Raw genomic sequence first — 144,179 nt, forward strand, 5'->3', positions numbered from 1 at the left:
CAATATTACAATAATGGATACATAGACCTCCAAACATTTACAATGAATAGCAATATTACAATAATGGATATATATACCTCCAAACATTTACAATGAATAGCAATATTACAATAATGGATATATAGACCTACAAACATTTACAATGAATAGCAATATTACAATAATGGATACATAGACCTCCAAACATTTACAATGAATAGCAATATTACAATAATGGATACATAGACCTCCAAACATTTACAATGAATAGCAATATTACAATAATGGATACATAGACCTCCAAAGATTTACAATGAATAGCAATATTACAATAATGGATACATAGACCTCCAAACATTTACAATGAATAGCAATATTACTATAATGGATACATAGACCTCCAAACATTTACAATGAATAGCAATATTACAATAATGGATAAATATACCTCCAAACATTTACAATGAATAGCAATATTACAATAATGGATACATAGACCTCCAAACATTTACAATGAATAGCAATATTACAATAATGGATACATAGACCTCCAAACATTTACAATGAATAGCAATATTACAATAATGGATACATAGACCTCCAAACATTTACAATGAATAGCAATATTACTATAATGGATACATAGACCTCCAAATATTTACAATGAATAGCAATATTACAATAATGGATACATAGACCTCCAAACATTTACAATGAATAGCAATATTACAATAATGGATACATAGACCTCCAAACATTTACAATGAATAGCAATATTACAATAATGGATAAATAGACCTACAAACATTTACAATGAATAGCAATATTACAATAATGGATACATAGACCTCCAAACATTTACAATGAATAGCAATATTACAATAATGGATACATAGATCTCCAAACATTTACAATGAATAGCAAGATTACAATAATGGATACATAGACCTCCAAACATTTACAATGAATAGCAATATTACAATAATGGATACATAGACCTCCAAACATTTACAATGAATAGCAATATTACTATAATGGATACATAGACCTCCAAATATTTACAATGAATAGCAATATTACAATAATGGATACATAGACCTCCAAACATTTACAATGAATAGCAATATTACAATAATGGATACATAGACCTCCAAACGTTTACAATGAATAGCAATATTACAATAATGGATACATAGACCTACAAACGTTTACAATGAATAGCAATATTACAATAATGGATACATAGACCTCCAAACATTTACAATGAATAGCAATATTACAATAATGGATACATAGACCTACAAACATTTACAATGAATAGCAATATTACAATAATGGATACATAGACCTACAAACATTTACAATGAATAGCAATATTACAATAATGGATACATAGACCTACTAGCATTTACAATGAATAGCAATATTACAATAATGGATACACAGACCTACAAACATTTACAATGAATAGCAATATTACAATAATGGATACATAGACCTCCAAACATTTACAATGAATAGCAATATTACAATAATGGATACATAGACCTCCAAACATTTACAATGAATAGCAATATTACAATAATGGATACATAGACCTCCAAACATTTACAATGAATAGCAATATTACAATAATGGATACATAGACCTACAAGCATTTACAATGAATAGCAATATTACAATAATGGATACATAGACCTCCAAACATTTACAATGAATAGCAATATTACAATAATGGATACATAGACCTCCAAACATTTACAATGAATAGCAATATTACAATAATGGATATATAGACCTCCAAACATTTACAATGAATAGCAATATTACAATAATGGATATATAGACCTCCAAACATTTACAATGAATAGCAATATTACAATAATGGATACATAGACCTCCAAACATTTACAATGAATATCAATATTACAATAATGGATACATAGACCTCCAAACATTTACAATGAATAGCAATATTACAATAATGGATACATAGACCTCCAAACATTTACAATGAATAGCAATATTACAATAATGGATACATAGACCTCCAAACGTTTACAATGAATAGCAATATTACAATAATGGATACATAGACCTACAAACGTTTACAATGAATAGCAATATTACAATAATGGATACATAGACCTCCAAACATTTACAATGAATAGCAATATTACAATAATGGATACATAGACCTACAAACATTTACAATGAATAGCAATATTACAATAATGGATACATAGACCTACAAACATTTACAATGAATAGCAATATTACAATAATGGATACATAGACCTACTAGCATTTACAATGAATAGCAATATTACAATAATGGATACATAGACCTCCAAACATTTACAATGAATAGCAATATTACAATAATGGATACACAGACCTACAAACATTTACAATGAATAGCAATATTACAATAATGGATACATAGACCTCCAAACATTTACAATGAATAGCAATATTACAATAATGGATACATAGACCTCCAAACATTTACAATGAATAGCAATATTACAATAATGGATACATAGACCTCCAAACATTTACAATGAATAGCAATATTACAATAATGGATACATAGACCTAAAAGCATTTACAATGAATAGCAATATTACAATAATGGATACATAGACCTCCAAACATTTACAATGAATAGCAATATTACAATAATGGATACATAGACCTCCAAACATTTACAATGAATAGCAATATTACAATAATGGATATAGACCTCCAAACATTTACAATGAATAGCAATATTACAATAATGGATATATAGACCTCCAAACATTTACAATGAATAGCAATATTACAATAATGGATACATAGACCTCCAAACATTTACAATGAATATCAATATTACAATAATGGATACATAGACCTCCAAACATTTACAATGAATAGCAATATTACAATAATGGATACATAGACCTCCAAACATTTACAATGAATAGCAATATTACAATAATGGATACATAGACCTCCAAACATTTACAATGAATAGCAATATTACAATAATGGATACATAGACCTACTAGCAGTTACAATGAATAGCAATATTACAATAATGGATACATAGATCTCCAAACATTTACAATGAATAGCAATATTACAATAATGGATACATAGACCTACAAACATTTACAATGAATAGCAATTTTACAATAATGGATACATAGACCTACAAACATTTACAATGAATAGCAATATTACAATAATGGATACATAGACCTCCAAACATTTACAATGAATAGCAATATGACAATAATGGATACATAGACCTCCAAACATTTACAATGAATAGCAATATTACAATAATGGATACATAGACCTCCAAACATTTACAATGAATAGCAATATTACAATAATGGATACATAGACCTCCAAACATTTACAATGAATAGCAATATTACTATAATGGATACATAGACCTCCAAATATTTACAATGAATAGCAATATTACAATAATGGATACATAGACCTCCAAACATTTACAATGAATAGCAATATTACAATAATGGATACATAGACCTCCAAACATTTACAATGAATAGCAATATTACTATAATGGATACATAGACCTCCAAATATTTACAATGAATAGCAATATTACAATAATGGATACATAGACCTCCAAACATTTACAATGAATAGCAATATTACAATAATGGATAAATAGACCTACAAACATTTACAATGAATAGCAATATTACAATAATGGATACATAGACCTCCAAACATTTACAATGAATAGCAATATTACAATAATGGATACATAGACCTCCAAACATTTACAATGAATAGCAATATTACAATAATGGATACATAGACCTCCAAACATTTACAATGAATAGCAATATTACAATAATGGATACATAGACCTCCAAACATTTACAATGAATAGCAATATTACTATAATGGATACATAGACCTCCAAATATTTACAATGAATAGCAATATTACAATAATGGATATATATACCTCCAAACATTTACAATGAATAGCAATATTACAATAATGGATACATAGACCTCCAAACATTTACAATGAATAGCAATATTACAATAATGGATACATAGACCTCCAAACATTTACAATGAATAGCAATATTACTATAATGGATACATAGACCTCCAAACATTTACAATGAATAGCAATATTACAATAATGGATAAATATACCTCCAAACATTTACAATGAATAGCAATATTACAATAATGGATACATAGACCTCCAAACATTTACAATGAATAGCAATATTACAATAATGGATACATAGACCTCCAAACATTTACAATGAATAGCAATATTACAATAATGGATACATAGACCTCCAAACATTTACAATGAATAGCAATATTACTATAATGGATACATAGACCTCCAAATATTTACAATGAATAGCAATATTACAATAATGGATACATAGACCTCCAAACATTTACAATGAATAGCAATATTACAATAATGGATACATAGACCTCCAAACATTTACAATGAATAGCAATATTACAATAATGGATACATAGACCTACAAACATTTACAATGAATAGCAATATTACAATAATGGATACATAGATCTCCAAACATTTACAATGAATAGCAAGATTACAATAATGGATACATAGACCTCCAAACATTTACAATGAATAGCAATATTACAATAATGGATACATAGACCTCCAAACATTTACAATGAATAGCAATATTACTATAATGGATACATAGACCTCCAAATATTTACAATGAATAGCAATATTACAATAATGGATACACAGACCTACAAACATTTACAATGAATAGCAATATTACAATAATGGATACATAGACCTCCAAACATTTACAATGAATAGCAATATTACAATAATGGATACATAGACCTCCAAACATTTACAATGAATAGCAATATTACAATAATGGATACATAGACCTCCAAACATTTACAATGAATAGCAATATTACAATAATGGATACATAGACCTAAAAGCATTTACAATGAATAGCAATATTACAATAATGGATACATAGACCTCCAAACATTTACAATGAATAGCAATATTACAATAATGGATACATAGACCTCCAAACATTTACAATGAATAGCAATATTACAATAATGGATATATAGACCTCCAAACATTTACAATGAATAGCAATATTACAATAATGGATATATAGACCTCCAAACATTTACAATGAATAGCAATATTACAATAATGGATACATAGACCTCCAAACATTTACAATGAATATCAATATTACAATAATGGATACATAGACCTCCAAACATTTACAATGAATAGCAATATTACAATAATGGATACATAGACCTCCAAACATTTACAATGAATAGCAATATTACAATAATGGATACATAGACCTCCAAACATTTACAATGAATAGCAATATTACAATAATGGATACATAGACCTACTAGCAGTTACAATGAATAGCAATATTACAATAATGGATACATAGATCTCCAAACATTTACAATGAATAGCAATATTACAATAATGGATACATAGACCTACAAACATTTACAATGAATAGCAATATTACAATAATGGATACATAGACCTCCAAACATTTACAATGAATAGCAATATTACAATAATGGATACATAGACCTCCAAACATTTACAATGAATAGCAATATTACAATAATGGATACATAGACCTCCAAACATTTACAATGAATAGCAATATTACAATAATGGATACATAGACCTCCAAACATTTACAATGAATAGCAATATTACAATAATGGATACATAGACCTCCAAACATTTACAATGAATAGCAATATTACTATAATGGATACATAGACCTCCAAATATTTACAATGAATAGCAATATTACAATAATGGATACATAGACCTCCAAACATTTACAATGAATAGCAATATTACAATAATGGATACATAGACCTCCAAACATTTACAATGAATAGCAATATTACTATAATGGATACATAGACCTCCAAATATTTACAATGAATAGCAATATTACAATAATGGATACATAGACCTCCAAACATTTACAATGAATAGCAATATTACAATAATGGATAAATAGACCTACAAACATTTACAATGAATAGCAATATTACAATAATGGATACATAGACCTCCAAACATTTACAATGAATAGCAATATTACAATAATGGATACATAGACCTCCAAACATTTACAATGAATAGCAATATTACAATAATGGATACATAGACCTCCAAACATTTACAATGAATAGCAATATTACAATAATGGATACATAGACCTCCAAACATTTACAATGAATAGCAATATTACTATAATGGATACATAGACCTCCAAATATTTACAATGAATAGCAATATTACAATAATGGATACATAGACCTCCAAACATTTACAATGAATAGCAATATTACAATAATGGATACATAGACCTCCAAACGTTTACAATGAATAGCAATATTACAATAATGGATACATAGACCTCCAAACGTTTACAATGAATAGCAATATTACAATAATGGATACATAGACCTCCAAACATTTACAATGAATAGCAATATTACAATAATGGATACATAGACCTACAAACATTTACAATGAATAGCAATATTACAATAATGGATACATAGACCTACAAACATTTACAATGAATAGCAATATTACAATAATGGATACATAGACCTACTAGCATTTACAATGAATAGCAATTTTACAATAATGGATACATAGACCTCCAAACATTTACAGTGAATAGCAATATTACAATAATGGATACATAGACCTCCAAACATTTACAATGAATAGCAATATTACAATAATGGATACATAGACCTCCAAACATTTACAATGAATAGCAATATTACAATAATGGATACATAGACCTACAAACATTTACAATGAATAGCAATATTACAATAATGGATACATAGACCTCCAAACATTTACAATGAATAGCAATATTACAATAATGGATACATAGACCTACAAGCATTTACAATGAATAGCAATATTACAATAATGGATACATAGACCTCCAAACATTTACAATGAATAGCAATATTACAATAATGGATACATAGACCTCCAAACATTTACAATGAATAGCAATATTACAATAATGGATATATAGACCTCCAAACATTTACAATGAATAGCAATATTACAATAATGGATATATAGACCTCCAAACATTTACAATGAATAGCAATATTACAATAATGGATACATAGACCTCCAAACATTTACAATGAATAGCAATATTACAATAATGGATACATAGACCTCCAAACATTTACAATGAATAGCAATATTACAATAATGGATACATAGACCTCCAAACATTTACAATGAATAGCAATATTACTATAATGGATACATAGACCTCCAAATATTTACAATGAATAGCAATATTACAATAATGGATACATAGACCTCCAAACATTTACAATGAATAGCAATATTACAATAATGGATACATAGACCTACAAACATTTACAATGAATAGCAATATTACAATAATGGATACATAGACCTCCAAACATTTACAATGAATAGCAATATTACAATAATGGATACATAGACCTACTAGCATTTACAATGAATAGCAATATTACAATAATGGATACATAGACCTCCAAACATTTACAATGAATAGCAATATTACAATAATGGATACATAGACCTACAAACATTTACAATGAATAGCAATATTACAATAATGGATACATAGACCTCCAAACATTTACAATGAATAGCAATATTACAATAATGGATACATAGACCTACAAACATTTACAATGAATAGCAATATTACAATAATGGATACATAGACCTCCAAACATTTACAATGAATAGCAATATTACAATAATGGATACATAGACCTACTAGCATTTACAATGAATAGCAATATTACAATAATGGATACATAGACCTCCAAACATTTACAATGAATAGCAATATTACAATAATGGATACATAGACCTCCAAACATTTACAATGAATAGCAATATTACAATAATGGATATATAGACCTCCAAACATTTACAATGAATAGCAATATTACAATAATGGATATATAGACCTCCAAACATTTACAATGAATAGCAATATTACAATAATGGATACATAGACCTCCAAACATTTACAATGAATAGCAATATTACAATAATGGATACATAGACCTCCAAACATTTACAATGAATAGCAATATTACAATAATGGATACATAGACCTCCAAACATTTACAATGAATAGCAATATTACAATAATGGATACATAGACCTCCAAACATTTACAATGAATAGCAATATTACAATAATGGATACATAGACCTCCAAACATTTACAATGAATAGCAATATTACAATAATGGATACATAGACCTCCAAACATTTACAATGAATAGCAATATTACAATAATGGATACATAGACCTCCAAACATTTACAATGAATAGCAATATTACAATAATGGATACATAGACCTCCAAACATTTACAATGAATAGCAATATTACAATAATGGATACATAGACCTCCAAACATTTACAATGAATAGCAATATTACAATAATGGATACATAGACCTCCAAACATTTACAATGAATAGCAATATTACAATAATGGATAAATAGACCTACAAACATTTACAATGAATAGCAATATTACAATAATGGATACATAGACCTCCAAACATTTACAATGAATAGCAATATTACAATAATGGATACATAGACCTCCAAACATTTACAATGAATAGCAATATTACAATAATGGATACATAGACCTCCAAACATTTACAATGAATAGCAATATTACAATAATGGATACATAGACCTACAAACATTTACAATGAATAGCAATATTACAATAATGGATACATAGACCTCCAAACATTTACAATGAATAGCAATATTACAATAATGGATACATAGACCTCCAAACATTTACAATGAATAGCAATATTACAATAATGGATACATAGACCTACTAGCATTTACAATGAATAGCAATATTACAATAATGGATACATAGACCTCCAAACATTTACAATGAATAGCAATATTACAATAATGGATACAAAGACCTACAAACATTTACAATGAATAGCAATATTACAATAATGGATACATAGACCTCCAAACATTTACAATGAATAGCAATATTACAATAATGGATACATAGACCTCCAAACATTTACAATGAATAGCAATATTACAATAATGGATACATAGACCTCCAAACATTTACAATGAATAGCAATATTACAATAATGGATACATAGACCTACAAACGTTTACAATGAATAGCAATATTACAATAATGGATACATAGACCTCCAAACATTTACAATGAATAGCAATATTACAATAATGGATACATAGACCTACAAACATTTACAATGAATAGCAATATTACAATAATGGATACATAGACCTACTAGCATTTACAATGAATAGCAATATTACAATAATGGATACATAGACCTCCAAACATTTACAATGAATAGCAATATTACAATAATGGATACATAGACCTACAAACACTTACAATGAATAGCAATATTACAATAATGGATACATAGACCTCCAAACATTTACAATGAATAGCAATATTACAATAATGGATACATAGACCTCCAAACATTTACAATGAATAGCAATATTACAATAATGGATACATAGACCTACAAACATTTACAATGAATAGCAATATTACAATAATGGATACATAGACCTACAAGCATTTACAATGAATAGCAATATTACAATAATGGATACATAGACCTACAAACATTTACAATGAATAGCAATATTACAATAATGGATACATAGACCTACAAACATTTACAATGAATAGCAATATTACAATAATGGATACATAGACCTACAAACATTTACAATGAATAGCAATATTACAATAATGGATACATAGACCTCCAAACATTTACAATGAATAGCAATATTACAATAATGGATACATAGACCTACAAACATTTACAATGAATAGCAATATTACAATAATGGATACATAGACCTACAAACATTTACAATGAATAGCAATATTACAATAATGGATACATAGACCTCCAAACATCTACAATGAATAGCAATATTACAATAATGGATACATAGACCTCCAAACATTTACAATGAATAGCAATATTACAATAATGGATACATAGACCTCCAAACATTTACAATGAATAGCAATATTACAATAATGGATACATAGACCTCCAAACATCTACAATGAATAGCAATATTACAATAATGGATACATAGACCTCCAAACATTTACAATGAATAGCAATATTACAATAATGGATACATAGACCTCCAAACATTTACAATGAATAGCAATATTACAATAATGGATACATAGACCTCCAAACATCTACAATGAATAGCAATATTACAATAATGGATACATAGACCTCCAAACATTTACAATGAATAGCAATATTACAATAATGGATACATAGACCTCCAAACATTTACAATGAATAGCAATATTACAATAATGGATACATAGACCTCCAAACATTTACAATGAATAGCAATATTACAATAATGGATACATAGACCTCCAAACATTTACAATGAATAGCAATATTACAATAATGGATACATAGACCTCCAAACATTTACAATGAATAGCAATATTACAATAATGGATACATAGACCTCCAAACATTTACAATGAATAGCAATATTACAATAATGGATACATAGACCTCCAAACATTTACAATGAATAGCAATATTACAATAATGGATACATAGACCTCCAAACATTTACAATGAATAGCAATATTACAATAATGGATACATTGAGACAGACGGGAGCAAAGGTCTTTAAATTAAAGATCCAGGCAGCCTCTTGTTTTTAACAATAAATTGTCGAGGTCACCCCCTCTCCTAGGGAGGGTGACGTGTTCGATGCCGATATAATGTAGGGACGAAATCAAGGGCTTCGCTTCCAAAAAGATTTTACCACAAGGACAAATTAAAAGATAAATAACTGCCTTAGTGGTGCACCTGATAACACCTGTGATTGGGATCTGTTTCCCTGTTTGGGGGTGTTTGAAGGATCTACATTTGTAAGTGCCATTGCATTGAGCGCAGTGACCAAATTAATTAATGAATATGAAACTGCCTTAAATACAGATGTGAATGATAGTATGTTTTAAATTCTCACTTAAAATGTGCAGTGCTCTATTTGAACGTCTCAATATAATATTATTATTTCATGAAAGGAATGAAAAATAAATTTGTGTGCAACAAAAAAAACAATCTTAACTGCGTTTCCCTCCAGTCAGCAGAGGGCGATGTGCGTCTTTCAGGCGATGCTGCAGCGTGACGTATAATCTAGTTGACGGAACGGATCAACAACAACGACTCAGCCACCTTGGTAGCCAACAGCCGAAACATTTAGACTGTTTCTGTGCATATTTGCCTCTGTGTTTTAAATATACTTCTGACATCTAGTTAATAGACACCATTTAAATGTTATAGGTACATTGTTAGTCAACTAGCTGGCTTGATAAGTTAGCCTAGTACTAAACTAGTCGCTCATGCTAACTAGCTAGCTAGCTAACATCCCCGACCATGAGCTCACTGATGTATTCCTCGCCTGCTAAAGAAGAGGTCTGCTGGACGGAGAAAGAGGGTCTGTGGCTGAACATTGTCGTGAAAGATGAGAAGGAAGAGGAGGATGTTACAGTAAAACAAGAAGTAGAGGGTGAGGCTGTTACAGTGAAAGAAGAAGAGGAAGACGTTTCAGTGAAAAAAGAGGAAGACGCGTTCAGAGTGAAAGAGGAGGAGGATGTTACTGTAAAAGAAGAGGAGGATGTAGTTTTTGGAGTGAAGGAGGAGAAAGAGGGAGAGATAACGGTCATATTGACAGAGGAGTCAGGAGATCTGATTACCATCAGTAAGTACTGTCTTAAAAACGGGCTCTAACTGTCCAAAGGTTTTGAAGACTGTGTTGTTTTAAAGCAGCATGCTACTGAAATTCTATTCTTGAAAATGTTGTTCTGTACTATAGGAATGTATGTTATAATATAACGTTAAAGCTACATTTTAAAATGGGTGATTAAAGCGCTGAATGCTGATTGGCTGACAGCTTTGGTATATCAGGCCGTATACCATGGGTATGACAAAACATGTATTTTTACTGTTCTGATTACGTTGGTAACCAGTTTATAATTGCAATAAGCCACCTCGGGTTTGTGATATATGGCCAATATACCATGGCTAAGTTCTGTATCCGGGCACTCTGTGTTGAGTCGTGCGTAAAGAACAGTCTTTAACCATGCTATATTGGCCATATACCACACTTCCTTGGGTCTTATTGCTTAACCCTGACATGTGTATACCATCACAGTCCCCCCCACCACAAAATCACAACTTAATTGTCTCACAGAATGGCAAACAAGTTATAAATGAAACGTTTGACGTGTGTCTATTGTAGGCCTTGCGTAGAGTGTGTATACTCGCAAAACGCAGATTTCTAAATAATGTTGGAGAAATACATCAAATAAGAAGCATTATTGACATGAAATGGACACAAGCGTTTTGGGGAGACTGAACATATTAGCAAAAGGACAAGCGTTTTGGGGAGACTGAACATATTAGAAAAAGGACAAGCGTTTTGGGGAGACTGAACATATTAGCAAAAGGACAAGCGCTTTGGGGAGACTGAACATATTAGCAAACGTTTGTTAGTCGTCAAAAAACATGGGCAAAAAAGCCATTTCAAGGAAAGGCTAAACTAAAGAATTATCATTTAGAAAAGATGGTAATTATTACTTTAGAGATGAAGTGGGCCACCAACAAAATGTTAATAACATTGGATCAACTGCAGCCTATAACATTGACTGAAATAGTAATATATATTATTATAGAGCTCTGCTCAGCCTATAAACATGACATTATCTATTATTATAGAGCTCTGCTCAGCCTATAAACATGACATTATCTATTATTATAGAGCTCTGTTCAGCCTATAAACATGACATGATCTATTATTATAGAGCTCTGCTCAGCCTATAAACATGACATTATCTATTATTATAGAGCTCTACTCAGCCTATAAACATGACATTATCTATTATTATAGATCTCTGCTCAGCCTATAAACATGATCTATTATTATAGAGCTCTGCTCAGCCTATAAACATGACATTATCTATTATTATAGAGCTCTGCTCAGCCTATAAACATGACATTATCTATTATTATAGAGCTCTGCTCAGCCTATAAACATTATCTATTATTATAGAGCTCTGCTCAGCCTATAAACATGACATTATCTATTATTATAGAGCTCTGCTCAGCCTATAAACATGACATGATCTATTATTATAGAGCTCTGCTCAGCCTGTAAACATGACATTATCTATTATTATAGAGCTCTGCTCAGCCTGTAAACATGACATTATCTATTATTATAGAGCTCTGATCAGCCTATAAACATGACATTATCTATTATTATAGAGCTCTGCTCAGCCTATAAACATGACATTATCTATTATTATAGAGTTCTGCTCAGCCTATAAACATGACATTATCTATTATTATAGAGCTCTGCTCAGCCTGTAAACATGACTTTATCTATCATTATGACATCATGACATTCCCTGAGAGATGAGATATGGAGCTCTACATCATTTGTTTTTAAATCTCACCGTCACCAAGTTTATTTTTAATGATGTAATGTTGTGAAAACTGACCTCAGGGTATTGAGGGATCTAGTCTAGATTAAACCTCATAGGAAAACAATTTTATTGAATGGAGGTTTCATTCAGGACTCTCTGTTTAACTAAATAATCTGTCTTTTGCAGGAGAGAGACCAGACTCTGACAGCGGGAAGAGTTCCTCAGAGGAAACAGACCCAGAGACGCCTAACCAACACCACTGCTCCCACTGTGGAAAGAGTTTTAGGTGGTTTGGGAGCCTGAAAATGCATGAGAGAACACATACAGGAGAAAAGCCCTACCACTGTTCCAACTGTGGGAAGAACTTTACTCAGTTAGGAGCCCTGGTTGGGCATGAGAGAACACACACGGGAGAGAAGCCTTATCACTGTTCCCACTGTGGAAAGAGTTTTAGGTGGTTATGGGTCCTGAAAAAGCATGAGAGAATACATACTGGAGAGAAGCCTTATCACTGTTCTCACTGTGGAAAGACTTTTAGGTGGTTAGTGAGCCTGAAAACGCATGAGAGAATACACACAGGAGAAAAGCCTTTCCAATGTTCCCAGTGTGAAAAGAGTTTTAGGTGGTCAGGGAGTCTGCAAAAGCATGAGAGAAAACACACAGGAGAAAAGCCTTTCCAACATACTAATACACAGGAGGAGAAGACATACCACTGCTCTCATTGTGAAAAGATATTTTCCCAGTCAGAGGACCTGAAATCACACGAGAGAATAGAGAGGCTGTGTTCTGACTTGTGTTTCTGACTGAGAATTTGTCCACGGACAGGATTCACAGGGCCAAGGTGTCCGCTATGGACACCTGGAAAAAAATCAGCAGTGGACGTTTCTGAACGTTTATCCAACAGACCTGTACATCCATGAATGGATCTCTATAATGTGTAACTATTTCTGATGTATGTGTTGTGATGTATTGTTTAATAGATGTACTATGTTAGGTATATTTATCTGTGGTTTAATTTCAACAGATTTTACCGATGCTATTAGATTGCTGTGTGGGGGGAGTTTTATATATACAGTGCCTTCAGAAAGTATTCACACCCCTTGACTTGTCCCACATTTCGTTGTGTTACAGCCTAAATGTAAAAATGATTTTTTTAAATGTTTATTTCACCTTTATAATAATAAGGATGTGGACCCAGTTACACAGGGCGGGGTTCAGACCCAGGGCCTCAAGCTTAATGAAGAGCTTGGAGGGTACTATGGTGTTGAATGCTGAGCTATAGTCAATGAACAGCATTCTTACATAGGTATTCTTCTTGTCCAGATGGGATAGGGCAGTGTGATTGCATCGTCTGTGGATCTATTGAGGCGGTAAGCAAATTGAAGTGGGTCTAGGGTATCAGGGAAGGTAGAGGTGATATGGTCCTTGACTAGTCTCTCAAAGCACTTCATGATGATGGAAGTGAGTGCTACGGGGCGATAGTCATTTAGTTCAGTTACCTTTCTGGGCTCCCGAGTGGCGCAACGGTTTACAGCACTGCATCTCAGTGCAAGATTCATCACTACAGTCCCTGGTTCGAATCCAAGCTGAATCACATCCGGCCATGATTGGGAGTCCCATAGGGCAGTGCACAATTGGCTCTGTGTTGTCCGGGTTTGACCAGGGTAGGCTGTCATTGTAAATAAAGAATTTGTTCTTAACTGACTTGCCTAGTTAAATAAAGGTTAAATAATAAATATATATATTGGGTACAGGAACAATGGTGGACATCTTGAAGCATGTGGGGACAGTAGACTGGGATAGGGAGAGATTGAATATGTCCGTAATATGTCCCATAGCAAAGGGTCTGAATACTTATGTAAATAAGGTATTTCTGTTTTTTATTTGTAATACATTTCCGGTAATTTCTAAAAATCTGCTTTCGCTTTGTCATTATGGGGTATCGTGTGTAGATTGATGGGCAACATTTTCTATTTAATACATTTTAGAATAACGCTGAAACGTGACAAAATGTGGAAAAAGGCATGGGGTCTGAATACTTTCCGAATGCCCTGTAAACTAAAGTTAAAAAAAAGTTAATTAAATCCATGTAAAATAATCTTTGTCTGAAAATAAAATCTGATCCTCAACTGCGTTTCCCTCCAGTCAGCAGACGGCGATGTGCGTCTTTCAGGCGATGCTGCAGCGTGACGTCCCCTTGTTTTCTCCGTTCCGTTTCCAAAAAGTGACTTAACATATATATTTGAGAAGGGTCTATCTGCTGACCGCAGACTGGGGGGCCAGGGCATGTAGTGATTTTAATGTAGTGATGTTTTACTACACACCGTGACCCCCAATAGAGCCATGTGAGAGTTGGGTTGGCTACACCAAACATTATGGATATACTGACAAGATGTCTCTCCGTCCTAACAAGGGGAGTCGTTGTCCACAAAGCTGCACTGTGGGTTGTCTATCTCCCGCCTATCCTGTCTTTGGATTGGTGGATACATTTTATTATTGTAATCTATTATTTATATTCTATGAGGGTTGTTGACGTCAACCTCCTGTATTCAATGGAGAGAGATGCTAAGCTACTAGCATGAATATTAGAACACACCGTTCTATACAGTCCACCTGGTAGAGGTTCATATCTGACAGAGATGAACACACCGTTCTATACAGTCCACCTGGTAGAGGTTCATATCTGACAGAGTGAAGGAGGAGGTTGATCATCAGGAGTCAGATGTGAAGGAGGAGGATGATCATCAGGAGTCAGATGTGAAGGAGGAGGTTGATCATCAGGAGTCAGATGTGAAAGTGGTGGGTCTAATAGAACAGGAGAGAAATGACATAGTGGTGGGTCCAATAGAACAGGAGAGAAATGACATAGTGGTGGGTCCTATAGAACAGGAGAGAAATGACATAGTGGTGGGTCTAATAGAACAGGAGAGACATGACATAGTGGTGGGTCTAATAGAACAGGAGAGAAATGACATAGTGGTGGGTCTAATAGAACAGGAGAGAAATGACATAGTGGTGGGTCTAATAGAACAGGAGAGAAATGACATAGTGGTGGGTCCTATAGAACAGGAGAGAAATGACATAGTGGTGGGTCTAATAGAACAGGAGAGAAATGACATAGTGGTGGGTCTAATAGAACAGGAGAGAAATGACATAGTGGTGGGTCTAATAGAACAGGAGAGAAATTACATAGTGGTGGGTCTAATAGAACAGGAGAGAAATGACATAGTGGTGGGTCTAATAGAACAGGAGAGAAATGACATAGTGGTGGGTCTAATAGAACAGGAGAGAAATGACATAGTGGTGGGTCTAATAGAACAGGAGAGAAATGACATAGTGGTGGGTCTAATAGAACAGGAGAGAAATGACATAGTGGTGGGTCCTATAGAACAGGAGAGAAATGACATAGTGGTGGGTCTAATAGAACAGGAGAGAAATGACATAGTGGTGGGTCTAATAGAACAGGAGAGACATGACATAGTGGTGGGTCTAATAGAACAGGAGAGAAATGACATAGTGGTGGGTCTAATAGAACAGGAGAGAAATGACATAGTGGTGGGTCCTATAGAACAGGAGAGAAATGACATAGTGGTGGGTCTAATAGAACAGGAGAGAAATGACATAGTGGTGGGTCTAATAGAACAGGAGAGAAATGACATAGTGGTGGGTCTAATAGAACAGGAGAGAAATGACATAGTGGTGGGTCTAATAGAACAGGAGAGAAATTACATAGTGGTGGGTCTAATAGAACAGGAGAGAAATGACATAGTGGTGGGTCCAATAGAACAGGAGAGAAATTACATAGTGGTGGGTCTAATAGAACAGGAGAGAAATGACATAGTGGTGGGTCCAATAGAACAGGAGAGAAATGACATAGTGGTGGGTCTAATAGAACAGGAGAGAAATGACATAGTGGTGGGTCCTATAGAACAGGAGAGAAATGACATAGTGGTGGGTCATATAGAACAGGAGAGAAATGACATAGTGGTGGGTCTAATAGAACAGGAGAGAAATGACATAGTGGTGGGTCTAATACGGAAGTAAATTAAAATACATTTGCCCAAATGAGGAATTCTTTCTTAAAAACAATTAGCTGTGTCGGGTTTCAAATCACAAGCTTGTAGGCTTATGTCTAATGGGCAGCGCGTGTGGCAATAGGCTTCGCTGATTATTGAGTTATGGCTGTCAGTGAAAAGCATCTCAAATATAGGAAGAGAATGTCTCTTGAGTATAATTAAAAATGTTTAGACAAGAATAAGGGGAGGGTTGTGTGGTGAAGATATAGGTGAGTCTCTCTTCAGAATGTCCTCCGCTGGCTTCCACCAATTCTTGCTCCTTCGTTGTTTCATTGTGTGAATTGATTGCCCTTAAATGTAGTTTATTATATCAATTCCACTTTACGAATGTCACCAGTAGTAAATGTACCGTTACTTCCTGTCATTTGTTTACATTCATTTCTGTTAATTACAGTCATTTACCGTTGTCATTCTCGGAGTGGAAACGTTGTCTGTTCAAAACCTGCTGCACTTGTGAGAAACCAGTTTTGGTTTATTTCAGAACCATCATTTACAAGATTTGTCAATTTTTTTCATTGTCTTTTTGTTTGGAGTGCTCCATGTGAGCAATGAGCATGTCTGGTTTCTTTGTCCTGATAATGTTGAGGGAGCGCGTGTCTGGTTTCTCTGTCCTGATCATGTTGAGGGAGCGCGTGTCTGGTTTCTCTGTCCTGATCATGTTGAGGGAGCACGTGTCTGGTTTCTCTGTCCTGATCATGTTGAGGGAGCGCGTGTCTGGTTTCTCTGTCCTGATCATGTTGAGGGAGCGTGTGTCTGGTTTCTCTGTCTTGATCATGTTGAGGGAGAGCGTGTCTGGTTTCTCTGTCCTGATCATGTTGAGGCTCATTCATACTGGGTTCCTTACAAACAACAGGATTTGGCACAACCTTCCCTCCAGCCAAATAATTTCCCAATATGAATGAGACCCCCTTCACTGGTAGGCAAGGCCTCACTCCAACGACAACGGAATGAAATCAGATTCCAGTTCCACATTATAAACGGAACTTCCATGCAACCATCTCCAGGCCTTGTACTAACACACTGGAACCAGTTGTCTTGTACTGACACACTGGAACCAGTTGTCTTGTACTGACACACTGGAACCAGTCATCTTGTACTGACACACTGGAACCAGTCGTCTTGTACTAACACACTGGAACCAGTTGTCTTGTACTGACACACTGGAACCAGTTGCCTTGTACTAACACACTGGAACCAGTTGTCTTGTACTAACACACTGGAACCAGTTGTCTTGTACTAACACACTGGAACCAGTTGTCTTGTACTAACACACTGGAACCAGTTGTCTTGTACTGACACACTGGAACCAGTTGTCTTGTACTGACACACTGGAACCAGTTGTCTTGTACTGACACACTGGAACCAGTTGTCTTGTACTGACACACTGGAACCAGTTGTCTTGTACTGACACACTGGAACCAGTTGTCTTGTACTAACACACTGGAACTAGTTGCTGAAGTGTCAAAGGCAAAACACCCTCCAACATGAAGGGCTTCCCCAGTATAGTACTGTAGAAACACCCTCTAACATGAAGGGCTTCCCCAGTATAGTACTGTAGAAACACCCTCCAACATGAAGGGCTTCCCCAGTATAGTACTGTAGAAACACCCTCCAACATGAAGGGCTTCCCCAGTATAGTACTGTAGAAACACCCTCCAACATGAAGGGCTTCCCCAGTATAGTACTGTTTTAAGGTTATACCAAGGATAATTTGGCGTTCTGATTTTGAGTTGTAAGATACCTTGAAATATCAACAAAAAATATTCAAAAGTTAATTCATGTAAAAAAATGATTAGGCCATACTGCTGTAACCCATAGTAACACATTGCGTAACATTCACAACATGGAACAACAGTAACCATAGTAACACATTGCGTAACATTCACAACATGGAACAACAGTAACCATAGTAACACATTGGATAACATTCACAACATGGAACAACAGTAACCATAGTAACATTGTTTCCCCCAGAACATCTAAAGGAAGTTTGTTCTGAAGTGTCTGTCCTGAATCTGAGAGATAAAATGTATCTGAGATATATACAAAATAGAACGTGCACGTCTTTAACTCCTTATTTATGTCACTAAAGTCTTTCCACATTTTGTTACGTTACAGCCTTATTCTACTATGGATTAAATATCAATCTACAGTCGTGGCCAAAAGTTTTGAGTGACACAAATATTAATTTCCACAAAGTTTGCTGCTTCAGTGTCTTTTAGATATTTTTGTCAGATGTTACTATGGAATACTGACGTACAATTACAAGCATTTCATAAGTGTCAAAGACTTGTATTGACAATTACATGAAGTTGATGCAAAGAGTCAATATTTCAATATTTCCAGTGTTGACCCTTCTTTTTCAAGACCTTTGCAATCCGCCCTGGCATGCTGTCAATTAACTTCTGGGCCACATCCTGACTGATGGCAGCCCATTCATGCATAATCAATGCTTGGAGTTTGTCAGAATTTGTGGGGTTTTGTTTGTCCACCCGCCTCTTGAGGATTGACCACAAGTTCTCAATGGGATTAAGGTCTGGGGAGTTTCCTGGCCATGGACCCAAAATATTGATGTTTTGTTCCCCGAGCCACTTGGTTATCACTTTTGCGTTATGGCAAGGTGCCCCATCATGCTGGAAAAGGCATTGTTCGTCACCAAACTGTTCCTGGATGGTTGGGGGAAGTTGCTCTCGGAGGATGTGTTGGTACCATTCTTCATTCATGGCTGTGTTCTTAGGCATAATTGTGAGTGAGCCCACTCCCTTGGCTGAGAAGCAACCCCACACATGAATGGTCTCCGGATGCTTTACTGTTGGCATGACACAGGACTGATGGTAGCGCTCACCTTGTCTTCTCCGGACAAGCTTTTTTCCAGATGCCCCAAACAATCGGAAAGGGGATTCATCAGAGAAAATGACTTAACCCCAGTCCTCAGCAGTCCAACCCCTGTACCTTTTGCAGAATATCAGTCTGTCCCTGATGTTTTTCCTGGAGAGAAGTGGCTTCTTTGCTGCCCTTCTTGACACCAGGCCATCCTCCAAAAGTCTTCACTTCACTGTGCGTGCAGATGCACTCACACCTGCCTGCTGCCATTCCTGAGCAAGCTCTGTACTGGTGGTGCCCCGATCCCGCAGCTGAATCAACTTTAGGAGACGGTCCTGGCGCTTGCTGGACTTTCTTGCGTGCCCTGAAGCCTTCTTCACAACAATTGAACCGCTCTCCTTGAAGTTCTTGATGATCTGATAAATGGTTGATTTAGGTGCAACCTTACTGGCAGCAATATCCTTGCCTGTGAAGCCCTTTTTTGTGTAAAGCAATGATGACAGCAGGTAACCATGGATGACAAAGGAAGAACAATGATTCCAAGCACCACCCTCCTTTTGAAGCTTCCAGTCTGTTATTCGAACTCAATCAGCATGACAGAGTGATCTCCAGCCTTGTCCTTGTCAACACTCACACCTGTGTTAACCTGTTTAGGATAGGGGGCAGTATTTTCACGGCCGGATAAAAAAATGTACCCGATTTAATCTTGTTATTACTCCTGCCCAGAAACTAGAATATGCATATAATTATTTGATTTGGATAGAAAACACCCTAAAGTTTCTAAAACTGTTTGAATGGTGTCTGTGAGTATAACAGAACTCAGAACTTTTTCGCTGCAGTCCCTGGGCGAAAAACAGTAGGGCTTTTGGAAAGTGGTCGTTCTGAGAACAATGACACGGGTGCGCGCGTGCATGTGAAGACTCCGTTTTCTATTTTCAGTGTTTGAACGAAAACAAGGTCTCCCGGTCGGAATATTATCGCTATTTTACGAGAAAAATCGCATAAAAATTGATTTTAAACAGCGTTTCACATGCTTCGAAGTACGGTAATGGAATATTTTGAATTTTTTTGTCACGATATGCGCCGGCGCGTCACCCTTCGGATAGTGTCTTGAACGCAAGAACAAAATGCAGCTATTTGGATATAACTATGGATTATTTGGAACCAAAACTACATTGGGTGTTGAAGTAGAAGTCCTGTGAGTGCATTCTGACGAAGAACAGCAAAGGTAATCCAATTTTTCTTATAGTAAATCTGAGTTTGGTGAGTGCCAAACTTGGTGGGTGTCAAAATAGCTAGCCATGATGGCTGGGCTATCTACTCAGAATATTGCAAAATGTGCTTTCACCGAAAAGCTATTTAAAATCGGACACCGCGATTGCATAAAGGAGTTCTGTATCTATAATTCTTAAAATAATTGTTATGTTTTTTTGTGAATGTTTATCGTGAGTAATTTAGTAAATTCACCGGAAGTTTTCGGTGGGTATGCTAGTTCTGAACGTCACATGCTAATGTAAAAAGCTGGTTTTTGATATAAATATGAACTTGATTGAACAAAACATGCATGTATTGTATAACATAATGTCCTAGGAGTGTCATCTGATGAAGATCATCAAAGGTTAGTGCTGCGTTTAGCTGTGGTTTTGGTTTTTGTGACATGATATGCTAACTTGAAAAATGGGTGTCTGATTATTTCTGGCTGGGTACTCTCCTGACATAATCTAATGTTTTGCTTTCGTTGTAAAGCCTTTTTGAAATCGGATGATGTGGTTAGATAAAGGAGAGTCTTGTCTTTAAAATGGTGTAAAATAGTCATAGGTTTGAAAAATGGACGTTTTGGGATTTCTGAGGTGTTTGTAATTCGCGCCACGCTCTATCATTGGATATTGGCGAGGCATTCCTCTAGCGGCACATCTAGATGTAAGAGGTTAACGAGAGAATCACTGACATGATGTCAGCTGGTCCTTTTGTGGCAGGGCTGAAATGCAGTGGAAATGTTTTTTTGGGATTCAGTTAATTTGCATGGCAAAGAGGGACTTTGCAATTAATTGCAATTCATCTGCTCACTCTTCATAACATTCTGGAGTATATGCAAATTACCATCATACAATCTGAGGCAGCAGACTTTGTGAAAATGTATATTTGTGTCATTCTCAAAACCTTTGGCCACGACTGTACACACAATACCTCATAATGAAAAAGCTCAAATAGGAAAATAGGAAATAGTAAATATAATAGAAATAGGAAATAAGTAGAAAACATGTCACATTTATTAATAAGAAAAAACAGATACCTTATGTACATAAGTATTCAGACCCTTTGCTATGAGACTTGAAATTGATCTCAGGTGCATACTGTTTCCATTGATCATTGTTGAGATGTTTATACAACTTGATTGGAGTCCACCTGTGGTAAATTCAATTGATTGGACATGATTTGGAAAGGCACACACCTGTCTGGCTACCACAGCATTCTGAAGCGATACGCCATCCCATCTGGTTTGCGCTTAGTGGGACTATCATTTGTTTTTCAGCAGGACAATGACCCAACACACCTCCAGGCTGTGTAAGGGCTATTTGACCAAAAAGGAGAGTGATGGAGTGCTGCATCAGATGACCCGGCCTCAACCCAATTTATATTTATTTTATTCTTTATTTTTACCTTTATTTAACTAGGCAAGTCAGTTACGAACAAATTCTTATTTTCAATGACGGCCTAGGAACAGTGGGTTAACTGCCTTGTTCAGGGGCAGAACAACAGATTTATACCTTGTCAGCTCGGGGATTTGAACTTGCAACCTTTCGGTTACTCTAACCACTAGGCTACGCTGCCGGCCCAATTGCGACGGTTTGGGATGAGTTGGACCGCAGAGTGAAGGTAAAGCAGCCAACAAGTGCTCAGCATATGTGGGAACTCCTTCAAGACTGTTGGAAAAGCATTCCAGGTGAAGCTGCTTGAGACACTGCCAAGAGTGTGCAAAGCTGGCAAAGGGTGGCTACTTTGAAGAATCTAAAATATATTTTGATTTGTTTGCCACTTTTTTGGTTACTACATGATTCCATATGTGTTATTTCATGGTTTTCATGTCTTCACTGTTATTCTACAATGTAGAAAATAGTAAAAATAAAGAAAACCCCTGGAATGAGTAGGTGTGTCCCAACTTTTGACTGGTACTGTATATCTCATGAATGTTTTTTCATTCAGTTAGAAAAAGTCAATTTTTTACCACTTCTTCCGTAGGCAAACATGTAAGGAAAGCTTTTTTTAAGTCAAAAGGGATGCTGTCAAAAATGTATTGAATTCAAATGGATTTACCCAGCCTACAAAGCACTACAGCCACTCTGTGATGACCAGTTCTGCTCTTTTTGAGGGATCTAGTCTAGATTAAACCTCATAGGAAGACAGTTTTATCATGTGGAGGTTTCATTCAGGTCTCTGTTTAACGAGATCCTCTGTTTGTCTTTTGGCAGGAGAGATACCAGACTCTCACTCTGACAGCGGGAAGAGTCCTTCAGGGGAACCAGACCCAGAGACGCCCAAAACAGCGAGACAACACCACTGCTCCCACTGTGAAAAGAGTTTTCGCTGGTTAGGGAACCTGAAACTGCATGAGAGGACACACACGGGAGAAAAGCCTTTCCAATGCTCCCAGTGTGGAAAGAGTTTTGCTGTGTTAGCTAACCTGAAGAGGCATGAGAGAATACACACTGGAGAAAAGCATTTTCTGCTCCCAGTGTAAAAATTGATTTTCTCGAATGGCGGACCTAAAAGCTCATGAGGGGATAGAGAGGAGAAAAGCCTTTCCAATGTTCCCAGTTTCGAAAGGGTTTTACCTGGTTAGGGAGCCTGAAGGAGCATAAGAGTACACACACGATAAAAGTCCAGTCAATGCTCTCTCTCTGTGTGGAAGGACATTTTCCCAGTCAGAGAACCTGAAATCACATGAGAGAATAAAAAGGCTGTATTCTGACTTATATTTTTGACTGAAAATGTGTGTTTTTGTTTTGTGCCACATTAAATCATATTGTTTATGATTATACCTGTCCATATAAGGTCCCACAGTTGGCAATGCATGTCAGAGCAAATTCCAAGCCATAAGGTTGAAGAAATTGTCCATAGAGCTCTGAGACAGGATAGTGTCGATGCACAGATCTGGGGAAAGGTACCAAAAAATATCTGCAGATTTGAAGGTCCCCAAAAACACAGTGGCCGCCATCATTCTTAAATGGAAGAAGTTTGGAACCACCAAGACTCTTCCTAGAGCTGGCCGCACGGCCAAACTGAGCAATCGGGGGAGAAGGACCTTGGTCAGGGAGGTGACCAAGAACCCGATGTTCACTCTGACAAAGTTCCAGAGTTCCTCTGTGGAGATGGGAGAACCTTCCAGAAGGACAATCATCTCTGCAGCACTCCAACAATCAGGCCTTTATGGTAGAGTGGCCAGACGGAGGCCACTCCTCAGTAAAAGGCACATGACAGCCTGCTTGGAGTTTACCAAAAGGCACTTAAAGACTCTCAGACCATGAGAAACAAGATTCTCTGGTCTGATGAAACCCAGATTGAACTCTTTGGCCTGAATGCCAAGCGGCTCGCCTGGCGTAAAGCGTGGTGGTGGCAGCATCATGCTGTGGGGATGTTTTTCAGCGGCAGGGACTGGGAGACTAGACAGGATCAAGGGAAAGATGAACAGAGTGCAGAGAGATCCTTGATGAAAACCTGCTACAGAGAGCTCAGGACCTCAGACTGGGGTGAAGGTTCACCTACAAAAAGGACAATGACCTTAAGCCCACAGCCAACAATACCAGAGTTGCTTCGGGACAAGTCTCTGAATAACCTTGAGTGGCCCAGCCAGAGCCCGGACTTGAACCCGATCGGAGACCTGAAAATAGCTGTGCAGCGTCGCTCCCCATCCAACCTGACAAAGCTTGAGAGGATCTGCAGAGAAGAATGGGAGAAACTCCCCAAATACAGGTGTGCCAAGCTTGTAGCATCATACTCCAGAAGACTGGAAGCTGTAATCGCTGCCAAAGGTGTTTCAACAAAGTACGTAGTAAACGGTCTGAATACTTCAGTTTATTTTAATAAATTAGCCAAAAAAATCTAAAACCGTTTTTTGGTTTGTCATTATGGGGTATTGTGATGTCATTATGGGGTATGCATTGATTGAGTATTTAAATTTTTTATCCATTTTAGAATAAGGCTGTAACGTAACAATGTGGAAAAAGTGAAGGGGTTTGAATACTTTCCAAATGCACTGTGTTGTTACACCATGTAGCAGCAGTATAGACCTAGTCTGTTCAATATATACATCTACATGATGTATTGTTACACCATGTAGGAGCAGTATAGACCTAGTCTGTTCATTATATACATCTACATGATGTATTGTTACACCATGTAGGAGCAGTATATACCTAGTCTGTTCATTATATACATCTACATGATGTATTGTTACACCATGTAGGAGCAGTATAGACCTAGTCTGTTCATTATATACATCTACATGATGTATTGTTACACCATGTAGGAGCAGTATAGACCTATTCTGTTCATTATATACATCTACATGATGTATTGTTACACCATGTAGGAGCAGTATGGACCTAGTCTGTTAATTATATACATCTACATGATATAGAACATTTGTGGGCAGAACTGAAAAAGTGTGTATGAGCAAGGAGGCATACAAACCTAACTCAGTTCCACAAGCTATGTCAGGAGGAATGGGCCAAAATTCACCCAACTTATTTTGGGAAGCTTGTGGAAGGCTGCACGAAACGTTTGACCCAAGTTAAACAATTTAAAGGCAATGCTACCAAATACTAATTGTGTGTTTGTAAACTTCTGACTCAACTGGGAATGTGATGAAAGAAATTAAAGCTGAAATAAATCATTCTCTCTGCTATTATTCTGACATTTCACATTCTTAAAATAAAGTGGTGATCCTAACTGACCTAAGACAGGGAATTTTTTTGAGGATTAAATGTCAAGAATTGTGAAACACTTTAGCCAAATACATTTAAACTCAGTTTATGTAAATTTACGACTTTAACTTTTAAATGACTATTGTAGCTGGAAACGGCTGATTTTTTATGGAATATCTACATTGGCGTACAGAGGCCCATTATCAGCAACCATCACTCCTGTGTTCCAATGGCACGTTGTGTTAGCTAATCCAAGTTTATCATTTTAAAAGGCTAATTAATCATTAGAAAACCCTTTTGCAATTATGTTTAAAACTGTTGTGCTGATTAAAGAAGCAATAAAATTGGCCTTCTTTTTTCCTTAATTATTAAAAAACAAGTTCTGTGTTATTGTGGGTCCTACAGTAGGTCTATGTTGTTAGGTGAAGTTATGGGTCCTACAGTAGGTCTATGTTATTGTTAGGTGAAGTTATGGGTTCTACAGTAGGTCTATGTTGTTAGGTGAAGTTATGGGTCCTACAGTAGGTCTATGTTGTTAGGTGAAGTTATGGGTCCTACAGTAGGTCTATGTTATTGTTAGGTGAAGTTATGGGTCCTACAGTAGGTCTATGTTGTTGTTAGGTGAAGTTATGGGTTCTACAGTTGGTCTATGTTGTTAGGTGAAGTTATGGGTCCTACAGTAGGTCTATGTTATTGTTAGGTGAAGTTATGGGTCCTACAGTAGGTCTATGTTGTTGTTAGGTGACGTTATGGGTCCTACAGTAGGTCTATGTTGTTGTTAGGTGACGTTATGGGTCCTACAGTAGGTCTATGTTGTTAGGTGAAGTTATGGGTCCTACAGTAGGTCTATGTTGTTGTTAGGTGAAGTTATGGGTCCTACAGTAGGTCTATGTTGTTATTAGGTGAAGTTATGGGTCCTACAGTAGGTCTATGTTGTTGTTAGGTGAAGTTATGGGTCCTACAGTAGGTCTATGTTGTTATTAGGTGAAGTTATGGGCACACTCTTAAAGGCAGTGCTCCTAATCTCAGTTTGTTACCTGTATTAAAGACACCTTTCCACAGAAGCAATCAATCAATCAGATTCCAAACTCTCCACCATGGCCAAGACCAAAGAGCTCTCCAAGGATGTAAGGGACAAGATTGTAGACCTACACAAGGCTGGAATGGGCTACAAGACCATCGCAAAGCAGCTTGGAGAGAAGGTGACAACAGTTGATGCTATTATTCACAAATGGAAGAAACACAAAAGAACTGTCAATCTTCCTCGGCCTGGGGCTCCATGCAAGATCTCACCTCGTGGAGTTGCAATGATCATGAGAACGGTGAGGAATCAGCCCAGAACTACACGGGAGGATCTTGTCAATGATCTCAAGGCAGCTGGGACCATAGTCACCAAGAAAACAATTGGTAACACACTACGCCGTGAAGGACTGAAATCCTGCAGTGCCCGCAAGGTCCCCCTGCTCAAGATAGCACATATACATGCCCGTCTGAAGTTTTCCAATGAACATCTGAATGATTCAGAGGACAACTGGTGAAAGTGTTGTGGTCAGATGAGACCAAAATGTAGCTCTTTGGCATCAACTCAACTCGCCATGTTTGGAGGAGGAGGAATGCTGCCTATGACCCCAAGAACACTATCCCCACTGTCAAACATGGAGGTGGAAACATTATGCTTTGGGGGTGTTTTTCTGCTAAGGGGACAGGATAACTTCACTGCATCAAAGGGATGATGGACCATGGACCATGTACATGGACCATGTACCATCAAATCTTGGGTGAGAACCTCCTTCCCTCAGCCAGGGCATTGAAAATGGGTCGTGGATGGGTGGCAATGACCCAAAACACATGGCCAAGGCAACAAAGAAGTGGCTCAAGAAGAAGCACATTAAGGTCCTGGAGTGGCCTAGCCAGTCTCCAGACCTTAATCCCATTGAAAATCTGTGGAGGGAGCTGAAGGTTCGAGTTGCCAAACGTCAGCCTCGAAACCTTAATGACTTGGAGAAGATCTGCAAAGAGGAGTGGGACAAAATCCCTCCTGAGATGTCTGCAAACCTGGTGGCCAACTACAAGAAACGTCTGACCTCTGTGATTGCCAACAAGGGTTTTGCCACCAAGTACTAAGTAATGTTTTGCAGAGGGGTCAAATACTTATTTCCCTCATTAAAATGCAAATCATTTTATAAAATTTTTGACATGTGTTTTTCTGGATTTTTTTGTTCTTATTCTGTCTCTCACTGTTCAAATAAACCTACCATTAAAATTATAGACTGATCATTTCTTTGTCAGTGGGCAAACGTACAAAATCAGCAGGGGATCAAATACTTTTTTCCCTCACTGTATATTGGAGACCAAAAGTCGTCTGGCACAGTGCTTAGGATTTCAACAACTTTATTAACTTATTTCTACCCCACAATCATCGATCGATGTTACTACTAATGTGAAAACAAGACAAAATAGAACTTTCTCACTTGACTGTCTTAAGACAATTGTCAAATAATTTTAACATTCATTACAGACGTCAATTGTTGTACAACATGGCTACGCTGTTGGTATCACCTTTTGCAGTGGATGTCCGCTGTTGTGGGCCTTTAACCATCTGTCTGACTCTGTGCACACAGGAAAGAGACGTGACTATCTTGGATCCTCTGGGGAGCTTCAACAACATCATGATACTGACAAGGCAGAGAAGAGACTCTCCAGCTCAGAACTCCTCAAGAAACACCAGCAGAGACCCACAGGGAAAAAATCTCATTGCTGCTCTGACTGTGGGAAGAGATTCACCTCCTCAGCAGGCATTACAATTCATCAGAGAATCCACACAGGAGAGAAACCTTATAGCTGTGATCAATGTGGGAAGAGATATCTTACATGTAGCAGTCTGACTAAACACCAGAGAACACACACAGGAGAGAAACTTTTAAGCTGCTGTGACTGTGGAAAGAGTTTTGTTTCTTCAGGATGTTTAGAATCACACCAGAGAACACACACAGGAGAGAAACCTTATAGCTGTGATCAATGTGGGAAGAGGTATGTTACATCTAGCAGTCTGACTAAACACCAGAGAACACACACAGGAGAGAAACCATATATAACTGTAAACAATGTGGGAAGACTTTTAGTCAGTCATTCAGCCTGATATCACACCAGAGAACGCACACAGGAGAGAAGCCTTATAGCTGTGATCAATGTGGGAAGAGTTTTGTTACTTCTAGCAGTCTGACTATACACCAGAGAACACACACAGGAGAGAAATCTTATAGCTGTGATCAATGTGACAAGAGATACTCTAGTAAAAGATCTCTGATCAAACATCAGAAAAAACATACATGAAGGAGTTGTTTCATGATATCAATGAATTAATGTCACAATGTAGAATGTTTTAACATTGTAGTAGGAGTATGATGTCACAATGTAGAACCCTAAACGTTTGTCCCCTGTTCTATTGATTTCAACATGATATGGATATTATCCTCAGTGGGGGAAATCCAGGCTCTGAAATGGAAGAGTTACTATTTATAAGGTTTAACAAAAAGTGACTAACAAAAATAGAGTCGTCTTACACTTACCACGTTGGTGACCCGCTTGAATCAAAATGCATCACTTCAAAATGTAACTAGCTGTTTTCTACAAATTGTCCTCTAACCAGTGATGTACACATTATTCCCAGATTCTGTGTGGTTTTTGAGCTGTTAGTTTTAACAGGAAGTGCAACCTAATGTCCCCCCTAATTGATATCAGTGATTTATTGCTACTTGTCAAAACAGCGTTTTTTGCTGTTTGTGCAGTTAATAAGGAGCTTGTTTTAAAAAAGACAAGTAATATGATTATTGTGGCAGATGTTTGTGTAGATAGTACATTTTATGTTTAGGTTTTCAATATATCACAAACTGTTTCTACATATTGGTTATTGATTTAGACACGTTAAAACTGTGTTTTGACATTGGGGCTATCCCACCTAGCAAAATGTCATTGAAAAGCCGTTGAAAATAAGACATGCAATCAAATATTTCATGTAACATTTAGTATTGAAAATTATTCATGCAACCAACTGACAATTTTTTGGTACAATTATATTGACATTGTTGCCCTGCTTTTAGAATGTCTGGGTACATTCTCAGATGTGCCAACCCAAATGTACTAGAGCATGACATTGGGGACTGGGCCCCGATCCAACAACATGCCTATCTAGTGAACCCTGAAAAGAGAGAGAAGCTCCGCAGTGAGGTGGAAAGTTACTACGGATATTGCAGGAGTTTCCTCTTCAAATCAGACATGTCCGTGGTGAGGACAACTTGGTTGCTGATTGTCTCAAGGGTGGGCAGTCAAAAAGTTTTGTGTTTAGCATTTAGCCAGTGCATTGCCATGGATCACAATTTATTTTGACTACACGTTTTTCCGTATTGGAGATGATTTTTGTTTGGGCTCGTTCCAAGGGGAGGAGAGTTCTAGAAGCTAGTGAGTTTTAGGAAGACGAGAGTTCTAGAAGCTAGTGAGTTTTAGGAAGACGAGAGTTCTAGAAGCTAGTGAGTTTTAGGAAGATGAGAGTTCTAGAAGCTAGTGGATTCTATAGAAAGAAAAAGGAGAAAATATACGATTGTATATTATTATTTAGAAATACGTGTTTTTTTTCTTCTATTATTTAGATTGTTTTTAATTGTTGACAGCCAGTAGACACCATGTTTATATTGTAGAAGGTGAAGCATTGTAATTGATTATAATGTGAAATGGAAGTTGTTTTCTGTTGGTGGTGAGCAAACTAGTCCAACAAAAATATAGGATATATATGTTCTCTTGAAGGGTTTGGTTTTTCCATTTATATTTTGAGGTTGGACTTTAGCACGTCTAGCTCGTTAGCACATTTAGCTTGTTAGCACGTCTAGCTCGTTAGCACGTCTAGCTCGTTAGTACGTCTAGCTCGTTAGCACGTAGGACGCACTGATTGGTGTCACCTCGTTAGTCAGTATGTGTTACACCTGTGCTGGCTTGTCCATCTCGTTAGTGGGAAGGTGTTTCACCTGAGCTGGTCCAGGTTCTATTTAAGAGTGTCTGGCCCATTGCTCCAGTTGTCTTGATACATGTGGAGAGTCAACACCTTTAGTTGCTCCACCTTTTTGGTTTGCTTCCTGTCTTTAAGTTTGGTGTGTTTTTCTTTTGTTTGTCTCTTCTTGGGCAGATTTAGTGGGTCTCATGGTGGGTGTCTTTTAGGTCCCAGTTGTTGTTACTAGTCAACTTTTAGTGGACACCCCCATAGTGTCTATCAGAACCCCTCCTAAAACCCCACCTGTTTAGTTGTGGTTGTTGTCAGTGACTCTTTGTTAGTTCCCTCTTCTTTTTAAGTGACATTTCTGGTTTTCTTGCTGGGGAACATAACAACAAACAATGGAGTTAAACAAACTTATATTTTGGGTTGGATGTTGCATCCAATTCTTAGTATTTTAATCAACGGATTTTCCTTAGAATGTTTATTAGTCTTTCAGTTAATCTATAAATAAATATAAATAAAGCTTGATTTGATTTGAACATATTGCAAAACAAATGAACCCAATGCCTGACCAATCAACAGACTCTTTCAAAACCAATTAACGTATGTGCAAAAGCAACACATCTTGGTCCATCTTAGTATGAAAAACAGTATAAATTCAGTATATCTTACACTTTCAAAATGTATGGTATGTACGTTTCATCTCACTCTTTTAAAAAAATCAACTATACATCAATAGATTCAACTATTAAAAACAAACAAAATTATCAAACAGCTCTGCTTATGTCATGTTCTGTGGCCTTTGCTGTTCCATTTCTTGACTGTCCCTGCAACAAAGAAATAAACACATTTAGTCATATTATGTAAAACACTTAAAGTAATGGATATGGAGCATCTATGGCCTCAGTCACACCTGGCACCTAAATGTGACTTCTGTCATCCGATCCCTCCAAGCTGCATTAGGTTCAGATCTACCAGGATGGGCCTTTGACATATTCTGGACGCAGTCAGGCCACCAAATATGCATCAGCAATGTAAAGAGATGGGGTGAATGAGGGGAAAAGTAAATTTGACACAAATGATCTTCATAATATCAAAGAACAAATGTGTTTCTGAGGGGAAATTAACTTTCATACAGCCAAAAGGGGTGATAAATTACACCTATATCAGTGGACAATTAGTACTAATGTAAATAAACATAGATGGAACATATTCCCTTTTGCTGACGTGATGAACCACTAAGGGGACATAAATATTTACCATCTAAACCATGTGTGACCTCTCACCTCTCTGGCTGTAGAAGTGTTCTTCCTAACCAGTCCCTCAACAGCTCTCTGACTGAGCTCCATCCTCACTGGGTCTTCAGAGGAGAGGAAGGCTGAGGAGGGATGGAAGGATGAATGGATCAGTCAGTCAATAAAGTGTAGAGCTGCTGTCTATGCTGTCTGACAAAATCACTATTTTAGTTGTTCATTAAAGTCAATTAGGCTTTATGACTGCTGAATACCAACTATCAATCACTTAGATCATGTATTTTCAGGTAGAGATACATCCTTGGGACGTCCCTAGCCCGTTGAAGTTGACGTTTAAAATGGTTAAGGTAGGGGTTAAGGTTAGGGTTTAGGGTAGGGATGTCCCAAGGATCCCAGATAGCATTGACCATTGTGCATTATTCTGTCTCTTTTACATAGCAGGTGTAAAAGAAACACAGACAAGACAAGTAGGCATGCAGTGCATTATGGTCATTGTAGTTTAAAAAAATAGCATCTAATTATGCCAATCTGTATGTGGGGTTGTTAGAGAAGAATGTGATTGTCAGCCCTAACCATCCATTCTAGCACCTCATCAGGCCCTGTAAAAGTCTTCATTGATGACGTGTTCCTTCTATTCCAGGGGACAGCAGAGGAACTTCATCGATTCCACTCCTTCATCAATACAAGCAGTGAACATCTGAAATTCACCCTCACCTTTGATGCGCATGAAACAAGTTACCCGATGGTTGGATGATACTGTTCTCGTCTTAAATACTGTACTTAAAAACTGGAAATCAACAGGGGACAGCAGAGTGGAACAGGTTTGTTAATTTTTCCCAGAGCCTTATATTAATGTAACTTGTAATGATGGTACTAATGGCGTTAATGATCTTTGTCATTTCCTGTGCTGTGTCACACAGGCTACTGTGTTCCGTTCATGGATGTATTATGGTTACGTTACTGTAGCCTGTTTCGCTGTACAGTGTATGTGCACTTTCCCCAGCTTATGTGGCATGAGTCATGACCGAGTCCTGGCAAATCCATAGTCTAGATTTACTATTAGTTGAAACATTGCCTTCAATGCCATATTATGATCACTATGTTGCACTCATTGCAATGACATAATTCCTCCACGAAGATATAAGACGTGCAAACTGTTTAGTCTACCGGCCGTTGTGTCACTATTATTAGCTAGGCTACTTAGCTAGACATGCTGGGTGTAGTGTGTGTGTATCAGTGTGTGTTTTAGCTAGCCATGCTGGGTGTCGTGTGTGTGTATCAGTGTGTGTTTTAGCTAGCCATGCTGGGTGTCGTGTGTGTGTATCAGTGTGTGTGTTTTTGACTGACCTGATCCCTTACTTGCGAATATGTCGCTTATTTTGCAGCATTTAGCTGCGTCTGTGGCAAGGGCCTTTCTCTTGTTTTATTCTCTACCTCTCTGCTCCATCTTTCATTTTCTGACCGTCCATTTCGCCGTGCGACTTGTCTAAAATGTTATCGGTAGAGAAGCAGGTAGACGGTTGCTATGTGCGTCGTGGAGAGACCTGATGTCATTTTTGCGCAGGGACACTGCAGCGAGAGAGTGAGAGTTGCGCCTGATACGTGGATTCTCCGTCAACTCATTCCTGCTTGCTATATTATCGCTAGTCAAGTTGACTATTCACGGCAGGCCAAAACGACCCTCAGGCCACCGGGAAATGTCTTGGTGCTCCCTACGGCCAGTCCGCCACTGCCGCTCGGCCATCGCTCATCCATATGCTTCTATGTACATATTCTCATTCACCCCTTTAGATTTGTGTGTATTAGGTAGTTGTTGGGGAATTGTTAGATTACTTGTTAGATATTACTGCACTGTCAGAACTAGAAGCACAAGCATTTCGCTACACTCGCATTAACATCTGCTAACCATGTGTACGTGACCAATAAAATTAGATTTTTCAGTTAGCTACCAACTTGAAAGAGGGAACTTTAGCTAGTGTAAAACCCACATGGAAAACAGATTCGGCAAATAACATATAAAGAGAGGCTTATTTGACACCAAACCAACAACAATAGTTACTAAAACATAAATTGCTAATGTATGATGTAAAAGGTGGATTTTATGATGTAATGTCAACTTTATACATTTCTATCCCCAGGACCAAAAACTCATGCTTCCAACATTGAACTTATCTGCACATTTTAAATAGAAGTTTTACTCAACTGCGTTACCCACTCCAGTCAGCAGATGGCGGTCTGGGAATTTAAGGTAATGCTGTTGGTGTGACGTATAATGTAGTGGACGGAACGCTTCTTTCAACAGCAGCAGCAGTTATTCAGCCTCCTCGGTAGCTCGCTAGACAAAATAGCCGAACCAATTAAGCTCTTTAGACGCTTTAGTGTATATTTAACCCACTTCAGTCGTCGAGTTACTTATCCGTTTTAATTTCATATTTACGGTGTTGTTGTTATTAGTCAGCTAGCGGGCTGGTTAAGTTAGCATTAGCCTAGCTAGCTAACATCCCCGACCATGAGCTCACTAAGCTACTCTCCTGCTAAAGAAGAGGTCTGCTGGACGGAGAAAGATGGTCTGTGGCTGAACGTTGTCGTGAAGGAGGAAGAAGAGGATGTTACAATACAAAAACAAGTAGATGGTGAGGCTGTTACCGTGAAAGAAGAAGAGAAAGACGTTACTGTGAAAGAAGAGGAAGACGCGTTCAGAGTGAAAGAGGAGGAGGAAGAGAAAGAGGAGGAGGAGGAGATGACTGTCACATTGGAAGAAGACGAGGATGAAGAGGATGAAACTGGATATCTGGGCTCAGTTTCCCAAAGGCATGTTAAGGCGTCCAATGGTTCTAACGATGAACGGGCCCTGATTAACACTAGTAAGTACTGCCTTAAATACAGAGGCACAAACTCTGCAGTTGTTGAACTGATGTTTGGTGTTAAAGGGGAAATATGCAATAGCTACATCCATATTTAGACTTTTAAATTATTTATAGCCATTGATTCTTGAAGAATATAACACATGCCTCACGAGCTTAGTTCAACTGTTGTTCCCCATCAGAACCATAAATAAGCTTTTTTTTACTCCAATGTTTAGAAACAATGTAAATCAACACTGTATAGCCTCAACATGGTTAAAACTATAATGTTGATATCATGGATGGCCAGTCCTTGCATCCATGTCTATGATTTTTGAATGTAGTTACATTTCTCCAACCCCATAATCATCTTATTACCAAAACAGTGGTGGAATTACAGCTTTGTTATTGTTTGAACTGCAGATTGCTGGGTTGTGTGGGTTTTTTAAACAGCAACAAAATGGCTGCCCAGAGGCTTGGTTTGGTAAACAGCTGAGGGATGGGGGAAGGAGGAGTGTAACCACTCTCAAATTCATAGAGAATGCTATTGTAGCAACCGTAACCCAACACCTAGCGACCTCTTCAAGAAGTACAGTGATCTGGGAGCTGCTATGATAGCTGGTGCTTAAAGCTAGTGAGGGAGATAAGTGTTTCCAGTTTCAGAGATTTTTGTAGTTCGATCCAGTCATTGGCAGCAGAGAACTGGAAGGAGAGACGACCAAAGGAGGAGTTGGCTTTAGGGGTGACCAGAGAGATATACCTGCTGGAGCGCGTGCTACAGGTGGGTGCTGCTATGGTGACCAGTGAGCGGAGATAAGGGGGGACTTTACCTAGCAGGGTCTTGTAGATGACCTGGAGCCAATGTGTTTGGCGACGATTATGAAGCGAAGGCCAGCCAACGAGAGTGTACAGGTCGCAGTGGTGGGTAGGATGTGGGGCTTTGGTGACAAAACGGATGTCACTGTGATAGTTATAATGACAGTTTAACCAGGTTTCTAGGCTATATAGTATATTCTAGAATTCATCCATGAGGTCAAAATTATTGTTTTAAACAGATTGAGGCTATATAGTATATTAAAAAAATATTATATATTTTAATATATATATATATATATAGTATATTGCATTCATGAATTGGTTTGAAACCTTTGTTTTAAACCCTTCTCAAAGTTGATGCCTCGACGGATTTTGTAAAAAATGGTTTGTCATAAAACACTATTTTTTTATTTATTTAAATGTCCCTTTATTTAACTAGGCAAGTCAGTTTATTTACAATGACTGCCTACCCCGGACGATGCTGGGTCAATTGTTCGCCGCCCTATGGGACTCCCAATCACGGCCGGTTGTGATACAGCCTGGATTTGAACCAGGGTGTCTTTAGTGACGCCTCAAGCACTGAGATGTAGTGTCTTAGACCGCTGCGCCACTCGGGAGCCCCAAAATCATGTTCTAGTGCTGTCCCCAACTAAAATACATCTTGGTCAACCAAGAGTCATCTGTTCTTTCTACCAATCGCCCCATGTGTTTTTATAAAAATCTATATGTACTGATCTTGTCTGATGCTTTAAGCACGCTGTTTGATTAAATAATTTAGACACTCAAATGACTAGAGGGAGCCAGTCGTCAACATAACCTGACCGGAGGGAGCCAGTCGTCAACATAACCTGACCGGAGGGAGCCAGTCGTCAACATAACCTGACCGGAGGGAGCCAACCAGTTCTGAAAGCCTTTAGCCGTACCCTCATCCTACTCCTCTGGTGATGTAGATGTTATCCCAGTCCCTGTGTGTCCCCAGGCGCTCTCATTTGTTGACTTCTGTAACCATAAAAGCCTTAGTTTCATGCATGTTAACATCAGCGGTTGACATGCTTCGAAGTACGGTAATGGAATATTTTGAATTTTTTTGTCACGAAATGCGTCGGGCGCGTCACCCTTCTTTACCCATCGGATAGTGTCTTGAACACATGAACAAAACGCCGCTATTTGGATATAACTATGGATTATTTTGAACCAAACCAACATTTGTTATTGAAGTAGAAGTCCTGGGAGTGCATTCTGACGAAGACAGCAAAGGTAATCAAACTTTTCTAATAGTAAATCGGAGTTTGGTGAGTACCACACTTGGTGGGTGTCAAAATAGCCCGGCCATCACAGGCTAGCTATCTACTCAGAATATTGCAAAATGTGCTTTCACTGAAAAGCTATTTTAAAATCGGACATAGCGAGTGCATAAAGGAGTTCTGTATCTATAATTCTTAAAATAATTGTTATGTTTTTTGTGAACGTTTATCGTGAGTAATTTAGTAAATTCACCGGAAGTGTTCGGTGGGAATGCTAGTGACATGCTTGTCACATGCTAATGTAAAAAGCTGGTTTTTGATATAAATATGAACTTGATTGAACAAAACATGCATGTATTGTATAACATAATGTCCTAGGATTGTCATCTGATGATCATCAAAGGTTCGTGCTGCATTTAGCTGTGGTTTGGGTTTATGTGACATTACATGCTAGCTTGAAAAATGGGTGTCTGATTATTTCTGGCTGGGTACTCTGCTGACATAATCTAATGTTTAGCTTTCGTTGTAAAGCCTTTTTGAAATCGGACAGTGTGGTTAGATTAACGAGAGTCTTGTCTTTAAAATGGTGTAAAATAGTCATATGTTTGAGAAATTGAAGTAATAGCATTTCTAAGGTATTTGAATATCGCGCCACGGGATTACACTGGCTGTTGCGTCGGTGGGACGATTTCGTCCCACATACCCTAGCCCAGAGAGGTTTTTTAAGGGTAGGTAACAACACATCCGCCACGCTGATCCTCAACACAGGGGCCCCTCTGGGGTGCGTGCTCAGTCTCCTCCTGTAGTCCCTGTTCACTCATGACTGCACAGCCAGGCACGACTCCAACACCATCATTAAGTTTGCCGATGCCACAACAGTGGTAGGCCTGATCACCAACAACGAGGAGACAGCCTATAGGGAGGAGGTCAGAGACCTGGCCGTGTGGTGCAAGGAAAACAACCTCTCCCTCAACGTGATCAAGACAAAGGAGATGATTGTGGACTACAGGAAAAGGAAGACAGAGCACGCCCCCATTCTCATCGACGGGGCTGTAGTGGAGCAGGTTGAGAGCTTCAAGTTCCTTGGTGTACACATCACTAACAAACTATCATGGTCCAAGCACACCAAGATAATCGTGAAGAGGGCACGACAAAACCTATTCCTCCTCAGGAGACTGAAAAGATTTAGCATGGGTCCTCAGATCCACAAAAGGTTCTACAGCTGCACCATCGAGAGCATCCTGACTGGATGCATCCCTGCCTGGTATGGCAACTGCTCTGCCTCCGACCGCAAGGCACTACAGAGGGTAGTGCGTACAGCCCAGTACATCACTGGGGCCAAGCTCCCTGCCATCCAAGACCTCTTTACCAGGCGGTGTCAGAGGAAGGCCCCCCCCCCACTCTCTGTTATCATCTATGCATAGTCACTTTAATAACTCTACCTACATGTACAAATTCACCGTCTCACCTCATACTGTATTGGAGCAGCAGCAGCTGACTGCCCGGTTCAACATCAGTTCACCGTCTCACCTCGTACTGTATTGGAGCAGCAGCAGCTGACTTGATCGTTGATGCTAATCATCATGTTTGAATCTGAGAGTAAATAGAGCCGACTACACTCTAAAAATGAAGGGTTCAACTGGAGTTGTTCTCAGATCCCCTAAGAACCGTAGGGTTCTTGGTCAATGAAAAACAGCCCCAAAAGGTTCTTCAAAGAACTTCTTAGAAGGTGGGTTCATCGAGGAACCTCCGTTGTTGCTGGACTTCTTCCGGGAACTTCGCAATTACAACTGAAAACGATGGTGATAAGTTTGGATGCGACAACAGTTAAAAAGGTTAAGTTGGGTTGATGTTTGGCTCTGAATATGTCTCGAAATAATTTATTATAATAATATAACATACTAATAATGAATAACGAAGACAATGATGGTTTTCTGTGAATATCTTCCATAACGTTACTATAGTTAATTAACGTAAATATTAGAAAGCCGGGTTTGACCGTCGGCGTTGTATGAGCTACAGTACAGTACCGTTAGCTAGCTAGCTAACGTTATGTCCTAACTAGGCACAACTAGGTTTGGATTATTTCCTCAACTATATTCTTTCCCATATATTGTATATCGTTTCCATAAAGCCAACATGGCTTTACACTCATTAATGTAAGTTTCCAATCTAGAGCAGTTCTCACTTTTGTGATAATGAACTAGCTAACGTTAGTTAACGAAGCTAACTAAGGACGGTGACCTGTCCAGACGAGATGTTACAACGAACTGAATCGTCAATGGAGGTCTTCCTCTTTATATAGCCTGCTACAGCATGCAATACTATTAACTCACAAGGGGGCATAACGTTACATGTACAATACTATCCCATTTTGGAAACGTTACATGTACAATTCTATCCCATTTTGGAAACGTTACATGTACAATATTATCCCATTTTGGACACGTTACATGTACAATATTATCCCATTTTGGAAACGTTACATGCACAATACTATCCCATTTTGAAAACGTTACATGTCTGTCCCCTTGTGGAGGGAAATTAATATCTTAGATGGTAGCTGTAGATGGGATTCAAATGCATAATGGTATTAATAGAGTGTCTAGACTACCTCTTTTGTATAAATGCTCTTCAGAATCCAAACACAGTATTGCCACGCAGCAAAATGTTGCGTATAATCTTTCAAGTCAGCCTGATAAAATATTGAACAATTTGTGTACAAAGATATCTTGAAATGTGATATTAGGCCTGTATGGCAGTACTGTTACTGTATGGCAGTACTGTATTGGCTAGTGCTTTCTCCAATATGTTCTTCTATTTTACATTGCATTGTATGTCGATGCCATTTATCTTTCAATATTTATTTAATATATATATATATATATATGTTTTAATGCTTGTAAGACTGTTCTTTGACACATTTTCTCTTCCTTTGAAATTCTTATAGGACAGAACATGGACACAATGCAATTGGGATCAAGAAGAATGTACAGATATGTTGTAGGACAGCTGCATTTGAAGTGTACATTTAACCTACATAGCAGTCAATACAAACTGACATCTATTAGCATACAAATGATCTTTTCAGATCTTCTCAGAAATGAATCAAGTCCATGGAATGGATATAGACAAAAAGATAATTCAAGGACTAGCAGAGGCAGAGAGGCGAGGCAGGGGTGAGGACATCATCCTGCTATTTTGACAGTCCCTGAAGGACAATACAGAAGAGGGATTTGCTCTTATTCCTTCCCTTTCTCTAATGTATTTTGTAATAAAATTAGCAAGTGTAGTAAGATCATTGATTTACTTTACTAGGACTGGAGACCACAGCAGCGATTCTGCTCTTGCCCTACCTCTTCAATGAGGACCCGAGTGGCCTTTATATCCATGACAAGGTATGTCTATGCACCAATCATCTGTTTCTTCATAAACATAGGTGTGCATACTTATATAAAACTACAGCTGAACATTTGTTCTGTTCTTTGTTAATTGTTTGTGTATTAATCTTTTCTTACTTTTGTTGACACAGATTTCACCGCTCTTCACTCCTTTACTGCACATCGGTGGAAATCCATTTCACCATGAGAGTGAAATCCCGCTGGCCTTTGATGGGGAGAACATCCAGGCCCTCGAGGACGTCCCCATGGGACTTGGGGCTCTGCTACGGCTGGATTTTTATTTTCCCTTAAATTTCCCCAAAATGTCAGAAAAACAGTTATGTTGTTAAGTTACTGTGTTCTGGGGATCAGAGGAGTTGGGGTGAAGTTACCAGGGCCGGTCATAAAGATGGCAAACTTCCTAACATAACTAAGTGGATACGATATACACACTAAAGCTGAAACATCTGTATTTAGCATCAAGTCTACAATATTGTTAGGTTACCTATGATTCCTTTTTAATGTTGTTTTTATTGTACATTATTTTTGATTTTTTTTAAATGTCATGAAAATCACTATACAAAGTAAATGTATTATTTTTTATGGTCTGACATGTCTGCAGAAATGTTGCAATTTTGTAATGTGTTTTGTTTGTTAAATTGTTTTGTAAATATTCATTCACATTTGTGGTGCCACAAAATAAACAATGAATTATTTAAATCAATATTGTGAATAGTATTATTATTATTCAAATGTTTTTATAATGGAGGGAGGGTGGACAGGGAGTTTAAAAAATGAACCCCAAAAGGTTCTTTGAGGAAGCATGATAAGGGGATCTTCAAAGAACTTATAGGGGTTCCCACAAAAGGTTCTTCAAATAACTTTTAGGGGTTCCCCCACAGTCTCAATTTGAAGAACCCCTAAAGGATACTCCAGGAACCTTTACTTTTTAGAGTGTATATTGATAAAAGTCACCTTGTCCGAGAGACATTTACATAGTTATACACAGCCCAATTTGGGATAACTATTTATGGGTGAAATAGCGGCCACAACAGACAGACCTGTTATCGCCCATAATTCGACGTCCTTGGACGTCACGTGCTTACTGGGTATGACCAAAGTTATTCTATTTATCTACACTTGAAGTACATTTTTAAACTACAATAAATGTTTCTGATGCCACATCACCCGTTTTCAAAGGGAGTCGTTGGGTTTTAGGGGCAGTCGCTTTTGAGCTTTTTGTCTGAAAGTATTTTCTCAACTGCGATACCAACTCCAGTCAGCAGATGGCGATGTGCGTCTTTCAGGTGATTCTGCCACTGTGAAGTATAATGTAGTGGACGGGACGCTCCTTCAACATCAACAGCTAGTCACTAACTTTATGGAAAAATGTTTATTCAATAAATCTAGCAACTCCTCTCATACTGGGAACAACCCCCCCAGGCCTTAAGGGCAGTTTTATTTCAAATGTAGTACCTGGACGGAGAAAGTCCAATAAGCGTTTTATAGTTACATCGTTAGTGTAACTTACCCTAAAATGGACACACTCCCATCAGTTTCTGAGACAACTGCCCAGACTTTGTAGACTGTTTAATAATGCTTAAACCTCATCTTTGTCAAATTATCCATTAAAGATACCAATTCAAAACCTACGTTTGTCTACATATGGGTTGTTTAAATTGTATCTAATTATATTCCCAGTATTACTTTATCAAATCTCTAGTAATCATTATACACACATACAATTCATCATGTTTTCATATATTCACAGAATCCATATAAAACGTAAGAAATTCTCAGGTACTCATGACAACCATTCCATTTGCTTTTTCAAGGACTCTCCATAGCTACGAAGAAGCTCTCCAAACATACTCCCAGCAGAACCAAAAATAAACTTGTTTCCCAGACAATGACCATGGGATCGTCAACGGTTCTCTAACCTCCCAGAGACCACGGCAAAATCAAGCCTCCCAGGAACTATAGACCTTCTGCTGCTTTCTAAAATATCATCCCGCTAATTATCCACATTTCAATCATCTGATTCAGCATATTTCTATATGTTACTATCCAGACGACAGATTAAGACTCATTTCCACTGTCACACAACTCTCATATCACAGTCACAACGCTCATATCACAGTCACACAACGCTCATATCACAGTCACACAACTCTCATATCACAGTCACACAACTCTCATATCACAGTCACACAACTCTCATATCACAACTCTCATATCACAGTCACACAACTCTCATATCACAACTCTCATATCACAGTCACACAACTCTCATATCACAGTCACACAACTCTCATATCACAGTCACACAACTCTCATATCACAGTCACACAACTCTCATATCACAGTCACACAATGCTATTCCCAAACATACCTAATCAATTAGTTTTTCAACAATATTTTAACCTGCAGGAATATTTTCTAATTTGTATCTCATAGTTAGTTCCTAGGATAATGAATCAAATACATTTACATCTTTCAATACTTCTAAAATGGGGTCCAGGTTTAAAACAATTACAGGTTTAAAACAATTACAGGTTTAAAATAATTACAGGTGCACCTTACTATCTTATACTATATCATAAATGGTCTTAACTTGTAAACACAGATTCTAGTTTTCATCCAGTTTGCACAGATGGCTGACTCAGCCTCAGATTCTACTGACTGGGCCCTGTTTACACCTCCACACAGGAATACACACTCAGAGCCTCCTGACTGGGCCCTGTTTACACCTCCACACAGGAATACACACTCAGAGCCTCCTGACTGGGCCCTGTTTACACCTCCACACAGGAATACACACTCAGAGCCTACTGACTGGGCCCTGTTTACACCTCCACACAGGAATACACACTCAGAGCCTCCTGACTGGGCCCTGTTTACACCTCCACACAGGAATACACACTCAGAGCCTACAAGGATTTTCTAAAAACGCCACTTTGCGTGTTTCACTCACCTCTTCCTTTTTAAACTACGTTCGAGATGTGGTATCCACTCGGCTCGCTGCCTCTCAGATCAAAGGTGGGTCCATTTGCTCCGTTCCCGCAGTGTGGTCTCTCTGAGATCCCAAGTTAGAGGGATCCCTGGTGCACCATTTACCCGGGTCGGCAGGAGCGGTCACCAAGAGAAGATTCACATCCCCATCGCCAAATGTGGTGGTTAATATCTTTAATATCAATTGAGAAGAGAAACTTATCACACAAGTCAGAGTTATTCTTAAACGAAATCTTTATTCACTTATTAATAAGGGAGCAGGTCAAAACAACACACATACAAAGTGAATCAATTGAGTGCTCTACGATAATGATGGCTGGTCGACGAATCACCACCAGATGATTCATTTAGAGATGAATCACCCCCAGATGATTCGTTGAGAGCCCCGAGACAAAAGTACAAAGGTCTTTTACAGCCAAGATACACCCCTTTCAACCTACATGACCAACAACAGATGTATAGAACGGGTCACAAGGTGAAAATTTGTATGAAAGACACTTATAATTCTCAGCAGAGTGTATCTGCTGTAAAAACAGTACTCTGTGTAGAGACCAGGGTCTGGCCCTGGGGTCATCTCTCCCTGGTACCATATAGAACAGAAACATTAACTCATGTTCTGGAATGCGGTCTCTTTAGGTTTTATCAACCAAAAGACATTGTAAATCTCCTGTCAGTGTTTTCTCCCAGAGGCCCATCCTCAGTAGAACACAGAAACAATAGTTCTGAGAACCCTCTATTCTGTTAATAAAACAACCATTTGATGCAATAAAAGTATTATAACATAATCTTGCAGTTTTGCTCACAGTGTCCACTGAAAGTTGACTAGTAACAACAACTGGAACCTAAAAGACACCCACCATGAGAAACAAAAGGAAAAACCCACACCAAACTTAAAGACAGGAAGCAAACCAAAAAGGTGGAGCAACTAAAGGTGTTGACTCTCCACATGTATCAAGACAACTGGAGCACTGGGCCAGACACTCTTAAATAGAACCTGGACCAGCTCAGGTGAAACACCTTCCCACTAACGAGATGGACAAGCCAACACAGGTGTAACACATACTGACTAACGAGGTGACACCAATCAGTGCGTCCTACGTGCTAACGAGCTAGACGTGCTAACGAGCTAGACGTGCTAACGAGCTAGACGTGCTAACGAGCTGGACGTGCTAACGAGCTAGACGTGCTAAAATCCAAACCTCAAACCATAAATGGAAAAACCAAAGCCTGTAACAACTTCCCCCTTAAGACAACAAATATATCATATATTTTTTATGGACAAGTTTGCTCACCACCAACAGAAAACAACTTCAATTTCTCATTATAATCAACTACAATGCTTCACCTTCACCAATATAAACATGGTGTCTACTGGCTGTCAACAAGAAAAAAATATTTTCCCCCACTAGATTCTAGAACTCTCATCTTCCTAAAACTCACTAGATTCTAGAACTCTCATCTTCCTAAAACTCACTAGCTTCTAGAACTCTCGTCCCCTTGGAAGGAACCCCAAAATAAACTCAAATTAAATTGTATTAGTCACGTGTGCTGAATACAACAGGTGTAGTAGACCTAACAGTGAAATGCTGACTTACGAGCCCCTAACCAACAGTGCAGTTTCAAAAACATACAGAAAAGAATAAGAGATAAAACTCATCTCCAACACGGAAAAACGTGTCAAAATAAATTGTGATCCATGGCAACGCACTGGCTAAACGCAAAACACAAATCTTTTTGACTGCCCACCCTTGAGACAAACCAAGAAACCAAGTTGTCCTTACCACAGACATGTCTGATTTCAAGAGGAAACTCCTCCAATATCCGTAGTAACTTTCCACCTCACTGCAGAGCTTCTCTCTCTTTTCAGGGTTCACTAGATAGGCATGTTGTTGGATCGGGGCCCAGTCCCCAATGTCATGCTCTAGTACATTTGGGTTGGCACATCTGAGAATGAACCCTGATATTCTAAAAGCAGGATAACAATGTCAATATAGTTGTACCCAAAAATGGTCAGTTGGTTGCATGAATAAGTATTACATGAATTGTAAATATGAAATATCAAACCAAATGTACACCCCTTTGTTAATACATATTGACAATAATGAACCTAATGGTGAGGCATGAAATAATAAAAAAAATCTGATTTTGTCAGGCTGAATGTTTGAAATTTTTTACATTTTACATTTTAGTCATTTAGCAGACGCTCTTATCCAGAGCGACTTACAGTAGTGAATACATATATTTCATTAAAAAAAAAAAGTGTACTTTTTTATTTTGTTTTTTATAAATATGAGGTGATTTGAGTCATGCTTCTTCAGTAGTAGAATAAAGACAATTAGCACTTGAATGTTGTAAATAAATACTGGAGTGATGTAGGATTGTTAATAAAATTGATTATAGACCAATTTATTATACTGCGTCCATGTGTATAGGCTGCAAGTACGTTGAAATGAAGCTGTTTTCAAGTCATTGAAAAAACGACCAGAAAATACCTCTTTTCAACTTTCACTTTCAACTACAACCAAACATATATTGGACTTCGGGCATAGTCTTATTTTCAACGTCTTTTCAATGACATTTTGCTAAATGAGAATAGTGCAATGTCAAAACACAGTTTTAACGTGTCCAAATCACTAACCAATATGTAGAAACAGTTTGTGATAAATTGAAAACCTAAACATTTTGAAGTGTTGCATTTTGATTCAAGTGGGTAACCAACGTGGTAAGTGTAACACATTTTTTTTGTCACTTTTTATTAAATCTCATAAATAGTAACTCTTCCAATTCAGAGCCTGGATTTTCCCCCTGAGGATAATATCCATATCATGTTGAAATCAATAGAACAGGGGACAAACGTTTAGGGTTCTACATTGTGACATCATTAAAATACTCCTACTACAATGTTAAAACATTCTACATTGTGACATTAATTCATTGATATCATGAAACAACTCCTTCATGTATTTTCTGATGTTTAATCAGAGGTCTTTTACTAGAGTAGCTCTTCCCACATTGATCACAGCTATAAGGTTTCTCTCCTGTGTGTGTTCTCTGGTGTATAGTCAGCTGGCCAGATGTAGTAAAACTCTTCCCACATTGATCACAGCTAAAAGGTTTCTCTCCTGTGTGTGTTCTATGGTGTATCTTCAGATGGCTAGAACGAAAAAAACTCTTCCCACATTGAGTACAGCTATATGATTTCTCTCGTATCTCTCCTGTGTGTGTTCTATGGTGTACCTTCAGACTGCTAGAACAAAAAAAACTCTTCCCACATTGAGTACAGCTATATGATTTATCTCCTGTGTGTGTTCTATGGTGTACCTTCAGATGGCTAGAACGAAAAAAAACTCTTCCCACATTGAGTACAGCTATATGGTTTCTCTCGTTTCTCTCCTGTGTGTGTTCTCTGATGTGATATCAGGCTTCTTGACTGGGTAAAACTCTTTCCACATTGATTACAGCTAAAAGATTTCTCTCCTGTGTGTGTTTTCTGGTGTCTCTTCAGATGGCTAGAACGAAAAAAACTCTTCCCACATTGAGTACAGCTAAAAGATTTCTCTCCTGTGTGTGTTCTCTGATGTGCTGTCAGGCTACCGAACAGGGCATAACTCCTTCCACATTGATTACAGCTAAAAGCTTTCTCTCCTGTGTGTGTTCTCTGATGTGATATCAGGCTTCTTGACTGGGTAAAACTCTTCCCACATTGATTACAGCTAAAAGCTTTCTCTCCTGTGTGTGTTCTCTGATGTGATATCAGGCTTCTTGACTTGGTAAAACTCTTCCCACATTGAGAACAGCCAAAAGGTTTCTCTTCAGTGTGAATTCTTTGATGTTTTTTAAGTTTTTCTGATGAGGTGAATCTTTTCCCACAGTCAGAGCAGCAGTGAGTTCTCTTCCCTGTGGGTCTCTGCAGGTGTTTCTTGAGGTGTTCTGATCTGGAGAGACTCTTCTCTGCCTCTTCAGCATCATGAGGTTGTTGAGGCTCCCCAGAGGATCCACGATAGTCCCGTCTCTCTCCTGTGTGAACAACAAAGTCATACAGATGGTTAAATGCCCACAACAGCAGAAATCCACTGTTTATTTGAGGTAAAAAGGGATGACCAGAGAGTACCCATGAAGTTGTACAACATTTGACAAGACTATCTTAAGACAGTCAAGACCTAAGCAGTGTGCCAGATGACTTTTGGCCTCCAATATAGGCCCCTTTCTGTGTTTGCTAAAATTGCAGCGATGCACATGCAATTTGGTTGTAGAAACTCCTCCATTCTAATGAGGAAACCACTAGTCATGGATGTAGTATATCTGGTAATGAGGAAACCACTAGTTATGGATGTAGTATATCTGGTAATGAGGAAACCACTAGTTATGGATGTAGTATATCTGGTAATGAGGAAACCACTAGTTATGGATGTAGTATATCTGGTAATGAGGAAACCACTAGTTATGGATGTAGTATATCTGGTAATGAGGAAACCACTAGTTATGGATGTAGTATATCTGGTAATGAGGAAACCACTAGTTATGGATGTAGTATATCTGGTAATGAGGGAACCACTAGTTATGGATGTAGTATATCTGGTAATGAGGAAACCACTAGTTATGGATGTAGTATATCTGGTAATGAGGAAACCACTAGTTATGGATGTAGTATATCTGGTAATGAGGAAACCACTAGTTATGGATGTAGTATATCTGGTAATGAGGAAACCACTAGTTATGGATGTAGCATATCTGGTAATGAGGAAACCACTAGTTATGGATGTAGCATATCTGGTAATGAGGAAACCACTAGTTATGGATGTAGTATATCTGGTATTGAGGAAACCACTAGTTATGGATGTAGTATATCTGGTAATGAGGAAACCACTAGTTATGGATGTAGTATATCTGGTAATGAGGAAACCACTAGTTATGGATATAGTATATCTGGTATTGAGGAAACCGCTAGTTATGGATGTAGTATATCTGGTAATGAGGAAACCACTACTTATGGATGTACTATATCTGGTAATGAGGAAACCACTAGTTATGGATGTAGGGATGTAGGGATTTCTCCCCTAGCTCCACAATGAAATAGGGTGCAGGCCAGGCAGCAGGCTGTTAGCCAGCCTGCCAGCTTAGTGGAGTCTGCCACTAGCACAGTCAGTGTATTCAGCTCAGCTATCCCCGTTGAGACCGTGTCTGTGCCTCGACCTAGGTTGGGCAAAACTAAACATGGCGGTGTTCGCCTTAGCAATCTCACTAGAATAAAGACCTCCTCCATTCCTGCCATTATTGAAAGAAATCGTGATACCTCACATCTCAAAATAGGGCTACTTAATGTTAGATCCCTCACTTCCAAGGCAGTTATAGTCAATGAACTAATCACTGATCATAATCTTGATGTGATTGGCCTGACTGAAACATGGCTTAAGCCTGATGAATTTACTGTGTTAAATGAGGCCTCACCTCCTGGTTACACTAGTGACCATATCCCCCGTGCATCCCGCAAAGGCGGTGGTGTTGCTAACATTTACGATAGCAAATTTCAATTTACAAAAAAAAAAAAAACCGTTTTCGTCTTTTGAGCTTCTAGTCATGAAATCTATGCAGCCTACTCAATCACTTTTTATAGCTACTGTTTACAGGCCTCCAGGGCCATATACAGCGTTCCTCACTGAGTTCCCTGAGTTCCTATCGGACATTGTAGTCACAGCAGATAATATTCTAATTTTTGGTGACTTTAATATTCACATGGAAAAGTCCACAGGCCCACTCCAAAAGGCTTTCGGAGCCATCATCGACTCAGTGGGTTTTGTCCAACATGTCTCTGGACCTACTCACTGCCACAGTCATACTCTGGACCTAGTTTTGTCCCGTGGAATAAATGTTGTGGATCTTAATGTATTTCCTCATAATCCTGGACTATTTGACCACCATTTTATTATGTTTGCAATCGCAACAAATAATCTACTCAGATCCCAACCAAGGAGCATCAAAAGCCGTGCTCTAAATTCTCAGACAACCCAAAGATTCCTTGACGCCCTTCCAGACTCCCTCTGCCTACCCAAGGACATCAGAGGACAAAAATCAGTTAACCACCTAACTGAGGAACTCAATTTAATTTTGCGCAATACCCGAGATGCAGTTGCACCCCTAAAAACTAAAAACATTTGTCATAAGAAACTAGCTCCCTGGTATACAGAAAATACATGAGCTCTGAAGCAAGCTTCCAGAAAATTGGAACGGAAATGGCACCACACCAAACTGGAAGTCTTCCAACTAGCTTGGAAAGACAGTACCGTGCAGTATCGAAGAGCCCTCACTGCTGCTCGATCATCCTATTTTTCCAACTTAATTGAGGAAAATAAGAACAATCCGAAATTTCTTTTTGATACTGTCGCAAAGCTAACTAAAAAGCAGCATTCCCCAAGAGAGGATGGCTTTCACTTCAGCAGTAATAAATTCATGAACTTCTTTGAGGAAAAGATTATGATCATTAGAAAGCAAATTACGGACTCCTCTTTAAATCCGTGTATTCCTCCAAAGCTTCATTGTCCTGAGTCTGCACAACTCTGCCAGGACCTAGGATCAAGGGAGACACTAAAGTGTTTTAGAAATATATCTCTTGACACATTGATGAAAATAATCATGGCCTCTAAACCCTCAAGCTGCATACTGGACCCTATTCCAACTAAACTACTGAAAGAGCTGCTTCCTGTGCTTGGCCCTCCTATGTTGAACATAATAAACGGTTCTCTATCCACCAGATGTGTACCAAACTCACTAAAAGTGGCAGTAATAAAGCCTCTCTTGAAATGCCAAACCTTGACCCAGAAAATATAAAAAACTATCGGCCTATATCGAATCTTCCATTCCTCTCAAATATTTTAGAAAAAGCTGTAGCGCAGCAACTCACTGCCTTCCTGAAGACAAACAATGTATACGAAACGCTTCAGTCTGGTTTTAGACCCCATCATAGCACTGAGACTGCACATGTGAAGGTGGTAAATGACCTTTTAATGGTGTCAGACCGAGGCTCTGCATCTGTCCTCGTGCTCCTAGATCTTAGTGCTGCTTTTGATACCATCGATCACCACATTCTTTTGGAGAGATTGGAAACCCAAATTGGTCTACACGGACAAGTTCTGGCCTGGTTTAGATCTTATCTGTCGGAAAGATATCAGTTTGTCTCTGTGAATGGTTTGTCCTCTGACAAATCAACTGTAAATTTCAGTGTTCCTCAAGGTTCTGTTTTAGGACCACTATTGTTGTTTTCACTATATATTTTACCTCTTGGGGATGTCATTCGAAAACATAAGGTTAAATTTCACTGCTATGCAGATGACACACAGTTGTACATTTCAATGGAACTTGGTGAAGCCCCAAAATTGCCCTCGCTAGAAGCCTGTGTTTCAGACATAAGGAAGTGGATGGCTGCAAACGTTCTACTTATAAACTTGGACAAAACAGAGATGCTTGTTCTAGGTCCCAAGAAACAAAGATATCTTCTGTTAAATCTGACAATTAATCTTGACGGTTGTACAGTCGTCTCAAATAAAACTGTGAAGGACCTCGGCATTACTCTGGACCCTGATCTCTCTTTTGAAGAACATATCAAGACTGTTTCAAGGACAGCTTTTTTCCATCTACGTAACATTGCAAAAATCAGAAACTTTCTTTCCAAAAATGATGCAGAAAAATTAATCCATGCTTTTGTTACTTCTAGGTTGGACTACTGCAATGCTCTACTTTCCGGCTACCCGGATAAAGCACTAAATAAACTTCAGTTAGTGCTAAACACGGCTCTTAGAATCCTGACTAGAACCAACATTTTCATCATATTACTCCAGTGCTAGCCTCCCTACACTGGCTTCCTGTTAAGGCAAGGGCTGATTTCAAGGTTTTACTGCTAACCTACAAAGCATTACGTGGGCTTGCTCCTACCTATCTTTCCGATTTGGTCCTGCCGTACATACCTACACGTACGCTACGGTCACAAGCCGCAGGCCTCCTAATTGTCCCTAGAATTTCTAAGCAAACAGCTGGAAGCAGGGCTTTCTCCTATAGAGCTCCATTTTTATGGAATGGTCTGCCTACCCATGTGAGAGATGCAGACTCGGTCTCAACCTTTAAGTCTTTACTGAAGACTCATCTCTTCAGTGGGTCCTATGATTGAGTGTAGTCTGGCCCAGGAGTGTGAAGGTGAACGGAAAGGCTCTGGAGCAACGAACCGCCCTTGCTGTCTCTGCCTGGCCGGTTCCCCTCTCTCCACTGGGATTCTCTGCCTCTAACCCTATTACAGGGGCTGAGTCACTGGCTTATTGATGTTCTTCCATGCCGCCCCTAGGAGGGGTGCGTCACTTGAGTGGGTTGAGTCACTGACGTGGTCTTCCTGTCTGGGTTGGCTCCCCCCTTGGGTTGTGCCGTGGCGGAGATCTTTGTGGGCTATACTCGGCCTTGTCTTAGGATGGTAAGTTGGTGGTTGAGGAAACCCTTTAGTGGTGTGGGGGCTGTGCTTTGGCAAAGTGGGTGGGGTTATATCCTTCCTGTTTGGCCCTGTCCGGGGGTATCATTGGATGGGGCCACAGTGTCTCCTGACCCCTCCTGTCTCAGCCTCCAGTATTTATGCTGCAGCAGTTTATGTGTCGGCGGGCTAGGATCAGTCTGTTATATCTGGAGTATTTCTCCTATCTTATCCGGTGTCCTGTGTGAATTTAAGTATGCTCTCTCTAATTCTCTCTATCTCTCGGAGGACCTGAGCCCTAGGACCATGCCTCAGGACTACCTGACATGATGACTCCTTGCTGTCCCCAGTCCACCTGGCCATGCTGCTGCTCCAGTTTCAACTGTTCTGCCTATGGAACCCTGACCTGTTCACCGGACGTGCTACCTGTCTCAGACCTGCTGTTTTCAACTCTCTAGAGACAGCAAGAGCGGTAGAGATACTCTCAATGATCGGCTATGAAAAGCCAACTGACATTTACTCTTGAGGTGCTGACTTGTTGCACCCTCGACAACTACTGTGATTATTATTATTTAACCATGCTGGTCATTTATGAACATTTGAACATCTTGGCCATGTTCTGTTGTAATCTCCACCCGGCACAGCCAGAAGAGGACTGGCCACCCCTCATAGCCTGGTTCCTCTCTAGGTTTCTTCCTAGGTTTTGGCCTTTCTAGGGAGTTTTTCCTAGCCACCGTGCTTCTACACCTGCATTATTTGCTGTTTGGGGTTTTAGGCTGGGTTTCTGTACAGTACTTTGAGATATCAGCTGATGTAAGAAGGGCTATATAAATAAATTTGATTTGATTTAGTATATCTGGTAAATAGGAAACCACTAGTTATGGAATTAGTATATCTGGTAATGAGGAAACCACTAGTTATGGATGTAGTATATCTGGTAATGAGGAAACCACTAGTTATGGATGTAGTATATCTGGTATTGAGGAAACCACTAGTTATGGATGTAGTATATCTGGTAATGAGGAAACCACTAGTTATGGATATAGTATATCTGGTAATGAGGAAACCACTAGTTATGGATGTAGTATATCTGCTAATGAGGAAACCACTAGTTATGGATGTAGTATATCTGGTAATGAGGAAACCACTAGTTATGGATGTAGTATATCTGGTAATGAGGAAACCACTAGTTATGGATGTAGTATATCTGCTAATGAGGAAACCACTAGTTATGGATGTAATATATCTGGTAATGAGGAAACCACTAGTTATGGATGTAGTATATCTGGTATTGAGGAAACCACTAGTTATGGATGTAGTATATCTGGTATTGAGGAAACCACTAGTTATGGATGTAGTATATCTGCTAATGAGGAAACCACTAGTTATGGATGTAGTATATCTGGTAATGAGGAAACCACTAGTTATGGATGTAGTATATCTGGTAATGAGGAAACCACTAGTTATGGATGTAGTATATCTGGTAATGAGGAAACCACTAGTTATGGATGTAGTATATCTGGTAATGAGGAAACCACTAGTTATGGATGTAGTATATCTGGTAATGAGGAAACCACCAGTTATGGATGTAGTTGTCACGTCCTGACCATTGTAAGATGTCATTTTCTATAGTAGTGTGGGCAGAGCGTGACAGGTTTTTTTTGGGGGGTGGTTTTCTATTTCTATGTTTAAGTTCTAGTTTTTCTATTTCTATGTTGTTGTTTTTTTGGGTTGATCTCCAATTGGAGGCAGCTGGTCCTCGTTACCTCTAATTGGAGATCATATTTAAGTTGGGGCTTTTTCTAGTGTGTTTGTGGGTAGTTGTTTTCCGTTTTGTATGGGTTACCTGACGGAACTGTTGGTGGTCGTTTTGTTTAGTGTTTCCTTAATAAAGTAAATATGAGCACTCAACACGCTGCGCCTTGGTCCCCTTTAGACGACCCCTGTTACAGTAGTATATCTGCTTGGAGCAAAAATGGTGAGAGAAGATTTGAGTTTTTCACAATATATTCTGAATATTACAGCGCACTATTAGGACAAGATCAGGAGTGGTACTCAAGGAAACCCACATTAAGTTATGTGTCTATTCACAAATTCACCACCATGGGGGAAAACTCTGGGGAGTTCTCATAGGCTGACAGTAAAAATAAACTCCATTTACAGGTTGCTTATGAGTGCATTTCACACAACGTATGGACAATAATTGTAAAGGTCGTTTGAATGTCCTGTGTGTTATTGTGTTATTGTTGCAAATCAACTGCTTTATACTTAAAAAACACTTCAACCAGTAAAATGCTCTTCGGCTAGCTTTGCCATCAGCCTGAAACTTAGGGTTGGTATACTAAGTGTTTGCCAAATTGGCCCATAACTTCACCAAACAATAACATAGACCTACTGTAGGACCCATAACTTCACCTAACAATAACATAGACCTACTGTAGGACCCATAACTTCACCTAACAATAACACAGACCTACTGTAGGACCCATAACTTCACCTAACAATAACATAGACCTACTGTAGGACCCATAACTTCACCTAACAATAACACAGACCTACTGTAGGACCCATAACTTCACCTAACAATAACATAGACCTACTGTAGGACCCATAACTTCACCTAACAACAACATAGACCTCCTGTAGGACCCATAACTTCACCTAACAATAACATAGACCTACTGTAGGACCCATAACTTCACCTAACAACAACATAGACCTACTGTAGGACCCATAACTTCACCTAACAACAACATAGACCTACTGTAGGACCCATAACTTCACCTAACAATAACACAGACCTACTGTAGGACCCATAACTTCACCTAACAATAACATAGACCTACTGTAGGACCCATAACTTCACCTAACAATAACACAGACCTACTGTAGGACCCATAACTTCACCTAACAATAACATAGACCTACTGTAGGACCCATAACTTCACCTAACAATAACACAGACCTACTGTAGGACCCATAACTTCACCTAACAACAACATAGACCTACTGTAGGACCCATAACTTCACCTAACAACACCATAGACCTACTGTAGGACCCATAACTTCACCTAACAACAACATAGACCTACTGTAGGACCCATAACTTCATCTAACAACAACATAGACGTAGGACTATAAATCATTTAATATTTCAGGTGAAACATGGAAATTAAAATGTCTTTGTCATGACATTTCATAACCTGATCACCAGATAATTTTCTCAATAATTCCACTAGGCTACTATGTAATGTGTTGTCATTCTAAATGTCCTGAATAAAGGAAAATAGCTCTGTGTGTTGAACAATAGCCTATCCATCAAGGAACAGTTAACGAGACCCAGACTAACGAGACCCTACTGTAAATCAGCCAGACAGTAACACATTATAAACATCGATTTGTTTGGGATGTTGGATCCAACATGGAGCACAGCATAACTGTCTTTACCAGAGTAAAGAATGAAGAAGCACTTTGGTTGTTGTTGCATGTCGTGATGTTTGTCATGTGACTGTCATTCAGAAAATAATTTCCTGGATCAGCTGATGATAGTTGAACATGTGACTGTAACTAAACAGCTACAGTATCAAGTATTATGTGTAATTATTGAAGAACCGCGTTAATGACAGTATCCATTTGGGTGTTGTCAATAAAGTTAAGGCGACTCTAGGTTAGAACCATTGGATTTAGCAAACTGAAATGATTTAGGATTTCTGTTCCCATGAAAACTGTTTTCCCAGCGTAACATAAGGAGACACTAAATGTTACGTAGGTAGAGAGCATTTCAGAGATCTGAATACAAAAAACTGTCCTAACAGGACAATAACCTAAACCACAAGGCCAAATCTACACTGGAGGAGCTTACCAAGATGACATTGAATGTTCCTGAGTGGCCTAGTTACAGTTTGGACTTAAATCGTCTTGAAAGTCAATGCAAGACTTGAAAATGGCTTTCTAGCAATGATCAACAACCAACTTGACAGAACAGGAAGGATTTTAAATAGAATAATGAATATTCACATTAAGATCAGTCTCCTATTGGATGACATCACAACTTCCCATCAAGCCAACTTCTTGGAGGCCTTACTATGACATCACTCACTCCTTCTAGTTTGCAGTTGTTAAAAAAAAACACTATTTTGCTCAAAACATTTATTTGTTTCCTTTTAGTGTGTTTATACTTTACTGTATTTATATAACTTTTCAACACGAAAGGACGTCATGAACAATTCCGACAGTACAAAAACATATTCAAGTGTAGAATGCCCTTTTAAAAATCACACATTAGTTCAACAACTGCAGAGTTTGTGTCCCTGTTTTATAAGATAGTACTCACTGTATTTACTGGTGTTAATCAGATCAATGTCCCTGTTTAATTAGATAGTACTCACTGTATTTACTGGTGTTAACCAGATCAATGCCCCTGTTTTATTAAATAGTACTCACTGTATTTACTGGTGTTAATCAGATCAATGTCCCTGTTTTATTAGATAGTACTCACTGTATTTACTGGTGTTAATCAGATCAATGTCCCTGTTTTATTAGATAGTACTCACTGTATTTACTGGTGTTAATCAGTTCTCCAGTCTTCTCTTCTTCGTCCTCCTCTAATGTGACAGTAATCTCCCCCTCTTCATCCTTCATTCCCGACCATGAGTTCACTAAGCTACTCTCCTCCTGCTAAAGAAGAGGAGGTCTGCTGGTCGGAGAAAGAAACTCTCTTGAAAGAGGAGGAGGAAGAGGAGGCTGTTACAATACAAAAACAAGTAGAGGGTGAGGCTGTTACCGTGAAAGAAGAAGAGAAAGACGTTTCAGAGAAAGAAGAGAAAGACGCTTTCAAAGTGAAAGAGGAGGAGGATGTTACAGTAAAAGGAGAGGAGGAAGAGAAAGAGGAGGATGCAGTTTTTGGAGTGGAGGATGAAGTGAAAGAAGAGTGAAAGAAGATGAAGACGTCATCTTCTTTCACTTCATCCTCCACTCCAAAAACTGCATCCTCCTCTTTCTCTTCCTCCTCTCCTTTTACTGTAACATCCTCCTCCTCTTTCACTTTGAAAGCGTCTTTCTCTTCTTTCTCTGAAACGTCTTTCTCTTCTTCTTTCACGGTAACAGCCTCACCCTCTACTTGTTTTTGTATTGTAACAGCCTCCTCTTCCTCCTCCTCTTTCAAGAGAGTTTCTTTCTCCGACCAGCAGACCTCCTCTTCTTTAGCAGGAGGAGAGTAGCTTAGTGAACTCATGGTCGGGGATAATAGCTAGTTAGCATTAGCGACTAGACTATTGCTAACTTAACCAGCGAGCTAGGTGACTTACAACGTAAATATTACATAAAATGTAGTACTATGTTTAAATCACAGTGGCAATTAAACCACGAAATTGTCCAAAGAACTTGAATGTTACCGAGGTGGCTGCAGTTGTTGAAGAAGCGTTCCGTCCACTAGATTATACGTCACACTAGAAACATCGCCTGAAAGATACATATCGCCATCTGCTGTCTGGAGGGAGGAAACGCAGTTGAGGAGGGAAAACTATTTTTATTCTTCATTGAATTATAATATTATAAAGCAGTTTAGGGAAACGTTTTTTTCTCTTCATTAAATATGAATATTATATCAACACGTACAAAGAGCAAGAAGTATTGTTTGATTAGTTCAGATGTTTTTATGAGAATTTAAAACAAACTCTACATCTACTCCACATCTGTATTTCTGATTCAGTCAAATAACTAGATATCAAAATAAGCACCTAGTTATTGATACCCTTGATAAAGATTAGCAAAAATTACTGTATAAAATAAATAAATTAACTTTACCCATTACCAGGATATTTTAGCCCAAAACCTGGTTACCTCTCTGCTAGGAGGCTGAAACTTGGCCATAAGTGGATCTTCCAGCAAGACACATCAACATCCACAAAGAAATGGTTAATTGGGCACAAAAATCAACATTTTCATTGGCCATCTCAGTCTTAGGACTTGAACTCCATTGAAAACCTGTGGTTTGAATTGAACAGGGCAGTCCACAAGCGCAGACAAAATAAATCAAGGACCTGGACAGATTCTTTTTGCAGGAATGGTCTAAGATCCCACCCAATGTGTTCTCCAATCTCATAAAACATTTCAGTGTCGTTATCCTCCCAAGGGGAGGGTGCTGGAGTATTGAAAACATGGGTGGCAATAATTCAGACCCCTACATTTTGAGAATTACATGTTAAACTAAATATTTCTCTCTGAGCAATTGTATTAGTATAAAATGATGTAATTTCCCTTTATTTTGGTGTAACAATACATCATATAGATGTATATAATGAATAGACTAGGTCTATACTGCTCCTACATGTTGTAACAATACATCATGTAGATGTATATAATGAACAGACTAGGTCTATACTGCTCCTACATGGTGTAACAATACATCATGTAGATGTATATAATGAACAGACTAGGTCTATACTGCTCCTACATGGTGTAACAATACATCATGTAGATGTATATAATGAACAGACTAGGTCTATACTGCTCCTACATGGTGTAACAATACATCATGTAGATGTATATAATGAACAGACTAGGTCTATACTGCTCCTACATGGTGTAACAATACATCATGTACATGTAAACTACCGTTCAAAAGTTTGGGGTCACTTAGAAATGTCCTTTTTCTTGAAAGAAAATCACATAACAGTCATGATGTAGTGAATGTTTTAATATGGGAACAGTCATGATGTAGTGAATGTTTTAATATGGGAACAGTCATGATGTAGTGAATGTTTTAATAATACTGATGGGAACAGTCATGATGTAGTGAATGTTTTAATAATACTGATGGGAACAGTCATGATGTAGTGAATGTTTTAATAATACTGATGGGAACAGTCATGATGTAGTGAATGTTTTAATATGGGAACAGTCATGATGTAGTGAATGTTTTAATAATACTGATGGGAACAGTCATGATGTAGTGAATGTTTTAATATGGGAACAGTCATGATGTAGTGAATGTTTTAATAATACTGATGGGAACAGTCATGATGTTGTGAATGTTTTAATAATACTGATGGGAACAGTCAGGATGTAGTGAATGTTTTAATAATACTGATGGGAACAGTCATGATGTAGTGAATGTTTTAATAATACTGATGGGAACAGTCATGATGTAGTGAATGTTTTAATAATACTGATGGGAACAGCCATGATGTAGTGAATGTTTTAATAATACTGATGGGAACAGTCATGATGTATTGAGTGTTTTAATATGGGATCAGTCATGATGTAGTGAATGTTTTAATATGGGAACAGTCATGATGTAGTGAATGTTTTAATAATACTGATGGGAACAGTCATGATGTAGTGAATGTTTTAATATGGGATCAGTCATGATGTAGTGAATGTTTTAATAATACTGATGTGAACAGTCATGATGTAGTGAATGTTTTAATAATACTGATGGGAACAGTCATGATGTAGTGAATGTTTTAATAATACTGATGGGAACAGTCATGATGTAGTGAATGTTTTAATAAGGGAACAGTCATGATGTAGTGAGTGTTTTAATATGGGATCAGTCATGATGTAGTGAATGTTTTAATATGGGAACAGTCTTGATGTAGTGAATGTTTTAATTATACTGATGGGAACAGTCATGATGTTGTGAATGTTTTAATAATACTGATGGGAACAGTCATGATGTAGTGAATGTTTTAATATGGGAACAGCCATGATGTAGTGAATGTTTTAATTATACTGATGGGAACAGTCATGATGTAGTGAATGTTTTAATATGGGAACAGCCATGATGTAGTGAATGTTTTAATAATACTGATGGGAACAGTCATGATGTAGTGAATGTTTTAATAATACTGATGGGAACAGTCATGATGTTGTGAATGTTTTAATAATACTGATGGGAACAGCCATGATGTAGTGAATGTTTTAATAATACTGATGGGAACAGTCATGATGTAGTGAATGTTTTAATATGGGAACAGTCATGATGTAGTGAATGTTTTAATAATACTGATGGGAACAGTCATGATGTTGTGAATGTTTTAATAATACTGATGGGAACAGCCATGATGTAGTGAATGTTTTAATAATACTGATGGGAACAGTCATGATGTAGTGAATGTTTTAATATGGGAACAGCCATGATGTAGTGAATGTTTTAATATGGGAACAGTCATGATGTTGTGAATGTTTTAATAATACTGATGGGAACAGTCATGATGTAGTGAATGTTTTAATATGGGAACAGCCATGATGTAGTGAATGTTTTAATATGTGAACAGTCAGGATGTAGTGAATGTTTTAATAATACTGATGGGAACAGTCATGATGTAGTGAATGTTTTAATAATACTGATGGGAACAGCCATGATGTAGTGAATGTTTTAATAATACTGATGGGAACAGCCATGATGTAGTGAGTGTTTTAATATGGGAACAGTCATGATGTAGTGAATGTTTTAATAATACTGATGGGAACAGTCATGAATGTAGTGAATGTTTTAATATGGGAACAGCCATGATGTAGTGAATGTTTTAATATGTGAACAGTCATGATGTAGTGAATGTTTTAATAATACTGATGGGAAAAGTCATGATGTAGTGAATGTTTTAATATGGGAACAGCCATGATGTAGTGAATGTTTTAATATGGGAACAGTCATGATGTAGTGAATGTTTTAATATGGGAACAGTCAGGATGTAGTGAATGTTTTAATATGGGAACAGTCATGATGTAGTGAATGTTTTAATATGGGAACAGTCATGATGTAGTGAATGTTTTAATATGGGAACAGTCATGATGTAGTGAATGTTTTAATATGGGAACAGCCAATATGTAGTGAATGTTTTAATATGGGAACAGTCAGGATGTAGTGAATGTTTTAATATGGGAACAGTCAGGATGTAGTGAATGTTTCATGTCAACAACGTAATCACATTTTCATATTAATTTAGCTTGATGAATACTAATTATCTAAATGAAACAAAACGACTAAATTCAAGAGGTTTCAAGTTTAGACTCAAGAAATGCTCATACCATACAATGCCTTCGGAAAGTATTCAGACCCCTTGACTTTTTACACATTTTGTTACGTTATTCTAAAATTGATTAAAATAGTTTTTTTCCTCTTCAATCTACACACAATACCCCATAATGAAAAAGCAAAAACTGGCTTTTAGAATTTTTTGCAAATGTATAAAAATAAAAAAATGGAAATATGACATTTACATAAGCATTCAGACCCTTTACTCATTACTTTGTTTAAGCACATTTGGCAGAAATTACACCCTCCAGTCTTCTTGGGTATGACACAACAAGCTTGGCACACCTGTATTTGGGGAGTTTCTCCCATTCTTCTCTGCAGATCCTCTCAAGCTCTGTCAGGTTGGATGGGGAGCTTTGCTGCACAGCTATTTTAAGGTCTCTCCAGAGATGTTCGATCAGGTTTCAGTCCAGGCTGTGGCTAGGCCACTCAAGGACATTGAGACTTGTCCCGAAGCCACTCCTGCGTTGTCTTGGCTCTGCGTTTAGGATCATTGTCCTGTTGAAGGGGAACCTTCGCCCCAGTCTGAGGTCCTGAGCACTCTGGAGCAGGTTTTCATCAATGATCTCTCTGTACTTTGCTCCGTTCATCTTTCCCTCGATCTTGACAAGTCTCCCAGTCCCAGCCTCTGAAAAACATCCCCACAGCATGATGCTGCCACCACCATGCTTCACCGTAGGGAAGGTGCCTGGTTTCCTCTAGACGTTACGCTTGGCATTCAGGCCAAAGAGTTTAACCTTGGTTCCATCAGACCAGGGAATTTTGTTTCTCATGGTCAGAGTCCTTTAGGTGCCTTTTGGCAAACTCCAAGCGGGCTGTCATGTGCCTTTTACTAAGGAGTGGCTTCCGTCTGGCCACTCTACCATAAAGGCCTGATTGGTTTGCCCTTCTGGAAGGTTCTCCTATCTACACAGAGGAACTCATGGTCTAGTATGTCACCGCCTCAGACACCATTCACAATGCTGGCTGAGGTACGAGTAAAACATGACATATTATTTCCTAACCATTCACAATGCTGGCTGAGGTACGAGTAAAACATGACATATTATTTCCTAACCATTCACAATGCTGGCTGAGGTACTAGTAAAACATGACATATTATTTCCTAACCATTCACAATGCTGGCTGAGGTACGAGTAATACATGACATATTATTTCCTAACCATTCACAATGCTGGCTGAGGTACGAGTAAAACATTACATATTATTTCCTAACCATTCACAATGCTGGCTGAGGTACGAGTAAAACATGACATATTATTTCCTAACCATTCACAATGCTGGCTGGGGTACGAGTAAAACATGACAAATTATTTCCTAACCATTCACAATGCTGGCTGAGGTACGAGTAAGACATTTTACATTTTAGTAATTTAGCAGACGCTCTTATCCAGAGCGACTTACAGTAGTGAATACATGCATTTCATGCATTTTTTTTGTACTGGCCCCCCGTGGGAATCAAACCCACAACCCTGGCATTGCACACACCATGCTCTACCAACTGAGCCACAGGAACATATTATTTCCTAACCATTCACAATGCTGGCTGAGGTACAAGTAAAACATGACATATTATTTCCTAACCATTCCCAATGCTGGCTGAGGTATAAGTAAAACATGACATATTATTTCCTAACCATTCACAATGCTGGCTGAGGTACGAGTAAAACATGACATATTATTTCCTAACCGTTCACAATGCTGGCTGAGGTACGAGTAAAACATGACATATTATTTCCTAACAATTCACAATGCTGGCTGAGGTACGAGTAAAACATGACATATTATTTCCTAACCATTCACAATGCTGGCTGAGGTACGAGTAAAACATGACATATTATTTCCTAACCATTCACAATGCTGGCTGAGGTACGAGTAAAACATGACATATTATTTCCTAACCATTCACAATGCTGGCTGAGGTACGAGTAAAACATGACATATTATTTCCTAACCATTCACAATGCTGGCTGAGGTACGAGTAAAACATGACATATTATTCCCTAACCATTCACAATGCTGGCTGAGGTACGAGTGAAACATGACATATTATTACCGAACCATTCACAATGCTGGCTGAGGTACGAGTGAAACATGACATATTATTTCCTAACCATTCACAATGCTGGCTGAGGTACGAGTAAAACATTACATATTATTTCCTAACCATTCACAATGCTGGCTGAGGTACGAGTGAAACATGACATATTATTACCGAACCATTCACAATGCTGGCTGAGGTACGAGTGAAACATGACATATTATTTCCTAACCATTCACAATGCTGGCTGAGGTACGAGTAAAACATGACATATTATTTCCTAACCATTCCCAATGCTGGCTGAGGTACGAGTGAAACATTACATATTATTACCGAACCATTCAAAATGTTGGCTGCTGTACGAATAAAACATGAAATATTTTTTTCATAATTGTAAAAGAATCCCCACTCCTTAATCAACTAGTCTCTCACTGTTTAACCAGAATAACATGAGTTGTGTCCTTCAAGCTGTTACTGTTAGTCCTTAATCAACTAGTCTCTCACTGAGACAGCTTTGATGGCCCAATAAAAAAACAGTAAGTTTCTGCCAGCCAATGTGATAATTCCAGTACAGTACATGTGTAGAGGGATAATTCCAGTGCAGTACATGTGTAGAGGGATAATTCCAGTGCAGTACATGTGTAGAGGGATAATTCCAGTGCAGTACATGTGTAAAGGGATAATTCTAGTGCAGAACATGTGTAAAGGGATAATTCCAGTGCAGTACATGTGTAAAGGGATAATTCCAGTGCAGTAGATGTGTAAAGGGATAATTCCAGTGCAATACATGTGTAAAGGGATAATTCCAGTGCAGTACATGTGTAAAGGGTGTTGAGGGATAATTCCAGTGCAGTACATGTGTAGAGGGATAATTCCAGTGCAGTACATGTGTAAAGGGATAATTCCAGTGCAGTACATGTGTAAAGGGATAATTCCAGTGCAGTACATGTGTAAAGGGTGTTGAGGGATAATTCCAGTGCAGTACATGTGTAGAGGGATAATTCCAGTGCAGTACATGTGTAAAGGGATAATTCCAGTGCAGTACATGTGTAAAGGGTGTTGAGGGATAATTCCAGTGCAGTACATGTGTAGAGGGATAATTCCAGTACAGTACATGTGTAGAGGGATAATTCCAGTGCACCGGTTATTGACTGGAGACTTAAAATGCTGAAAACAGGTCCCTAGCGGAATGACAACAACATGGCTGCTTGTTAAAGAAGAGATGGAGAGAGAGAGAGAACCATATACATTGCACATGGACCGTAAGAAGTCTTGAATGTATTGAAATGCCTGGGCTCGCAGGGGATGTGTTAATTCATAACCCATAATTTATACCTGTTAATTCATAACCCATCATTTATACCTGTTAATTCATAACCCATCATTTATACCTGTTAATTCATAACCCATAATTTATACCTTTTGCTTGAAAGGGGCGGTTCAAGTCGGCTGGCACGCTACCTTACTCAGCAGGAACTAATGGGGATCCATAATAAACCCCAGGAAGAGTAGCTGTTGCCTTGGCAGGAACTAATGGGAATCCATAATAAATACAAATACTTGTATCAATATATTTGTCTCGCTTTACTCTTGGATTCGAAAATGTCCTTCTGGAAGGTTCTCCCATCTCCACAGAGGAACTCTGGAGCTCTGTCAGAGTGAACATCGGGTTCTTGTTCACCTCCCTGACCAAGGCCCTTCTCCCACCAATTTCTCAGTTTGGCTGGGTGTCCAGCTCTAGGAAGAGTCTTGGTGGTTCCAAACTTCTTCCATTTAAGAATGATGGAGGCCTCTGTGTTCTTGGGGACCTTCAATGCCGAAGACATTTTTTGGTACCCTTCCCCAGATCCCCAGATCAGCTCAAACTGAAATGGTCCACCCACACAGACAGCATGGTGAAGAAGGTGCAGCAGCGCCTCTTCAACCTTAGGAGGCTGAAGAAATTTGGCTTGTTACCAAAAACACTCACAAACTTTTACAGATGCACAATCGAGAGCATCCTGTCGGGCTGTATCACCGCCTGGTACGGCAGCTGCTCCGCCCATAACCGGAAGGCTCTCCAGAGGGTAGTGAGGTCTGCACAACGCATCACCGGGTGCAAACTACCTGCCCTCCAGGACACCTACACCACCCGATGTCACAGGAAGGCCGAAAAGATCATCAAGGACAACAAACACCCGAGCCACTGCCTTTTCACCCCGCTATCATCCAGAAGGCGATGTCAGTACAGGTGCATCAAAGCTGGGACCGAGAGACTGAAAAACAGCTTCTATCTCAAGGACATCAGACTGTTAAACAGCCATCACTAACATTGAGTGGCTGCTGCCAACATACTGACTCAACTCCAGCCACTTTAATAATGGAAAAATTGATGTAATCTAATTATCACTAGCCACTTTATATTATATAATGTTTACTTACCCTACATTACTCATCTCATATGTATATACTGTACTCTATACCATCTACTGCATCTTGCCATCTTGATGTAATGTAGCACTAGACACTTCAAACAATGCCTCTTTATATGTTTTCATACCCTACATTACTCATCTCATATGTATATACTGTACTCTATACCATCTACTGCATCTTGCCATCTTGATGTAATGTAGCACTAGACACTTCAAACAATGCCTCTTTATATGTTTTCATACCCTACATTACTCATCTCATATGTATATACTGTACTCTATACCATCTACTGCATCTTGCCTATCCTGCTAGAACACACCTCCATCTCCATTAACTACATCACACCTGTCCAGACCCACTAGAACACACCTCCATCTCCATTAACTACATCACACCTGTCCAGACCCACTAGAAATCACCTCCATCTCCATTAACTACATCACACCTGTCCAGACCCACTAGAACACACCTCCATCTCCATTAACTACATCACACCTGCCCAGACCCACTAGAACACACCTCCATCTCCATTAACTACATCACACCTGTCCAGACCCTCTAGAACACACCTCCATCTCCATTAACTACATCACACCTGTCCAGACCCACTAGAACACACCTCCATCTCCATTAACTACATCACACCTGTCCACTGAAACACACCTCCATCTCCATTAACTACATCACACCTGTCCAGACCCACTAGAACACACCTCCATCTCCATTAACTACATCACACCTGTCCAGACCCACTAGAACACACCTGCATCTCCATTAACTACATCACACCTGTCCAGACCCACTAGAACACACCTCCATCTCCATTAACTACATCACACCTGTCCAGACCCACTAGAACACACCTCCATCAACTACATCACACCTGTCCAGACCCACTAGAACACACCTCCATCTCCATTAACTACATCACACCTGCCCAGACCCACTAGAACACACCTCCATCTCCATTCACTACATCACACCTGTCCAGACCCACTAGAACACAGCTCCATCTCCATTAACTACATCACACCTGTCCACTAGAACACACCCCCATCTCCATTAACTACATCACACCTGTCCACAAGAACACACCTCCATCTCCATTAACTACATCACACCTGTCCAGACCCACTAGAACACACCTCCATCTCCATTAACTACATCACACCTGCCCAGACCCACTAGAACACACCTCCATCTCCATTCACTACATCACACCTTATTTCTCTCTGTCGCCCAGAACTTTACAATTTTAGATAATAAAGCATTTGACCTTTGTATTGCATTAGCAATGGAGGATTGGTTGATTTCCAGTATCCCTCTACACATTTACTGCACTGAAATTATCCCTCTACACATGTACTGTACTGGAATTATCCCTCTACACATGTACTGTACTGGAATTATCCCTCTACACATGTACTGCACTGGAATTATCCCTCTACACATGTACTGTACTGGAATTATCCCTCTACACATGTACTGCACTGGAATTATCCCTCAACACCCTTTACACATGTACTGTACTGGAATTATCCCTCTACACATGTACTGCACTGGAATTATCCCTCTACACATTTACTGCACTGAAATGATCCCTTTACACATGTACTGTACTGGAATTATCCCTCTACACATGTACTGTACTGGAATTATCCCTTTACACATCTACTGCACTGGAATTATCCCTCTACACATGTACTGCACTGGAATTATCCCTCTACACATGTACTGTACTGGAATTATCCCTTTACACATCTACTGTACTGGAATTATCCCTCTACACATGTACTGCACTGGAATTATCCCTCTACACATGTACTGTACTGGAATTATCCCTTTACACATCTACTGCACTGGAATTATCCCTCTACACATGTACTGTACTGGAATTATCCCTCTACACCCTTTACACATGTACTGTACTGGAATTATCCCTCTACACATGTACTGTACTGCGATTATCCCTCTACACATGTACTGCACTGGAATTATCCCTTTACACATGTACTGCACTGGAATTATCCCTCTACACATGTACTGTACTGGAATTATCCCTCTACACATGTACTGTACTGGAATTATCCCTTTACACATGTACTGCACTGGAATTATCCCTCTACACATGTACTGCACTGGAATTATCCCTCAACACCCTTTACACATGTACTGCACTGGAATTATCCCTTTACACATGTACTGCACTGGAATTATCCCTCTACACTCTTTACACATGTACTGTACTGGAATTATCACATTGGCTGGCAGAAACTTGCTGTTTTTTTTATTGGGCCATCAAAGCTGTCTCAGTGATTTGTGTGATTGGTTACATTTCAGTCACATGTGCATAACGGAAAGGTGGTGTCTGATGTCTGCAGGTCAATGCAGCTGAGAAATATGATCCTTGTAATTATTCTCTGTGAATATCAGCAGTGGGAATGATTGTGAAATATGATCCTTGTAATTATTCTCTGTGAATATCAGCAGTGGGAATGATTGTGAAATATGATCCTTGTAATTATTCTCTGTGAATATCAGCAGTGGGAATGATTGTGAAATATGATCCTTGTAATTATTCTCTGTGAATATCAGCAGTGGGAATGATTGTGAAATATGATCCTTGTAATTATTCTCTGTGAATATCAGCAGTGGGAATGATTGTGAAATATGATCCTTGTAATTATTCTCGGTTAGGAAATAATATGTCATGTTTTACTCGTACCTCAGCCAGCATTGTGAATGGTTAGGAAATAATATGTCATGTTTTACTCGTACCTCAGCCAGCATTGTGAATGGCGTCTGATGCAGTGACATACTAGACCATGGCAGTAAATCTAATACTTAGGTGTTTTTAGTCATGCATGAAAGGTCTGGGGTGGTTCTGTGGTTATAAGTTACTGACCTTGGAATACATTTCTGGCCATGCTGGCAGGGTCTGAATCAAACCCAATGTCCACCTGGTACACTGACAGGGTCTGAATCAAACCCAATGTCCACCTGGTACACTGGCAGGGTCTGAATCAAACCCAATGTCCACCTGGTACACTGACAGGGTCTGAATCAAACCCAATGTCCACCTGGTACACTTGCAAGGTCTGAATCAAACCCAATGTCCACCTGGTACACTGGCAGGGTCTGAATCAAACCCAATGTCCACCTGGTACACTGACAGGGTCTGAATCAAACCCAATGTCCACCTGGTACACTGGCAGGGTCTGAATCAAACCCAATGTCCACCTGGTACACTGACGGGGTCTGAATCAAACCCAATGTCCACCTGGTACACTGGCAGGGTCTGAATCAAACCCAATGTCCACCTGGTACACTGACAGGGTCTAAATCAAACCCAATGTCCACCTGGTACACTGGCAGGGTTTGAATTAAACCCAATGTCCACCTGGTACACTGGCAGGGTCTGAATCAACCCCAATGTCCACCTGGTACACTGGCAGGGTCTGAATCAACCCAATGTCCACCTGGTACACTGGCAGGGTCTGAATCAAACCCAATGTCCACCTGGTACACTGACAGGGTCTGAATCAAACCCAATGTCCACCTGGTACACTGGCAGGGTCTGAATCAAACCCAATGTCCACCTGGTACACTGCCAGGGTCTGACTCAAACCCAATGTCCACCTGGTACACTGGCAGGGTTTGAATTAAACCCAATGTCCACCTGGTACACTGGCAGGGTCTGAATCAACCCCAATGTCCACCTGGTACACTGGCAGGGTCTGAATCAACCCAATGTCCACCTGGTACACTGGCAGGGTCTGAATCAAACCCAATGTCCACCTGGTACACTGGCAGGGTCTGAATCAACCCAATGTCCACCTGGTACACTGACAGGGTCTGAATCAACCCAATGTCCACCTGGTACACTGGCAGGGTCTGAATCAACCCAATGTCCATCTGGTACACTGACAGGGTCTGAATCAACCCAATGTCCATCTGGTACACTGGCAGGGTCTGAATCAAACCCAATGTCCACCTGGTACACTGGCAGGGTCTGAATCAACCCAATGTCCACCTGGTACACTGGCAGGGTCTGAATCAACCCAATGTCCACCTGGTACACTGACAGGGTCTGAATCAACCCAATATCCATCTGGTACACTGGCAGGGTCTGAATCAAACCCAATGTTAAGGGGAGGTAAGATTGGTCAAGAGGGTGATGATTATTGTTGTTCTACTGCCTGATTGTTATGCAACAACACTGTTTACAAAAGCTTTGTTAAATCAGCACAACAGTTTTCAGCTGTGCTAACATAATTGCAAAAGGGTTTTCTAATAATCAATTAGCCTTTTAAAATGATAAACTTGGATTAGCTAACACAACGTGGCATTGGAACACAGGAGTGATGGTTGCTTATAATGGGCCTCTGTACGCCTATGTATATATTCCATAAACAATCAGCTGTTTCCAGCTACAATAGTCATTTACAACATTAACAATGTCTACACTGTATTTCAGATCAATTTGATGTTATTTTAATGGACAAAAAAAGTGTTTTTCTTTCAAAAACAAGAACATTTCTAAGTGACCCTAACCTTTTGAACGGTAGTGTTAATCATTTTAGAATAAGGCTGTAATTTAACAAAATGTGGAAAAAGTGAAGAGGTCTGAATACTTTCCGAATGCACTGTATTGTTACACCATGTAGCAGCAGTATAGACCTAGTCTGTTCATTATATACATCTACATGATGTATTGTTACACCATGTAGGAGCAGTATAGACCTAGTCTGTTCATTATATACATCTACATGATGTATTGTTACACCATGTAGCAGCAGTATAGACCTAGTCTGTTCATTATATACATCTACATGATGTATTGTTACACCATGTAGCAGCAGTATAGACCTAGTCTGTTCATTATATACATCTACATGATGTATTGTTACACCATGTAGGAGCAGTATAGACCTAGTCTGTTCATTATATACATCTACATGATGTATTGTTACACCATGTAGGAGCGGTATAGACCTAGTCTGTTCATTATATACATCTACATGATGTATTGTTACACCATGTAGGAGCGGTATAGACCTAGTCTGTTCATTATATACATCTACATGATGTATTGTTACACCATGTAGGAGCAGTATAGACCTAGTCTGTTCATTATATACATCTGCATGATGTATTGTTACACCATGTAGCAGCAGTATAGACCTAGTCTGTTCATTATATACATCTACATGATGTATTGTTACACCATGTAGGAGCAGTATAGACCTAGTCTGTTCATTATATACATCTACATGATGTATTGTTACACCATGTAGCAGCTGTATAGACCTAGTCTGTTCATTATATACATCTGCATGATGTATTGTTACACCATGTAGCAGCAGTATAGACCTAGTCTGTTCATTATATACATCTACATGATGTATTGTTACACCATGTAGGAGCAGTATAGACCTAGTCTGTTCATTATATACATCTACATGATGTATTGTTACACCATGTAGCAGCTGTATAGACCTAGTCTGTTCATTATATACATCTACATGATGTATTGTTACACCATGTAGCAGCTGTATAGACCTAGTCTGTTCATTATATACATCTACATGATGTATTGTTTCACCATGTAGGAGCAGTATAGACCTAGTCTGTTCATTATATACATCTACATGATGTATTGTTACACCATGTAGCAGCAGTATAGACCTAGTCTGTTCATTATATACATCTACATGATGTATTGTTACACCATGTAGGAGCGGTATAGACCTAGTCTGTTCATTATATACATCTACATGATGTATTGTTACACCATGTAGGAGCAGTATAGACCTAGTCTGTTCATTATATACATCTATATGATGTATTGTTACACCATGTAGGAGCAGTATAGACCTAGTCTGTTCATTATATACATCTACATGATGTATTGTTACACCATGTAGGAGCATTATAGACCTAGTCTGTTCATTATATACATCTATATGATGTATTGTTACACCTCCAGGTTGTGGGGGGGCCAGTACAAAAAGAAATGCATGAATTGAAATGTATGTATTCACTACTGTAAGTCGCTCTTATCCAGAGCAACTTACAGTAGTGAATACATACATTTCAATTCATGCATTATTTTATTTTTTGTACTGGCCCCCCCCCATGGGAATCGAACCCACAACCCTGGCATTGCAAACACCATGCTCTACCAACTGAGCCACAGGGAACACAATGGAGTTCAAGTCCAAAGACTGAGATGGCCATAGAACATTTTTGATTTTATGCCCAATTAACCATTTCTTTGTGGATGTTGATGTGTCTTGCTGGAAGATCCACTTATGGCCAAGTTTCAGCCTCCTAGCAGAGAGGTAACCAAGTTTTGGGCTAAAAATATCCTGGTAGTGGGTAAAGTTTATTTATTTTATACAGTAATTTTTGCTCATCTTTATCAAGGCTATTAATAACTAGGTGCTTATTTTGATATCTAGTTATTTGACTGAATCAGAAATACAGATGTGGAGTAGAGGTTAAGTTTGTTTTAAATTCTCATAAAAAATCTGAACTAATCAAACAACACTTGTTGCTCTTTGCACGTGTTGATATAATATTCTCATTTAATGGAGAGAAAAAAACGTTTCCCTAAACTGCTTTATAATGTTATAATTCAATGAAGAATAAAAATAGTTTTCCCTCCTCAACTGCGTTTCCTCCCTCCAGACAGCTGATGGCGATATGTGTCTTTCAGGCGATGTTTCTAGTGTGACGTATAATCTAGTGGACGGAACGCTTCTTCAACAACTGCAGCCACCTCGGTAGCTCGCTAGCTGACAAAGTCGAAACATTCAAGCTGTTTGGACAATTTCGTGGTTTAATTGCCACTGTGATTTAAACATACTTATGTGTAAACAACTAGCTACCCCATTAAATATAATATTTACGTTGTAAGTCAGCTAGCTGGCTGGTTAAGTTAGCGCTAGTCTAGTCGCTAATGCTAACTAGCTATTATCCCCGACCATGAGTTCACTAAGCTACTCTCCTCCTGTTAAAGAAGAGGATGTCTGCTGGATGGAGAAAGAAGCTCTCGTGAAAGAGGAGGAGGAAGAGGAGGCTGTTACAATACAAAAACAAGTAAAGGGTGAGGCTGTTACAGTGAAAGAAGAAGAGAAAGACGTTTCAGAGAAAGAAGAGGAAGACGCGTTCAGAGTGAAAGAGGAGGAGGATTTTACTGTGAAAGAGGAGGAGGAAGATGCAGTTTTTGGAATGGAGGATGAAGTGAAAGAAGATGAAGACGTTTTTGGAATGAAGGATGAAGAGGGGGAGATTACTGTCACATTAGAGGAGGACGAAGAAGAGAAGACTGGAGAACTGATTAACACCAGTAAATACAGTGAGTACTATCTTATAAAACAGGGACATTGATCTGATTAACACCAGTAAATACAGTGAGTACTATATAATAAAACAGGGACATTGATCTGATTAACACCAGTAAATACAGTGAGTACTATCTTATAAAACAGGGACATTGATCTGATTAACACCAGTAAATATAGTGAGTACTATCTTATAAAACAGGGACATTGATCTGATTAACACCAGTAAATACAGTGAGTACTATCTTATAAAACAGGGTCATTGATCTGATTAACACCAGTAAATACAGTGAGTGCTATCTAATAAAACAGGGACATTGATCTGATTAACACCAGTAAATACAGTGAGTACTATCTTATAAAACAGGGACATTGATCTGATTAACACCAGTAAATATAGTGAGTACTATCTTATAAAACAGGGACATTGATCTGATTAACACCAGTAAATATAGTGAGTACTATCTTATAAAACAGGGACATTGATCTGATTAACACCAGTAAATACAGTGAATACTATCTAATAAAACAGGGACATTGATCTGATTAACACCAGTAAATACAGTGAGTACTATCTTATAAAACAGGGACACAAACTCTGCAGTTGTTGAACTAATGTGTGATTTTTAAAAGGGCATTCTACACTTGAATATGTTTTTGTACTGTCGGAATTGTTCATGATGTCCTTTCCTGTTGAAAAGGGATATATAAATACAGTAAATTATAAACACACTAATGGGAAACAAATAAATATTTTGAGCAAAATAGTGTTTTTTAGACAACTGCAAACTAGAAGGAGTGAGTGATGTCATAGTAAGGCCTTCAAGGAGTTGGCTTGATGGGAAGTCGTGATGTCATCCAATAGGCGACTGATCTTCATGTGAATATTCATTATTCTATTTAAAATCATTCATGTTCTGTCAAGTTGGTTGTTGATTATTGCTAGAAAGCCATTTTCAAGTCTTACCATAGACTTTCAAGACGATTTAAGTCCAAACTGTAACTAGGCCACTCAGGAACATTCAATGTCATCTTGGTAAGTTCCTCCAGTGTAGAATTGGCCTTGTGGTTTTGGTTATTGTCCTGTTAGGACAGTTTTTTGTATTCAGATCTCTGAAATGCTCTCTACCTACGTAACATTTAGTGTCTCCTTATATTACGCTGGGAAAATAGTTTTCATGGGCACAAAAATCCTAAATCATTTCAGAGTTTGCTAAATCCAATGGTTCTAACCGAGAGTCACCTTAACTTTATTGACAACACCCAAATGGATACTGTCATTAATGTGGTTCTTCAATAATTACACATAATACTTAATACTGTAGCTGTTTAGTTACAGTCACATGTTCAACTATCATCAGCTGATCCAGGAAATCATTTTCTGAATGACAGTCACATGACAAACATCACAACATGCAACAACAACCAAAGTGCTTCTTCATTCATTACTCTGGTAAAGACAGTTATGCCGTGCTCCACGTTGGATCCAACATCCCTAACAAATTGATGTTTATAATGTGTTATTGTCTGGTTGATTTACAGTAGGGTCTCGTTAGTCTGTTTGGACACAGAGATACTTAGCTCATAATGTGTAGAGAACTGTTCCTTGATGGATAGGCTATTGTACAACACACAGAGCTATTTTCCTATATTTGTTGTTAGGGGAAGTTATGGGTCCGACAGTAGGTCTATGTTATTGTTAGGTGAAGTTATGGGTCCTACAGTAGGTCTATGTTATTGTTTGGTGAAGTTATGGGTCCGACAGTAGGTCTATGTTATTGTTAGGTGAAGTTATGGGACCGACAGTAGGTCTATTTTATTGTTAGGTGAAGTTATGGGTCCGACAGTAGGTCTATTTTATTGTTAGGTGAAGTTATGGGTCCTACAGTATGTCTATGTTATTGTTTGGTGAAGTTATGGGTCCGACAGTAGGTCTATTTTATTGTTAGGTGAAGTTATGGGTCCTACAGTAGGTCTATGTTATTGTTTGGTGAAGTTATGGGTCCTACAGTAGGTCTATGTTATTGTTAGGTGAAGTTATGGGCCAATTTGGCAAACTGTACAAACCCTCATTGTCAAGCTGATGGAAAAGTCAAAGAGCATTTTACTGGTTGAAGTGTTTTTTTAAGTACAAAGTGGTTTATTTGCGATGATGACACAAACATTATATTAAGCAGGACATTCAAACAAGCCTTACAATTATAATCCAAAGTAGTGTGAAATGCACTCATAAGCAACCTGGAAATGGAGGTTTCTCCCCTGAGTTTTCCCCCGTTCACATTCAGAATACATTGTGAAAACCCAAAATCTTTGCTCACCATTTTTGCTCCAGGCAGATATAGTACATCCATAACTAGCGGTTTCCTCATTAGCAGGGAGGAGTTTCTGCAATCAAATTGCATGTGCATCGCCCTCGTGCCGCAATTTTAGCAAACACAAAAAGGGGCCTACATTGGATACAAAAAGTTGTCTGGCACACTGCTTCGAGTTTCAATAACTTTAACTTATTTCTAGCCTAACATCATCGATTTTACTACTAATGTGAAAACAAGACAAAATATGACTATTCTTGCTAATTTTAAGACAATTGTCAAATAATTTTAACATTCATTACAGACGTTAATTGTTGTACAACATCGTGGCTGCGCTGTTGGCAACACTTTTACAGTGGATTACTGCTGTTGTGGGCCTTTAACCATCTGTCTGTCTTTGTTGTTCACACAGGAGAGAGGCGGGACAGTTGTGGATCCTCTGGGGAGTCTCAACAACCTCTTGATGCTGAAGAGGCAGAAAAGAGTCTTTCCAGATCAGAACACCTCAATAAACACCTGCAGAGATCCACAGGGAAGAAATCTCACTGCTGCTCTGACTGTGGGAAGGGATTCACCTCCTCAGGCATTAAAATTCATCAGATAATCCACACAGGAGAGAGACCTTATAGCTGTACTCAATGTGGGAAGAGTTTTGTTCAATCTACATCTCTGACAGTGCACCAGAGAATACACACAGGAGAGAAACCTTATAGCTGTGGTCAGTGTGGGAAGGGTTTTACTAGATCTGACCATCTGACTTTACACCAGAGAAAGCACACAGGAGAGAAACTTTATAGCTGTGATCAATGTGGGAAAAGTTTTACTCGATCTGACCATCTGACTTTACACCAGAGAATACACACAGGAGAGAAACCTTATATCTGTGGTCAATGTGGGAAGGGTTTTGCTGCATCTAGCAATCTTACTCTACACCAGAGAATACACACAGGAGAGAAACCTTATATCTGTGGTCAATGTGGGAAGGGTTTTGCGGCATCTACCAATCTTACTCTACACCAGAGAATACACACAGGAGAGAAACCTTATAGCTGTGGTCAATGTGGGAAGAGTTTTAGTCAATCTAGCTATCTGACAGTGCACCAGAGAATACACACAGGAGAGAAATCTTATAGCTGTGGTCAATGTGGGAAAAGTTTTCATAAATCTGGCCATCTGACAGTGCACCAGAGAATACACACAGGAGAGAAATCTTATAGCTGTAATCAATGTGGGAAGAGTTTTACTACATCTGGCCAGCTGACTTTACACCAGCGAAAGCACACAGGAGAGAAACTTTATAGTTGTGATCAATGTGGGAAGAGTTTTACTAGATCTGACCATCTGATTTTACACCAGAGAACGCACACAGGAGAGAAACCTTATAGCTGTGATCAATGTGGGAAGAGTTTTACTAGATCTGACCATCTGACTTTACACCAGAGAACGCACACAGGAGAGAAATCTTATAGCTGTGGTCAATGTGGGAAGAGTTTTGTTCAATCTAGCCAGCTGACAGTACACCAGAGAACACACACAGGAGAGAAACCGTATAGCTGTGATCAGTGTGGGAAGAGTTTTACTGAGTCTGGTGGTCTGACTAAACACCAGAGAACACACACAGGAGAGAAACCTCATACCTGTGACCAGAGATAATCTGATAAAAAATCTCTGATTAAATATCAGAAAATACATACATGAAGGAGTTGTTTCATGATATCTATGAAATAATGTCACAATGTAGAATGTTTTAACATTGTAGTAGGAGTATTTTAATGATGTCACAATGTAGAACCTAAACGTTTGTCCCCTGTTCTATTGATTTCAACATTATATGGATATTAGCCTCAGTGGGGAAATCCAGGCTCTGAAATGAAAGAGTATGTGATTTAACAAAAAGTGACTTACAAAAAAAGAGTTGTGTTACACTTACCACGTTGGTGACCCACTTGAATCAAAATGCAACACTTCAAAATGTAGCGAGCTGTTTTCTACAAATTGTCTTCTAACCAGTGATGTACACATTATTCCCAGATTCCGTGTGGTTTTTGAGCTGTTAGTTTTAACAGGGCGTGCAACCTCATCTCCCTCCTCTCGCACAATTGATTTCAACATGGTATCGATGAGTGGTGACAAATAAGTGTTGTGTTCCTTTGTTTAGCGACCCCTAAATTTAAATGCATCACTCCAAAATGTAGCTGACTGTCTTCTGCAGGTTGTCCTCTAACCAGTGAGGCAAAATATATCTCCCATTTCCATGTGTTTTTTAGTTGTTAGTTTCAACATCATGTACAACCTGATTTCACCCCTAATCGATATCAGTGATTTATTGCTACTTGTCAAACCAACAGCGTTTCTGGTGCTTGTGCAGTTTATAATGTGCTTGTTTTTAAAAAGTAATATGATTATTGTGGCAGATGTTTGTGTATGCAGTGTGGCCCATTTTATGTTTAGGTTTTCAATATATCACAAACTGTTTCTGCATATTTGTTATTGATTTGTACATGTTAAAACTGTGTTTTGACATTGGGCTATCACACCTAGAAAAATGTAATTGAAAATACTTTGAAAAAAGGACTATGCAACCAAATATTTCAGATTTACATTTCATGTAACATTTAGTAATCATAATTATTTATGCAACCAACTGACAATTTTTGGTAGAATTATATTGGCATTGTTGCCCTGCTTTTAGAATATCAGGGTTCATTCTCAGATGTGCCAACCCAAATGTACTATAGCATGACATTGGGGACTGGGCCCTGATCCAACAACATGCCTATCTAGTGAACCCTGAAAAGAGAGAGAAGCTCTGCAGTGTGGTGGAAAGTTACTATGGATATTACAGGAGTTTCCTCTTGAAATCAGACATGTCTGTGGTAAGGACAACTTGGTTGCTGATTGTGTTAGCCAGTGCGTTGCCATTGATTACAATTTATTTTGACTGGTTTTCCGTTTTAGGAAGACGAGAGTTCTAGAAGCTAGTGGGTTTTAGGAAGAAGAGAGTTCTAGAAGCAAGTGAGTTTTAGGAAGACTAGAGTTCTAGAAGCTAGTGAGTTTTAGGAAGACCAGAGTTCTAGAAGCTAGTGAGTTTTAGGAAGACGAGAGTTCTAGAAGCTAGTGAGTTTTAGGAAGACGAGAGTTCTAGAAGCTAGTGAGTTTTAGGATTCTATAGAAGAAAAAGGAGAAAAATTATATGATTGTATATTATTATTTAGAAGTACGTGTTTTTTGTTGTTTTTAATTGTTGACAGCCAGTAGACACCATGTTTATATTGTAGAAGGTGAAGCTTTGTAGTTGATTATAATGTGAAATGGAAGTTGTTTTCTGTTGGTGGTGAGCAAACTTTTAAGGTGTTAGTCTTTGGTTTTTCCATTTTGTTTTGAGGTTGGACTTTAGCACGTCTAGCTCGTTAGCACGTCTAGCTCGTTAGCACGTCTAGCTCGTTAGCACGTCTAGCTCGTTAGCATGTCTAGCTCGTTAGCACGTCTAGCTCGTTAGCACGTAGGACGCACTGATAGGTGTCACCTCGTTAGTCAGTATGTGTTACACCTGTGCTGGCTTGTCCATCTCGTTAGTGGGAAGGTGTTTCACCTGAGCTGGTCCAGGTTCTATTTAAGAGTGTCTGGCCCAGTGCTCCAATTGTCTTGATACATGTGGAGAGTCAACACCTTTAGTTGCTCCACCTTTTTGGTTTGCTTCCTGTCTTTAAGTTTGGTGTGGTTTTTTCTTTTGTTTTCCTCTTCTTGGGCAGATTTAGTGGGTCTCATGGTGGGTGTCTTTTAGGTCCCAGTTGTTGTTACTAGTTGACTTTCAGTGGACACTGAGAGCAAAACTGCAAGATTATGTTATAATACTTTTATTGAATCAAATGGTTGTTATGCAACAGAATAGAGGGTTCTTATAACTATTGTGTCTGTGTGTTCTACTGAGGATGGGCCTCTGGGAGAAAACACTGACAGGAGATTTACAATGTCTTTTGGGTGATAAAACCTAAAGAGACTGCATTCCAAAGCATGAGTTAATGTTTCTGTTCTATATGGTACCAGGGAGAGATGACCCCAGGGCCAGACCCTGGTCTCTACACAAAGAGTACTGTTTTTACAGCAGATGCTGTCTGCTGAGAATAATAAGTATCTTTCATACAAATCTTAACCTTGTGACCCGTTCTATACATCTGTTGTTCGTCATGTAGGTTGAAAGGGGTATATCTTGGCTGTAAAAGACCTTTGTACTTTTGTCCCGTGGGTCCACCAGCCATCATTATCGTAGGGCACTCAATTGATTCACTTTATATGTGTACGTTGTATTGACCTGCTCCCTTATAAGTGAATAAAGATTTAGTTTAAGAATAACTCTGACTTGTGTGATAAGTTTGTATCTCCGCATTTGATATTAAAGAAATTAACAACCAGATTTGGGGATGTGAATCTTGACTTGGTGACTGCTCCTGACGACCTGGGTAAATGGTGCATGAGGGATCCCTCTAACTTGGGATCTCAGGGTGACCACACTTCGGGAACGGAGCAGATGGACCCACCTTTGATCTGAGAGGCAGCGAGCCAAGTGGATACCATCAGAATAGTATATACATCAGTACATCTCCAGAGGCAGCGAGCCGAGTGGATACCACATCTCGAACGTAGTTTAAAAAAAAAAAAGAGGTGAGCGACACACACAAAGTGGAGTTTTTAGAAAAGCCCCGTAGGCTCTGAGTGTGTATTCCTGTGTGGAGGTGAAAACAGGGCCCAGTCAGGAGGCTCTGAGTGTGTATTCCTGTGTGGAGGTGAAAACAGGGCCCAGTCAGGAGGCTCTGAGTGTGTATTCCTGTGTGGAGGTGTAAACAGGGCCCAGTCAGGAGGCTCTGAGTGTGTATTCCTGTGTGGAGGTGTAAACAGGGCCCAGTCAGGAGGCTCTGAGTGTGTATTCCTGTGTGGAGGTGTAAACAGGGCCCAGTCAGGAGGCTCTGAGTGTGTATTCCTGTGTGGAGGTGTAAACAGGGCCCAATCAGGAGGCTCTGAGTGTGTATTCCTGTGTGGAGGTGTAAACAGGGCCCAATCAGGAGAATCTGAGGCTGAGTCAGCTATCTGTGTGAACTGGATGAAAACTAGAATCTGTGTTTACTAGTTAAGACCTTTTGTGATATAGTATAAGATAGTAAGGTGCACCTGTAATTGTTTTAAACCTGTAATTATTTTAAACCTGTACCCCATTTTAGAAGTATTGACAGATGTAAATGTATGAGTTACATTATCCTAGGAACTAACCATGAGATTGAAATGTGAAAATATTCCTGCAGGTTAAAATATTTTTGAAAAACAACAAATTGATTAGGTATGTTTGGGAATAGTTTGAGCCTATTCCTGGAAACATTGAACCACTGTAGTTTACATCAATTATAATTTCTAAAGTGGAAGATGGAAAAGTTATATTTGAGTGTTTCAGTGAATGGTTAGAGAGGGAGGCCCTGCGCTCTCGCTTCCCCAGTTAAGTTAATTTTCATTCCAATCTCCTTTGCATTAGCGTAGCCTCTCCTGTAGTCTGTCAACTATGTGTCTGTCTATCCCTGTTCTCTCCTCTCTGCACAGGCCACACAAACGCCTTACACCGCGTGACCGCTGCCACTCTAACGTGGTGGTCCCAGCGCGCACGACCCACGTGGAGTTCCAGGTCTCCGGCAGCCTCTGGAACTGCCGGTCTGCGGCCAACAAGGCAGAGTTCATCTCAGCCTATGCTACCCTCCAGTCCCTCGACTTCTTGGCGCTGACGGAAACATGGATTACCACAGAAAACACTGCTACTCCTACTGCTCTCTCCTCGTCTGACCACGTGTTCTCGCATACCCCGAGAGCATCTGGTCAGCGGGGTGGTGGCACTGGAATCCTCATCTCTCCCAAGTGGACATTCTCTCTTTCTCCCCTGACCCATCTGTCTACCTCCTCATTTGAATTCCATGCTGTCACAGTTACCAGCCCATTCAAGCTTAACATCCTTATCATTTATCGCCCTCCAGGTTCCCTTGGAGAGTTCATCAATGAGCTTGATGCCTTGATAAGTTCCTTTCCTGAGGATGGCTCACCCCTCACAGTTCTGGGTGACTTTAACCTCCCTACGTCTACCTTTGACTCATTTCTCTCTGCCTCCTTCTTTTCACTCCTCTCCTCTTTTGACCTCACCCTCTCACCATCCCCCCTACTCACAAGACAGGCCATACGCTTGACCTCATCTTTACAAGATGCTGTTCTTCTACTAATCTCACTGCAACCCCCTCCAAGTCTCCGACCACTACCTTATATCCTTTTCCCTCTCGTTCTCCTCCAACACTACTCACTCTGCCCCTACTCAGATGGTATTGCGCCGTCGCAACCTTCGCTCTCTCTCTCCTGCTACTCTCTCCTCTTCCATCCTATCATCTCTTCCCTCTGCTCAATCCTTCTCCAACCAATCTCCAGATTCTGCTTCCTCAACCCTCCTCTCCTCCCTTTCTGCATCCTTTGACTCTCTATGTCCCCTATCCTCCCTGCCGGCTCGGTCCTCCCCTCCTGCTCCGTGGCTTGACGACTCATTGCGAGCTCACAGAACAGGGCTCCGGGCAGCTGAGCGGAAATGGAGGAAAACTAGCCTCATTGCGGACCTGGCATCTTTTCACTCCCTGCTCTCTACATTTTCTTCCTCTGTTTCTGCTGCTAAAGCCACTTTCTACCACTCTAAATTCCAAGCATCTGCCTCTAACCCTAGGAAGCTGTTTGCCACCTTCTCCTCCCTCCTGAATCCTCCTCCCCCTCCCCCCCTCCTCCCTCTCTGCGGATGACTTTGTCAACCATTTTGAAAAGAAGGTTGACGACATTCGATCCTCGTTTGTTAAGACAAATGACACCGCTGGTCCTGCTCATGTTGCCCTACCCTGTGCTTTGACCTCTTTCTCCCCTCTCTCTCCAGATGAAACCTTGCGGCTTTTTTTTATTTATTTTTATTTCACCTTTATTTAACCAGGTAGGCAAGTTGAGAACAAGTTCTCATTTACAATTGTGACCTGGCCAAGATAAAGCAAAGCAGTTCGACAACATACAAAAACACAGAGTTACACATGGAGTAAAACAACATACAATCAATGATGCAGTAGAAAAAAAACAAGACTATATACAATGTGAGCAAATGATGTGAGATAATGGAGGTAAAGGCAAAAAAATGCCATGGTGGCAGAGTAAATAAAGTATGGCAAGAAACACACTGGAAAGGTAGATTTGTAGTTTGAAGAAAGTTAAAAGTTAAAATATAAATAATATGGTGCAAAGGAGCAAAATAAATAAAATAAATAAATACAGTAGGGGAAAAGGTAGTAGTTTGGGCTCAATTAAAGATGGGCTATGTACAGGTGCAGAGATCTGTGAGCTGCTCTGACAGCTGGTGCTTAAAGCTAGTGAGGGAGATAAGTGTTTCCAGTTTTAGAGATTTTTGTAGTTCGTTCCAGTCATTGGCAGCTGAGAACTGGAAGGAGAGACGACCAAAGGAGGAGTTGGCTTTAGGGGTGACCAGAGAGATATGCCTGCTGGAGCGCGTGCTACAGGTGGGTGCTGCTATGGTGACCAGTGAGCGGAGATAAAGGGGGACTTTACCTAGCAGGGTCTTGTAGATGACCTGGAGCCAATGTGTTTGGCGACGATTATGAAGTGAAGGCCAGCCAACGAGAGCATACAGGTCGCAGTGGTGGGTTGTATATGGGGCTTTGGTGACAAAACGGATGGCACTGTGATAGACTGCATCCAGCTTGTTGAGTAGGGTATTGGAGGCTATTTTGTAAATGACATCGCCGAAGTCGAGGATTGGTAGGATGGTCAGTTTTACGAGGGTATGTTTGGCAGCATGAGTGAAGGATGCTTTGTTGCGAAATAGGAAGCCAATTCTAGATTTCACTTTGGATTGGAGATGATTGATGTGAGTCTGGAAGGAGAGTTTACAGTCTAACCAGACACCTAGGTATTTGTAGTTGTCCACAAATTCTAAGTTAGAACCGTCCAGAGAAGTTATGCTGGATGGGCGGGCAGGTGCAGGCAGCGATCGGTTGAAGCGCATGCATTTAGTTTTACTTGTGTTTAGGAGCAGTTGGAGACCACAGAAGGAGAGTTGAATGGCATTGAAGCTCGTCTGGAGGGTTGTTAACACAGTGTCCAAAGAAGGGCCAGAAGTATACAGAATGGTGTCGTCTGCGTAGAGGTGGATCAGAGATTCACCAGCAGCAAGAGCGACATCATTTATGTATACAGAGAAAAGAGTTGGCCCAAGAATTGAACCCTGTGGTACCCCCATAGAGACTGCCAGAGGTCCAGACAGTAGGCCCTCCGATTTGACACACTGAACTCTGTCAGAGAAGTAGTTGGTGAACCAGGCGACGCAATCGTTTGAGAAACCAAGGCTACTAAGTCTGCCGATGAGGATGTGGTGATTAACAGAGTCAAAAGCTTTGGCCAGGTCAATGAATACGGCAGCACAGTAATGTTTCTTATCGATGGCGGTTACGATGTCGTTTAGGACCTTGAGCGTGGCTGAGGTGCACCCATGACCAGCTCTGAAACCAGATTGCATAGCGGAGAGGGTGCGGTGGGATTCAAAATAGTCGGTAATCTGTTTGTTGACTTGGCTTTCGAAGACCTTAGAAAGGCAGGGTAGGATGGATATAGGTCTGTAGCAATTTGGGTCAAGAGTGTCACCTCCTTTGAAGAGGGGGATGACAGCAGCTGCTTTCCAATCTATGGGAATCTCAGACGACACGAAAGAGAGGTTGAACAGGCTAGTAATAGGGGTTGCAATAATTTCGGCAGATAATTTTAGAAAGAAAGGGTCCAGATTGTCAAGCCCAGCTGATTTGTAGGGGTCCAGATTTTGCAGCTCTTTCAGAACATCAGCTGAATGGATTTGGGAGAAGGAGAAATGGGGGAGGCTTGGGCGAGTAGCTGTGGGGGGTGCAGTGCTGTTGAATGCAGTAGGGGTAGTTAGGTGGAAAGCATGGCCAGCCGTAGAAAAATGCTTATTGAAATTCTCAATTATAGTGGGCTTATCGGTGGTGACAGAGTTTCCTATCCTCAGTGCAGTGGGCAGTTGGGAGGAGGTGTTCTTATTCTCCATGGACTTTACAATGTCCCAGAACTTTTTAGAGTTGGAGTTGCACGAAGCAAATTTCTGTTTGAAAAAGCTAGCCTTGGCGTTTCTAACTGCCTGTGTGTATTGGTTTCTAACTTCCCTAAAAAGTTGCATATCGCGGGGGCAGTTCGATGCTAATGCAGAACGCCACAGGATATTTTTGTGTTGGTTAAGGGCAGTCAGGTCTGGGGAGAACCAAGGGCTATATCTGTTCCTGGTTCTAAATTTCTTGAAAGGGGCATGCTTATTTAAGATGGAGAGGAAGGCATTTTTAAAAAATAACCAGGCATCCTCTACTGATGGGATGAGGTCAATATCCTTCCAGGATACCAGGGCCAGGTCGATTAGAAAGGCTTGCTCGTTGAAATGTTTCAGGGAGCGTTTGACAGTGATGAGTGGAGGTCGTTTGACCGCTGACCCATTACGGGTGCAGGCAATGAGGCAGTGATCGCTGAGATCTTGGTTGAAAACAGCAGAGGTGTAATTAGAGGGCACATTGGTTAGGATGATATCTATGAGGGTGCCAGTGTTTGCGGCTTTGGGGTTGTACCTGGTGGGTTCATTAATAATTTGTGTGAGATTGAGGGCATCAAGCTTGGATTGTAGAATGGCTGGGGTGTTAAGCATGTCCCAGTTTAGGTCGCCTAGTAGCACGAGCTCTGAAGATAGATGGGGGGCAATCAGTTCACATATGGTGTCCAGAGCACAGCTAGGGGCCGAGGGGGGTCTATAGCAGGCGGCAACGGTGAGAGACTTGTTTTTGGAGAGGTGGATTTTTAAAAGTAGAAGTTCAAATTGTTTGGGTACAGACCTGGATAGCAGGACAGAACTCTGCAAGCTATCTCTGCAGTAGATTGCAACACCGCCCCCTTTGGTCGTTCTATCTTGTCTGAAAACGTTGTAGTTAGGGATGAAGATTTCACAGTTTTTGGTGGACTTCCTAAGCCAAGATTCAGATACAGCTAGGACATCCGGGTTGGCAGGCTTGTGACAGCCGGCCGCCCAACAACCTGCCCGCTTGACCCTATCCCCTCCTCTCTTCTCCAGACCATTTCGGAGACCTTCTCACTTTGCTCATCAACTAATCCTTGACCGCTGGCTACGTCCCTTCCATCTTCAAGAGTGCGAGAGTTGCACCCCTTCTCAAAAAACCTACACTCGATCCCTCTGATGTCAACAACTACAGACCAGTATCCCTTCTTTCTTTTCTCTCCAAACCTCTTGAGCGTGCCGTCCTTGGCCAGCTCTCTTGCTATCTCTCTCAGAATGACCTTCTTGATCCAAATCAGTCAGGTTTCAAGACTGGTCATTCAACTGAGACTGCTCTTCTCTGTGTCACAGAGGCTCTCCGCACTGCTAAAGCTAACTCTCTCTCCTCTGCTCTCATCCTTCTAGACCTATCTGCTGCCTTTGATACTGTGAACCATCAGATCCTCCTCTCCACCCTCTCCGAGTTGGGCATCTCTGGCGTGGCTCGCTCTTGGATTGCGTCCTACCTGACAGGTCGCTCCTACCAGGTGGCGTGGCGAGAATCCATCTCCGCACCACGTGCTCTCACCACTGGTGTCCCCCAGGGCTCAGTTCTAGGCCCTCTCCTATTCTCGCTATACACCAAGTCACTTGGCTCTGTCATATCCTCACACGGTCTCTCCTATCATTGCTATGCAGACAACACACAATTAATCTTCTCCTTTCCCCCTTCTGATAACCAGGTGGCGAATCGCGTCTCTGCATGTCTGGCAGACATATCAGTGTGGATGACGGATCACCACCTCAAGCTGAACCTCGGCAAGACGGAGCTGCTCTTCCTCCCGGGGAAGGACTGCCCGTTCCATGATCTCGCCATCACGGTTGACAACTCCATTGTGTCCTCCTCCCAGAGTGCTAAGAGCCTTGGCGTGACCCTGGACAACAGCCTGTCGTTCTCCGCTAAGATCAGGGCTGTAACCCTATCCTGTAGGTTCATCCCCTACAACATTTGCAGAGTACGACCCTGCCTTACACAGGAAGCGGCGCAGGTCCTAATCCAGGCACTTGTCATCTCCCGTCTTTAAACCCCTACAACATTAAACCCCTACAACTCATCCAGAACGCCGCAGCCCGTCTGGTGTTCAACCTTCCCAAGTTCTCTCACGTCACCCCGCTCCTCCGCTCTCTCCACTGGCTTCCAGTTGAAGCTTGCATCCGCTACAAGACCATGCTGCTTGCCTACGGAGCTGTGAGGGGAACGGCACCTCCGTACCTTCAGGCTCTGATCTGTTCCTACACCCAAACAAGGGCACTGCGTTCATCCACCTCTGGTCTGCTCGCCTCCCTACCTCTGCGGAAGCACAGTTCCTGCTCAGCCCAGTCAAAACTGTTCGCTGCTCTGGCACCCCAATGGTGGAACAAGCTCCCTCGCGACGCCAGGACAGCGGAGTCAATCACCACCTTCCGGAGACACCTGAAACCCCACCTCTTTAAGGAATACCTGGGATAGGATAAAGTAATCCCCCCCCCCAAAAAAAAGATATAGATATACTATTGTAAAGTGGTTGTTCCACTGGATATCATAAGGTTATTGCACCAATTTGTAAGTCGCTTTGGATAAGAGCGTCTGCTAAATGACGTAAATGTAAATTAATAGCATTGTGTGACTGTGATATGAGAGTTGTGACTGTGATATGAGAGTTGTGTGACTGTGATATGAGAGTTGTGGAAAGGAGTCTTAATCTGTCGTCTGGATAGTAACATATAGAAGTATTCTTAATCAGATGATTGTAATGTGGATAATAAGCGTGATGATATTTTAGAAAGCAGCGGAAGGTCTATAGTTCCTGGAAGGCTAGATTTTGCCGTGGTCTCTGGGAGGTTAGAGAACCGTTGAGGATCCCATTGTCATTGTTCATTGTGGATAAGAGCGTCTGCTAAATTACGTAAATGTAAAATTGTCCGGGAAACAAACATATTTTTTTGGTTCCGTTAATCAGATGAAACCTGCCCCTACAAGCGACTTCCCCTACAAACCAACGACTCCCTTTGAAAACGGGTGATGCGGCATCAGAAACATTTATTATAGTGTAAAAATGTACTACAAAGTGTAGCTAAACAGAATAACTTTGGTCATACCCACTCAGCATGTGACGTCCAAGGACGTTGAATTATGGTCGATATCAGGTCTGTCTGTCTGTGGCCTCTATTTCGCCCTAAAATAATCATCCCAAATTGGGCTGTGTATAACTATGTAAATGTCTCTCGGACAAGGTGACTTTTATCAATATACACTCTAAAAAGTAAAGGTTCCTGGAATATCCTGTAGGGGTTCTTCAAATTGAAACTGTGGGGGAACCCCTAAAAGTTATTTGAAGAACATTTTGTGGGAACCCCTATAAGTTCTTCAAAGAACCCCTTATCATGGTTCCTCAAAGAACCTTTTGGGGTTCATTTTTTAAACTTACTGTCCACCCTCCCTCCTTATAAAAAAAATATTTTAATAACAATATTGACAATATTGATTTAAATAATTCATTGTTTATTTTTAGTGGCACCACAAATGTGAATTAATATTTACAAAACCATTTACCAAACAAAACACATTACAAAATTGCAACATTTCTGCAGACATGTCAGACCATAATAAATAATACATTTACGTTGTATAGTGCTTTTCATGACATTTAAAATTGATAAAATAATGATGTAAAATAAAAACAACATTAAAAATGAATCATAGGTCAACTAACAACATTGTAGACTTGATGCTAAATACAGATTTTTCAGCTTTAGTGTGTATATCATATCCACTTAGTTATGTTAGGAAGTTTTCCATCTTTATGACCGGCCCTGGTAACTTCACCCCAACTTCTCTGATCCCCAGAACACAGTAACTTAACAACATAATTGTTCTTCTGACATTTTGGGGAAATTTAACATAAAATAAACAATCCAGCCGTAGCAGAGCCCCAAGTCCCATGGGGACGTCCTCGAGGGCCTGGATGTTCTCCCCATCAAAGGCCAGCAGGATTTCACTCTCATGGGGACGTCCTCGAGGGCCTGGATGTTCTCCCCATCAAAGGCCAGCGGGATTTCACTCTCATGGGGACGTCCTCTAGGGCCTGGATGTTCTCCCCATCAAAGGCCAGTGGGATTTCACTCTCATGGTGACGTCCTCTAGGGCCTGGATGTTCTCCCCATCAAAGACCAGTGGGATTTCACTCTCATGGGGACGTCCTCGAGGTCCTGGATGTTCTCCCCATCAAAGGCCAGTGGGATTTCACTCTCATGGGGACGTCCTCGAGGGCCTGGATGTTCTCCCCATCAAAGGCCAGCGGGATTTCACTCTCATGGTGAAATGGATTTCCACCGATGTGCAGTAAAGGAGTGAAGAGCGGTGAAATCTGTGTCAACAAAAGTAAGAAAAGATTAATACACAAACAATTAACAAAGAACAGAACAAATGTTCAGCTGTAATTTTATATAAGTATGCACACCTATGTTTATGAAGAAACAGATGGTTGGTGCATAGACATACCTTGTCATGGACATAAAGGCCACTCAGGTCCTCATTGAAGAGGTAGGGCAAGAGCAGAATCGCTGCTGTGGTCTCCAGTCCTAGTAAAGTAAAGCAATGATCTTACTACACTTGCTAATTTCATTACAAAATACATTAGAGAAAGGGAAGGAATAAGAGCTGTTGTTGGCTTTATGGAAACGATATACAATATATGGGAAAGAATATAGTTGAGGAAATAATCCAAACCTAGTTGTGCCTAGTTAGGACATAACGTTAGCTAGCTAGCTAACGGTACTGTACTGTAGCTCATACAACGCCGACGGTCAAACCCGGCTTTCTAATATTTACGTTCATTAACTATAGTAACGTTATGGAAGATATTCACAGAAAACCATCATTGTCTTCGTTATTCATTATTAGTATGTTATATTATTATAATAAATGATTGAGACATATTCAGAGCCAAACATCAACCCAACTTAACCTTTTTAACTGTTGTCGCATCCAAACTTGTCACCATCGTTTTCAGTTGTAATTGCGAAGTTCCCGGAAGAAGTCCAGCAACAACGGAGGTTCCTCGATGAACCCACCTTCTAACAAGTTCTTTGAAGAACCTTTTGGGGCTGTTTTTCATTGACCAAGAACCCTACGGTTCTTAGGGGATCTGAGAACAACTCCAGTTGAACCCTTCATTTTTAGAGTGTAGTCGGCTCTATTTACTCTCAGATTCAAACATGATGATTAGTATCAACGATCAAGTCAGCTGCTGCTGCTCCAATACAGTATGAGGTGAGACGGTGAACTGATGTTGAACCGGGCAGTCAGCTGCTGCTGCTCCAATACAGTATGAGGTGAGACGGTGAACTGATGTTGAACCGGGCAGTCAGCTGCTGCTGCTCCAATACAGTATGAGGTGAGACGGTGAACTGATGTTGAACCGGGCAGTCAGCTGCTGCTGCTCCAATACAGTATGAGGTGAGACGGTGAACTGATGTTGAACCGGGCAGTCAGCTGCTGCTGCTCCAATACAGTATGAGGTGAGACGGTGAACTGATGTTGAACCGGGCAGTCAGCTGCTGCTGCTCCAATACAGTATGAGGTGAGACGGTGAACTGATGTTGAATCATAATGATTAAGTTAATTAAAAATTAATTTGTGAAACTGTTTAAAAAATTGTATATGTCATATTAAATATATTACTCTATTGTTATCATATAGAAACATCATGGAATATTGTACATCATATGAAATATATTGCTCTATTGTTATCATATAGAAACATCATGGAATATTGTACATCATATTAGCATCAACATACATTATTGTTTCATTCAATTTCACAAAATAAGGATATTTAATATTTTCAAGTTCAGAAGTCAGAACCCATCACCTGCTATGTAAAAGAGACAGAAGAATGCACAATGGTCAATGCTATCCGGGATCCTTGGGACATCTCTACCCTAAACCCTAACCTTAACCCCTACCTTAACCATTTTAAATTTCAACTTCAACGGGCTAGGGACGTCCCAAGGATGTATCTCTACCTGAAAATACATGATCTAAGTGATTGATAGTTGTTATTCAGCCGTCATAAAGCTTTATTTACTTTAATGAACTTCTAAAATAGTGACTTTGTCAGACAGCATAGACAGCAGCTCTACACTTTATTGACTGACTGATCCATTCATCCTTCCATCCCTCCTCAGCCTTCCTCTCCTCTGAAGACCCAGTGAGGGTGGAGCTCAGTCAGAGAGCTGTTGAGGGACTGGTTAGGAAGAACACTTCTACAGCCAGAGAGGTGAGGTCACACATGGTTTAGATGGTAAATATTTATGTTCCCTTAGTGGTTCATCACGTCAGCAAAAGGGAACATGTTCCATTTATGTTTATTTAGTGCAAATTGTCCACTGGTATTGCTGTAATTTCTCACCACTTTTGGCTGTATGAAAGTGAATTTCCCCCCAGGCATACATACATGTTCTTTGTTATTACCCGAGCCACTGCCTGTTCACCCACTATCATTCAGAAGGCGAGATCAGTACAGGTGCATCAAAGCTGGGACCGAAAGACTGAAAAATAGCTTCTATCTCAAGGCCATCAGACTGTTAAACAGCACAGAGAGACTGCAGCCTACATATAGACTTGACATCATTGGCCACTTTAATAAATGGAACACTAGTCACTTTAATAATGTTTACATATCATTTCTCATCTCATATGTATAAACTGTATCTCAGTCTATGCTGCTCTGACATTGTTTATCCATATATTTATATATTCCTAATTCCATTCCTTTACTTAGATTTGTGTGTATTAGGTATTTGTTGTGAAATTGTTAGATATTAATTGTTAGATATTGCTGCACTGTGGGAACTAGAAGGACAAGCATTTCACTACACCTGCAATAACATCTGCTGAACACCTGTATGTGACCAACAACATTTGATTTGATTTATGAAGGTAATTTGTGTCAAATTTACTTTTCCCCTCATTCACCCCATCTCTTTACATTGCTGATGCATATTTGGTGGCCTGACTGCATCCAGACTATGTCAAAGGCCCATCCTGGTAGATCTGAACCTAATGCAGCTTGGAGTGATCAGATGACAGAAGTCACATTTAGATGCCAAGTGTATGTGAGGCCATAGATGCTACATATCTATTACATTGAGTGTTTTATTTAATATGACTAAATGTATTTCTTTCTTTCTGTGTTGCAGGGGCAGTCAAGAAATGGAACAGCAAGGCCACAGAACATGACATAAGCAGAGCTGTGGGAGACCACCTCAAGCCCCTGGTAGAGCCGGGGGTGGTGTTTACCACTCCACCACGCCTTCAGCAGGCTGGAAAAGTGGGATTGATCTGTTTTTCATACTAAGATGGACCAAGAGTCTGTTGATTGGTCAGTCATTGGGTAAATTTGTTTTACAATGTGTTCAAATAAAATCAAGCTTTATTTATACAGACTTGTCAGACATGGATGCAACACAATGGATTCACAGGAAAAAAACAATGAAAATAAATATTTAGTACATAAATACAAGGATAAAAAACAGAAGAATGACAACTAATGAGCATTCTAAGGAAATGCCATTGATTAAAATATCAACAATATGATGCTATATTCAACCCAAAATATAACTTGTTTTTTGGAGGGGCTCTGAAAGACACTATGGGGGTGTCCACTGAAAGTTGACTAGTAACAACAACTGGGACCTAAAAGACACCCACCATGAGACCCACTAAATCTGCCCAAGAAGAGGAAAACAAAAGAAAAACCCACACCAAACTTAAAGACAGGACGCAAACCAAAAAGGTGGAGCAACTAAAGGTGTTGACTCTCCACATGTATCAAGACAACTGGAGCACTGGGCCAGACATTCTTAAATAGAACCTGGACCAGCTCAGGTGAAACACCTTCCCACTAACGAGATGGACAAGCCAGCACAGGTGTAACACATACTGACTAACGAGGTGACACCAATCAGTGCGTCCTACGTGCTAACGAGCTAGTCGTGCTGACGAGCTAGACGTGCTAAAGTCCAACCTCAAACCATAAATGGAAAAACCAAAGCCTGTAACACCTTCTTCCCCTTAAGACAACAAATATATCCTATATTTTTTTGGACAACTTTACTCACCACCAACAGAAAACAACTTCCATTTCACATTATAATCAACTACAACGCTTCACCTTCTTCAATACTAACATGGTGTCTACTGGCTGTCAACAATTAAAAACAACAAAAAACACGTATTTCTAAATAATAATATACAATCATATAATTTTTCTCCTTTTCTTCTATAGAATCCTAAAACTCGCTAGCTTCTAGAACTCTCGTCTTCCTAAAACTCACTAGCTTCTAGAACTTTCGTCCCGTTGGAACAAGCCCAAACAAAAATCAAATCAAATTGTATTAGTCATGTCTGATTTCAAGAGCAAACTCCTGCAATATCTCGATAGGCATGTTGTTGGATCGGGCCCAGTCCCCAATGTCATGCTCTAGTACATTTGGGTTGGCACATCTAAGAATGATCCCTGATATTCTAAAAGCAGGGCAACACTGTCAATATAATTGTACCCAAAAATGGTCAGTTGGTTGCATAAATAATAATGATTACTAAATGTTACATGAATTGTAAATATTAAATATCAAACCAAATGTACACTCCTTGGTTAATATGTATTGGCAATAATTAACTTAAGGGTGAGGCATGAAATAATAAAACGTATCTTTTGTCAGGCTGGATGTTTGAAATATGAGGTGATTTGAGTCATGATTCTTCAGTAGTGGAATAAAGACAATTAGCACTTGAATGTTGTAAATAAATACTGGAGTGATGTAGGATGGTTAATAAAATTGATTATAGACCAATTTATTATACTGCGTCCATGTGTATAGGCTGCAAGTACGTTGAAATGAAGCTGTTTTGAAGTCATTGAAAAAACAACCCGAAAAGACATCTTTTCAACTACAACCGAACATATATTGGACATCTGGCATAGTCTTATTTTCAACGTCTTTTGAATGTCTAAACAGTTACCGTTGTAACGTGTCCAAATCAATAACCAATATTTAGAAACCGTTTGGGATATACTGAAAACCTAAACATTTTGAAGTGTTGTGTTTTGATTCAAGTCGGTCACCAACGTGGTAAGTGTAACACAAGTCTTTTTTTGTTAGTCACTTTTTGTTAAATCACATAAATAGTACTCTTCCATTTCAGAGCCTGGATTTTCCCCCTGAGGATAATATCCATATCATGTTGAAATCAATAGAACAGGGGACAAACGTTTAGGGTTCTACATTGTGACATCACTAAAATACTCCTACAATGTTAAAACATTCTACATTGTGACATTATATCATTGATATCATGAAACAACTCCTTCATGTATTTTCTGATGTTTAATCAGAGATCTTTTATCAGAGTATTTCTTCCCACATTGATTACAGCCATAAGATTTATCTCCTGTGTGTGTTCTCTGGTGAATAGTTAGATAGCAAGATGTAGAAAAACCCTTCCCACATTGATCACAGCTATAAGATTTCTCTCCTGTGTGTGTTCTCTGGTGTTTAGTTAGACAGCTAGATGTAGTAAAACTCTTCTCACATTGATCACAGCTAAAAGGTTTCTCTCCAGTGTGTATTCTCTGGTGTGATTTCAGGGTTTGTAGCCCAATAAAACTCTTCCCACAGTGATCACAGCCATAAGGTTTCTCTCCTGTGTGTATTCTCTGGTGTATAGTTAGACAGCTAGATGTCGTAAAACTCTTCCCACAGTGATCACAGCTATAAGGTTTCTCTCCTGTGTGTGTCCGCTGGTGTACTATCAGGTTGCTTAGCTGAGTAAAACTCTTCCCACATTGATCACAGCCATAAGGTTTCTCTCCAGTGTGTGTTCTCTGGTGTATAGTTAGACAACTAGATGTAGTAAAACCCTTCCCACATTGATCACAGCTAAAAGGTTTCTCTCCTATGTGTACCCGCTGGTGTCCTATCAGGGTGCTTAGCTGAGAAAAACTCGTCCCACATTGATCACAGCCAAAAGGTTTCTCTCCAGAGTGTATTCTCTGGTGTGATTTCAGGGTTTGTAGCAGAATAAATCTCTTCCCACATTGATCACAGCCGTAAGGATTCTCTCCTGTGTGTGTTCTCTGGTGTATAGTTAGATAGCTAGATGTAGTAAAACTCTTCCCACATTGATCACAGCTAAAGGGTTTCTCTCCTGTGTGTGTTCTCTGGTGCATAGTTAGATTGCTAGATGTAGTAAAACTCTTCCAACATTGATCACAGCTATAAGGTTTCTCTCCTGTGTGTGTTCTCTGGTGTGATTTCAGGGTTTGTAGCAGAGTAAAACTCTTCCCACATTGATCACAGCCGTATGATTTCTCTCCTGTGTGAATTCTTTGATGTATTTTAAGGTTTGATGAAGAGTTGAATCTTTTCCCACAGTCAGAGCAGCAGTGAGATTTCTTCCCTGTGGGTCTCTGCTGGTGTTTCTTGAGGAGTTCTGATCTGGAGAGACTCTTCTCTGTCTCGTCAGCATCATGATGTTGTTGAGGCTCCACAGAGGATCCACGATAGTCACGTCTCTCTCCTGTGTGAACAACAAAGTCAGACAGATGGTTAAAGGCCCACAACAGCAGAAATCCACTGTTTATTTGAGGTAAAATGTGATGTCCAGATCATACCCATGAAGTTGTAAAACAATTGACGTCTTAAATTTGAATTAAGACAGTCAAGAAATATCAGGGACACCAGGCCTGGTTTTCATAGCGGTTTTTGAAAAGGCTATGGATAAAGTACGACTGGAGTTTATATATAAATGCCTAGAATATTTCAATTTTGGAGAATCTCTTATAAAATGGGTTAAAGTTATGTATAGTAACCCTAGGTGTAAAGTAGTAAATAATGGCTACATCTCAGAAAGTTTTAAACTATCTAGAGGAGTAAAACAAGGTTGTCCACTATCGGCATATTTATTTATTATTGCCATTGAAATGTTAGCTGTTAAGATTAGATCAAACAATAATATTAAGGGATTAGAAATCTGTGGCTTAAAAACCAAGGTGTCATTGTACGCCAATGATCCATGTTCTTTTAAAACCACAATTAGAGTCTCTCTACGGCTTCATAGAGGATCTAGATACTTTTGCTATCCTCTCTGGATTAAAACCAAATTATGATAAGTGATATGATACTACGTATTGGATCACTAAAAAATGCAAATTTTACATTACCATGTAGTCACTCCAATACATTTTTATAGAAAGTTAGCAAAAACAGATAAGATCTTGCTACCATGGAAAGGAAAATACCTGTCTATTTGTGGAAAAATCACCCTGATTAACTCTTTAATCATATCACAGTTTACCTATTTGCTTATTGTTTTGCCTACACCTAGTGACCTGCTTTTTAAATTATATGAACAAAAAAGATTCCATTTTATTTGGAATGGCAAGCCAGATAAAATTAATAGGGCCTATTTATATAACGAATATGCATTCGGAGGGCAGAAATTATTAAATATTAAAGCATTAGACCTCACTAAAGGCATCAGTCATACCAAAGTTATGTTTAAATCCAAACTGGTTTTCTAGTAAATTGGTACAAATGTCTCATCCTATGTTCAAGAAGGGCCTTATTCCCTTTATTCAGATTACACCTGCCCACTTTCGGTTGTTTGAAAAGCAAATAATCTCCAAAATATCTCTATTTTTTTAAACAAGCCTTAGAAAGTTGGTTGCAATTTCAGTTTAATCCACCTGAAACAAATAATACAACAAATAATACATCAAATATTGTGGTTAAATTCAAATACAATAATTTATTTTAAAAAACTGTATATTTCGAAGACATTTTTTAAAAATGTATAATTTTAGTGAATGATATTATAAATAGGACAGGTGGAGTGATGTCACACATGCAGCTAACACAGACATATGGAAATGTCTGCTCTCCCCATAATTACAACAAATTAATTGCAGCATAACCACAAAAATGGAAGAGGCAAGTAGAAGAGGAAAAAAGTAAGGAACTTGTATGTCGGGCCTGTATTAAAGAACATAAATGGTTAAAGAAAAGTGTGATAAATAAAAACATATACCAATTTCATTTAACCTCTCTCGGGAAATCGAACCAAGTTGTCCGATTTCCAAAAGACTTTACAGCGAAAGCAAAACATTACATTATATTAGGAGAGTACATCGACACAATAACCACACAGCCATTTTCTAAGCAACTAGCATGCATCACAAATACCCAAAACACAGCTAAATGAAGCACTAACCTTTGACGATCTTCCTCAGATGACACTCATAGGACATTATGTTATACAATGCATGCATTTTTATGTTCGATAAAGTTCATATTTATATATAAAACAGCATTTTACATTGGCGCGTGACGTTCAGAAAATATTTTGCCTCCAAAACTGCCGGTGAATCAGCACTACAATTTACAGATATACTATTCAAAAACCTTGATAAAATATTAAACTGTTATTCAAAGAATTATAGATAAACATCTCCTGAATCGAACCACGTTGTCCGATTTCAAAAAGGCTTTACAGGGAAAGCAAAACATTACATTATGTTAGGATACCACCACAGCAACAGAGTAACAAAACAGCCATTTTCTTAGCGTTTTCAAAGCAACGGTAGCCATCCAAAAGCAGAAAACCAGCTAAAATGAAGCACTAACCTTTGACAATCTTCATCAGATGACACTCCTAGGACATCATGTTACACAAAACATGCATTTTTTGTTCTATCAAGTTCATATTTATATCCAAAAACAGCATTTTACAGTGGCGCGTGAAGTTCAGAAAATATTTAGCCTCCAAAACTGCCGGTGAATCAGCGCTACAATTGACAAAAATACTATTCAAAAACCTTCATAAAATATTAAACTGTCATTCAAAGAATTATAGATTAACATCTCCTGAATGCAACCGCATTGCCAGATTTCAAAATAACTTTACTGGGAAATAACACTTTGCAATAATCTGAGTACTGTGCTCAGAAAAATACACTAGGCGATACAGATATCCGCCATGTTGGAGTCAACTAAATTAATAAATAGTATTAGAAATATTCACTTACCTTTGATGATCTTCATCAGAAGGCACTTCCTGGAATCCCAGGTACTCAACAAATGTTGTTTTGTTCGATAAAATCCATAATTTATGTGCAAATAGCTCCTTGTTGTTCGCGCGTTCAGTTCAGCTACTCAAAATGTCGGAAGCACGGCGAAAATGTGACGATGAAAGTTTAAAAAAAATGTATTTACATTTGTTCAAACATGTCAAACATATTACCGGACGGTTCCTGTGTCTTGAAAAAGGTTTTGGAACGGAACATGCTCTCTCGTGAACGCGCCCCAATGAAGTGATGTCATTCTCTGGGTGACAAACTTCCCAGGCTTCTCATTCGGTCTCTGTTCATCGTAGACGCTTCAAACAACTTTCTAAAGACTGTTGACATCTAGTGGAAGCCATAGGAAGTGAACCCTAACTCACCGTGTGTTTGATTGGCAATGACTTGAAAGGACTACAAGCACCAGAATTCTCACTTCCTGGTTAGATTCTTCTCAGGTTTTTGCCTGCCATATGAGTTCTGTTATACTCACAGACATCATTCAAACAGTTTTAGAAACTTCAGAGTGTTTTCTATCCAAATCTACTAATAATATTTATATGTTCCTGGGCCCGAGTAGTAGGCCGTTTAATTTGGGTACGTTTTTCATCCGGCCGTGAAAATACTGCCCCCTACCCAAGAGAGGTTAAGGACCAAAAAACTGATAGCTGTGCCATATAAATTGCAAAATAGTTGGGAAGAGATTTTCGATGTGCCCATTCCATGGCACATGGTTTATGAATTGATACGCAAAACAACACCGGATTCAAAACTTTGAATTTTTCAATTTAAATTACTACAAAATTCTTGCAACTAATAGAATGTTATATATATGGGGGATACAATCTTCCCAGCTCTGCAGATTCTGCTGTGAGGAGGCAGAGTCATTAGATCATTTATTTTAGTATTGTCCATATGTAGCTCGTTTTTGATCACAGGTCCAGGAATGGCTGAAAGATTGCAACATTTGCCTAGAACTAACGCTGCAGATAGCAGTACTGGGTGATTTGAAAAGCCATAGTCAATCAATCAATAATATAATAATTATTTTAGCAAAAAAATGTATTTGTAATTTACAATCTGTAGAAGCTATGTGAATAGAAAGGTTCAATTGTTTTGTGAAGCATCACAGCACAGTTGAAAAATATATGGCAAAAAGAAATCCGAAATGGATGATGTTGATGGATAGATGGGAGGGGTTGAATGGAGCTGAAGGGTGGGATTAATAACAAGATAAACAATGTAAAACATACGGGGTCTGTAAAATGTATATAGGTTCAGAACCTTTGTGATATAGCACAGTTACAAATATAAATCAAACTGGATGGACATCAGAAATAGAGGAAGGACTAAAAACAAACCAAAAATAACTATTGTAAATTAGACTGTGTCTGTAAAATGTGTATAAGATGAATAAATTGAAGGTAAAAGCCGAAGTGTTTCTTAGTTTACTCCAATTGGGCGATCGGTGGTAGGGTTTGCAGGGAATAAGAATAAAGTATCTATGTCTATATAGGTATGTGTATGTAAATATGTGTATATGTATGCATGCGTGTATGGAAATATACACAGTGGGGCAAAAAAGTATTTAGTCAGCCACCAATTGTGCAAGTTTTCCCACTTAAAAAGATGAGAGAGGCCTGTAATTTTCATCATAGGTACACTTCAACTATGACAGACAAAATGAGAAAAAAAATACAGAAAATCACATTGTTGATTTTTTATGAATTTATATGCAAATTATAGCACACACAATTTGGATACAGAAACTCCTACCTGCTAATGAGGAAACCACTAGTTATGGATGTAGTGTATCTGGTAATGAGGAAACCACCAGTTATGGATGTAGTATATCTGGTAATGAGGAAACCACTAGTTATGGATGTAGTATATCTGGTAATGAGGAAACCACTAGTTATAGATGTAGTATATCTGGTAATGAGGAAACCACTAGTTATGGATGTAGTATATCTGGTAATGAGGAAACCACTAGTTATGGATGTAGTATATCTGGTAATGAGGAAACCACTAGTTATGGATGTAGTATATCTGGTAATGAGGAAACCACTAGTTATGGATGTAGTATATCTGGTCATGAGGAAACCCCTAGTTATGGATGTAGTATATCTGGTAATGAGGAAACCAGTAGTTATGGATGTAGTATATCTGGTAATGAGGAAACCACTAGTTATGGATGTAGTATATCTGGTAATGAGGAAACCACTAGTTATGGATGTAGTATATCTGGTAATGAGGAAACAACTAGTTATGGATGTATTCTGAATGAAAGATCAGGATGCTACTCAAGGAAACATGAAGCTCTGTTGTCTATTCACTAATTCACCACAGTGGGGAAACTTACAGGCTGCCAGCAAAAACAGCCTCCATTTCCAGGTTGCTTATGAGTACATTTCACACTACTTTGGATTATGATTGTTAGGCTCATTTGAATGTCCTGCTTAATATAATATGTGTTGTCGCAAATCAACTGCTTTATACTTTAAAAAAAACACTTCAACCAGTAAAATGCTCCTTGACTAGCTTTGCTACCAGTCTGTCAATGAGCGTTTGTAAAATAAATGTACCCAAATTGGCCCATAACGTCACCTAACAATAACATAGACCTACTGTAGGACCCATAACTTCACCTAACAATAACATAGACCTACTGTAGGACCCATAACTTCACCTAACAACAACATAGACCTACTGTAGGACCCATAACTTCACCTAACAACAACATAGACCTACTGTAGGACCCATAACTTCACCTAACAATAACATAGACCTAGGACTATAAATCATTAAATATTTCAGGTGAAACATGGAAACTAAAATGTCTTTGTCATGACATTTCATAACCTGATCACCAGATAATTTTGTGAATAATCCCACTAGGCTACTCTGTAATGGGTTGTCATTCTAAATGTCCTGAATAAAGGAAAATAGCTCTGTGTGTTGTGCAATAGCCTATCCATCAAGGAACAGTTCTCTACACATTATGAGCTAAGTATCTCTGTGTCCAAACAGACTAATGAGACCCTACTGTAAATCAAGTAAACAATAACACATTATAAACATCAATTTGTTAGGGATGTTGGATCCAATGTGGAGCACGGCATAACTGTCTTTACCAGAGTAATGAATGAAGAAGCACTTTGGTTGTTGTTGCATGTCATGATGTTTGTCATGTGACTGTCATTCAGAAAATGATTTCCTGGATCAGCTGATGATAGTTGAACATGTGACTGTAACTAAACAGCTACAGTATTAAGAATTATGTGTAATTATTGAAGAACTGTGTTAATGACAGTATCCATTTGGGTGTCGTCAATAAAGTTAAGGTGACTCTCGGTTAGAACCATTGGATTTGCAAACTCTGAAATGATTTAGGATTTCTGTGCCCATGAAAACTGTTTTCCCAGCGTAACATAAGGAGACACTAAGTGTTACGTAGTTAGAGAGCATTTCAGAGATCTGAATACAGAAAACCGTCCTAACATGACAATAACCTAAACCACAAGGCCAAATCTACACTGGAGGAGCTTACCAAGATGACATTGAATGTTCCTGAGTGGCCTAGTTACAGTTTGGACTTAAATCATCTTGAAAGTCTATGGCAAGACTTGAAAATGGTTTGTGTCCCTGTTTTATAAGATAGTACTCACTGTATTTACTGGTGTTAACCAGATCAATGTCCCTGTTTTATAAGATAGTACTCACTGTATTTACTGGTGTTAATCAGATCAATGTCCCTGTTTTATTAGATAGTACTCACTGTATTTACTGGTGTTAATCAGTTCTCCAGTCTTCTCTTCTTCGTCCTCCTCTAATGTGACAGTAATCTCCCCCTCTTCATCCTTCACTCCAAAAACGTCTTCATTTTCTTTCACAATAACATCTTCCTCCTCTTCTTTAACAGTAACATCCTCCTCCTCTTTCACTCTGAAGGCGTCTTCCTCGTCTTTCACTGTAACGTCTTTCTCTTCTTCTTTCACGGTAACAGCCTCACCCTCTACTTGTCTTTGTAATGTGACATCCTCCTCTTCCTTCTCCTCTTTCACGACAATGTTCAGCCCCAGAGCTTCTTTCTCCGTCCAACAGACCTCTTCTTTAGCAGGAGGAGAGTAGCTTAGTGAGCGCATGGTCGGGGATGTTAGCTAGCTAGGCTAGTGCTAACTTAACCAGCCAGATAGTTGACTTACAACGTAAATATGAAATTAAATGGGGAAGCTAGTTGTTTACACATAACTACGTTTAATGTATAGTGGCAAATACAACACGAATTTGTCTAAAGAACTTGAATGTTCCGACTTTGTTGGCTAGCGAGCTACCGAGGTGGCTGCAGTTGTTGAAGAAGCGTTCCGTCCACTAGATTATACCTCACACTAGAAACATCGCCTGAAAGACACATATCGCCATCGGCTGTCTGGAGGGAGGAAACGCAGTTGAGGAGGGAAAACTATTTTTCTTCTTCGTTGAATTATAATATTATAAAGCAGTTTAGGGAAACGTTTTTTTTTTCTCTCTATTAAATATGAATATTATATCAACACGTACAAAGAGCAACAAGTGTTGTTTGATTAGTTCAGATTTTTTAATGATAATTTAAAACAAACTCTACATCTACTCCACATCTGTATTTCTGATTCAGTCAAATAACTAGATATCAAAATAAGCACCTAGTTATTAATAGCCTTGATAAAGATGAGCAAAAATTACTGTATAAAATAAATAAACTTTACCCACTACCAGGATATTTTTAGCCCAAAACTTGGTTACCTCTCTGCTAGGAGGCTGAAACTTGGCCATAAGTGGATCTTCCAGCAAGACACATCAACATCCACAAAGAAATGGTTAATTGGGCATAAAATCAAAAATGTTCTATGGCCATCTCAGTCTTTGGACTTGAACTCCATTGTGTTCCCTGTGGCTCAGTTGGTAGAGCATGGTGTTTGCAATGCCAGGGTTGTGGGTTTGATTCCCACGGGGGGGGGCCAGTACAAAAAAAAATAATGCATGAATTGAAATGTATGTATTCACTACTGTAAGTCGCTCTGGATAAGAGCGACTTACAGTAGTGAAAACATACATTTCAATTCATGCATTATTTTTTGTACTGGCCCCCCCACAACCTGGAGGTGTAACAATACATCATATAGATGTATATAATGAACAGACTAGGTCTATAATGCTCCTACATGGTGTAACAATACATCATGTAGATGTATATAATGAACAGACTAGGTCTATACTGCTCCTACATGGTGTAACAATACATCATGTAGATGTATATAATGAACAGACTAGGTCTATACCGCTCCTACATGGTGTAACAATACATCATGTAGATGTATATAATGAACAGACTAGGTCTATACTGCTCCTACATGGTGTAACATTACATCATGTAGATGTATATAATGAACAGACTAGGTCTATACTGGTCCTACATGGTGTAACAATACATCATGTAGATGTATATAATGAACAGACTAGGTCTATACTGCTCCTAAATGGTGTAACAATACATCATGTAGATGTATATAATGAACAGACTAGGTCTATACTGCTCCTACATGGTGTAACAAAAGTTTGGGGTAACTTAGAAATTTCCTTGTTTTTGAAAGAAAATCAACAACAAAAAAGTCAATTAAAATAATATCAAATTGATCAGAAATACAGTGTCGACATTGTTAATGTTTTAAATGACTATTGTAGCTGGAAATGCAGATTTTTTATGGGACATCTACATAGGCGTACAGAGGCCCATTATCAGCAAACATCACTCCTGTGTTCCAATGTCACGTTGTGTTAGCTAATCCAAGTTTATCATTTTAAAAGGCTAATTGATCATTAGAAAACCCTTTTGCAATTATGTTAGCACAGCTGAAAGCTGTTGTGCTGATTAAAGAAGCAATAAAACTGTCCTTATTTAAGCTAGTTGAGTATCTGGAGCATCAGCATTTGTGGGTTCGATTACAGGCTCAAAATGGCCAGAAACAAATAACTTTGTTCTGAAAATCGTTAGTCTATTCTTTTTTTCTGAGAAATGAAGGCTATTCCATGTGAGAAATTGCCAAGAAACTGAAGATCTCGTACAATGTTGTGTACTACTCCCTTCACAGAACAGTGCAAACTGGCTCTAACCAGAATAGGAGGCCCCAGTGCACAACTGAGCAAGAGGGCAAGTACATTAGTGTCTAATTTGAGAAACAGACGCCTTACAAGTTTTCAACTGGAAGCTTTATCAAATAGTACCCGGAAAACACCAGTCTTAATGTCAACAGTAAAGACCGTTTAAAAAAGAAAAGATTAAGATGGGCAAAATAACACAGACATTGGGCAGAGGAAGATTGGAAAAAAGTGTTATGGACAGACTAATCTAAGTTTGAGGTATTTGGATCACAAACAAGAACATTCGTGAGATGCAGAAAAAATGAAAAGATTCTGGAGGAGTGCTTGACTCCTTCTGTCAAGCATGGTGGAGGCAATGTGATGGTCTGGGGGTGCTTTGGTGGTGGTAAAGTGTAAGATTTATACAGGGTAAAAGGGATCTTGAAGAAGGAAATGGAGGACACAAAGTTTGAAGGACACAATTATTATTCCAATTATAAATCATTATTTCTAACCTTGTCACCAGTCACCGGATCTTAACCCTATTGAGCTGCTGTGGGAGCAGCTTGACCATATGGTAGGTAAGAAGTGCCCATCAAGCCAATCCAATTTGTGGGAGGAACTTCAGGAAGCAATTAACAAATTGACAACTAGAATGCCAAAGGTCTGCAAGGCTGTAATTGCTTTAAATGGAGGATTCTTTGACAGAAGCAAAGTTTGAAGGACACAATTATTATTCCAATTATAAATCATTATTTATAACCTTGTCAACATCTTGACTATATTTCCTATTCATTTTGCAACTCATTTCATGTATGTTTTCATGGAAAACAAGGACATTTCTAATTGACCCCAAACTTTTGAACGGTAATGTAGGTTCAACAGGTTTAAGCAAAACAGAATTTAGAAAGGTCACATTATTATAGATGACGTCCCACACGCCCTAGAGTGTGCACAGCGTAGCCTTTATGTCATCTACTAAACCACTGGCCGTGTTCGAGAGCATCAAATCCATGCTGCATTGTGGGTAAATGGTGACTACCTGACTGATTTATAAGTAATAATGAGTAGTTATTTAAGATGTAAGGTGACTTGTAGATCAGTCAGTCGGCAGTCGCCTGCAGTGTTGAACAAGCCCAATACCAAACCAATCAGGTGGTTGTTTGATGTAATGAAGTGATACAGGCATCGGTACACTGCTTTGAAGTTTACTTTTTTTTAATTTATTTTTAATTTTTTTTATTAACAGTAACATGCAAAACATAAACATAACAGCCAGAGGGATTCCAAAGAAATTAGAAAAAAATTTAATAAAACTATTCCACATTATATCAAATCAAATACAGACGTATAGCGAATAAATGTTTTTGACATTTTGTTTTGTATACGTTTTAAAGACTCTAAATAGTTTTCCACATCAGATAAAAAAATTAAGAAAAGGGGATTTTTCTTCATAAATTTTGATTTGTGTATGAAACATTTTCCTAATAAAATAAAGAGATTTATGACATACTCACGTTCAATTGTGGAATCAGTGTAGTAAAATAATATGTCAAACTTAGAAATTTCAATGGTTGTATGCAATTTGAGGCCAAGATATAGTTTTACATCAGTCCAGAACACTTCACTATATAAACAATTACAGAATAAGTGTTCAATAGATTCAGTTTCTAGTTCACAAAAACTGCATTCACTGGTAACATCAAGTATGTATTTAGAAATCAAACTATTACACGGATAGAATCTATGGATTATCTTAAAGGAGATCTCCTTTACTTTATTGGTCACCATAAATTTGTGTGGAGTGAGCCAAGCACGGCGCCAGTTTACATCAAACGATGAAGCCCAACAAATAGGAGCATGTGTAATTTGGTGTCAAATGAAATCTAAGAGTCTATATTTTTGGTAAATGTAACTCTAGATTCATTTTTCAACCAGTGAAGGCTTTGATTTCTGGGTAAACATGGGAAAAGGGATATTAGAAAACATCTTCCAGAAAAAGTCTTAAAAGGTCCAACATTAGATCTACATAAAAACAGAATCCTGTTGACGTAAAGACCCCTGACTACTAATATATAATGACATCACAATACCCCATAATGACATCACAATACCCCATAATGACATCACAATACCCCATAAAGAAGTTTGGAACCACCAAGACTCTTCCTAAAAACAGAATCCTGTTGACGTAAAGACCCCTGACTACTAATATCAACACTTACATTTGGTTTTAGAGAAAGAGTTAACCTTCTTTAAGCTTCAGAAAAATTCCCTTGTGCCTTTTAATTCCGTTACCAAAAACCCACATAACTTTCAGGTATTTTCACATTTCTCTCCCTCAGTGAGGAGGGATTATAATGAAAGAAATGGTAGAGATAAAAATGACTTATAGTGATTTTTCTGAGATCAACTTTGTTAACCTCTCTAGGGTAGGTGGGACGAAATCGTCCCACCTACTCAACAGCCAGTTGAATCCTGTGGCGCGTTATTCGAATACCTTAGAAATGCTATTACTTCAATTTCTCAAACATATTACTATTTTACACCATTTTAAAGACAAGACTCTCGTTAATCTAACCACACTTTCCGATTTCAAAAAGGCTTTACAACGAAAGCAAAACATTAGATTATGTCAGCAGAGTACCCAGCCAGAAATAATCACACACCCATTTTTCAAGCTAGCATATAATGTTACAAAAACCAAAACCACAGCTAAATGCAGCACTAACCTTTGATGATCTTCATCAGATGACACTCCTAGGACATTGTGTTATACAATACATGCATGTTTTGTTCAATCAAGTTCATATTTATATCAAAAACCAGCTTTTTACATTAGCATGTGACGTTCAGAACTAGCATTCCCACCGAACACTTCCGGTGAATTTACTAAATTACTTGCGATAAACGTTCTCAAAAAACATAACAATTATTTTAAGAATTATAGATACAGAACTCCTTTATGCAATCGCGGTGTCCGATTTTAAAATAGCTTTTCGGTGAAAGCACATTTTGCAATATTCTGAGTACATAGCCCGGCCATCACAGGCTAGCTATTTTGACACCCACCAAGTTTGGTACTCACCAAACTAAGATTTACTATAAGAAAAATTGGATTACCTTTGCTGTTCTTCGTCAGAATGCACTCCCAGGACTTCTAGTTTACACCCAATGTTGTTTTGGTTCCAAATAATCCATAGTTATATCCAAATAGCGGCGTTTTGTTCGTGCGTTCAAGACACTATCCGAACGGTAACGAAGGGTGACCAACGTTTCGGCATCACTGTGCCTTCCTCAGGGTGATTTTTTTATTTATTTTTACCAATAACAGAGGATACAACAAAACATGCTAACCTCTCACCATTACCAATAACAGAGGATACAACAAAACATGCTAACCTCTCACCATTACCAATAACAGAGGCTACAACAAAACATGCTAACCTCTCACCATTACCAATAACAGAGGCTACAACAAAACATGCTAACCTCTCACCATTACCAATTTATTTATTTATTTCACCTTTATTTAACCAGGTAAGCGAGTTGAGAACAAGTTCTCATTTACAATTGCGACCTGGCCAAGATAAAGCAAAGCTGTTCGACACATATAACAACACAGAGTTAAACGTGAAATGAACAAAACATAGTCAATAATACAGATAAAAAGAAAACTAAAAGTCTATATACAGTGAGTGCAATTTAGGTCAAATAAGGGAATTAAGGCAATAAATAGGCCATGGTGGCAAAGTAATACAGTATGGCAATTAAACACTGGAATGGTAGATGTGCAGAAGATGGATGTGCAAGTAGAGATACTGGGGTGCAAAAGGAGCAGAATAAATAAATAAATACAGTATGGGGATGAGGTAGATAGATGGGCTGTATACAGATGGGCTATGAACAGGTGCAGTGATCGATGACATGAATACTTGAACCAGGTTATGTAGACAAACAGTGCAATTAGTGCAACCAATGACAATAGTGAGGGGTGTGTAATAATGATTAAGTTAATTAAAATTAATTAGTGAAACTGTAGTTTATGGCATATTAAATATATTACTCTATTGTTATCATATAGAAACATCATGGAATATTGTACACCATATTAAATATGTTACTGTATTGTTATCATATAGAAACATCATGGAATATTGTACATCATATTAAATATTTTACTCTATTGTTATCATATAGAAACATCATGGAATATTGTACATCATATTAAATATATTACTGTATTGTTATCATATAGAAACATCATGGAATATTGTACATCATATTAGCATCAACATACATTATTGTTTCATTCAATTTCACATAATAAGGATATTTAATATTTTCAAGTTCAGAAGTCAGAACCCATCACCTGCTATGTAAAAGAGACAGAAGAATGCACAATGGTCAATGCTATCTGGGATCCTTGGGACATCCCTACCCTAAACCCTAACCTTAACCCCTAACCTTAACCATTTTAAATGTCAACTTCAACGGGCTAGGGACGTCCCAAGGATGTATCTCTACCTGAAAATACATGATCTAAGTGATTGATAGTTGGTATTCAGTAGTCATAAAGCCTAATTTACTTTAATGAACTACTAAAATAGTGAGTTTGTCAGACAGCAGCTCTACACTTTATTGACTGACTGATCCATTCATCTTTCCATCCCTCCTCAGCCTTCCTCTCCTCTGAAGACCCAGTGAGGGTGGAGCTCAGTCAGAGAGCTGTTGAGGGACTGGTTAGGAAGAACACTTCTACAGCCAGAGAGGTGAGAGGTCACACATGGTTTAGATGGTAAATATTTATGTTCCCTTAGTGGTTCATCACGTCAGCTAAAGGGAATATGTTCCATCATCTATGTTTATTTACATTAGTGCAAATTGTCTACTGATATTGGTGTAATTTCTCACCCCTTTTGGCTGTATGAAAGTTAATTTCCCCTCAGGCACACATTTGTTCTTTGATATTATGAAGGTCATTTGTGTCAAATGTACTTTTCCCCTCATTCACCCCATCTCTTTACATTGCTTATGCATAATCAGTGGCCTGACTGCGTCCAGACTATGCCAAAGGCCCATCCTGGTAGATCTGAACCTAATGCAGCTTGGAGTGGTCAGATGACAGACGTCACATTTAGGTGCCAGGTGTAACTGAGGCCATAGATGCTCCATATCCATTACTTTGAGAGTTATATATAATATGACTAAATGTGTTTCTGTGTTGCAGGGACAGTCAATAAATGGAACAGCAAGGCCACAGAACATGACATAAGCAGAGCTGTGGGAGACCACCTCAAGCCCCTGGTAGAGCCGGGGGTGGTGTTTACCACTCCACCACGCCTTCAGCAGGCTGGAAAAGTGGGATTGATCTTGTTGATCCATTTGTTTGTTTCCGTTTCCAGTAGTTGAATCCTTTGATGTAAACATTTCATTTTCAACAAATTAACTGGGTTGGTTGAAAAGTGATACTAAACGTACATATCATGCACTATTTTGAGATAGTGGAAGAAATACTGAATTTATACTAAGATGGACCAAGATACTTGTTGCTTTTGCACAGATTTGTTCATTGGTTTGACAAGAGTCTGTTGATTGTCAGTCATTGGGTTCATTTGTTTTACAATATGTTGAAAACAAATCAAGCTTTATTTATACAGCACATTTCAGACATGGATGCAACACAATGGGTTCACAGGAAAAACCAAATAAATGAAAATAAACAAATATATGATAAAAAACAGAAGACTAGCAACTGAAAGACTAGTGATCATTCTAAGGAAATGCCATTGATTAAAATATTAACAATTGGATGCAACATCCAACCAAAAATATCAGCTTGTTTTACTACATTGTTTGTTACATTCCCCAGCAAGAAAATCAGAAATATCCCTTAAACAGAAGAGGGAACCAACAAAGAGTCACTGACAACAACAAAAACTAAACAGGTGGGGTTTTAGGAGGGGCTCTGAAAGACACTATGGGGGTGTTTACTGAAAGTTGACTAGTCACAACAACTGGGACCTAAAAGACACCCACCATGAGACCCACTAAATCTGCCCAAGAAGAGGAAAACAAAACAAAAACCCACACCAAACTTAAAGACAGGAAGCAAACCAAAAAGGTGGAGCAACTAAAGGTGTTGACTCTCCACATGTATCAAGACAACTGGAGCACTGGGCCAGACACTCTTAAATAGAACCTGGACCAGCTCAGGTGAAACACCTTCCCACTAACGAGATGGACAAGCCAGCACAGGTGTAACACATACTGACTAACGAGGTGACACCAATCAGTGCGTCCTACATGCTAACGAGCTAGACGGGCTAACGAGCTAGACGTGCTAACGAGCTAGACGGGCTAACGAGCTAGACGTGCTAACGAGCTAGACGTGCTAACGAGCTAGACGTGCTAACGAGTTAGACGTGCTAACGAGCTAGACGTGCTAACGAGTGACACTTTCTAACGAGCGAGATGTGCTAACGAGCGAGACGTGCTAACGAGCGAGACGTGCTAACGAGCTAGACGTGCTGATGTCCAACCTCAAAACATAAATGCAAAAACCAAAGCCTGTAACACCTTCCCCCTTAAGACAACAAATAAACTCAGCAAAAAAATAAACAACCTCTCACTGTCAACTGTGTTTATTTTCAGCAAACTTAACATGTGTAAATATTTGATATTTAAATACTTAAAATGTTTATGAACATAACAAGATTCAACAACTGAGAGACAAACTGAACAAGTTCCTCAGACATGTGATTAACAGAAATTGAATAATGTGTCCCTGAACAAAGGAGGGGTCAAAATCAAAAGTCACAGTCAGTATCTGGTGTGGCCACCAGCTGCATTAAGTACTGCAGTGCATCTCCTCCTCATGGACTTCACCAGATTTGCCAGTTCTTGCTGTGAGATGTTACTGTAAGCTGTTAGTGTCTTAAGGACCGTTCCAAAGGTGCAAGTTCATTAATTGTTTATGGTTCATTGAACAAACCGTGTTTACAATGAAGATCTCAAATCAAATGAACAAACATTTAGGGTTCCACATTGTGACATAATTAAAATACTCCTACAACAATGTTAAAAACATATTGTGACATTACATTGATATCATGAAACAACCTTCATCTATGTATTTTCTGATGTTTAATCAGATATCTTTTATCTGAGAATCTTTTGTCACATTGATTACAGCTATGAGTTTTCTCTCCTGTGTGTGTTCTGTGGTGTGATACCATGCTGTTTAGCCAATTAAAACTCTTCCCACATTGACTACAGCTATAAGGCTTCTCTCCTGTGTGTGTTCTCAGATGCACTACCAGGCTGTTTAACTGAGTAAAACTCTTCCCACATTGATCACAGCTATAAGGCTTCTCTCCTGTGTGTGTTCTCTGGTGTGTCATCAGACAGCCAGATGTAACAAAACTCTTCCCACATTGAGTACAGCTATATGGTTTCTCTCCTGTGTGTGATCTCTGGTGTACCACAAGGCTGCTTGACTGATTAAAACTCTTCCCACATTGATCACAGCCATAAGATTTCTCTCCTGTGTGTGTTCTCTGGTGTACTATCAGACTGCTCGACTGATTATATCTCTTCCCACATTGATCACAGCCATAAGGTTTCTCTCCTGTGTGCAGTCTCTGGTGTATCTTCAGATCTCCAGATTGACCAAAACTCTTCCCACATTGATTACAGCTAAATGGTTTCTCTCCTGTGTGTGTTCTCTGGTGTTTAGTCAGATTGCTAGATGTAAAAAAACACTTCCCACATTGATTACAGCTATAAGGTCGCTCTCCTGTGTGCATTCTCTGGTGCACCTTCAAGGTGTGTGATGTTGAAAAGCTTTTCCCACAAAATTAACAATGGTGAAGCTTCTCTCCTGTGTGTGTTCTCTGGTGCACTATCAAGGAGCTTGACACAGTAAAACTCTTCCCACATTGATCACAGCCATAAGGTTTCTCTCCTGTGTGTGTTCTCTGGTGTGATTTCAGGGTTTTTAGCTGAGAAAAACTCTTCAAACATTGATCACAGCCAAAAGTTCTCTCTCCTGTGTGAATTCTATGATGTATTTTAAGGTCTATTGTAGAGTTGAATCTTTTCCCACAGTCAGAGCACCAGTGAGATTTCCCTCCAGTGTGAATTCTCAGGTGTACTTTTAGTGAATTCGATCTTGAGAAATATTTCCCACAGTCAGAGCAGCAGTAAGGTTTCTCTCCTGTGGGTCTCTGCTGTTGTTTATTGAGGTGCTCTGATCTGGAGAGACTGTTCTCTGCCTCCTCAGCTTCATGATGTTGTTGAGGCTCCCCAGAGGATCCACGATAGTCCCGTCTCTCTCCTGTGTGATCGACAAAGTCAGACAGATGGTTAAAGGCCCACAACAGCAGAAATCCACTGTTAATTTATTATTTTTTCACCTTTATTTAACCAGGTAGGCAAGTTGAGAACAAGTTCTCATTTACAACTACGACCTGGCCAAGAATAAAGCAAAGCAGTTCGACACATACAACAACACAGAGTTACACGTGGAATAAACAAAACATACAGTCAACAATAAAGTTGAAGAAAATCTATATACAATGTGTGCAAATGAGGTGAGATAAGGGAGGTAAGGCAATAAATAGGCCATGTTGGCGAATTAATTACAATATACCAATTAGACACTGGAATGATAGATGTGCAGAAGACGAATGTGCAAGTAGAGATACTGGGGTGCAAAGGATCAATAAATAAATAAATACAGTGTGGGATGAGGTAGTTGGATGGGCTATTAGCAGATGGGCTATGTACAGGTGCAGTGAACTGTGAGCTGCTCAGACAGCTGGTGCTTAAAGTTAGTGAGGGAGATATGAGTCTCCAGCTTCAGTGATTTTTGCAGTTCGTTCCAGTCATTGGGAGCAGACAACTGGAAGGAAAGGCGGCCAATAAGGATTGGCTTTGTGGGTGACTAGTGAGATATACCTGCTGGAGTGCATGCTACGGGTGGGTGCTGCTATGGTGACCTGTGAGTTGACATAAGGCAGGGATTAACCTAGCAGAGACTTGTATTTGACCTGGAGCCTATGGGTTTGACGACGAGTATGAAGCGAGGGCCAGCCAACGAGAGCGTACAGGTCGCAGTGTTGGGTAGTACATGGGGCTTTGGTGACAAAACAGATGGCACTGTGATAGACTGCATCCAATTTGTTGAGTAGAGTGTTGGGGGCTATTTTGTAAATGACATCGCCGAAGTCGAGGATCGGTAGGATGGTCAGTTTTACGAGGGTATGTTTGGCAGCATGAGTGAAGGATGCTTTGTTGCGAAATAGGAGGCCAATTCTAGATTTAATTTTGGATTGGAGATGTTTAATGTGAGTCTGGAAGGTTGGGTTAACAGTCTAACCAGACACCTAGGTATTTGTAGTTGTCCACATATTCTAAGTCAGAACCGTCCAGAGTAGTGATGCTGGACGGGCAGGTGCGGGCAGTGATCGGTTGAAGAGCATGCATTTAGTTTTACATGCATTTAAGAGCAGTTGGAGGCAATGGAAGGAGAGTTATATGGCATTGAAGCTCATCTGGAGGTTAGTTAAGACAGTGTCCAAAGAAGGGCCAGAAGTATATAGAATGGTGTCGTCTGCGTAGAGGTGGATCAAAGAATCACCAGCAGCAAGAGCGACATCATTGATGTATACAGAGAAGAGAGTCGGCCTGAGAATTGAACCCTGTGGCACCCCAATAGAGACTGCCAGAGGTCTGGACAACAGGCCCTCTGATTTGACACACTGAACTCTGTCAGAGAAGTAGTTGGTAAACCAGGCGAGGCAGTCATTTGAGAAACCAAGGCTGTTTAGTCTGCCAATAATAATGTGGTGATTGACGGAGTCGAAAGCCTTGGCCAGGTCGATGAATACGGCTGCACAGTAATGTCTCTCATCGATGGCAGTTATGATATCGTTTAGGACCTTGAGCGTGGCTGAGGTGCACCCATGACCAGCTCAGAAACCAGATTGCATAGCGGAGAAGGTACGGTGGGATTTGAAATGGTCGGTAATCTGCATGTTAACTTGTCTTTCAAAGACCTTAGAAAGGCAGGGTAAGATAAATATAGATCTGTAGCAGTTTGGGTCTAGAGTGTCTCCCCCTTTGAAGAGGGGGATGACCGCAGCTGCTTTCCAATCTTTGGGAATCTCAGGTGATACGAAAGAGAGGTTGAACAGGCTAGTAATAGGGGTTGCAACAATTTTGGCAGATAATTTTAGAAAGAGAGGGTCCAGATTGTCTAGCCTGCTGATTTGTAGGGGTCCAGATTTCGCAGCTCTATCAGAACATCTGCTATCTGGATTTGGGTGAAGGAGAAATGGTGGGGGCCTGGGCGAGTGGCTGTGGGGGGTGCAGTGCTGTTGAATGCAGTAGGGGTAGTTAGGTGGAAAGCATGGCCAGCCGTAGAAAAATGCTTATTGAAATTCTCAATTATAGTGGATTTATCGGTGGTGACAGTGTTTCCTAGCCTCAGAGCAGTGGGCAGCTGGGAGGAGGTGCTCTTATTCTCCATGGACTTTACAGTGTCCCAGAACTTTTTTGAGTTTGTACAACGGGATGGAAATTTCTGTTTGAAAAGGCTAGCCTTAGCTTTCCTAACTGCCTGTGTATATTGGATCCTAACTTCCCTGAAAAGTTGCATATCACTGTAGGACCCATAACATCACCTAACAACAACATAGACCTGGGACTATAAATCATTTAATATTTCAGGTGAAACATGGAAACTAAAACGTCTTTGTCATGACATTTCATAACCTGATCATCAGATCATTTTGTGAATAATCCCACTAGGCTACTCTGTAATGTGTTGTCATTCTAAATGTCCTGAATAAAGGAAAATATCTCTGTGTGTTGTGCAATAGCCTATCCATCAAGGAACAGTTCTCTACACATTATGAGCTAAGTATCTCTGTGTCCAAACAGACTAACGAGACCCTACTGTAAATCAACCAGACAATAACACATTATAAACATCAATTTGTTAGGGATGTTGGATCCAACGTGGAGCACAGCATAACTGTCTTTACCAGAGTAATGAATGAAGAAGCACTTTGGTTGTTGTTGCATGTCGTGATGTTTGTCATGTGACTGTCATTCAGAAAATTATTTCCTGGATCAGCTGATGATAGTTGAACATGTGACTGTAACTAAACATCTACAGTATTATGTGTAATTATTGAAGAACTGCGTTAATGACAGTATCCATTTGGGTGTCAATAAAGTTAAAGTGACTCTTGGTTAGAACCACTGGATTTAGCAAACTGAAATGATTTAGGATTTATTTATTTTCCTACAGGGAACAGTAATTATAGTCATTAAGTTACACTCCCTTTCAGTTGGTCAACTTCGGTACAACATACTATGGGACAATACAATCATTCCCCATGCCGACCCAAACAGATACTAAATGAAACGGCCCCTGGCAGACCACCCAGACCTGACCTCTTCAAGACGCGTCAGTTTTGTCAATTTATTAATTGTCTTTTGTTTGAAACACTCCTGTCAATGTTGAGTAAGGATGCACACCTGAATACCCATATAGAAGTAGGACTAGTCTACCTGGCCTGTGTGCAAATGTAGGTCTATAAATGTGCCCATTTGGGGATGTCTGATAGTATTTCTGATTGTCTTAATGCACCACCACTAATGAGTTGTGGAGCTTTGCACAAAAAGCCAACAGCGGTGTCTGTCCCAAACTCACTGGAGCAGGAAACTGAGGGCCTAGAATATTTAGTAAAAAGATTTAGTAAAAAAAAATATCAAGTACAAAAATCACACATTAGTTCAACAACTGCAGAGTTTGTGTCCCTGTTTTATTAGATAGTACTCACTGTATTTACTGGTGTTAATCAGATCAATGTCCCTGTTTTATAAGATAGTACTCACAGGTATTTACTGGTGTTAATCAGATCAATGTCCCTGTTTTATAAGATAGTACTCACTGTATTTACTGGTGTTAATCAGATCAATGTCCCTGTTTTATAAGATAGTACTCACTGTATTTACGGGTGTTAATCAGTTCTCCAGTCTTCTCTTCTTCGTCCTCCTCTAATGTGACAGTAATCTCCCCCTCTTCATCCTTCATTCCAAAAACGTCTTCATCTTCTTTCACTTCATCCTCCTCTTTCACTCCAAAAACTGCATCTTCCTCCTCTTCTTTCACAGTAACATCCTCCTCCTCTCTGAAGGCGTCTTTCTCTGTAACGCCTTTCTCTTCTTTCACTGTAACGTCTTTCTCTTCTTCTTTCACTGTAACAGCCTCACCCTCTACTTGTTTTTGTATTGTAACAGCCTCCTCTTCCTCCTCCTCTTTCACCAGACCTTCTTTCTCCATCCAGCAGACCTCCTCTTCTTTAACAGGAGGAAAGTAGTTTAGTGAACTCATGGTCGGGGATAATAGCTAGTTAGCATTAGCGACTAGACTAGTGCTAACTTAACCAGCCAGCTAGCTGTCTTACAACGTAAATATTAAATTAAATGTAGTACTATGTTTAAATCACAGCGGCAATTAAACCACGAAATTGTCCAAACAGCTTGAAAGTTACGACTTTGTTGGCTAGCGAGCTACCGAGGTGGCTGCAGTTGTTGAAGAAGCGTTCCGTCCACTAGATTATACGTCACACTAGAAACATCGCCTGAAAGACACATATCGCCATCTGCTGTCTGGAGGGAGGAAACGCAGTTGAGGAGGGAAAACCTTTTTTCTTCTTCATTGAATTATAATATTATAAAGCAGTTTAGGGAAACGTTTTTTTCTCTCCATTAAATATTAATATTATATCAACACGTATAAAGAGCAACAAGTGTTGTTTGAGTAGTTCAGTTTTTTATGAGAATTTAAAACAAACTCTACATCTACTCCACATCTGTATTTCTGATTCAGTCAAATAACTAGATATCAAAATAAGCACCTAGTTGTTGATACCGTTGATAAAGATGAGCAAAAATTACTGTATGAAATAAATAAATTAACTTTACCCACTACCAGGATATTTTAGCCCAGAACCTGGTTACATCTCTGCTAGGAGGATGTACTTGGCCATAAGTGGATCTTCCAGCAAGACACATCAACATCCACAAACAAAAGGTTAATTGGGCACAAAAATCAACATTTTCAATGGCCATCTCAGTCTTCGGACTTGAACTCCATTGAAAACCTGTGGTTTGAATTGAACAGGGCAGTCCATAAGACAGACTAAATAAATCAAGGACCTGGAGAGATTCTGTATGGAGGAATGGTCTAAGGTCCCACCCAATATGTTCTCTAATCCCATAAAACATTTGATTGTCATTATCCTCCCAAGGGGAGGGTGCTGGAGTATTGAAAACATGGGAGGCAATAATTCAGACCCCTACCTTTTGAGAATTACATGTTAAACTAAATCTCTTTCTCTGAGCAATTCTATTAGTATAAAATAATATAATTTCTTTATTTTTTACATACAATATAGCTCCGTATTTTAATTATTTATTTAATAGAGTCGTTTATCTCATCTTTATCAAGGGTGTCAACAATTTTGTCCCCCACTGACCTCCATACTGCTGCTACATGGTGTAACAATACATCATGTAGATGTATATAATGAACAGACTAGGTCTATACTGCTCCTACATGGTGTAACAATACATCATGTAGATGTATATAATGAACAGACTAGGTCTATACTGCTCCTACATGGTGTATCAATACATCATGTAGATGTATATAATGAACAGACTAGGTCTATACTGCTCCTACATGGTGTAACAATACATCATGTAGATGTATATAATGAACAGACTAGGTCTATACTGCTCCTACATGGTGTAACAATATATCATGTGGATGTATATAATGAACAGACTAGGTCTATACTGCTCCTACATGGTGTAACAATACATCATGTAGATGTATATAATGAACAGACTAGGTCTATACTGCTCCTACATGGTGTAACAATACATCATGTAGATGTATATAATGAACAGACTAGGTCTATACTGCTCCTACATGGTGTAACAATACATCATGTAGATGTATACTACCGTTCAAAAGTTTGGGGTCAATTAGAAATGTCCTTGTTTTTGAAAGATTTTTTTTGTTTTGTAAACAGTGTGCTGGCTTTCTTGTTCTTTAATAACAAAGCTTTTGTAAACAGTGTTTTTGAATGCAGCAATTCAACCATGAAGGCCTTATTCATGCAGTCTCTGAACAGTTGATGTTGAATGTGTCTGTTACTTGAACTCTATGAAGCATTTATTTGGACTGCAATCTGAGGTGCAGTTAACGCTAATGAACGTATCTTCTGCAGCAGAGGTACCTCTGTGTTTTCCTTTCCTGTGGCAATCCTCATGAGAGCCACCCATACCTTGTCCCAACACAACTGATTGGCTCAAATGCATTAAGAAGGAAAGAAATTCCACAAATTAACATTTCATTGAAATTAATTCCAGGTGACTACCTCATGAAGCTGGTTGAGAGAATGCCAAGAGTGTGCAAAGCTGTCATCAAGGCAAAGGGTGACTGCTTTAAAATATCTCAAATATAAAATACATTTTGATTTGTTTAACCCTTTTTTGCTTACTACATGATTCCAACAGCTGTCCTGTTGACTTGTTCCAGACTGTGGCCCTTCTCCTCCCCACCTCACGGCTGTCCTGTTGACTTGTTCCAGACCGTGGCCCTTCTCCATAGGATCCCTGACGTCTAACAATAACACATTCTGACAGAATGTAAACGTTCTACATTCCCTTCTCTCAAGCAGTGACATGAATAAGGATATTTCATATTTTCATGTTCAGAAGTCAGAACTCATCACCTGCTATGTAAAAGAGACAGAAGAATGCACAATGGTCAATGCTATCCGGGATCCTTGGAACATCCCTACCCTAAACCCTAACCTTAACATTTAAAATGGTTAAGGTAGGGGTTAACTTCAACAGGCTAGGGACGTCCCTCCACCTGAAAATACATCATCTAAGTGATTGATAGTTGGTATTCAGCAGTCATAAAGCCTTATTTACTTTATTGAACTACTAAAACTGTGATTTTGTCAGACAGCATAGACAGCAGCTCTACACTTTATTGACAGACTGATCCATTCATCTTTCCATCCCTCCTCAGCCTTCCTCTCCTCTGAAGACCTAGTGAGGGTGGAGCTCAGTCAGAGAGCTGTTGAGGGACTGGTTAGGAAGAACACTTCTACAGCCAGAGAGGTGAGAGGTCACACATGGTTTAGATGGTAAATATTTATGTCCCCTTAGCGGTTCATCACGTCAGCAAAAGGGAATATGTTCCATCATCTATGTTTATTTACATTAGTGCAAATTGTCCACTGATATTGGTGTAATTTCTCACCCCTTTTGGCTGTATGAAAGGTAATTTCCCCTCAGGCACACACATTTGTTCTTTGATATTATGAAGGTAATTTGTGTCAAATGTACTTTTCCCCACTCATTCACCCCATCTCTTTACATTGCTGATGCATATTCAGTGGCCAGACTCAAATTCCGAACACAATGCCCATCCTGGCAGATCTAAACCTAATGCAGCACATTGTGACTTTTGTGCATCCAGACCTAATGCAACTTAGAGTGATCAGATAACAGAAGTCACATTTAGGTGCCAGGTGTAACTGAGGCCATAGATGCTCCATAACCATTACTTTGAGTGTTTTATTTAACATGATTAAATTTGTTTATTTCTGTGTTGCAGGGGCACTCAAGAAATGGAACAGCAAGGCCACAGAACATGACATAAGCAGAGCTGTGGGAGACCACCTCAAGCCCCTGGTAGAGCCGGGGGTGGTGTTTACCACTCCACCACGCCTTCAGCAGGCTGGAAAAGTGATAGTTTTTCATACTAAGATGGACCAAGAAATGTGTTGCTTTTGCACATATTTGTAAATTGTTTTGGCAAGAGTCTTCTTTGGTCAGTCATTGGGTTCATTTGTTTTACATTATGTTCAAATTAAATCAAGATTTATTTATACAGCATATTTCAGACATGGATGCAACGCAATGGCTTCACAGGAAAAAAACAATGAAAATAAACAGAAATATTTAGTACACAACAAACATAAGAGGATAAAAAACAGAAGACTAACAACTGAAAGACTAATGAGCATTCTAAGGAAATTATTAAAATATTAACAATTGGATGCAACATCCAACCCAAAATATAAGCTTGTTTTACTACATTGTTTGTTGTTACGTTCCCCAGAAAGAAAAATCTAAATTGCTCAAACAGAAGAGGAACTAACAAAGAGTCACTGACAACAACCACAACTAAACAGGTGGGGTTTTAGGAGGGGTTCTGATAGACACTATGGGGGTGTCCACTGAAAGTTGACTAGTAACAACAACTGGGACCTAAAAGACACCCACCATGAGACCCACTAAATCTGCTCAAGAAGAGGCAAACAAAATAAGAACCCACACCAAACTTAAAGACAGGAAGCAAACCACTGTGGAGCTTCTCTCTATTTTCAGGGTTTACTAGATAGGCATGTTGTTGGATCAGGGCCCAGTCCCCAATGTCATGCTCTAGTACATTTGGTTTGGCACATCTGAGAATGAACCCTGATATTCTAAAAGCAGGGCAACAATGTCAGTTTGTGATATATTGAAAACCTAAACATAAAATGTGCTATGTACACAAACATCTGCCACAACAATCATATTACTTGGATATTTTTAAACAAGCACCTTATAAACTGCACAAGCACCAGAAACGCTGTTGTTTTGACAAGTAGCAATAAATCACTGATATCGATTATGGGGGAAATCAGGTTGTATGTGCTGTTGAAACTAACACAACTAAAAAAAACACATTGAAATGGGAGATATATTTTTCCTCACTGATTAGAGGACAACCTGCAGAAGACAGTCAGCTACATTTTGGAGTGATGCATTTAAATATAGGGGTCGCTAAACAAAGGAACGCAACACTTATTTGTCATCACTCATCGATATCACGTTGAAATCATTTGTACCGAGAGGAGGGAGATGAGGTTGCACGTCCTGTTAAACTAACAGCTCAAAATCCACATGGAATCTGGGAGTAATGTGTACATCCCTGGTTAGAGGACAATTTGTAGAAAACAGCTAGCTACATTTTGAAGTGTTGCATTTTGATTCCAGTGGGTCACCAACATGGTAAATGTAAAACAACTATTTTTGTGTTCGTCACTTTTTGTTAAATCACAAAAATAGTAACTCTTCCATTTCAGAGCCTGGATTTTCCCCCTGAGGCTAATATCCATATCATGTTGAAATCAATAGAACAGGGGACAAACGTTTAGGGTTCTACATTGTGTCATCATTCAAATACTCCTACTACAATGTTAAAACATTCTACATTGTGACATTAATTCATTGATATCATGAAACAACTCCTTCATGTATTTTCTGATATTTGATCAGAGATCTTTTATCAGATTATCTCTGGTCACAGCCATGAGATTTCTCTCCTGTGTGTGTTTTCTGGTGTCTCGTCAGCTGGCCAGATTGAACAAAACTCTTCACACATTGAGTACAGCTATAGGGTTTCTCTCCTGTGTGTGTTCTCTGGTGTATCTTCAGTTTGCCAGATTGAACAAAACTCTTGCCACATCGAGTACAGCTATAAGGTTTCTCTCCTGTGTGTCTTCTCTGGTGTGTCTTCAGATCCCCAGATTGAACAAAACTCTTCCCACATTGAGTACAGCTATATGGTTTCTCTCCTGTGTGTCTTCTTTGGTGTATCTTCAGATGGTTAGATTTAAAAAAAAAACTTCCCACATCGAGTACAGCTATAGGATTTCTCTCCTGTGCGTGTTCTCTGGTGGAATTTCAGGCTGGTTGATTGAGTAAAACTCTTCCCACATTCATCACAGCTATATGGTTTCTCTCCTGTGTGTGTTCTCTGGTGTGTTATCAGGTTGATTAGCTGAGTAAAACTCTTCCAACATTGATCACAGCTAAAAGGTTTCTCTCCTGTGTGTGTTCTCTGGTGGAATTTCAGGCTGGTTGAATGAGTAAAACTCTTCCCACATTGATCACAGCTAAAAGGTTTCTCTCCTGTGTGTGTTCTCTGGTGTAATTTCAGGCTGGTTGATTGAGTAAAACTCTTCCCACATTCATCACAGCTATAAGATTTCTCTCCTGTGTGTGTTCTTTGGTGTACAATAAGATGGCTAGATGTATCAAAACTCTTCCCACATTGAGTACAGCAATAAGGTTTCTCTACTGTGTGTATTCTCTGATGAATTGTAATGCCTGCTGATGAGGTGAATCTCTTCCCACAGTCAGAGCGGGGAATTTTCTTCCCTGTGGATCTCTGCTGGTGTTTCTTGAGGAGTTCTGATCTGGAGAGACTCTTCTCTGCCTTGTCAGCATCATGAGGTTGTTGAGGCTCCCCAGAGGATCCACGATAGTCACGTGTCTCTCCTGTGTGAATGACAAAGTCATACTGATGGTTAAAGGCCCACAACAGCAGAAATCCACTGTAAAAGGTCATGCCAACAGCGTAGCCATGATGTTGAACAACAATTGACATCTGTAATGAATGTAATGATTACTTAATATTTGTCTTAAAATGAGCAACAATAGTCATATTTTGTCTTGTTTTCACATTAGTAGTAACATCTAAGATTGGAGGCCCTTTTCTATGTTTGCTCAGGGGAGTAACCTCCATTACCAGGTTGATGATGAGTGCATTTCACACTACTTTGGATTATAATTGTAAGGCTCGCTTGAATCTCCTGCTTAATATGTTTGTGTCATCATCGCAAATCAACCGCTTTGTACTTAAAAAACACTTCAACCAGTAAAATGCTCTTTGGCTTTTTCATCAGCCTGACAATGAGGGTTTGTACACTGTTTGCCAAATTGGCCCATAACTTCACCTAACAACAACATAGACCTACTGTTGGACCCATAACTTCACCTAACAATAACATAGACCTACTGTAGGACCCATAACTTCACCTAACAATAACATAGACCTACTGTAGGACCCATAACTTCATCTAACAACAACATAGACCTACTGTAGGACCCATAACTTCACCTAACAACAAATATAGGAAAATAGCTCTGTGTGTTGTACAATAGCCTATCCATCAAGGAACAGTTCTCTACACATTATGAGCTAAGTTTCTCCGTTTCCAAACGGACTAACGAGACCCTACAGTAAATCAAGCAGACAATAACACATTATAAACATCAATTTGTTAGGGATGTTGGATCCAACGTGGAGCACAGCATAACTGTCTTTACCAGAGTAATGAATGAAGACGCACTTTGGTTGTTGTTGCATGTCGTGATGTTTGTAATTTGACTGGCATTCAGAAAAGTATTTCCTGGATCTTCTGATAGTTGATCATGTGACTGTAACTAAACATCTACAGTATTAAGAATTATGTGTAATTATTGAAGAACTGCGTTCATGACAGTATCCATTTGAGTGTTGTCAATAAAGCTAAGATTTAAAAAAAAAAACAATTATTTCACCTTTATTTAACCAGGTAGGCTAGTTGAGAACAAGTTCTCATTTACAACTGCAACCTGGCCAAGATAAAGCAAAGCAGTGCGGCAAAAAAAACAGAGTTACACGTTGGATAAACAAACGAACAGTCAATAACACAATAGAAAAATCTATATACAGTGTGTGCAAATGGAGTACGGAGGAAAGGCAATAAATAGACCATAGTAGTGAAGTAATTACAATTTAACACTGGAGTGATAGATGTTCAAGTAGAAATACTGGTGTGCAAAAGAGCAAAAAAACGTAAATAAAAACATGGGGATGAGGTAGGCAGTTGGATGGGCTATTTACAGATGGGCTGTGTACAGCTGCAGCGATTGGTAAGCTGCTCAGATAGCTGATGCTTGAAGTTAGTGAGGGAGATATATGTCTCCAACTTCAGTGATTTTTGCAATTCGTTGCAGTCATTGGCAGCAGAGAACTGGAAGGAAAGGCGGCCAAAGGAGGTGTTGGCTTTGGGGATGACCAGTGAGATATACCTCCTGGAGCGCGTGCTATGGGTGGGTGTTGCTATGATGACCAGTGAGCTGAGTGAAGTCGACCTAGCAAAGACTTATAGATGACCTGGAGCCAGTGGGTTTGGCGACGAATATGTATACCAGGTCGATTAGAAAGGCCTGCTCGCAGAAGTGTTCTAGGGAGCATTTCACAGTGATGAAGGTTGGCCGTTTGACTGCAAACCCATAACGGATGCAGGCGATGAGGCAGTAATTGCTGAGATCCTGATTGAAAACAGCAGAGGTGTATTTGGAGGGAAGTTGGTCAGGATAATATCTATGAGGGTACCCATGTTTACAGATTTAGGGGTTGTACCTGGTGGGTTCCTTGATAATTTGTGTGAGATTGAGGGCATCTAGCTTGGATTGTAGGACAGCCGGGGTGTTAACCTCACTAGGGTAGGGGGCACTATTTTCACCTCTGGATGAAAAGCGTGCCAAAGTAAACTTGGTAGATTTGGATAGAAAACACTCTAAAGTCTCCAAAACTGTTAAAATAATGTCTGTGAGTATAACATAACTGATATGACAGGCGAAAACCTGAGAAAAATCCATCCAGGTAGTGGGATTTTTTGTTGTTGTAGTTTTCAATTGACTACCTATACAGATTCCATTGACTTAGGTCTCAAATTGCACTTCCTATGGCTTCCACTAGATGTCAACAGTCTTTAGAAATAGTTTCAGGCTTGTATTCTGAAAAATGAGAGTGTAAGACCACTCTGAATGAGTGGACCATTCAGTGTCCCAGAGATTTTTCATGCGCGAGATCGACAGCGCGCCTTTCTTGTTTACCTTTTATGCTGAAGACGTTATTGTCCGGTTGAAATGTTATCTATTATTTAGGCTAATAACAACCTGAGGATTGATTATCAACATCGTTTGACATGTTTCTACGAACTTTACTGATACTTTTCGGATTTTTGGTCTGGCTGTTGTGACTGCCTTTGAGCCTGTGGATTACTGAACAAAACGCATGAACAAAACGGAGGTTTTTGGATATAAAGAGAGACTTTACCGAACACAACAAACATTTATTGAGTAAATGGGAGTCTTGCGAGTGCAACGATATGAAGATCATCAAAAGTAAGTGATTCATTTTATCGCTATTTCTGACTTAAGTAACTCCTCTACTTCGCTGGTAACTGTTTGTAATGATTTGTCTGCTGGGCGCTGTTCTCAGATAATCGCATGGGATGCTTTCGCCGTAAAGCCTTTTTGAAATCTGACACCGTGGTTTGATTAACAAGAAGTTAATCTTTAAACCGATGTATAACACTTGTATGTTTTATGAATTCTTATAATGAGTATTTCTGTTTTTGAATTTGGTGCTCTGCAATTTCACTGGATGTTTGCCATGTGGGACGGTAGCGTCCCACACCCCCTAGAGAGGTTAAGCATATCCCAGTTTAGGTCACCTAACAGAACCAGCTCTAAAGATAGATGGGGGCCAATCAATTCACATATGGTGTCCAGGGCACAGCTGGGAGCTGAGGGGGGTCTGTAACAGGCGGCAACAGTGAGAGACTTATTTCTGGAGAGATAAATTTTTTTAATTAAAAGCTCGAACTGTTTGGGCTTAGACCTGGAAAGTATGATAGAACATTGCAGGCCATCTCTGCAGTAGATTGCAACTCCTCTCATTTTGATGGAAAATGTTGTATTTGGGGATGGAAATTTCATAATTTTTGGTGACCTTCCAAAGCCAGGATTGAGACACGGCAAGGACATCAAGGTTGGCGGAGTGTGCTAAAGCAGTGAGTAAAACAAACTGAGGGAGGAGGCTTCTGATGTTAACATGCATGAAACCAAGGCTTTTACGGTTACAGAAGTCAACAAATGAGAGCTCTTGGGGACACACAGGGCCTGGGATAACCTCTACATCACGTTGACGACTGGCTCCCTCCGGTCAGGTTACGTTGACGACTGGCTCCCTCCTGTCAGGTTACGTTGACGACTGGCTCCCTCCTGTCAGGTTACGTTGACGACTGGCTCCCTCTAGTCAGGTTACGTTGACGACTGGCTCCCTCCAGTCAGGTTACGTTGACGACTGGCTCCCTCCGGTCAGGTTATGTTGACGACTGTCTCCCTCCAGTCATTTGTGTGTTTTAATTATTTAATCAAATAGCATGCTTAAAGCATCAGACAAGTTCAGTACATATAGTTGATTTTATAAAAACACATGGGGCGATTTGTAGAAAGAACAGATGACTCTTGGTTGACCAAGATGTATATTAGTTGGGGACAGCACTAGAACATGATTTTGGGGCTCCCGAGTGGCGCAGCGGACACTGCATCTCAGTGCTTGAGGCTTCACTACAGACACCCTGGTTCAAATCCAGGCTGTATCACAACCGGCCGTGATTTGGAGTCCCATAGGGCGGCGCACAATTGGCCCAGCGTTGTCCGGCATAGGCAGTCATTGTAAATAAGAATTTACAATTAAATACATTTAAAAAATAGAGTTTCATGACAAACCATTTTTTACAAGGCACCAATTTTGAGACGGGTTTAAAACAAAGGTTTCAAACCAATTCATGAATGTAATTGAATCTAGGTATGTCTTGCCTTTAACGTAATGGCATGAAAAACAATTGGCTGAATAATATACAATGACTTATCAACAGCTCTAATAATTTGCCTCCACAGGAAATCTACACTGGCAGTTATAGAATATACTATATATCCTAGAAACCTGGTTAAACTATCATTATGACATCATGGATGAATTCTAGAATATACTATATAGCCTAGAAACCTGGTTAAACCATCATTATGACATCATGGATGAATTCCAGAATATACTATATAGCCTAGAAACCTGGTTAAACTATCATTATGACATCATGGATGAATTCTAGAATATACTATATAGCCTAGAAACCTGGTTAAACTATCATTATGACATCATGGATGAATTCTAGAATATACTATATATCCTAGAAACCTAGCTAAACTATCATTATGACATCATGGATGAATTCTAGAATATACTATATAGCCTAGAAACCTGGTTAAACTATCATTATGACATCATGGATGAATTCTAGAATATACTATATATCCTAGAAACCTGGTTAAACTATCATTATGACATCATGGATGAATTCTAGAATATACTATATAGCCCAGAAACCGGGTTAAACTATCATTATGACATCATGGATGAATTCTAGAATATAGTATATATCCTAGAAACCTGGTTAAACTATCATTATGACATCATGGATGAATACATTTGAGTGGTTACACTCCTCCTTCCCCCATCCCTCAGCTGTTTACCAAACCAAGCCTCTGGGCAGCCATTTTGTTACTGTTGAAAAAACCCACAATCTGCAGTTCATACAATAACAAAGCTGTCATTCCACCACTGTTTTGGTTATAAGATGATTAGGGGGTTGGAGAAATGTAACTACTTTCAAATGCATAGACAGACCTATGGATGCAAGGACTGACCATCCATGATATCAACATTATAGTTTTAACCATATTGAGGCTATACAGTGTTGGCTTACATTTCTAAACATTGGAGTAAAAAAAAAGCTTATTTGGGGTTCTGATGGGGTACAACAGTTGAACTAAGCTCATGAGGCATGTGTTATATTCTTCAACAATCAATGGCTATAAATTAATAATTTAAAAGTCACAATATGGATGTAGCTATTGCATATTTCCGCTTTAACACCACACATCAGTTCAACAACTGCAGAGTTTGTGCCTCTGTATTTAAGACACTACTTACTAGTGTTAATCAGGGAACGGTTTCTCAAAAACATCTTATGGCTAAGTTCACCGTTAGAACCATTGGACGCCTTAAGATGCGTTTGGGAAACCGGGCCCAGATATCCAGTTTCCTCCTCTTCTTCTTCCTCCTTTTTGGATGTAACAGTCATCTCCCCCTCTTCCTCTTTCACTCTAAAAACTGCATCCTCCTCTTCTTTTACTGTAACATCCTCCTCCTCTTTCACTCTGAACGCATCTTTTTCTTCTTTAACAGTAACGGCTTCACCCTCTACTTCTTGTTTTACTGTGATATCCTCATCCTCTTTAGCAGGAGGAGAGTAGCTTAGTGACCGCATGGTCGGGGATGTTAGCTAGCTAGGCTAATGCTAACTTAACCAGCCCGCTAGCTGACTAATAACAACAACACCGTAAATATGATAATAAATCGGATAACTAACTAGACGACAGAAGTGGGTTTAAAACACAATGGCTAATATACACTAAAGCGTCTAAAGAGCTTTATTGGTTCGGCTATTTTGTCTAGCAAGCTACCGAGGTGGCTGAATATCTGTTGCTGCTGTTGAAAGAAGAGTTCCGTCCACTCGATTAAACGTCACACCAACAGCATTGCCTTAAATTCCCAGACCGCCATCTGCTGACTGGAGTGGGTAACGCAGTTCAGTAAAATGTTTATTTTATTTCAGACAAAAAGTTAAAGTGTCGGAAGCATGAGTTTTTACTCAACAGTGTAACAACACAGTGTGGTCAAACACTTAGAAACGTAGTTGTATTGAAGATCTGGTTACCTATAAGCACAACCAGTTATGTTTTTGAATTATCACATATTTATATATTTTTTATTTTATTTTAGTTCACCTTTATTTAACCAGGTGGCCAGTTTAGAACAAGTTCTCATTTACAACTGCGACCTGGCCAAGATAAAGAAAAGCAGTGCGACACAAACAACAACACAGAGTTACACATGGAATAAACAAACGTACAGTCAATTACACAGTAGAAAAGTCTATATACATTGTGTGCAAACAAGGTAAGATTAAGGAGGTAAGGCAATAAATAGGCCGTAGTGACGAAGTAAATACAATTTAGCAATTAAACACTGGAGTGATAGATGTGCAGAAGATGGATGTGCAAGTAGAGATACTGGGGTTCAAAGGAGCAAAACAATAAATAACAATATGGCGATGAGGTACAGTTGAAGTCGGAAGTTTACATTCACCTTAGCCAAATACATTTAAACTCAGTTTTTCACAATTCCTGACATTTTATCCTGGTACAAATTCCCTGTCTCAGGTCAGTTAGGATCAACACTTTATTTTAAGAATGTGAAATGTCAGAATAATAGTAGATAGAATTATTTATTTCAGCTTTTATTTCTTTCATCACATTCCCATTGGGTCAGAAGTTTACATACACTCAATTAGTATTTTGTTAGCATTGCCTTTTAAATTGTTTAACTTGGGTCAAACGTTTCGGGTAGTCTTCCACAAGCTTCCCACAATAAGTTGAGTTGGATGAATCTTGGCCCATTCCTTCTGACAGAGCTGGTGTAACTGAGTCAGGTTTGTAGGCCTCCTTGCTCGCACACGCTTTTTCAGTTCTGCCCACAAATTTTCTATAGGATTGAGGTCAGAGCTTTGTGATGGCCACTCCAATACCTTGACTTTGTTGCCCTTAAGCCGTTTTGCCACAACTTTGGAAGTGTGCTTGGGGTCATTGTCCATTTGACCCACTGTAAACTTCTGACCCACTGGAATTGCGATACAGTGAATTATAAGTGAAATAATCTGTCTGTTAACAATTGTTGGAAAAATTACTTGTGTTGTGCACAAAGCAGATATCCTAACCAACTTGCCAAAACTATAGTTTGTTAAGAATGGAGTGGTTGAAAAATGAGTTATAATGACTCCAACCTAAGTGTATGTAAACTTCCTACTTCAACTGTTTAGATGGGCTATGTACAGGTGCAGTGATCTGTGAGCTGCTCTGACAGCTGGTGCTTAATTAAAGTTAGTGAGCGAGATATGAGTCTCCAGCTTCAGTGATTTTTGCAATTCGTTCGAGTCATTGGCAGCAGAGAACTGGAAGGCGGCCAAAGAGGTGTTGGCTTTGGGGATGACCAGTGAAATATACCTGCTGGAGCTCGTGCTACCGATTGGTGCTTCTATGGTGACCAATTAGCTGAGATAAGGCGGGCTTGACCTATGAATTAATTTATGTATTAATATGTATTAATTTATTTCGGGATTCTGGGTAAACCACAGCAGATTTATGGAGAATTGCTGTCGGTGAGTTGAAAATTGAATGGTCCTGGCATAGAAATGTATAAAGTTGACATTACATTATAAACTGTATATCATCTATACTGTGTGGGAGTGCTATTTATATCCCATCACTACTGATCATTCATCCATACTGTGTGTGTCCCATCATTGCAGCTTTGGAAATAAATGAACTATCCATTCATTGCTCCTTCCTGTGTTGACTCACTGACTTGAGGGACCAGGAAGGTCACACTAGGTCGATATCTAGCTCAAGCTTCACCTCATGCTTTTCATGAACTGTGTGGTTGTGTTATCTAGAGGGAACCTGTTAGAACAGTAGGCTCTGGTGCCTCTTGCCGTGGGTTCAAAACGACAGAGGATATCAACCTGCTTGCTCGTTTTTTTGTTTTTTGTTGACACAACAGGCTGAAAAGCGTCAATGCTTCAGGAAGCTTTGTTTCCCCATCACTACTTTTCAGCATATTCTCTGTGAAGTCGACTACGGGAGTTTTGTCACTTTTTCCACCTTGGCTTACTGCTAGGGCGCTAGCTGACTGACATCTGGAATCTATCTATTTTGGATTTTGGGTATTTTCCCTGCCATCATTCTGTATGTCTCTTCTGATCTGCAGTCATGTTTTAGTTGGGTTTTGTTAGTTGGGTTCTAACTGGTCTCCATTAGTTGGGCTCCAGCTCGCTGACCATAGCTGGTTGGCTAAATAGCTAATGTTAGCTGGCTGGCTAAGATAACTGCAGACTGTACAGCTAACATTCTTTGATATTTGGTTAGATGGCGTTATGTATTTCCAAAACGTTGGTTTACTTTAATCACTCAAGTCATGAGTGCAAACTAATGGTTTAATTTGAAGTTATACATTTGAAGTTATTTCTGTTGTAGTTTACATCATAGGGAATAGGCTGGTCCTCCACACTACATCACACCTGACTTTGGCATTCTTCTGAATTCTGATTGGTTTAATGCCATAAAACCAAAAATAGAACAGTGAGGTTAACTTTGCATTGGGACTTTATTTGATATTTTATAAACAATACAAAACATACACACAACAACATCATACAAACATTAACTACATCACACCTGCCCAGACCCACTAGAACAGACCTCCATCTCCATTAACTACATCACACCTGTCCACTAGAACACACCTCCATCTCCATTAACTACATCACACCTGTCCACTAGAACACACCTCCATCTCCATTAACTACATCACACCTGTCCAGACCCACTAGAACACACCTCCATCTCCATTAACTACATCCCACCTGTCCAGACCCACTAGAACACACCTCCATCTCCATTAACTACATCACACCTGTCCAGACCCACTAGAACACACCTCCATCTCCATTAACTACAGAAATGGGTGTCTGATTAGTTCTGGCTGGGTACTCTGCTGACATAATCTAATGTTTTGCTTTCGCTGTAAAGCCTTTTTGAAATCGGACAGTGTGGTTAGATAAAGGAGAGTCTTGTCTTTAAAATGGTGTAAAATAGTCATATGTTTGAGAAATTGAAGTAATAGCATTTCTAAGGTATTTGAATATCGCGCCACGGGATTCCACTGGCTGTTGAGTAGGTGGGACGATTTCGTCCCACATACCCTAGAGAGGCTAACATTTACAAAGGAATACGACAAGGTTGTCCAATTTCACCTTTTTTATTTTTGTTAGTATCTCAAATGCTATGCTCATTAGTTCATAAAAGTCCATTTGAAGGCATTACATTCCAGTCCAGAGAGATCAAGATATCCCAACTAGCGGATGACACCTCACTTTTTTTTAAATATATCTCAAGCTAGATTAGCATTGGATATCGTGAAGCAGTTCTCCAAAATCTCAGGCTTGACTTTAAATCTTTCCAAATGTGAGTTGTTTGTTGTGAAAGGAGCTGTCAACCCAGCAGATTGTAACATCTCTGAAAAAGATACTGTAACCTACCTCGGTGTAAAGATCACCAAAAATCTTAAGGCTATGAATGATCTTAATTTGAACCCTGTAACTGAATCTGTCAAAAAAAAATTCTCCTCATGGTTAGGGAGGGATTTAAGTCTTCAAGGAAGGGTGCTTTTATCCAAAGCTGAGGGGCTATCTCGTGCATCCTATCTTTTTTCATCTATTGACATTCCCAAATCCACTTGCTGTACCTTAGATAGGCTTTTGTACAACTTCATATGGAAAAACAAGCCACATAAGATAAAAAGAGATGTTATCACCAACAGGGTTTGTGATGGCGGTCTAAATGTCTTAGATTTCACTCTCTTCAATCAGATATCAAAGGTCAACTGGATTAAAAGGTACATAAATAATCCTCATAGCTTCTGGAATATTATACCTCATTTTGTTTTTCAGAAGTTCGGCGGGCTTAATTTTTTACTACAATGTCCATATATTGTGGGTAAAATTCCTGTGAAACTGGCGGTTTTTCACAAGCAGGCTTTAATGTGCTGGGCTTTGTTGTATAAACACAACTTTTCACCTCATAAATGTTTTATTTGGAACAATGGGTCAATATTACATAGAAATAAGATGTTATTTAACCATAAATGATTCTCGAAAAACATTGTTTTTGTCAGCCAATTGGTTAATAACAGTGGGAATCTATTTACACAGAGAGAATTTATGGAAATATACAACTTTTAGGTTTCAAGCAAGGAATATGACACTGTTATTAAAGCTATACCTAGTGGGATAAAAACTTTACTTCAGAATAATGCATATTTTGGAATATCTACGATTGTAAGCAATATTCAGTTGAATGGCATTGGTCTACTAGATACGAAATTCAACAATCGTTTAATAAGGGATATTTTCTACAGGAAGTCTATTTCCTCTGCGATATTTTGTTGGGCTTCATCGTTTGATGTAAACTGGCGCCGTGCTTGGCTCACTCCACACAGATTTATGGTGACCAATAAAGTAAAGGAGATCTCCTTTAAGATAATCCATAGATGCTATCCGTGTAATAGCTTGATATCTAAATATATATTTGACGTTACCAGTGAATGCAGTTTTTGTGAACTAGAAACTGAATCTATTGAACACTTATTCTGTAATTGTTTATATAGTGAAGTGTTTTGGACTGATGTAAAACTATACCTTAGCCGCAAATTGCATACAACCATTGATATTACTAAGTTTGACATATTATTTTACTACACTGATTCCACAATTGGACGTGAGTATGTCATAAATCTCTTTATTTTATTAGGAAAATCTTTCATCCATAAATCAAAATTTATGAAGAAAAAGCCCCTTTTCTTAATTTTTTTATCTGATTTGGAACAATACGTAGAATCTTTAAAACGTATACAAAACAATATGTCAAAAAAATGTATTCGATATATGTCTGTATTTGATTTGATATAATAGTTTTTTATTTTTCTCTAATTTCTTTGGATTCCCTCTGGCTGTTATGTTATGTTATGTTTATGTTTTGCATGTTACTGTTATTTACAACAAGTTAAATAAAGATTTGTGCAAAAAAAAAAAAAAAAAAAAAACCTCTCTCCTAGTGTTTCTGTCCACCATCTTTGATCCAGTTCAGTTCTGTGTAGGGGTACCCCTCTCTCCTAGTATTTCTGTCCACCATCTTTGATCCAGTTCAGTTCTGTGTAGGGGTACCCCTCTCTCCTAGTATTTCTGTCCGCCATCTTTGATCCAGTTCAGTTCTGTGTAGGGGTACCCCTCTCTCCTAGTATTTCTGTCCGCCATCTTTGATCCAGATCAGTTCTGTGTAGGGGTACCCCTCTCTACTAGTATTTCTGTCCGCCATCTTTGATCCAGTTCAGTTCTGTGTAGGGGTACCCCTCTCTCCTAGTATTTCTGTCCGCCATCTTTGCTGAAGAAAGTCTCACAGTCACTAGTGCAGCAGCAGCCTCCCCTGGTCCTAATGCCGGCCTGATAGGAAGTTTAAGATGCGACGTTGACGAAAAAAAGAAATCACAGAAAAAATATATTGACTGATATTGATTTATTTAGGGGGGGGCTAATGAATATTTTAGTACCAGCGATGTCCCTTATTCCTACCCTTTAACTTTTTGTCTGATAATAAAATATACATTTTACTCAACTGCGTTATCCACTCCAGTCAGCAGATGGCGGTCTGGGAATTTAAGGCGATGCTGTTGGTGTGACGTATAATCTAGTGGACGGAACTCTTCTTTCAACAGCAACAATAGTTAGTCAGACACCACGGTAGCTTGCTTGACAAAATTGCCGAACCGATAAAGCTCTTTAGACGCTTTAGTGTATATTAGCCACTGTGTTTTAAACCCACTACTGTCGTCTAGTTAGTTATCAGATTTAATTTCATATTTACGGTGTTGTTGTTATTATTCAGCTAGCGGGCTGGTTAAGTTAGCATTAGCATAGCTAGCTAACATCTCCGACCATGCGGTCACGAAGCTACTCTCCTCCTGTTAAAGAAGATGAGGATGTCACAGTAAAACAAGAAGTAGAGGGTGAGGCCGTTACTGTGAAAGAAGAAGAAGATGCGTTCAGAGTGAAAGAGGAGGAGGATGTTACAGTAAAAGAAGAGGAGGATGCAGTTTATGGAGTGAAAGAGGAAGAGGGGGAGATGACTGTTACATCGATAGAGGAGGAAACTGGACATCTGGGCCCGGTTTCCCAAACGCATCTTAAGGCGTCCAATGGTTCTAACGGTGAACTTAGCCATAAGATGGTTTTGAGAAACCGTTCCCTGATTAACACTAGTAAGTACTGTCTTAAATACAGAGGCACAAACTCTGCAGTTGTTGAACTGATGTGTGGTGTTAAAGCAGAAATATTCAATAGCTACATCCATATTGTGACTTTTAAATTATTAATTTATAGCCATTGATTCTTGAAGAATATAACACATGCCTCATGAGCTTAGTTCAACTGTTGTACCCCATCAGAACCCCAAATAAGCTTTTTTTTACTCCAATGTTTAGAAATGTAAACCAACACTGTATAGCCTCAACATGGTTAAAACTATATTGTTGATATCATGGATGTTCAGTCCTTGCATCCATAGGCCTGTCTATGAATTTGAAAGTAGTTACATTTCTCCAACCCCATAGTCATCTTATAACCAAAACAGTGGTGGAATGACTACTTTGTTGTTGTATGAACTGCAGATTGCTGGGTTGTGTGGGTTTTTTCAACAGTAACAAAATGGCTGCCCAGAGGCTTGGTTTGGTAAACAGCTGAGGGATGGGGGAAGGAGGAGTGTAACCACTCAAATGTATTCATCCAGGATGTCATAATGATAGTTTAACCAGGTTTCTAGGCTATATAGTATATTCTAGAATTCATCCATGAGGTCATAATGATAGTTTAACCAGGTTTCTAGGCTATATAGTATATTCTAGAATTCATCCATGATGTCATAATGATAGTTTAACCAGGTTTCTAGGATATATAGTATATTCTAGAATTCATCCATGATGTCATAATGATAGTTTAACCAGGTTTCTAGGATATCTAGTATATTCTAGAATTCATCCATGATGTCATAATGATAGTTTAACCAGGTTTCTAGGCTATATAGTATATTCTAGAATTCATCCATGATGTCATAATGATAGTTTAACCAGGTTTCTAGGCTATATAGTGTATTTTAGAATTCATCCATGATGTCATAATGATAGTTTAACCAGGTTTCTAGGATATCTAGTATATTCTAGAATTCATCCATGATGTCATAATGATAGTTTAACCAGGTTTCTAGGCTATATAGTATATTCTATAACTGCCAGTGTAGATTTCCTGTGGAGGCAAATTATTAGAGCTGTTGATAGGTCATTGTATAATATTCAGCCAATTGTTTTTCATGCCATTACATTAAAGGCAAGACATACCTAGATTCAATTACATTCATGAATTGGTTTGAAACCTTAGTTTTAAACCCTTCTCAAAATTGGTGCCTTGCCGGATTTGTAAAAAATGGTTTGTCATGAAACTATTTTTTAAATGTATTTAAATGTAACCTTTATTTAACTAGACAAGTCATTTAACCTCTATGTGCTAACATTAGATTATGTCAGCAGAGTACCCAGCCAGAAATAATCAGACACCCATTTTTCAAGCTAGCATATAATGTCACATAAACCCAAACCACAGCTAAATGCAGCACTAACCTTTGATGATCTTCATCAGATGACAACCCTAGGACATTATGTTATACAATACATGCATGTTTTGTTCAATCAAGTTCATATTTATATCAAAAAACAGCTTTTTACATTAGCATGTGACTAGCATTCCGACCGAACACTGCCGGTGAATTTACTAAATTACTCACGATAAACGTTCACAAAAAACATAACAATTATTTTAAGAATTATAGATACAGAACTCCTCTATGCACTCGATATGTCCGATTTTAAAATAGCTTTTCGGCGAAAGCACATTTTGCAATATTCTAAGTAGATAGCCCGGCATCACAGGGCTAGCTATTTAGACACCCAGCAAGTTTAGCCTTCACCAAACTCCGATTTACTATTAGAAAAGTTTGATTACCTTTCCTGTTCTTCGTCAGAATGCACTCCCAGGACTTCTACTTCAATAACAAATGTTGGTTTGGTCCCAAATAATCCATAGTTATGTTCCAACAGCGGCGTTTTGTTCGTGCGTTCAAGACACTATCCGAATGGTAAATAAGGCGCACGGCGCATTTCGTGACAAAAGATTTCTAAATATTTCATTACCGTACTTCGAAGCATGTCAACCGCTGTTTAAAATCTATTTTTATGCCATTTTTCTCGTAAAAAAGCGATAATATTCCGACCGGGAATCTGCAATTAGGTAAACAGACGAAAGAAAATATATCACTGGGTCGACTCGGGCACGCGCCTAATTCCTTTGTCCTCTGATCGGCCACTTGGCAAAGGCGATAATGTGTTTCAGCCAGAGGCTGCCTCGATATCGTTCAGCTTTTTCCCGGGCTCTGAGAGCCTATGGGAGCCGTAGGAAGTGTCACGTTACAGCTAAGATCCTGACTCTTCAATAAACAGAGACAAGAAGAACGACCACTTGTCAGACAGGCCACTTCCTGCATGAAATCTTCTCAGGTTTTTGCCTGCCATATGAGTTCTGTTATACTCACAGACACCATTCAAACAGTTTTAGAAACTTTAGGGTGTTTTCTATACAAAGCCAATAATTATATGCATATTCTAGTTACTGGGCAGGAGTAGTAACCAGATTAAATCGGGTACGTTTTATATCCGGCCGTGTAAATACTGCCCCCTAGCCCTAACAGGTTAAGAACAAATTCTTATTTACAATGACTGCCTACCCCGGACAATGCTGGGCCAATTGTGCGCCGCCCTATGGAACTCCCAATCACGGCCGGTTGTGATACAGCCTGGATTTGAACCAGGGTGTCTGTAGTGAAGCCTCAAGCACTGAGATGCAGTGTCCACTGCGCCACTCGGGAGCCCCAAAATCATGTTCTAGTGCTGTCCCCAACTAAAATAAATCTTGGTCAACCAAGAGTCATCTGTTCTTTCTACAAATCGCCCCATGTGTTTTTATACAGTCAACTATATGTACTGAACTTGTCTGATGCTTTAAGCATGCTATTTGATTAAATAATTAAAACACACAAATGACTGGAGGGAGCCAGTCATCACTATAACCTGACTAGAGGGAGCCAGTCGTCAAACATGACCTGACTGGAGGGAGCCAGTCATCAACGTAACCTGACCGGAGGGAGCCAGTCATCAACGTAACCTGACCGGAGGGAGCCAGTCATCAACGTAACCTGACCGGAGGGAGCCAGTCGTCAACGTAACCTGACCGGAGGGAGCCAGTCGTCAAACATGACCTGACCGGAGGGAGCCAGTCGTCAACGTAACCTGACCGGAGGGAGCCAGTCGTCAACGTAACCTGACCGGAGGGAGCCAGTCATCACTATAACTTGACCGGAGGGAGCCAGTCATCAACGTAACCTGACCGGAGGGAGCCAGTCGTCAACGTGACCTGACCGGAGGGAGCCAGTCATCACTATAACCTGACCGGAGGGAGCCAGTCGTCAACGTGACCTGACCGGAGGGAGCCAGTCGTCAAAGTGACCTGACCTAGAGGGAGCCAGTCGTCAACGTGACCTGACCGGAGGGAGCCAGTCGTCAACGTGACCTGACCGGAGGAAGCCAGTCGTCAACGTGACCTGACCTGAGGGAGCCAGTCGTCAACGTGACCTGACCGGAGGGAGCCAGTCGTCAACGTGACCTGACCGGAGGGAGCCAGTCGTCAACGTGACCTGACCGGAGGGAGCCAGTCGTCAACGTGACCTGACCGGAGGGAGCCAGTCGTCAACGTGACCTGACCGGAGGGAGCCAGTCGTCAACGTGACCTGACCGGAGGGAGCCAGTCGTCAACGTGACCTGACCGGAGGGAGCCAGTCGTCAACGTGACCTGACCGGAGGGAGCCAGTCGTCAACGTAACCTGACCGGAGGGAGCCAGTCGTCAACGTAACCTGACCGGAGGGAGCCAGTCGTCACTATAACCTGACCGGAGGGAGCCAGTCGTCACTGTGACCTGACCGGAGGGAGCCAGTCGTCACTGTGACCTGACCGGAGGGAGCCAGTCGTCAACGTGACCTGACCGGAGGGAGCCAGTCGTCAACGTGACCTGACCGGAGGGAGCCAGTGGTCAACGTGACCTGACCGAAGGGAGCCAGTGGTCAACGTGACCTGACCGGAGGGAGCCAGTCGTCAACGTGACCTGACCGGAGGGAGCCAGTCGTCAACGTGACCTGACCGGTTCTGAAAGCCTTTAGCCGTACCCTCATCCTACTCCTCTGGTGATGTAGAGGTTATCCCAGGCCCTGTGTGTCCCCAGGCGCTCTCATTTGTTGACTTCTGTAACCGTAAAAGCCTTGGTTTCATGCATGTTAACATCAGAAGCCTCCTCCCTAAGTTTGTTATACTCACTGCTTTAGCACACTCTGCCAACCTTGATGTCCTTGCCGTGTCTGAATCCTGGCTTTGGAAGGTCACCAAAAATTATGAAATTTCCATCCCAAAATACAACATTTTCCATCAAAATGAGAGGAGTTGCAATCTACTGCAGAGATGGCCTGCGAAGTTCTATCATACTTTCCAGGTCTAAGCCCAAACAGTTTGAGCTTCTATTTAAAAAAATGAATCTCTCCAGTAATAAGTCTCTCACTGTTGCCGCCTGTTATAGACCCCCCCTCAGCTCCCAGCTGTGCCCTGGACACCATATGTGAATTGATTGGCCCCCATCTATCTTCAGAGTTCGTTCTGTTAGGTGACCTAAACTGGGATATGCTTAACCTCTCTAGCGGGTGTGGGACGCTACCGTCCCACATGGCAAACATCCAGTGAAATTGCAGAGCGCCAAATTCAAAAACAGAAATACTCATTATAAGAATTCATAAAACATACAAGTGTTATACATCGGTTTAAAGATTAACTTCTTGTTAATCAAACCACGGTGTCAGATTTCAAAAAGGCTTTACCGTGAAAGCATACCATGCGATTATCTGAGAACAGCGCCCAGCAGACAAATCATTATAAACAGTTACCAGCCAAGTAGAGTTACACAAGTCAGAAATAGCGATAAAATGAATCACTTACTTTTGATGATCTTCATATCGTTGCACTCGCAAGACTCCCATTTACTCAATAAATGTTTGTTGTGTTCGGTAAAGTCTCTCTTTATATCCAAAAACCTCCGTTTTGTTCATGCGTTTTGTTCAGTAATCCACAGGCTCAAAGGCAGTCACAACAGCCAGACCAAAAATCCGAAAAGTATCAGTAAAGTTCGTAGAAACATGTCAAACGATGTTTATAATCAATCCTCAGGTTGTTTTTAGCCTAAATAATAGATAACATTTCAACCGGACAATAACGTCTTCAGTATAAAAGGTAAACAAGAAAGGCGCGCTGTCGATCTCGCGCATGAAAAATCTCTGGGACACTGAATGGTCTACTCATTCAGAGTGGTCTTACACTCTCATTTTTCACAATACAAGCCTGAAACAATTTCTAAAGACGGTTGACATCTAGTGGAAGCCATAGGAAGTGCAATTTGAGACCTAAGTCAATGGAATCTGTATAGGCAGTCAATGGAAAACTACAAAAATAAAAAAAAATCCCACTTCCTGGATAAAAAAAAATTCTCAGGTTTTCGCAGTTCTGTTATTTACATTTACATTTTAGTCATTTGGCAGACACTCTTATCCAGAGCGACTTACAGTAGTGAATGCATACATTTCATTTCATGCATTTTTTACCAACTGAGCCACAGGGAAGGCCTGTTATACTCACAGACATTATTTTAACAGTTTTGGAGACTTTAGAGTGTTTTCTATCCAAATCTACCAAGTTTACTTTGGCACGCTTTTCATCCAGAGGTGAAAATAGTGCCCCCTACCCTAGTGAGGTTAACACCCCGGCTGTCCTACAATCCAAGCTAGATGCCCTCAATCTCACACAAATTATCAAGGAACCCACCAGGTACAACCCTAAATCTGTAAACATGGGCACCCTCATAGATATTATCCTGACCAACTTGCCCTCCAAATACACCTCTGCTGTTTTCAATCAGGATCTCAGCGATTACTGCCTCATTGGCTGCATCCGTTATGGGTTTGCGGTCAAACGACCACCCCTCATCACTGTCAAACGCTCCCTAAAACACTTCTGCGAGCAGGCCTTTCTAATCGACCTGGCCCGGGTATCCTGGAAGCATATTGACCTCATCCCGTCAGTAGGGGATGCCTGGTTGTTCTTTAATTGTAATTTCCTCACCACCTCAACCTGTTAGGGCTAGGGGGCAGTATTTACACGGCCGGATAAAAAACGTACCCGATTTAATCTGGTTACTACTCCTGCCCAGTAACTAGAATATGCATATAATTATTGGGTTTGGATAGAAAACACCCTAAAGTTTCTAAAACTGTTTGAATGGTGTCTGTGAGTATAACAGAACTCATATGGCAGGCAAAAACCTGAAGATTTCATGCAGGAAGTGGCCTGTCTGACAAGGTGTCGTTCTTCTGGTCTCTGTTTATTGAAGAGTCAGGATCTTAGCTGTAACGTGACACTTCCTACGGCTCCCATAGGCTCTCAGAGCCTGGGAAAAAGCTGAACGATATCGAGGCAGCCTCTGGCTGAAACACATTATCGCCTTTGCCAAGTGGCCGATCAGAGGACAAAGGGCTTAGGCGCGTGCCCGAGTCGACCCAGTGATATATTTTCTTTCGTCTGTTTACCTAATTGCAGATTCCCGGTCGGAATATTATCGCTTTTTTACGAGAAAAATGGCATAAAAATTGATTTTAAACAGCGGTTGACATGCTTCGAAGTACGGTAATGAAATATTTAGAAATCTTTTGTCACGAAATGCGCCGTGCGCTTGACCCTTATTTACCATTCGGATAGTGTCTTGAACGCACGAACAAAACGCCGCTGTTGGAACATAACTATGGATTATTTTGGACCAAACCAACATTTGTTATTGAAGTAGAAGTCCTGGGAGTGCATTCTGATGAAGAACAGGAAAGGTAATCAAACTGTTCTAATAGTAAATCGGAGTTTGGTGAAGGCTAAACTTGCTGGGTGTCTAAATAGCTAGCCCTGTGATGCCGGGCTATCTACTTAGAATATTGCAAAATGTGCTTTCACCGAAAAGCTATTTTAAAATTGGACATATCGAGTGCATAGAAGAGTTCTGTATCTATAATTCTTAAAATAATTGTTATGCTTTTTGTGAACGTTTATCGTGAGTAATTTAGTAAATGGTTAGTTAATTCGCCAGAAGTTTGCGGGGGGTATGCTAGTTCTGAACGTCACATGCTAATGTAAAAAGCTGGTTTTTGATATAAATATGAACTTGATTGAACAAAACATGCATGTATTGTATAACATAATGTCCTAGCTGTGTCATCTGATGAAGATCATCAAAGGTTAGTGCTGCATTTAGCTGTCTTCTGGGTTTTTGTGACATTATATGCTAGCTTGAAAAATGGGTGTCTGATTATTTCTGGCTGGGTACTCCGCTGACATAATCTAATGTTTTGCTTTCGTTGTAAAGCCTTTTTGAAATCGGACAGTGTGGTTAGATTAACGAGAGTCATGTCTTTAAAATGGTGTAAAATAGTCATATGTTTGAGAAATTGAAGTAATAGCATTTCTAAGGTATTTGAATATCACGCCACGGGATTACACTGGCTGTTGAGTAGGTGAATAATAGGTGAATAATAGTCACATGTTCAACTATCATTTGCTGATCCAGGAAATCATTTTCTGAATGCCAGTCAAATGACAAACATCACGACATTTGTGAGGTTTGGGTACTACAGTAGGTCTATGTTATTGTTAGGTGAAGTTATGGGCCAATTTGGCAAACACTTAGTGTACAACCCGTCATTGTCAGGCTGATGGAAAAGCCAAAGAGCATTTTACTGTTTGAAGTGTTTTTTAAGTATAAAGCGGTTGATTTGCGATGATGACACAACCATTATATTAAACAGAACATTCAAACGAGCCTTACAATTATAATCCAAAGTAGTGTGAAATGCACTCATCAGCAACCTGGAAATGGAGGTTACTCCCCTGAGGTTTCCCCCATTCACATTCAGAATACATTGTGAAAAACTAAAATCTTTGCTCACCATTTTTGCTCCAGGCAGATATACTACATCCATAACTAGTGGTTTCCTCATTACCAGATATACTACATCCATAACTAGTGGTTTCCTCATTACCAGATATACTACATCCATAACTAGTGGTTTCCTCATTACCAGATATACTACATCCATAACTAGTGGTTTCCTCATTACCAGATATACTACATCCATAACTATCGGTTTCCTTATTAGCAGGGAGGTGTTTCTGCAATCAAATTGCGTGTGCATCGCCCTCGTGCCGCAATTTTATTAAACACAGAAAGGGGCCTATATTGGAGACCAGACGTCGTCTGGCACACTGCTTAGGATTTCAGCAACTTTAACTTATTTCTAGCCTACAATCATCGATTTCACTACTAATGTGAAAACAAGACAAAATATGACTATTCTTGCTCATTTTAAGACATTTGTCCAACAATTTTAACATGACATTACAGACGTCAATTGTTGTACAACAACATCATGGCTCTGCTGTTGGCATCACCTTTTACAGTGGATTTCTACTGTTGTGGGCCTTTAATCATCTGTCTGACTTTGTTGTTCACACAGGAGAGATATGGGACTATCGTGGATCCTCTGGGGAGCCTCAACAACCTCATGATGCTGACGAGGCAGAGAAGAGTCTCTCCAGATCAGAACACCTCAATAAACACCTGCAGAGATCCACAGTGAAGAGAACTCACAGCTGCTCTGACTGTGGGAAGAGATTCACCTCATCAGGCATTAAAATTCATCAGAGAACACACACAGGAGAGAAACCTTATAGCTGGGATCAATGTGGGAAGCGTTTTTGTCAATCTGGACAGCTGACATTGCACCAGAGAACACACACAGGAGAGAAATCTTATAGCTGTGATCAATGTGGGAGGAGTTTTACTACATCTGGCTCTCTGACTCTACACCAGAGAATACACACAGGAGAGAAACCTTATTGCTGTGATCAATGTGGGAAGTGTTTTTGTCAATCTGGACAGCTGACAGTGCACCAGAGAACACACACAGGAGACAAACCTTATAGCTGTCATCAATGTGGGAAGAGTTTTGCTACATCTTGCCATCTGACACGACACCAGAGAACACACACAGGAGAGAAACCTTATAGCTGTGATCAGTGTGACAAGAGATTCACCGATAAAAGATATCTGATCAAACATCAGAAAATACATGAAGGAGTTGTTTCATGATATCAATGAAATAATGTCACAATGTAGAATGTTTTACCATTGTAGAAGGAGTATTTTAATGATGTCACAATGTAGAACCTGAACGTTTGTCCCCTGTTCTATTGATTTCAACATGATGTGGATATTATCCTCAGGGGGAAAATCCAGGCTCTGAAATGGAAGAGTTACTATTTATGAGATTTAACAAAAAGTGACTAACAAAAAAAGAGTTGTGTTACACTTACCATGTTGGTTACGCACTTGAATCAAAATGTATCTGGCTGTTTTCTACCAGTTGTCCTCTAACCAGTGATGTACA

At 39.3% G+C, this 144,179-nt stretch overlaps 1 long non-coding RNA gene and 1 pseudogene across 1 annotated transcript; both read left to right on the forward strand.

Moving 5' to 3' along the window:
• The first annotated feature begins 11,807 nt into the window (after nt 1–11,807).
• LOC115152498 (uncharacterized) lies at nt 11,808–14,297 on the forward strand. Its single transcript, XR_003867511.1, has 2 exons — nt 11,808–11,923; nt 13,836–14,297. It is a non-coding gene; the product is annotated as an uncharacterized LOC115152498 (long non-coding RNA).
• Nucleotides 14,298–28,204: 13,907 nt separating this feature from the next.
• Nucleotides 28,205–77,236, forward strand: LOC115151397 (zinc finger protein 420-like; annotated as a pseudogene).
• Nucleotides 77,237–144,179: the final 66,943 nt, after the last annotated feature.

The sequence above is a fragment of the Salmo trutta genome, chromosome 17 (assembly GCF_901001165.1).
Source record: "Salmo trutta chromosome 17, fSalTru1.1, whole genome shotgun sequence".
NCBI classification, from domain to species: Eukaryota; Metazoa; Chordata; class Actinopteri; order Salmoniformes; family Salmonidae; genus Salmo; species Salmo trutta.